Genomic DNA, 144179 nt, shown 5'->3' on the forward strand with positions numbered 1-144179 from the left:
CACCCTCTCTGAGCTCCAGTGCCCTGCCTGATGAAGAGTATTAACCATATGCTTACCTTCTAAGGTTTTTGTGACTATTAAATGAGGCAATGTATTTAAAGCACCTGACAGATAGTAGATTCTCAAAAAGAAACGCTATTTGAGAGGTTATTGCCTAGCTTGTGTTTTGAAAACCTATTTGATCATGGAAAAAACTAACACAGATAGAAAGGACGCTGAAGCCACGTGGCAGACAAATGAGCAGGAACTCACATTGTCGAGGATGGTCTCTGTCCTCTTCACTGAGGAGTCTGACAGAGACACATGTATTTCCATTACTATTTCATTTAGCCAACCTGCTATTGCAGAAGCCATCTATACCCATGAAATTCTCCTTACCTTTTTTGTTAGCTTATTAATGGAATTGGGGAGATGGCTATCATTTAATGGGACATATCTCCCTCCCCCTGAGGAGCATGACATTCATAAATTAATGAGGACATTCATTTGCATCTGGCCGAGGGGGGTCATCTGGCTGGCTTTGATGAGATGATTTTGTAATCATAAGCCCCGCACTGCCGTGAAGTCTGGGAAGTGAGGGAGAGAGAAAGGAAGATAAACCGAGATGGGATCAGATGGAGACAGCAGGGTGGGGTCTGTGATGAGAAAACAGAGGCAGAGCTGGCCCTGATAGAGGGAGAGTAACCAAATATAATGTGATAACGTGGGCCTGGATCCCGGGGAAGGAGGGCTGGGACACAGGCAGCCAAGCAGCAGCTGGGGTTCCTGGATCAGAGGCTGGTCTAAACTAAGCTGCAAAGTAAGCAGTGCCTCCGAGTGCTTGGCCCTGCCTAATGTGTGGGGATATAGAGCCTCGAAAGGCACAGACCTTGCCTTAGAAGACCTGATGGTCTAGTGGAGAAGAGGGACTTGCAATAAGATGTAATGTCAGGACAATGCACTAAGGACCACAAGGGGGGTGTGTTCTGGGGTCCCTGTGGAGGTCAGGAGCGGCATCCCAGAAGAAGTGCGCGTCTTAGGTCCATTCACTAGATGCAGAGTGTGAGATGGGGATTTATTTAGGGGAGTGAGGATGCTTAGAGGAGTTAGGGAGTCAGGGAAACAGAACAAGGCAGGGGAAGCAGTTATGAAAAAAAAATAGTTTCAAATTGCACCACAGAGGCTGTCCCACTCAGAGGCAAAGGGCCTCATCAGTCGATCATCTGCCATGGGTTACTCTGGGTGAGCAGAGGAGATGGTCACTTCCCAGACACTTCTGGAGGAGGTGGCTCCTGGAAACCTCTCTGGAGAAGGGCATGGACAGGAGTGGTCAGCAGCCAGAACCTTCAGCAACTGACAGATGATGCACCAGCACCATGGATGGGATCTGGGTGGGACACTCACAGTATCTGTTGTGGGATACTTTTTGAGGCAGTTTGTTTGGGCTGGCAGGTGGAAAGAAAAGTGTGTGCAAAAGCCCAAATAAAAGGGGGAAATGGGTTTGTCTCAGGGGGACCAGGAGTTACGTATGGTGGGAACATAGGCATGGAGTGTGGGATAGGTGGAAAGAGATGAGGCTGAGAGAATGGTGGTTAACGGCGTGGTTTGGGGAGAGAATCTGGGCTTGAATGCTGATGGCTGCTTACTGTCCATGTGACCCTGAGCACGATTCTTTACTGCTCTTAGCCTTGGTGTCCTTATGTGTAAAATGGGCATGCTAAGGCTACCTTTCAGTTTGTGCAAATGAAATGAGATAATAAAAGCAAACCACTTAGCAGAGAACCTGGGATGGATTGACTTTCCATCAGTGGCAGTCATGCTAATTATTGTAAAGCTGGAGCTATAGACTGCACTTGAAGCTCTTGAATTCTATTTCAAGGAGTTTGGATGTTATCCAGAAAATAATGATAACGGTGATGATGGTGGCAATCATAACAACAGTAGCAGCAGTACGAATGAAGAGCTCAAGTGGAAAGCCAGTGGATGTCTTTGAAAAAGTGAAAATTCACAGATCTGTGCTTAAGAAAGTTACTTTGGTCAGCCCTGGTGATAAGAAGAGAGGAGGGTGAGAGAACCAGCTATGAGGCGCTCTCAGTAGTCTAGGCAAGATGCAGTGAGGGTTTGAACCTGGTCAAAAGCATAGGTCAGGTGGGAACAGAGCCAAGACCAGGGCAAAAGCTGGGAAATGCCTTGCAACAGGGTTCGAATTACATGCTTGGGGCTGTCACTGGTCAGGGGAGCCATTCGAGCTCTACACAGCACCATCCCCTCAAAGAGAGGCATCCTGCTCGGGTAAGAGCCTCTTCATGGAAAAGTGGTTTTGTAAGATGCATGTGGCTCCTTGTAAGGATGGTTTCAACGACGCTCCTGAGCCTTCTCTGTCACTTTTGTTGAGTTTCTGTGCACCCTAATTCATTAATAGAGGGACAAAGGAGGAACATGGGCATATTATACTCTCAATTATCTAGAAGAGATTTTCGATGAAACTCATTGAGCACAATGTAATCGCTGTTTCTGCTGAAAGCCCATTTCTATACAGAGTGACCCTGGTTACAGTCCCTGATGAAAACGGGGAAACATGTTTTATTAAAGTCTTCTTATAAAGGCCCTTCAGTGCAGTCCTACAGAGGAAATCAATAGACATATCTCAGTAGATAAACACACAAAAAATTCTGCTTAACTTTGCTGAATTTCCACCCATCCTCAGAATAAAATGGTAAAGAAAGAAAACTTATTATCCCTGTATTTTACTGAGTTAGATTTGATGCTGTCAGGTCTCTTCTAGCTCTAAAGTTTCTGACTCTATGACTTCCCTAAATATTATTAATAACAATAAATAATTATCAATAACAGTTATTGAGCAGTTAATCTGTGGCAAGCACACTTAGGTGTGGTATCATCTTAGATCTCATGGTAACCTTATGCAGGAGCTATTATCACTAACCCCATTTCACAGATGGGGATATTGAGGATTAATGAAGTCACACAGAAGGGGGGGCAGGGACTGAGTTGAGGAGCTCACTGTATCTGATCCCTATCTGTGAATTATAAATTATTTCCTTGCCTCTTCTTTTCACTTATTTTTAACCCTACACATCTTTTGAGATTCAGAACAAATGCTCCATCCAGCCATTTAACAGTTATTCATGAAAAGTCCAGTGGGTTTTCTCATCTCATTCGTTGCTTGCAAACTCTCGGTCCTGGCTTCCCACAGTGCTTGCTCTTCAAGAGGACCACAAAGACTCAGTCCCACACTGTCCTGCACTGTGCCGTGCTTGTTTCATGGTGGGATTCAGGGTCTAAAGGCAGGAACTTCATCCTGCTCTTGTGATTGCCCCACAACATCCATCCACAAGTTGATGCAGCAAGGACTCAGATAGTGATATTCTTCTACTGAATTGAATTGTTCTGGAGTAATTTGACTCCAGCTCTCCAGATTTTGTTGCCTATTTTTTCCTCCCTGTTGAATGTAGATAATAACTTTAATGATTTATCCCAGAGGAATGCTTAGCACATTGTGAAATCACTAAAAAGCATTTGAAAGAATGGCATCACATACAGTGTAATATGTATATAAGCAGACTTATAACTAAAATATTTAGATGCATATTCCTAGATAGGTGTAGATGTACATTTATGTTGCTATTCAACCAATATGTAATGAGTAGCCATTACAAATGTGTACTTTTTTAGGTGCTGTGATACGATAATAACTACACACAGTGTTATCCTTAACGAACATGTGGTCTACTAGGATATAGAATAAACAGATAGTTACCTGTCTGTACCTTTTTATAAAAATTTGCACATGGTGTATTTGCATATTGGAACATGAATTTTGATAGGTAAATATGAAACTATCTGTATATATGAAGACCATAGCAGATAATTTACCTACACATTTAGCAAATTTTTATTGAGCATTTGCTACAGTATAAAAGAGTCCTGAGAGGTAATGTTGTCTACTGTTTCTGGGAGAAAAAAAAACCAAAAAATTTTATTATGGACACTGTATTTAGAGCAAATTCAAAAAGTGTGTGCTGTTTCTCAAGATTGAAATTCCACAAATCTTTTTTGCATCCCATACCCCAGCAGTCACTAGGTAAGTGATTTGGGGGAAAATATTTAACCTCTATTTAATCTCATCTGTAAAATAGAGATGATAATAATACCCACTACATAGGGTTTCTGTAAAGATTAAGAAATACATTGCATGGTAAAGGGCTTAGTTCAGGGACATTGGAAGCCCTTCATCACTACCAGGTCTTATTTAAAGCATGGGAGGGGAAGGTGGGAGGAGATGGTCTAGTGGTAATGCTGTTGAGTGGTTTTGATAGAAGTATCTGTTGGAGACAACCTTCAGGTTCTTCATGCCATTGTCTCTTTCATGGAGGAGCACTGTTGCAGCTTGCTAAAGCTGCCAGGATGCAATATACCAGAAATGGGTTGGCTTTGAACAATGAGGATTTATTAATTTAAAGTTTACTATTCTAAGGCCATGAAAACGTCCCAATTAAGGCATCAACAGGACAATACCTTCTCTGAAGAAAGGCTGCTGGCATCTGGGGTTCCACTGTTACATGGGAAGGCACTTGGCCAGCATCTGCTGGTCCTTCGCTCCTGGGTTTTGTTGTTTTCAGCTTCTGGGTCCAGTGGTTTCCTGTTTGAGCTTCTGTGGGTTCCCTGTTCGTATCTCTGGGGATTTTCTCTCTCAGCTTTCTCCAAACTTCTTTGGGTGTTTCTGTCTCTAAGCTCTCTGTGCTTTTTCTGTCCTTTATCCTGTCACAAAAGACTCCAATAAAAAGGATTAAAACCCACTTTCAAGGGGTGGGTCACATCCCAGTTGAAACAACCTAATCAAAAGGTCCCATCCACAGCAGGTCTGCACCCACAGGAATGGATTAAAAGAACATGTCCTTTTCTGGGGTGCATAACAGCTTCTAACCACCACAAATGCAGAGCCCCATATATGAGATTTAAAAATGTGCTGCCTACTTTATTACTCCATGTGCCCCTTATCCATTAGACAAAGCCAGATCTTCATGTGGGTGGGAAACATCTCTAACATCTCTCTTACTAGGGAGTTAGAAGTTTCCTTTTCCCTGAACACCTTCCACCTTCCACCTCAGGCTTTCTGAGCTGAAGGGGTGGCCAGATGTTAAGGGGAGCCCTGGATGAGAGGTAAGTTGGGCCAGAACAACTCCCAGAGCAAGGGAGAAATGTTATTACCCAGTGATTGGCTGCCGGGTTGCCGAGAGATGACATGAAGAGCAGAGAACACTGAGCCTAGAAATCAACAAGGGCTTGCTACAACTAGTGAAATTTGTAAAACTTGACACTCAAGTATATGCTTTCTTTCCTGTTGTCCAAAGCATCTATCCTCTGAATGGCCATCTGCAACTCTCTTAATGGATGGTGTGTGTGAGTCTCAGCCCACAAGCAGTTCCCTAGGAGCAGGTCCCCATCCTATCTCTGCATCCCCATTGCTCGTAGCATAGGACAAGCACACACCAGGCATTCAATAAAATGCTGCTATTACCTTTTGTTAAATGAATGGAAGAGTGACTTTGAGCTATAGCTGCTCTGTATTGCTGTTGAGGTTAAGTGTAATGACCTCAAGTTGGCAATCACATTTCTTCATGGATTAAGGAATGAGATATTCACACCTTAAATACTCTTTCTGCTTTCCCCCAACCAAGTGAGTCATCTCATGAGCTTCCTTCCACTCCAAATGCAGCTGATCCACTATCACCTCTAAGTTATTTCCTTCTTAGGCTGTCAACTCAAAAATGGAACCTATGACCTCACTCCTACCCTAGCCATCATTCAAAATTTCAGGGGAAAAGTCATACCCTATGTTATACCCAACATGATTTTTAGCTCAAGTTGATCACCTTTCTTCTAAACCTCACTACAGAACATCTGTCTCTATCCCATTTACAAAATTTGTTAATATAGACCTCATAGTCCTTGCCTCTATTTGAAAATAGATCTACCAGTTAGGTTGTAGGGCCAGAACCAATATATTTTTTTAAATCTTTAAACCTTCCTCCACCTCGCCTGCAGCACCTAGCATCACACCAGGCATGGGGAAATACAATAATTATAGATTTATTAGAGACTCTTTCCTTGTGCAGAAATAAGATTGTAAAAGTAGGGAAAGAAAGAGAAAAGGCTGGGGGAAGGAGAGAGAGAGAGAGAGAGAGAGAGGACTTTTTTTTCATGGAAAAGACAACATCCTATTTCCCGTGCCAAGTCATTTTCTTGTTAATGGTATTCCACTTTTGAAGCTCCCTACTCAAGCATGGAGTACCTATTACAACTCTCTGCATAAATAATACATGCTAAAATGCTTCTCTGTGCCACAAATATTGACCTTGTTTAATAATTGATAATGGACTCTAGCACCACCCTGGAACTGTGCTGACAAAGGTTTGTGCCCTTGCCACAGGCCTGTATTCATAGATTTTGCTTTCTTAAGCCTGAAATTTACCTAAATTTCTTTATGAAAGAAGATTTTTTCTCCCTGGGACTCTAATATGATAACCAGAAACTGAATTCAGTAAGGTCGGTGCAATAGAAGCAGAGAGTAATCTCACTTCTTTGTTATAAAGAAAGCCAAGCTTCTTTCTTTTAAATGATGGTCCTGACATGTCCCTTTTCCCCCATCCCCATAATTTTTCAAAACCTTACCACTGTCAAAGAATAATACAAAAAGTTAAGATGTGGGGAGCACTTACTATGCCCAGTTTCTATCCTAAGCGCTTTAAATGCATTATCTCATTTAATCCTCAAAAAACAAAAACAAAAACAAAAAACAGCTGTGAAGGAAGAGCTGTTATTATTTCTACCCTACAGATGAGAAAACGGGTTTGGGGAGGTAAAGTACTATGTTTACACACCTGGTAAGTGACAGTGCTATGATTCCAATATTCACAGTTTGATTCAAAGCCTTATACTCTTAACCACTATGCTAAACTGACTTCCTGCTTGTCCACCCATGTAGTGGAAAATTGCTGGTTTTGCTTTCTAAGCAACCACCACCCCTTCCTACAGGAGCAACACTTCACTTTTTCTTAGTAACTACCACTTTCAAACACTGTGTTCACACTTGGTTCATAGGGACTGATTTAATGATGGGCTTTTGACCCAAGTCCCGTGTGAGACTGATTTTTAAAATGGTCCCAATTTTCTACCTTCTATGTATCCATGCCCTTTGCAATGTAACTTTGTAGTTTTTTTTCCATAAAATTCCTCTCAATCCTTTGGATGGGGACTGGCCTTGTGACTGTGTTTGGCTAATAGAATGCAACAGAATATTGTCCTAATTCTAAGTCTAGACCTCCAGATGTCTTGTGACTTTCCATCCTCTCTCTTAGCACCATGAGGAAAGTCTGGGTTTTAAGCTACTGGAGGATGAGGGACACATGGAAGGGAGCCCAACTGTTCTAGCTGAGGCAACCCTAGAACAGCCAGCCTGCCATTGCCTACACCAGCAGGGGGCACAAACAAGCATAGCACAGCTTCCAACTATCCCACAGCTGACTGCAGTCATCACCTGCAGACTTATGAGCAATAATGAATTATTTTTCTTGGATGATTTGTTATGCAGTAACTAATATGCTGGGTCAATAGAGAACTTCCTAAATTTTTGCTGCAGCTGTTGGAAAAGATCTATTTACTGGTATTGCTAAGCTATCAGGATGTAAGCTGGTGGTCATTGCTATGTGAGAAGAGATTGCTTGAAAAAATGCCAACACAGAAGAAAGCTTGTAATCACAGCTTTTGTTTTCTTAAACCCGAAATTTACCTAAATTCACCTTTAATGAAAAACTGAAGTATATTTCTGATAACATTCTTTCACACCTAGATCCACCAAGGCCTGAAGACAATATACTCTTGAACTTTTCTGTAACGTGAGCTAGTAAATTCTCTTTCTCACTCCAGCCAGTTTGGTTTGAGTGCCTGTTCCTTACAAATAAGAGTCCTGATTAATAAAATCACCAAAGGCTTTACAAAAGCTTGCAACGTACATCTCATTTGAGGATTAGCACAGCTTTATGAGATAGATGTTATTATTTTTCATAAATTATAGGTGAGGGACCAGTAATCCTGATAATTTAGATCATTTGTCCAAGACCACACAGTGATTAAATGCTGAAAGTAGGACTTAAAACATAGACTCCTTAATTGAAATACTAGATTATTTTTTGCTGTTATATACTAAAAAAAACCCAAAACACTAAAATTGCCCATCTAGACTAAAAGACATGTCTGAATTGGGCTCCCATTGTATCCCCTTGAACTCTTTGCTTTAGCTTCATCAAATCACTTAATTTCCTCTGTTCCTTTATTTCCACTTGCCCTCACCCTGTAATGTCCTTTGCTCACTCATATCTTTAGCCATAAATTTGCCATTTGAAGTCCAAAACTCGCTTCAAAATATTATAAAAGTTAGGTCAAGGCACAAAATCAAAGTCAATTAGCAAGAGTCCAAATGGAAGATGCTAAGAATGGAGTACGAGAAGTACCACACTTTTGAGAAGATATGAGCCAAGGTCAGAATCATTTATTCATTCATTGAACAAATTGTTGAGTGATTCCACAAATCCAGGAATGTGTTAGGTCTTGGTTATATAGAAGATAGACATGGTTCCTTTTCCCACGAAGCTTGTGTTATAGGGGAGGGAATAGATGCACATAATAGATGCATAAATGAACGAACAAGGTAATTTCAGACAAGGATTAATACTTTAACGTAATACAACAAGGTAGTAGAAGGAAATGGATGCAACTGGAACTGAGGGTGGATGGGGTGGTCCTGGAGGTCTCTCTGGGAGGTGATATTAAACAGAGACTTCTGGACAGTGAGAAGCAGCAAGACTGAAATGATCCAAAGGACAGGCTTTTCAGGCAAGGTAAGTGCAGAACAAAGGTTTGAAGGAAGCTCAAGTTTGGGTTCCGAGGACAAGAGAAAAAGTCTAGTAAAGTGCAGTGTGTGGGGGAGGGCTTTGCAAGAGGTGAGACTGAGGAAGTTGGCCAAAGCCTTCAGGCCATGGTAAGTAAGGAGTTTGGATTTTATTCTGGCTGTGATGGGAAGTCATTGGAGGGTTTTAAATAGGGGAGTGACAGGATCGATTTTACAGTTTTAAATTCCAGAAGCTGTGTGGAGAATGGATTGGAGGGCCAAAAGTGGCCACAAGGAGACCTGTTGGAAGGATTAATGGCAGCCCAGGTGAGAAACGATGGTGAGCTGATATTAGAGGAAACAACAGAGAGGAAGAGAAGTGGAAAGATTCAGAATTGCCACAGATTGAAAGAAGGGGTGAGGAACTATCATTGTAGTTACACACTATTTAGCTAACCATTTGAGCTAAATCTCGCTGTCAATCACATTGACTTTAAAGTCAAATAAAACCAAGTATTTTTGAAATGAATGGCTATTTCATACCTCTTTTATACTTTCATATTTCAAGATGAAATAATGTATCAAAACGATATTTAGTGCCATATATACACATATTTTTAACTTTAGAAAATGAAAATAGTCATTCTATGTATATAATTCTATTATCCGTGCCTATCGCTTGACATTAAATTTATTCATTTAATAAATATTTATTGAGTGCCTACTCTCTGCCAATTACTTTTCTAGGAAATGGGGTTTAAGCAGGGAACGAAAGAGACAAAAATTATTGTAGTCCTCAGGGAGCATACATTCCAGTTTGGAGAAAAAACAATGAACAAGATAAATAAGTAGAATATATAGCTCTCAGGTGATGATAAAAGCTTAGGAGAGATTCCGGGGTCTCTCGTCGGAGGGTTCTGAGACTGGTCGTCTGCTTGGTGCTGCCGCTTCCCAGGGTGGCAGAACTGGGACTTCGCTGCGCTTCAACCCATAAGACGGGTAACATTTCTTTTCATTACTCCAGCCCTGGGCAAATCCCAGAAGACCTCCCCGCACCTGAGTTCCAGAGAGAGAGAACAAGGATTGGAGGGGACGGATGGTCCGTCACCAAGAAGTTTTGGAAAACAGTTTCTTCATCCCCTAGTGTTGGGGCGTCAGGGCTTCGGCAGTCTAATCCTGAGTCTCTAGTTCTTACTTGGGTCTTTTAGCCAGCATGGTGCTTCGTGCGGCTAGGTGGACCATTCTCCCTGAGTAAATACTCTGTATTTGTCTCGGCCAAGAGTGAGATGAAGCAGCGCTTGAGGACCTTTTTTAGACTGTTAGTAGGAAGTTGTCAATATTATTAGTTACCAAGCCAGAAAAATGTTACTCCTCCAGGAAAGTAGGTAGAAAGCCAGGAACTGCGTGGACTGGACACCACAGAGCAATCTGACTTTGGGCATACTTCATACAACACTCAGGAAAACGTGGAACTGCTGAGATCAGCGAAATCTGTAAGTTTTTGCGGCCAGGGGACCCGCGCCCCTCCCTGCCAGGCTCAGTCCCGGGGGAGGAGGGGCTGTCAGCTCCGGGAAGGAGAAGGGAGAACTGCAGTGGCAGCCCGTATCGGAAACTCATTCTACTGATCCAAACTCCAACCATAGATAGACTGAGACCAGACACCAGAGAATCTGAGAGCAGCCAGCCCAGCAGAGAGGAGACAGGCATAGAAAAAAATCAACACGAAAAACTCCAAAATAAAAGCGGAGGATTTTTGGAGTTCTGGTGAACATAGAAAGGGGAAGGGCAGAGCTCAGGCTCCGAGGTGCATATACAAATCCCGAAGAAAAGCTGATCTCTCTGCCCTGTGGACCTTTCCTTAATGGCCCTGGTTGCTTTGTCTCTTAGCATTTCAATAACCCATTAGATCTCTGAGGAGGGCCCGTTTTTTTTTTTTTTTTTTTTTTTTAATCCTTTTTTCTTTTTCTAAAACAATTACTCTAAGAAGCCCAATACAGAAAGCTTCAAAGACTTGCTATTTGGGCAGGTCAAGTCAAGAGCAGAACTAGGAGAGCTCTGAGACAAAACGCAATAATCCAGTGGCTGAGAAAATTCACTAAACACCACAACTTCCCAAGAAAAGGGGGGTGTCCGCTCACAGCCATCATCCTGGTGGACAGGAAACACTCCTGCCCATCGCCAACCCCATAGCCCAGAACTGCCCCAGACAACCCAGTGTGACGGAAGTGCTTCAAATAACAGGCACACACCACAAAACTGGGCATGGACATTAGCCTTCCCTGCAACCTCAGCTGATTGTCCCAGAGTTGGGAAGGTAGAGCAGTGTGAATTAACAAAGCCCCATTCAGCCATCCTTTCAGCAGACTGGGAGACTCCCTACACAGCCCAGCAGCCCAGAGCTGCCCTGGGGGGACGGCACTCACCTGTGACATAGCACAGTCATCCCTCAACAGAGGACCCGGGGTGCACGGCCTGGAAGAGGGGCCCACTTGCAAGTCTCAGGAGCCATACGCCAATACCAAGGACTTGTGGGTCAGTGGCAGAGACAAACTGTGGCAGGACTGAACTGAAGGATTAGACTATTGCAGCAGCTTTAAAACTCTAGGACCACCAGGGAGATTTGATTGTTAGAGCCACCCCCCCCTCCCTGACTGCCCAGAAACACGCCCCATATACAGGGCAGGCAACACCAACTACACATGCAAGCTTGGTACACCAATTGGACCCCACAAGACTCACTCCCCCACTCACCAAAAAGGCTAAGCAGGGGAGAACTGGCTTGTGGAGAACAGGTGGCTCGTGGACGCCACCTGCTGGTTAGTTAGAGAAAGTGTACTCCACGAAGCTGTAGATCTGATAAATTAGAGATAAGGACTTCAATTGGTCTACAAATCCTAAAAGAACCCTATCAAGTTCAGCAAATGCCACGAGGCCAAAAACAACAGAAAATTATAAAGCATATGAAAAAACCAGACGATATGGATAACCCAAGCCCAAGCACCCAAATCAAAAGACCAGAAGAGACACAGCACCTAGAGCAGCTACTCAAAGAACTAAAGATGAACAATGAGACTATAGTACGGGAGACAAAGGAAATCAAGAAGACCCTAGAAGAGCATAAAGAAGACATTGCAAGACTAAATAAAAAAATGGATGATCTTATGGAAATTAAAGAAACTGTTGACCAAATTAAAAAGATTCTGGACACTCATAGTACAAGACTAGAGGAAGTTGAACAACGAATCAGTGACCTGGAAGATGACAGAATGGAAAATGAAAGCATAAAAGAAAGAATGGGGAAAAAAATTGAAAAAATCGAAATGGACCTCAGGGATATGATAGATAATATGAAACGTCCGAATATAAGACTCATTGGTGTCCCAGAAGGGGAAGAAAAGGCTAAAGGTCTAGGAAGAGTATTCAAAGAAATTGTTGGGGAAAACTTCCCAACTCTTCTAAACAACATAAATACACAAATCATAAATGCTCAGCGAACTCCAAATAGAATAAATCCTAATAAACCCACTCCGAGACATATACTGATCACACTATCAAACACAGAAGAGAAGGAGCAAGTTCTGAAAGCAGCAAGAGAAAAGCAATTCACCACATACAAAGGAAACAGCATAAGACTAAGTAGTGACTACTCAGCAGCCACCATGGAGGCAAGAAGGCAGTGGCATGATATATTTAAAATTCTGAGTGAGAAAAATTTCCAGCCAAGAATACTTTATCCAGCAAAGCTCTCCTTCAAATTTGAGGGAGAGCTTAGATTTTTCACAGACAAACAAATGCTGAGAGAATTTACTAACAAGAGACCTGCCCTACTGGAGATACTCAAGGGAGCCCTACAGACAGAGAAACAAAGAAAGGACAGAGAGACTTGGAGAAAGGTTCAGTACTAAAGAGATTTGGTATGGGTACAATAAAGGATATTAATAGACAGAGGGGAAAAATATGACAAACATAAACCAAAGGATAAGATGGCTGATTCAAGAAATGCCTTCACGGTTATAACGTTGAATGTAAATGGATTAAACTCCCCAATTAAAAGATATAGATTCGCAGAATGGATCAAAAAAAATGAACCATCAATATGTTGCATACAAGAGACTCATCTTAGACACAGGGACACAAAGAAACTGAAAGTGAAAGGATGGAAAAAATATTTCATGCAAACTACAGCCAAAAGAAAGCAGGTGTAGCAATATTAATCTCAGATAAAATAGACTTCAAATGCAGGGATGTTTTGAGAGACAAAGAAGGCCACTACGTACTAATAAAAGGGGCAATTCAGCAAGAAGAAATAACAATCGTAAATGTCTATGCACCCAACCAAGGTGCCACAAAATACATGAGAGAAACACTGGCAAAACTAAAGGAAGCAATTGATGTTTCCACAATAATTGTGGGAGACTTCAACCCATCACTCTCTCCTATAGATAGATCAACCAGACAGAAGACCAGTAAGGAAACTGAAAACCTAAACAATCTGATAAATGAATTAGATTTAACAGACATCTACAGGACATTACATCCCAAATCACCAGGATACACATACTTTTCTAGTGCTCATGGAACTTTGTCCAGAATAGATCATATGCTGGGACATAAAACAAGCCTCAATAAATTTAAAAAGATTGAAATTATTCAAAGCACATTCTCTGACCACAATGGAATACAATTAGAAGTCAATAACCATCAGAGACTTAGAAAATTCACAAATACCTGGAGGTTAAACAACACACTCCTAAACAATCAGTGGGTTAAAGAAGAAATAGCAAGAGAAATTGCTAAATATATAGAGACGAATGAAAATGAGAACACAACATACCAAAACCTATGGGATGCAGCAAAAGCAGTGCTAAGGGGGAAATTTATAGCACTAAACGCATATATTAAAAAGGAAGAAAGAGCCAAAATCAAAGAACTAATGGATCAACTGAAGAAGCTAGAAAATGAACAGCAAACCAATCCTAAACCAAGTAGAAGAAAAGAAATAACAAGGATTAAAGCAGAAATAAATGACATAGAGAACAAAAAAACAATAGAGAGTATAAATATCACCAAAAGTTGGTTCTTTGAGAAGATCAACAAGATTGACAAGCCCCTAGCTAGACTGACAAAATCAAAAAGAGAGAAGACCCATATAAACAAAATAATGAATGAAAAAGGTGACATAACTGCAGATCCTGAAGAAATTAAAAAAATTATAAGAGGATACTATGAACAACTGTATGGCAACAAACTGGATAATGTAGAGGAAATGGACAATTTCCTGGAAACATATGAACAACCTAGACTGACCAGAGAAGAAACAGAAGACCTCAACCAACCCATCACAAGCAAAGAGATCTAATCAGTCATCAAAAATCTTTCCACAAATAAATGCCCAGGGCCAGATGGCTTCACAGGGGAATTCTACCAAACTTTCCAGAAAGAACTGACACCAATCTTACTCAAACTCTTTCAAAACATTGAAGAAAATGGAACACTACCTAACTCATTTTATGAAGCTAACATCAATCTAATACCAAAACCAGGCAAAGATGTTACAAAAAAGGAAAACTACCGGCCAATCTCCCTAATGAATATAGATGCAAAAATCCTCAACAAAATACTTGCAAATCGAATCCAAAGACACATTAAAAAAATCATACACCATGACCAAGTGGGGTTTATTCCAGGCATGCAAGGATGGTTCAACATAAGAAAATCAATGTATTACAACACATTAACAAGTCAAAAGGGAAAAATCAATTGATCATCTCAATAGATGCTGAAAAAGCATTTGACAAAATCCAACATCCCTTTTTGATAAAAACACTTCAAAAGGTAGGAATTGAAGGAAACTTCCTCAACATGATAAAGAGCATATATGAAAAACCCACAGCCAGCAGAGTACTCAATGGTGAGAGACTGAAAGCCTTCCCTCTAAGATCAGGAACAAGACAAGAATGCCCGCTGTCACCACTGTTATTCAACATTGTGCTGGAAGTGCTAGCCAGGGCAATCCGGCAAGACAAAGAAATAAAAGGCATCCAAATTGGAAAAGAAGAAGTAAAACTGTCATTGTTTGCAGATGATATGATCTTATATCTAGAAAACCCTGAGAAATCGACGATACAGCTACTAGAGCTAATAAACAAATTTAGCAAAGTAGTGGGATACAAGGTTAATGCACATAAGTCAGTAATGTTTCTATATGCTAGAAATGAACAAACTGAAGAGACACTCAAGAAAAAGATACCATTTTCAATAGCAACTAAAAAAATCAAGTACCTAGGAATCAACTTAACCAAAGATGTAAAAGACCTATACAAAGAAAACTACATAACTCTACTAAAAGAAATAGAAGGGGACCTTAAAAGATGGAAAAATATTCCATGTTCATGGATAGGAAGGCTAAATGCCATTAAGATGTCAATTCTACCCAAACTCATCTACCGATTCAATGCAATCGCAATCAAAATTCCAACAACCTACTTTGCAGACTTGGAAAAGCTAGTTATCAAATTTATTTGGAAAGGGAAGATGCCTCGAATTGCTAAAGACACTCTAAAAAAGAAAAACGAAGTGGGAGGACTTACACTCCCTGACTTTGAAGCTTATTATAAAGCCACAGTTGCCAAAACAGCATGGTACTGGCACAAAGATAGACATATAGATCAATGGAATCGAATTGAGAATTCGGAGATAGACCCTCAGATCTATGGCCGACTGATCTTTGATAAGGCCCCCAAAGTCACTGAACTGAGTCATAACGGTCTTTTCAACAAATGGGGCTGGGAGAGTTGGATATCCATATCCAAAAGAATGAAAGAGGACCCCTACCTCACCCCCTACACAAAAATTAACTCAAAATGGACCAAAGATCTCAATATAAAAGAAAGTACCATAAAACTCCTAGAAGATAATGTAGGAAAACATCTTCAAGACCTTGTATTAGGCGGCCACTTCCTAGACTTTACACCCAAAGCACAAGCAACAAAAGAGAAAATAGATAAATGGGAACTCCTCAAGCTTAGAAGTTTGTGCACCTCAAAGGAATTTCTCAAAAAGGTAAAGAGGCAGCCAACTCAATGGGAAAAAATTTTTGGAAACCATGTATCTGATAAAAGACTGATATCTTGCATATATAAAGAAATCCTACAACTCAAAAAAAAAAAAAAAAAAAAAAAAAAAAAAAAAAAAAAAAGCTTAGGAGAAATATAAGGGTGCCGGGAGGGGCTGCCATTTTTAGAGAGACAAAGCTACAAGCATTTTTCCATTATCTTAAATAATTAACCAAACATTTTAATGACTTCTCAATATCCATTATGTTAGCTAATTTTTAAACACCTGATTTTTAATGACTGCATATTCATTGTATTCAGTTTTCCTATTGAATTTGGACATCTTGATTGCTTTTAATTTTCATTATTATATATAATTATATATAATTCTCTGCAGATGCCTAGGTTTCTTATATTTACTTCCTCATGAACTTACTTAAGGTTCTTGAAACCTGCACTAAGCTTCCTTCCAGAAAGGAGTGGCAATCTTTATTCCAAGAATGCCCTTACTGGTGCATACTCATGGGGCTCCTGAGATTGCAGAGGAAAGAAATCATTGTAAACTCTAAAAGAACTTACTACATATTCAGTTTCAAACTGGGAAAGCCTACAAGATCTACTGATCCCAATCAGCATTTTAAAGAGGAGAAGATTGAAATACAGAGGAAATGACTTAGCTAGACCACAAGAAAGCTAGTGACATAATCTGGACTATATTCAAGTGAGCCTAATTGTCAGTCCCAGGGTCATTTTATTCCTTGATGCCATCATTTTGCCAAGTGGAATAACTTCAAATAGGGAATTTCCTATATGATCAGAAGATTTACTTTGTAATATAGCACTTTTAAGTTCCATTATGGTGCTCCTTACCCATTTCTGTGGGAATGTTCTATGAGACTCATTTAGGCAGATACCTGGTGCTCAGCACCAAGGAGAGCTCCAGCAAGTGTGTGGCCCTTGTTCTTAGATCTTCAGAGCATATTACCCCAAAGAATTTAGTATTGTCTCTCTTTGTCTCTGTCTTTGGGGAAGAACTTTCTAAGCCTCAAGAGATCTGACATATTAACATTAGCCTTGATCCTTTGCAACAGAAGCAAGAGTGTGTTGTCAGGGTGGGTTATGGAACTGGGCTCTAGCCAATGGAATGGGAGCAAAAGTGAGGTGTTCTGCCTCCAGAGCTTGAACATGAACACTCCCATACACATTCTTCTAAGCTCTTTTCCACTGAGATAGTGAGTTCAGGGTCAACTTGGAAGCCACATGTTGAACATGACTGGGCTGTCACAAACCTGAGTTCTTGAAAGCCTGAGTGAAGAGCCCCTGCTAACCTGGATCCTCTGGGTGTGAGAAAGAAAGAAACATTTTGCTCTAAGCCGTTGAATGCTTGGGTTTTATTAGTTGTGGTAATTTAGCCTACCATAATCAATACAGTTCTTTCTTTTATTAACACAGGCACTTTCTGTGTTTATTTGAAACTCTCCCAGCAGTTGTTATTCACAACTGATTCTATATTCCTCAAATCCCCACTCCTTATTTACACCTCCTTTACTTCTTGCACATTTGTCTCAGATCTTAATATATGTAAAACAATAAGATCACTTAACCTGACTCTTTTATCTCCCATTTTCACACCTATGTTAAAATTTCTTGTCTTTTCCTTCCTTCTTGTCAGAAGCGACATTATTATAACTGTACTTCCAATTCCACCTCCTCTCATCTTCTAGCAAACCTGATGTAACAGTCAAGTGCTATTTTCCTTATGACATCCATCTTTCATTCTATGCTGGGTCCCATCTTTCTGCCTACCACCATCTGTTGCTTTTCCTTATCAAGTCAATTCCCTTTCCTCTGTTTTTCCCTCTTTTCATCTCACTACTATCTTTCCCTCTGTCCTATATCCAGTCACCATCATACCACGAGGAAGGGTAACTGCCTTGACTTTTCCACTACAGTCTCTTCCTTTTCCTTGAGAGATGATGTGTTCTGTGCATCCCTAGGCTGGAACTTGCCTCACAAGGGTCACAACACCATACAGTGAGGTTTTCTCAGTTCTTCTCTTCTCGACCTCTCTCTAGCCTATGATTTTGCTCATCACTTTTTCTTAAAGGACTCTCTCCTTCATTTGCTTTTAATTTAATTTAATCTCCAGTTCTTCTACCTGTTCTGTTTCTTCTTGGCTGGTTCTTCTCCCTCCAATTTTGTGCTAAATGTGAATGTTCTCCAAGGGCATGACTTTAGCTCCCATGAGTTGGCCTTTTTCTAGCACTATTTTATGCTGCTCTAGGCATATTTAAGTAATTGCTGGGCTCCAAATTTTCACAATTTTAATGACATTGTTCTTGTTATCCCCTCTTGCCTTCATTTTATAAATGTCTACTACAATCATACCCTTTCTCCCAGTCACCAATCAAATACTATACTCATGGAACTTTTTCTGAATTTTGCAGACAAAAACAAACTTATACTTACTTACATGTTATTTATTCCTCTACCACAGAATATTTTATAATATGGTTCTTTGAGTAGAGCAAGATATTCAGTTGGGCAAAAGAGAGGGTAAGTCTACTTATAATTGTGCCTGAGAGTCACCCCTAGAGAACTTCTTCTGTTGCTCAGATGTGGCCTCTCTAAGCCAACTCTGCAGGTAAACTCACTGTTCTCCTCCCTATGTGAGACGTGACTCCCAGGGGTGTGAATCTCCCTGGCAACACGGGACATGACTCCCAGGGATGAGCCTGGTGCTGTCATCGTAGAATTGAGAAAGCCTTCTTGACCAAAAGTGGGAAGAGAAATGAAACAAAGTTTCAGTGGCTGAGAGATTTCAAATGGAGTCAAGAAGTCACTCTGGAGGGTATTCTTATGTGCTATACAGATATCACTTTTTATTTTTTTGTATATTGGAATAGCTAGAAGGAAATATCCGAGACTGTTGAATTGCAACCCAGTGGCCTTGATTCTTGAAGATGATTGTATAACTATATAGCTTACATGGTGTGACTGTGTGATTGTGAAAACCTTGTGGTTCCCACTCCCTTTATCCAGTGTTATGGACAGATGAGTAGAAAAATGGGGACAAAAATTAAATGAATAATAGAGGGGGTGGAGGGATGGGATGTTTTTGGGTGTTCTTTTTTACTTTTATTTTTATTCTTATTTTTATTTATTTTTTTTTTGGAGTAATGAAAATGTTAAAAAATTGATTGTGGTGATGAATGCACAACTATATGATGGTACTGTGAATGACTGTACACTGTGGATGATTGTAGGGTATGTGAATGTATCTCAATAAAAGTGAATTTTTTAAAAAAAGTTATATAGTCAGTGATCACCAAGTATCTCCTTCTTCAAAGGAAGAACAGTAGAATGAAAGAAAGATGTAAAGATATTTTATTCCTGGATAATTTTGTGGAACTCTGAACAAATGCACACACATAGTCTGCAACCATCAGGATCCTGAATATAAACTGAAGTTTACCTCTGCAAGGCCTCATGCATCAAGCTCTGAGTGTGTTCTGTGCCATTTCCCCCCTTCCTTTTAGGAAAATGATGAATCAGACTCATCATGGTATTCAATTAATTTCACATTGCTGACTCCTGAGGGAGTTTGTACCCAATGTCCTCTAACTGGTCATCAATCATTCTCTTGTGGTTGGTACCCAAGGCAGCGAGCAGCAGACCCATGACACGCTCCAGGATGTCGAACAGAATGTGTCCTGTCCAAGCAGGAAAGGTTCCAGTGACCTTTGATGGCATTTGAGAGAAGTCATTTGCTCTGGCTTTTCTGAGGCCATATTGATCTCTGCCCAGGATTCAATTTTGGACAAACAGGCAACATAATTTATGTAAACTGGGCAGGTAATTAAACTCTCCTCCCAGGCAAAAAGGTCAGAGCAGAATATTTAAAGTTTCATTTCTAAGTGGAAGCAGTTAGCTAAAAAGAAAAGAGAAAGAAATCTCCCTGGGAGTGTCATGTTGCCAACTGTTACCCTGTAAATTTTACAGGCCGGATATTCTTCTAGGAATAAGTCTGAGTTCTCTTTGCAGAAGGAGCTAGGAAAGGAGAGTAAAACTCATTAAGCACAAAGTTGGCATATTCAGAATGACTGATGAGTTGGAGACTTAGTGCTAGATTATGATGAAACATTCAATAATTTTTTCAGAGAAACTTCAAAAAAATAATATCAGACAAATAAAAGTTGCAAATATGGGCATAAAGAATTTTCTTTTATTCCCAGAATCTTTTAAGAGTAATTTCTAACATGATAATTCAGTGTGCATTGCCTATGAACAAGAACATTTTCCTGTACAATCACCAACTATCAAAATCAGAAGTTAACATTTGATACATCACTAGCATCTAATCCATAGACCCAGTTATGGTTTCTCTGAGTATCCAGTAACGTCTTTTAAGGCCACAGATCCAGTTCAGTGTCCCACGTAGATATTATGTCTCTTCAGTTTCTTTCAGTCTGACTTTCATGATCTTGACATTTTTTTAAAGATTGCAGGCCAGTTATTTTGTAGGATATCCCTCAGTTTGGGTTTGTCTGCTCTTTCTTCATTATCAGATTCAGTGTTTGCATCTTTGGCAGGAAGATCATTGAAATGATGCTCATCTTTCTCACTGCCTACTGTCAGGTTGCATGTGATTTCCACTTGTGCCATTACTGGTGATGTTAACTTCAATCAATTGATTACAGTGGGGTCCGCCTTTGTAGCTAGCAAGTGTTTTGCAGGGAGGTACTTTGAAGCTATGTAAATATCCCATTTCTCATCAGACTTCTACTTTGTTCATTTATTTATTTATATCAGTATAGATTCTGGAATTCTTATTTTGTTCAACAGGCCATAATCCATTACTATTATTATTGTTTAATGCTCTAGTTTTCCCTGCTTTGACCAATGGGAGCTTCTTCCATCTGGCTTGTGTATCCTCTCACCATGCCCCATCATTCTTGAGTACTTCTTTACATTCTGACAAAGAAAGATGCTCCAGGTTCATTTTGCACTTTGCCTGTCCCAGCCATGGAATCAGCCACTTCTCCAAGGAACTCTGGCTCCTTTTAGTGAATGATAGTATTTAGAAACAAAGATGTGGGTGCTATGTGTCCTCAATGCTAGAGTATCACTGCTCCCAGAACCTCTCTGTAGACAGTGCAAAGGAGTGTATGTAAAGTATTTGAACACATTACACACACACACACATTTATATTTACATTTTATTGATTTCTATATCAATCTATTTATATATATATTAAAAACCAAGAGATTCACCAATACCACCAATTCAAACTGCTGGGTTTATTTTCATTTTTTTTTTGCCTTTTATATTTCTAACTCCCTTTTCCAACAGTGAGAAATCTTATTGTTAATGTATTTACTTGCTTGATCATTCCCTCTGCATGCAACTGATCTCCCGTCTTTGCCTCCAACCCTCACCTTTGCCAAGGCTTGCTGCCCACAGGTACCTACCTTGCTCAGCCCCACCTAATCACCTTTGGGAAGGGGATAAGACAAGGAAGAGGAACTGTTTGAGAATTTTTAGAAAGTATTAATTTTTAACATTTTAATTGGAAAATAAATGTGGTTTTCTTTCTTTTTTAGTACAAAGTTGTGATGTATTGGCCAGAACTCAGTCCTCAAGAAATTGGCATGCACTTCTATTTGCCAAAAGAATTCTAACCTTTATTGTCTAATGTCTAGTAAAAGCAGTTGGCTTCCATAGTCTTTTTAGGTAGGTGTGATCTTCTGACATTGTGATATTAACATCTGCAAAATCTGTTGGCATTTCTAGCAGAAAACAGAAGGTACATGGAAATTAGGATATTGTAAGCAGACTCTAATAATGGGGCTACTTAGAAAGGTGTGGCAAGGTGAGGAATTCCAAAGGAACAGTGCCAGACCTTGGAGCTAGTGCCCACAGAGAGCCATCTCCTTCCCTGGACCTTCTGTCTTTGGACACCTGCTCACAGTCCTGCTGTTGTCTCCACACCTGAGTCCTGGCGTGGTGGGGGCTGTGCTAGTCACCTCCTAGCCAGCCAGGGAGCATCTAGTCTCATTCACTCTAAATGTTTCCAAGCTCCTTTCTGGAGCTGCAGAGAAGGTTTTTCTCTTTTGTGTGGGTTGTGTATTCCATCACATTCTATCCTTTGTTCTTTCCTGTTCAACGATTTCCTCTACGGCCATTCCCCAAATGCTATTTCTTGATGTATTAAAAAGAAAAAACATAAAGAAGGAAACAAAAGGAAAAAACACAGCTGTGGGATTCTGAGAAACGCTTTTGTCTTTCTTGGGTCAGACTGATTTCAAGGCTGTTATCTTCGCTGTAGACAAAGGAAAACAGTGCTCCGTTTTGAAACTTAGAGCTTGACAGTGATATCTTTCTTCTGAACATCATTAGGTAAAGAACTGCTGTAGGACAATCAGGAACAATCAGGGATCATTAAGCATGAGCACATGTTTGTTCAACATTTCATATAGCTTCTCCCACTATATGCACAACTGTAAGACAGGTATTATTATATCTATTTTCCAGGTGAGGAAACTGGGGCTCAAATGAGCCAAGTAATTTGCCTGAAGACATATAACTTGTCAGTGGTAGGTCTGGGATTCAATTCCAGTTTTGTCTGGCTCTAAATGTATTTTTTCCCACTACAGCATGCTATTGCCCCGTCTCCCTCAAATATACAATGATATGATATGATGATATGATATGATACAATATGATATAATATGATGATGTGAGCTAGTCACAAAATAGCTCTGTTATAATTTGCTGTGATGGATCTCAACCAATAGTTTGCCGAGGTCATTTTGCAACTATGCATGTAAAATAATATTTTATTGTTTCAGTCATCTTAACCAATTGCAGCTATTTAAATTGTGCAGTAGACAAGATTGTTTAGTTTTACAAGTTAGTGATAGATTTGGAGTCAAAATTTCCAATGATTGTGCAGCATATCCATATACTCAGTTATCCCTAGAGAGAAAATGGCATTATAGCCAGCAGTTGAAATCTGTGGCCCCATGGAGTTGCACCATTCAAGTAGCTCTTCAAGAAAGAACTTGCTATTCAGTCTTGAGGAGTGAAGTTGGATGACAGCCTCTAGCTGCAGTGATCTTAGGATGGGGCACAGCATGTAAACAAGGCCACACCCTTCCAGGATACTAGGGCCTGGCCATTCAGCCCGTTGTCGGGGTACAGAGGGAAGGGGCCTTCACTAGTAGGTAGTCTTTGCTCTGGAGACTTCAGATGGCTGAGACTTTGTCAGATCTGCACTGCAGTTTGAGATTCTCCCTGCCCAATCTTGCTTCCTTCCCCTTTTACCCTTCACAGGCTTACCCCATAAGAAGGAACATTTACTGATTTTGTCACCTGAGTTCAGTACAAAGTGACTCATGCTTTTTGTGTGCTAGTTTTCTCATTTTAAAAAAGATGATGATGATGACCAATTCCTTTATCCATTTGTTGAAGTATCTGCAAAATGCCTTGTTCATGAAGACATAACATCACATGAAGAATATAAAGTTATCTCTAATCAGTTAATGCTTTGAATGTATTTCAGATGCTTCAGAAGTTTTCTAGCCATTAATTATCATTACCCTGAAGAAGTGTTCCCTCAAAAGAGAAAAAAAATGCTACGCTCTTAAAATAGATTTGTTTATGACCATGTTTAAATTAAGTAGAAAAATGACAGAAACATCTATGCCTTGAGCTGAGTAACCAATCAAAGGCAAAGGGCTGCAGTCCTAATACACAGGCTTTGCAGAGGGAATTTCATCGACAGGTCGCATTTTCAACAAGGATCATTTTGACATATTGTGAAAAATGTTTTTCTTTTCTTTTCTTTTTTTAAATCAAGTTTTTGGGGAAATAATTGTAGACTTACAGAAAAGTTGCAAAGATTAATACAGAAAGTTCCATATACTCTTCAACCAGATTGCTCTGATAAGATTTTACGTTAGCGTGGGATGTTTGTCTATACGGGTACATTACTATTAACTACACTCCAGACGTTTTTCCAGTAATGTTCTCTTTCTGCACCAGGACCCAATCCAGGGTACCATATTGTATTTAGTTGTCCTGTCTCCTTAGTCTCCTGTAGTCAGTGACAGTTTCTCAATCTTTCCTTGTTTTTCATGACCATGACGGTTTTGGGGAGTATTGGCAGGTGTTTTGTAGAATTTCTCTCAAGATTAGACTGGGGCTATGAGTCTTGCGGAAGAGTACCACTGATGTCAAGTGTCCTTCTCATCACAGCATTATCAGGGGATACATGGTATCAACATGACGTCCCTGGTGATGTTAACCATGATTATTTGGTTAAGGTAGTGGTCGCTACCTCTAGAGTCGAACCTCTACTCTAAAGTTCCTGTTATCCTCCCATCTTCAGTCTACTCTTTGGAGTGAGTCACTAAGTCCAGCCCATATCCAAAAGGGGCTGGGGGAGGAGGAGGGGGTTATGCTCTGCTTCATGAGGGGTGAATATCTACTCAGCCTTTCACTTTTAAATCATTCCCGCATTTGTTATTTCAGAACCACAAAGGGTTGAGTGAAGGATATCAATGTAGAGCTGGAAGCATGGATCCAGAGATGCTGCAAGCTTTGAGTTAAGAATAATAATAATAGTGATAGTTTTAATAATGGGTTCCCTTCACTTGGTGTTCACTACATTTACTAGGCTGTTTGCCATGCAACTTATGTATATTTTCTCTAATTTTACCCACACCCTGAATGTTTCCAGTTATTTGAGGATGCAGAAAGTCAAGATCTTGTCTCTTGTGCTGAGACCATAGGAGTCATGACACAAACAAGAGCCAAACCCGGAATTGTCGGGCTTCACTCATCACGCTACCTCCTGGTATCTGAAGAGGTACAAACAGTTGGTCAGGAATTTAGAGTCCAGGAAGATTGCACCCTCTTGCTGAGAGAAACAAGAGGAGTACTGAAAGTTGGAAGCAAATAAGGTATTTAGTCCAAAATGTCAATTAAGGTGAGAAGTAATGACGCTTCTAGAAGGAAAGTTAATGCAAATAAAAACAGGTTATCTTCTGTATAGCCAAATTGTTCCTTTCCTCCATGTCCCCATCTTGCACTGTTCATGTGTCTATCATAGCACATGTGAGATATTGTTAATTCAAAAACTGTGTCTTTCTCTATAATTAGTCCATGACTGGTAGAGCAGCAATAACCATGTCTTACATATCTCCATAGAACCAATACCTAGCATGGTGCCCCGTGTTTAGTGGCTCAAGCAAAGCTCACTGAATGAATGCGTGAGCACATATATATGAAAGTCCCTGATATTTCCAGTTCAAAATATGAGCATCAAATTATTTCTTTAGATTTCACATCAAGTGTTATTCACAATGAATTGACATAAGGTCATGCAAGAATGAGCATTCAGCCTTCTTCATTTTTGCTGGAGACAGAGTCTGTCTGCAAATTTACAATGACAGTCAACAGTAGAAGAGAGATGTCGGCTGACTTAGATGACCGGAATTTAGTCAGAATGGATTTGCCTTAGAGAGTCAACAGCGGCTATGTCATCTTGGTATTAGTCAAAGGAGTAGCACTGTGGTTTTGCTTCCAATATATAACTCCCACCAGTCCCTCTTCACCAACCACCCCACTGATGTCTTTTCCTGCACATCTTACCTTCTTACCAGTAAATTTGGTTCAGATATTTGGTTATAACATAACTTGGGTTGCTCAGGTGTGAATCTACTCAGATTCATAATACTCTATTCTGTAAACTTTCTATTAGCATTTATATAAATATTGGATATTAATCCATTCCCACAATGGTATTATCAAATGATTTGTTTGCATTCAATTTATGTGTGTTTAATTTAGTCTATCTTAAACCTGTTTGATTATAACATTTATTGTCTTAAGGTATAACAGTAATGATAACCACAAGCATGTGTAGAAGATTCTATATTTTATAAACGACTACCACATTTATTAGCTTCTGAGAGTAGGAACAGTTGTTGTGCAAAACATGCATTGAGAGGTTTGGATGAGTTCATTACCAAGGCCCTCTGATCTGTTTTCTGATGGGTCATTACAATATACTTTGATGATAGTGAATATGAGGACTTTTTAAACATTCTCAGCATGCAAAGAGGTGTGAAAAAATGTGCCCCTGATGAAACCTAGTCCTGCAAATAGTGTTTTTAAAGTGGTGTAGTGTAAAGCCATCCGCCCAGTCCCTCATTCCTGGAAGGTGGAGGCCACAGGGCACTGTGGTACCCAGGCCATGGGCTGGGATTTCTGTCCATGCCCCCTGGCAGCATGCTCCTTATCCTTGGAGGTGGGCCATTATTTGGTAAATTCCAAGGAAAGGCCAGAAGGGCAAGACAAAACTTTCATACGTTGGTGGCCAAGTCAACTGTAGCTTCTAATACAGAATCAAAGATTGTAGAAGCAAAGATGAGAGAAGAGTTTGGAGGGAATCAGAGAAGAGAGGAACCTGGAACAATTTCAGTGTGAGAGTACAGATGGTCATGGCAGATGGTCACCTCTGGATTGGACCTGCCAGGAGTATTTAAATCCATTGTTCACAGCCCAGCCTCACAGTAGAAAAACCTGAGGTGCTTTTAATAGATGCAGATGCCTGGGCTCTACCCCCGAGATTCCCAATCAATTGGACCAGGTGGGCCCAGGCCTAGGTGTTTTTTTAAAGCTCTTCAAGAGAGTCTTACAGGCAGCCAGAGTTGGGAACTTCTGGCCAAAAATAAATGTTTAATATACACCACTTATCAATTCTACCTGTTGTTTCATAAATACTCATATTTTTGACAGTCTTGAGGAAGGCAGGTAATGAATAAGGACACTGTACTCTGCTGAACTGATGCACTGTGAGGTAGGTGCTGTGGCAGAAAAGAACGCTTGCTTTGGTCCATTTATATTAATGACCCCTTGTGCACTGAGTTCTTAGGATGAGACTCCTTAGAGGCAGAGGCTCTCTCTTGGATCTGGGCAGGGAACAGATGGTACACTCAAATCAGGTACTTTGAAGAAAGTTTAAATGCATATTGGCAAACACGTCAGCAGGGTGTGGGATAACCCCAAGGAATAAACTCTGGTAGAAGCCTTTAGCACCCCTGGACCTGAAGGGGTAGGGGAGGAGCAGTTTCTGGAAACCAGAGACAGAGAGGCTCCTAAGGAGAGGGCCGCCAGACAAGAGCTGTGACTCGCAGCTCAGGGCTGCATTTAGCCCTATTTGTCCCTGCAGACATGGAGACAGGAGAATAAATACTTTGACCACCTTCTCTACCCTTCCTTCAACCTCCTGCTTCTGCTCCCCATGGGACAAACCCAACTAGAAGTCAGAGGCAATAAAAACCATTGATACAGTCCATGCAGGCCAGACTTGCAGGGAATTGAGCAGGGAGCAGGTGGGGAGGGGGGAGAGTGAATCTGGAAGGGCAAGTGGAAGATAGCTGTACAGGAACCAGGAGTTTTTTCATCTATGTGACCCCCTCCCTCCTATATCCACAGTGTCTGGTATATATATAATATTCTCAGTAAGAACTGTGTGAATGATTACAATAATTGTTATAATAAATGACAACAGATAGCAAGACAAGAGAAGGGGAAGTAACATTTATTGGGTACCTCCCATGTACCAGGCATCCTATTTAGTTTTAAATTGAATCACATGAGAAAAATAACAGGTAGTGGTAAGTGTTGTGCAGAGAATTAAAATGCATGATGTGGGAAAGAATTACGGGTGACTAATTTGTGCAGTGAGGAAAGGCCCTTCTGAGAAGTTCATATTCAAACTGAGATCTGTATTGTCCAAAGGAACCATCCCTGAAAAGATCAAGGGCAAGAGGATTTCCAGTAGAGGGAAAAGCTAGTGAAGATATTCTAAGGCAGTGATTCTAGGAAATGAAAGAAGAACAGAGAAGCTGAAGCATGATGAGCTAGAAGGACAGCTATAAGACACGAAGGTGGAAAGATGTGCAGGGACCAGACCATACAGGATTTGTTAGGCCATCTAAGGGTGATGGGAAGTCATTGGAAGGTTTAAAGCATGAAAATGGTTTGATCTGAGTATTCTGGCAGCTATGTGGCGAATAGAACATAGAGGGAAGGAGGAGGATTATAAAGACTGGTTAGGGGACTGTTGCAGGGACAAAGAAGAAGATGCTAGAGGGTTAGAAGCTGAAGCATGATGAGCTAGAAGGACAGCTATAAGACACGAAGGTGGAAAGATGTGCAGGGACCAGACCATACAGGATTTGTTAGGCCATCTAAGGGTGATGGAAGTCATTGGAAGGTTTAAAGCATGAAAATGGTTTGATCTGAGTATTCTGGCAGCTATGTGGCGAATAGAACATAGAGGGAAGGAGGAGGATTATAAAGACTGGTTAGGGGACTGTTGCAGGGGCAAAGGAGAAGATGCTAGAGGGTTGGACTAAGATGATGTTAGTGGAGATGGAGAGAAGAGGACAGAGTATGATTTAGAAGTAGATGAGATCAACAGGACTCGCTGATGGATTAAATATGGGAGATGCAGGAAACAGGAATGAAGAATAAATCACTGGGTGGATAAGGTGCCATTCATTAGGATGGGAAAGACTAGAGAAGGTGAAGATTGGGGAAAGTGAATAAGGTTAAAGATCAAGAATTTTGTCTGAGCCATGTTCAGTTTAAGATGCTTTACAGAAACCCAAGTAGAGGTGACACTCTGGTAGTTGATGCAAACATCTGAAAATTTAGAGCTGGAGACAGACTTCTGGGGTTACCAACATGTAGATCATTATGAAAGCCATGACTCTAGATGAAACTTTCCTAGGGAGCAGGTGCAGAGAAAGAGAGAGAAGAGTCAGGAGTTCTGGATGGAGAACTTGAACATACAGCGGACCAGCAGAAGAAGCGCCAGCACAGGACACTGACAAGGAGTCACTTCAGGACAAAGAGGCTTTTGTAAGTGCAAAGAGAGTCATTTAAATCAAATTCACAAACAGGGAGATGTCCTTCTCTGTCCAGAGCTATGTTGTGAGCTATAACCCATAACAGTGGCTTATACTTTTAAGTACGTCATACTTTACAAAACATGTTTAGCATACATCAGTTTCTTTTAATGGTCTCCAGTGTTCTGGGAATTAGGTGCCATTATCCTTCATTTCACATTTTAGGGAGGTTACATGGTTCTTAAGTTCTCATAAAGACAGCCAGGGCAGCAGAAATTTGAATAGTGTCTGATGCCAGTTTCATCCCACTCCTCTGTCCTTTCCACCGGTGCAAATTCTTTGACTGTCCCTTTGATCCAGCTTCACGGATGACATACAGTGTAGAAAAATTGCATTCAGATGGCACAGTTTTCTAGCTCTCTCTGATCCAAATAAGTGAACATCTGGGGCCCACCTTCCCTAGGCTCAGTTAGGGCTGCTGCTTCCAGTTCAGGTGCCTGGGTGTCGTTTGGCTGTGTCCCAGAGAACAATGAACATTGGATCTGAGTCATAGGGACTCTGTATCAAATTACAGTCCTGCCATTCATTAGATACATGGTATCATACAAGTCACAGGTGTCACATGAGTCTCTGCTTCCTCATGGATACAATTTAGATAATGCCAACCTGTAATGGATATTTATAGATTTTGATGCCTTTCATCCATTCTTTCCCCCATTCCATTCTTATGGCAATAATATCTCAACTTTGCTTTGGTGGCCCCACCTCACCCCTCCCTCAGCTCTTGTGCTTTGGATGGAGTTGTCTTTAGTCTCCTCCTCTAGGGTACAACAGGTGACCTAGTTAAGTAAGGCTAAGCCAGTCAGAATAGATCAGTGTATCCCATCTCTCAGACTTTGTTGATTGGCTTAGAGTTGATCACATGATTCAAGTCAGGCCATTAGAACAAAGAAAATTAAGTTTTGGTGTGTATTTTCTGAGCTAATGGGAGAAATTCCTTTTCTTCTCTGCTGGACTGGGTGTTACATAATTGTGCACTTGATCTAATGGAAGTCATTATAGGGAGCCTGAGAATGAAACCTTCCTAAAAGGTGCAGATCGAGAAAAAGAGTTTGGGGATATCATTGTAGCCCTTTATTGAGCCATGCCTGAGGTCGTGGCTCCTACCCTAGACTTGCATGCAAGTTATTCAATCCCCTTTCTTGCTCAAGCCAGTCTAAGTTGGGCTTTCTGTCACTTGAAACAATAAGAGTATAATTTGATAAAATTATGTTAAAGGGTTGTGGTGAGGATAAAATTAATAGTTATGAAAAGCATTAATCCAGAAGAGGCACTCAATAAATAGAAGCAATTATTGTGACTTTATCTTTGGTTTCCTTTAAATGCTACATTCTTTCCATGATAGTGATTCAAAATTTGAACATTTTAAAGGGATCTAAGCAGAACTAGGTGCTACAGGTTTATGTGCATTTTCAAAAGTTCAAAGTAAAAGCCAAAAGTCATTTTGAAGGTAACTTCATGTTCATAATCAGAAGTGCATATACAGTAAAAACACCCACAAATGTCCAAAATCTATAAACATTCATCCTCACATAAGCTCAATGAATGTATATCTTCCTGGAGTGAAAAAAAAAAGAGAACAAAACTTGGCATATCCCATCGGATTAACTCAGTGGAGTGTCCAAAGTAGATTATGTTAATTCCAACTGTAATTTTTTTTGAAAAAAATATTTGTAATGTAATATATTACTTGATAAGATTGTGAAACCTTCTGACAGCTTATTAGCTAGTGTCATTAAAACCAAATGTCAACTTTATCAACTGCTGTCAGTGGATTTAGCAATGAAACAGTCTCCAAGGAATGGAGGTTCAATTTGTGTTGAATAATGATATGAATAATCATTTGGATTTATATAGCGCCTTTTCTCTGAAGAGTTTAAAGAGTTTCCACATAGTGTATCCTCATGATATCCCTGAGTAGAAATAAGGGACCAAGTTAATTGTCCCTATGTGGTTTCTGGTCACTTTACAGGTCTGAGTTTGTGAAGCAGTGCTCACATAGGCTTTATATCCCCCCTCGATACCTTGCTTACAGCTAGGATTTTTTTAATGCCATCAGGTGTGGAGAGAGGCCTATGGGGCTGAGAATAATTGAAACAAGAAAATGGGTTCTTTTCCACTTTACTATATGGAAAGATATACCTAAAAACTGTAACTATTATTAAGAATACTGTAAAGAAAAATAAATGCTACTAAGATTAGCTGATCCCAAGGAGTAATTAATTATTTTGTAACAATTAATGTACATTTAGAGCACAGTATTAAACAAAAACCAGAGATATAGACTGTTAGTGTTGGAAGAAACCTTAGAGAGACCTGAGTTCAGTGTCCTCATTTAAACATTTTGCATTTTCATGGCCATTTTGCATTTCCTCCCCAGCATCTGTTTGCCCTTCTGGTAAGAGCATTTGGGTTCTCTCTTGGGGATCTGTGTTTCCCCACTCTGTGTCCATGAATTTTGGGTGAGGCTAAGCCTGGGGGTGGGCATATGACCCATGCTTTGCTATTGACTGAACTGCATCCCTTTGCTACCCTGCTTTAGAGACAAGCATGCCATGCAAAACAGAGAAGTGAAACAATCAAGGAAAGAGGTTCTCTTCTTCAACCAAAGCTGATAAGCTTGGGAGCTATAAGCCAAAAGCCATCTTGCCCTCACACTGGAAGATCCTGCCTGAGAATGAAGCCAGTATTGAGGAAAGAAGAGCTATAAAGGAAAAAGGAAATAAGATTCTCAGTGACACCATTTTAGTACCCGGGTCCAGCTGTGGGTGAAGAATACCCCTTTTATATGAGAAATTTGATTGGGTTTTTGCCATTAACTAATCCAAGAGATCTTATGCCTGCACTGTTTACTAAACCTCAAGTGTAGTTGATCACTGATGAATGCAATGTTGCTTTACTACGGGTTCAATATGCAGTCAGGATATGCTAGGGTTGGCTGTGCTAACAAAAAATCCTAAAATCTCAGTGTAGCTTTTCGTTTTGTTTTATCTAGCTTGCAAGTCCATGGGAGGAGGGTAGGGGGGTGGGCTGGAGGCTCTGCTTTGTTTCATCTTCACCTAGAGACCCAGGCTGGTGGAGAACCATTATTTAAGTATTGGTGATTCCTAAGGCAGAGGAAAGAAGGTGTGTGTGTGTGTGTGTGTGTGTGTGTGAATAGCACAAAGACTCTTGAAGCTTCCTCTTAGAAGTAGAATAAATTACTTGGAATAAATAATATACTGACTCTCTATGTGTTAATACACAAGACCTTAGAATGTCAGAGCTCCATTCAATTTTAAATCTCCGCAGCCATGGACAGTGCCTGGACCACATCAGGCACCTATCAGTGTTACTGACCTGTGTTCAAGCTATTAACATCACAAATAAGAGAATCCTTCTCTGGCTACTGAGTTACCCATTTTGCCAGCGGTCCTTAGAATTCTCATTCCCTAACCACTCAATTTCCCCTTATGGCCTATTGAAAAGAAGCATCCCTTTATCCCTGCACATCTGAGTAAAAATCAGAAATGAGATAGTTCTATAGCATCCTTTTTCCACAAGACCCAGCATCGAACCCTTGATTACCTTTTTCCAAATCAGAAAGGAGTAATTTCCCTCTTTGCAATGGAAGCCATCTCTCCACTCCCCTCAGGTATTTTGTTGAAGTGTGATGCAGTACTGAAGTTCACTTGTATACAGAGAGGCAATTCCATTACAGTTTCATGTCCTGGATTTTATTTTAGATAGGAAAGCCTATTGCAGTGATAAATCCCAAGCTAATTAGCCTGTAACTTTTGAGAGGCATTTGTGATGGTTTGAAGCTGTATGTACCCCAGAAAAGATCATGTTCAATAAAGATCAGCTAATTCATTCCTGGGAGTGCAGGACTATTGTGAGTGGGACCTTTTGATTAATTTGTTTCTGCTGAGGCATGCTCCAGGTGAGTCTTAATTCTCTTACTGGAGTCCTTTATAACATGATAAAAGACAGAGAGAAGACACAGGAAAAAGCCCCAGAGAAGCTGAGAGACAAGGACACACACAGAAGCTCAGAGAGGAAGCCACCGAAGCCAGAAGCTGGAAGCAGTGAAACCCGGGAGAGAAGGAAGAGACCAGCAGATGCTCATGTGCCTTCCCATATGACAGAGGAGCTGAGGATGCCAGCAGTCTACCTTCAGAGTCCAGGTAGGTTCCTGACAATGCCTTGATTTGGACATTTACACAGCCTTAGAACTGTAGGCATGTAAGTCAATAAATCCCCATTGTAAAAGCCAGCCTGTTTCTGGTATATTGCATTTTGTCAGCTTTAGTAAACTAAAACAGCATTTAAACACTGACTAGAGGTAAAGTATCATATATAAAGTTTTTAAATAATCTTTATGCAACATTCAACCATTTCTTAGAGAGACAGGAGACAGGCATGAGGAATTAGGGACACAATTTTTCAGCAAATTAACTAATTTGATGCTTTGCAGAGTTTGCATATGGAAATTAAGCAGTAATTACCATGATCTGCAAATAAAGACTTACTTGAAGGTGAAAACTAAAGAAAAGGAATATGAATCCATTTTCTCTTTCAAGTCAATTTTGGCAGAAACTGGCCAGACGCTTACCTATCCTGTTTCTACTTCGTGAGCACACGGGAAAACTATATTTCCCACCCCCCTTGCTGTTAGATTGGGGCCATGTGATTGGGTTTGACCAATGGAGTGTGGACAGAAGTGGTGGTGTAACTTTTTTGGGAGTCTTACCATAAAACTCTCTGCCCAATCTCCATTCTTTGCTCACTCCAAAGGTGACAGCAGAGACCACATATTAAAAATGGTGACATCACAAGCTGGAAGGAGCCTGGATAACTGAATCAGTGTTTGGTGGAGAGCCACTCTAAAGAGCCGTAGATCTCTACAGAACTAGGCAATGAGGAAGAAACAAGCCTATATGCTAAGCCACCAAGTGTTTATTTTATTCATATATTTATTTATTCATAGCTAGTGTGTGTTTTTTTCCTTGAAAACATCACCACATACAGATATAATCTCAATCATTTCATAGCACTTACTACCTTGTATTAATTTGACATTAGTACCAGGAAGGGTATTCAAATCTGACTAAAAGTTAGAAAAACCTTCCTAGATAAGGTAATATCTAAGCATTTTTGCAGAAAGGTAAGACAAACATAAAAGGGAAAGGGTAGGTCATTGCAGAGGGGACAGCATGAATAAAGACATGCAGACATGAGCTACCACAACAAGATTTGAGAATTTGCTAGTTGATGCATGTAAAAAGAGACTATATTGTCTCTTTAGCCATGATTACGGCAAGAAAACTATGACCATTTGTGGTAGTTTGAAGCTGTTATGTACCCCAGAAAATGCCATGTTCTTTCAATCCATTCCTGTGGGTGCAGACCTACTGTAGGTGGGAACTTTGGTTAGGTTGTTTCAATTGAGATGTGACCCACCCAGTTCAAGGTGGGTCTTAATTCTTTTACAGGAGTCCTTTATAAGACAATAAAAGACAGAAAAAGCCAAGGGAGCTCAGAGGAGCTCACAGAGAGAGAAAAGCCCTGGAGAAGCTAAGAGAGGACCCACAGAAGCTCAGAGAGGAAGCCACTGGAATCAGAAGCTGAAAACAATGAAGCCTGGGAGTGAAGTACCAGCAGATGACAGCCATGTGCCTCCCATGTGACAAAGGTGTCCCAGATGCCAGTAGCCTCCACTTCAGAGTCCTGGCATCATCCTGTTGATGCCTTGAGTTGGACATTTTCACAGCCTAAGAACTGTAAGTTGTAAGTTAATAAATCCCCATTGTAAAAGCCAATCCATTTCTGGTATATTGCATTGAAGTAGCTTTCATGAACAGAAGCCCCATTCTCTTTTGGGAGAGGAGGAAACGAAGAAATGATGTGAACACAAGCCTATCAGATAATGAAGCCAGGACCTGACTCCATTGCTAGAAAATGTGTGATGAAATGTGTGTCAGGCACCACAAATGGGAAGTCTCATAGAGACTTGTGGGGGGCAGTAGGGTCTAAAGGTTCTGTTTTCAAAAAAATTGTGTATAAAATCAAAATTACCCTGGGAAATCACCTGGTAAGCAATTAGGCCATTTTAGAAATTGACCTATTAGTTCTCAATGGGTCCCATCAAGCTGGTTTTTCCTCCAGTGTTACCACAGAATCAGTTTCTTCTGTTGGGCACTGCGCAAGGTCATCGGTTAGCATTAGGAGCCATAATTTCTGAAAAATAAATATCTTGCAACACTAGAATTACACAGGATGTGGAGGAATCCTAATGTGATGAGTGGCCCTTGCAAACTGAGCTCACTAAGGAGGCTGTAGGGCCATGTCTCCTGACTCACACTTAATCTAGCCACACTATTTGTGCGGAATAGCAGGCAGTTCTGCCAACACTCCTTAAATTATTATCTTTCTCTGTCTCTCTTTCATTTCCCCTCTTTCCTTCCTTTCTCCCTAGCCCTGCAAACACTGAATTCTCATACATTAAATGCAAGTATGATGTATTTCTGATGCGTAAACATAATTTGAACCTGTAAATCTCAATGCACAATTTGGCAGATGGAAAAAAAATTATAGGAATATAGAATCCTTTCAGAAGTAGCCTGAAGACATGTCCTTCTTTTCAGCTCAGGAATCCGGTATAGGGCCTCCACTGCTGGCTTTAATTCTTGAGTCATACATTCTTTCCTGCCTCCACCAGTGTTCCACCTTTTCATGCTCTGTCCAAGTAGAACTTCGTTTTCTAAGAATGTTGAGTTCATATTTTCCCTGCTGTTTAGAATCTAAAGTCAGTGTTTAAAATGAAATTTTGTATATAATCAAAATTACCCTGGTAAGTCCTGTACGAAATATGAGCAGTTCTGCCTACCTCTGGGGCCCCTTCTTGACCCAGGTTGTGATACTCTCTTCACAGCTAGTCATCTGAAGCTACTCTACCCAACTCCCAGAAAACAACGCCTTTCTTTCCAAGGTATTGTAGTCCTAAGGACTAACTTAGGGATGGCCTAATTGTATCCCCAAGCCAAAATCAGTTCATCTGCAGTTTTTCCCTATTTTCTAAGAGAACATCCAACATACTTCTTCATTCCTATCCTTGTGATTCATTCTCAACAACTAAAAATCCTCTCTTCTCACAAACACCAGATATCACAAGACTAATTCATATTAAAAAGGAGTTGAGATTGCCCCAAGGATTTTATTTGTGCTAAATGCAACTGTTGTAGGTGTCTGTGTGAATATGTGTTGCTGTTTCAAAACATGGCAATTCCATGTAAGCACAATTCATTTGACAATCTTGAGCTGTCCAAAAGGAATAGAGTATGAATGTGTGATTGCAGGAGCCTTGCTGTATAGCACAAGTAGAAATGCAATAATGGGAAATAGGGAAGGCTTAAGTTTAGGGTAGCTTTAATTTTGATCTCTTTCATATAGACATGGCTTTAATTAGAAACTAAATTTCATTCAACTAAATTTTGAAGTATTGGCTCTTTTGAACTAGAGATTTTCTTCTAAGAAAAAAATATATGTATGTGCATAATCTAATAGATCACCTATATTTCTAGGAGAATTGCAATTTTTGAACTGAGTTCTGTATTCATCCATGGATTCCTACGTGTTAAGAACTTTTGATCTAGTCTATCTTAAAATCTGGGCTGGGATTTTCTTAACAATTCTGTGTTGCAATCTATGAAAAAACTTTCCCAAAGTCCAAGATTTGTGAATATCAGGTTCTGAGAACATACAACTAGTTGCATGATAATTCAACCAAATATACAAGCTATACACCTTTTCATTTGAAAAACAATTGGGAAAAGATTGGGTAAAGCTTCATTTGATGTAACCTTGGATAAAGTTTTGGCAAGTGCTGCCCAGGATGACATTATTGCCAGACAAATTGTGGAATGAGTTGAGTGGCCATACTTAACTAATATTAATCATGGCTCTATGTCATCAGGGAGAAATGTCTGGAGTGGAGAAGGAAGACTAAGGACTGTTTGATTGCTTTATTTGTTATTGATAAAGCATCAAAGAAGGGATGAATATGGAATATAAAGATTATATAATTTAAAATGGTCTTAACAAATTAAAATGCTGGAAGAAACTAATAACGTGAATTAGAAAACTGAAGTCCAACATTTAGGGTGATGACATGAATTACATTAATGGAAATGCATTGAAAGACCATTACATTCCTTGTTGGCCAGAACCCTTCTGGGGATACTGTTGGCAATTCTAGCTAACAAATATGGGTACATTGTGAGCAGCCCTCATGGTGGGTGGTGCAGGCTTAGGGTGGAATTGGTCCAGAAATCATGTCTGTGAATATTGGCTTTAGGAAACGTGGAGGCTTTTCCAAGAGTAGAGAAGACTAAGGAGAGATGGAAAATCTGCCCTCAAGTACTTGCAGAGAATCTTTATTCTGAGTGGCTCCAGAGGATGGGCCTCCAGCTTGTTCATGGAAGTAATAAGGAGGTACTTTACTTCTTTGCAGAGGAGACAAAGGTCTATGCTAGGCTCCTCACCATGTGATAATTTGTCTGTGCATCTGGTGAGCACTTGTGACAGTTTTGCAAGTTAAGTCAGGATAACCATTGGCCAAGTTTGGTAGAGAAATATTGTCAATACTCAGTGAGAAGTAGTTCAAGGATCTCTAAGGTCCTTGGAACTCAAATGCTTTGTATCTGTAATTTACTATAAGGCATAAAACCTTTATCAAGTAATAAGGGCTTGTATTTAAAGGTTATCATTGGCAATAAAATAAGTAAAATATGATTCATACATTTTAATAATTCCTTTGTGCTCTTGGAATAGACCACAAGAACTTTATTTAGAGCCAGGCATTTATAAATATTTCTAATAAAACAACTATTGTGTATAGAGTGCCCGTATAGGTCAGATGTCTTATATAACACTTATGAGGTGGCCATGACTTTGTTTCTATAGTATAGATAAGAAAATTGAGTCCCAGAGAATTTAAATAAGGGTAAAAGATGTTCGCCTTGTATACTCAGGGCTAAGATTCAATTCCTAGGTGTTTAACCTCTCTACCATATTGATGATTCTTAATTATACTGGAGCTTAAATTCCTGGGGCTATATATGTGGTGGTGTGGCATGCACAGCCTTTAGGAGTCTCTATTTTTGTCCATTTATTGTGGGTCATTTTCACTGCTGGCATCCTTGAATGCTTTAAAATTCAATAGCACCAAGACAAATGCTTGAACTTGACAAATATTTGAAAAGCAAACATCAATGAGAAACATATAAAACACTTAGTGGGCTCTCAGGAGTTTTTGTAAGTGAATCAGCGGAAGCTGAGAGGGGGGCATCTAACTGACTATTAGCACACACTTTGAAAAGAGTCACTGATGTGATGCTTTATAAAATAGATTTGCATTTGTTAAAGGTCACTCTCCACTGAGTATTTGCACTTATGTCTAAGAGCCAAGAAGGCCACTCTACCTCGTTTCTACAATTTGTCTGTTCCATGATCAATACTGGAGTCTAGACTAGGACGACTACAGAATCTTACTGCTGCTTAATTTCCCATAAGATTAACTGGACTTCCTGAAACATCGGGGTGGGCAGCAGATAGAAGTGCAGCCAGAGTGACAAATGTCCCTGTGCCACATTACAATGCACAATTAACAGAGCTGAGTGCTTCCTGTTATCCTTACACACCATTCTACTGGGATCTTCCTGAAAAATGTTTATGTCTTATTTACTAAATAAAGGAAATGTTACAAGTGTGAGACACAGAGCTCTGCATTTGAAGAAAACTCAGAGCTGCATTTGGCACTTTACCTTCTGTCTAGTATTGATCTGAAAGTGCCTTGTTCCTGCCAGCCCCCTAAGTTCTAGTGGAGCTTCTTGCCTTCCTGGTGAAGGCTCTGCTCAGTCTCAGGCTCAGGGACCAAACTCATTTATTTTTATTCAAGGGGGCCTAAAAGCCCCCCAGGTGAGTCCTCAGGATACAGAATAAAGTCCCTCTTGCCACTGGTCCTACCATTACCTTTTGTCTCCAGTTCTAGTGACTGGGCTCGGCTCTGGCTGAGATTAAGCTCTAATTTAGACCCAGGTTTAAGGTACTAACTCCCCTCTTTTTACCCTGAACCTGAATTCCTGATTCTCTGAAGACTAGAACCTCAGAGCCCCACATCGAGCTCCCATGTGGATATTTCTTCCATTTAACAAAAAAGTATTGAGCACCTGCTGCATGCCAGACACAATTCTAGTGAATGTGCTGGAAATATAGTGATGAACAAGACAGAGAAGCTTTCTGATCTCTTGTTGTTATAGTCTAGTGGAAGGAGACAAAAATAAACAAATTAAATAAATTAGATGGATAAGGAAGACTTCTTTGAGGAGACTAACACTTCAACAGAGACTCACTATATTAAGGGAGCAAGCCATGCAAAGATGGGGGTGGTGGTGGTGGTGGTGGAGTTTTTCCAGGTGAAGGACAGTAAAAACAAAGTCAATCAGGAAGACTGTGCTTGACACACATTTGAGGAAAACTAGACAGCCAATGTGGCATAGCAAGGGGCTAAGTGGGAACATATGGGACTGAAGGCATGGCCAGGACACCGACCTCATTAATTAAGTCTTGGGTAGATCCTGAGTGTCATTTTTTCTTTTAACCTCCAGATGGATTTGAGGATCACTGATGTAGAACCTTATAGGACACAATACAAGTGTTTAAACTTCATCAGTGATAGAAATCATTCGAAGGTTTTGAACAGAAAAAGAATGGCATGATCTGAATTGCATGTTGAAAAGATCATTTGGCTCTAAGAAGAATAGTAGAAGGAAAGCTAGGAAGTTAAATGCTATAGTCTAGGAAATGCATGATAGCTGCTATAGCAGGTTTCCAGCAGTGGAGTTGGTGAGAGTGGTTGGATTAAGAATCTATTTTCTAGCAAAAGCCAACAGGATTCCCTATTGGGTTAGATGTGGGGCATGAGGGAAAAAGGATGATTCCAAAAGTTTTGGCCTGAACCACTGAATAGACAGTGGAGCTGTTGCTGAGCTGGGAGCCACTGGGAGAGAAGCATATTTCACGAGGGGTTAGGAATCAATGGCTCTGGTTTGGAGAGGTTAAGTTTGAGCTGCTCATTAGATATGCATGTGAAATGTGAGCAATGTATCTGGAGCTCAGAGAAGATAACAGTTTAGAGATTTAAATTCTAGAGTCATCAATGTACAGAGCAGTGCTTCCCAAGCTTTTCACATCATGGCATATTTAAAAATATATTTTTTTGCTCACTGAAATAAATGGAAGTAGTTGTTGATGACTAGGGGTGACGAGCTTGGAGGTCCCGTATGTTCCAGGTCCCACTTGCTGGTCTCAGGGCCGAGGGCATCCATACTTCAGTAGGTGTCTTGCCCACACCTCTTGGGAGCTCTGTGCAGAGAGCACTTAAGCCATGGTGCTGGATGAGACCACGTTGCTGGAGAAGACGAGAAGACTAGGGCCTGGGTCACTCCAACATCTGAAGGTCAGAAGGAAGAGGAAGAATCAGTAAAAGTGACTGAGAATTGGCCTGTGAACCAGTAGGAAAACCAGGAGCATGTGGCATCCCAAAATCCAAGGGAGGAAAGTATTTCAAAGAAGAGGGAGGGATCAATTGTGTCAAAGTACTAAAATGAAGACTGATAATTGATCATTCTATTTAGCAATATGAAGTCTGTGATTTTAACAAAAGGAGTTTAATAGGGGTGGTGGGAGTAAAATTCTGATTGAAGTGGATTCAGGAAAGAATAGGAGGAAAGGAAGCAGTGAGATACAGGAATGAGATATATGACAGTTCTCTTGAGTTTTGCTATAAAAAGGGGTAGAGATATAGGCAGTTGCAGCTGGAGGAAAAAACATATATATAATTTTTTAAGGAAAGGTTGGTGTACCATGTGTGTAGAATGTTGGACAAAATCAAGTGGACAGAGAGAGAGAATGAAAAATGATGTAGAGGAAGAGGAGTTAATTTTAGGAGTAAAGCAAGTGAGAATGGATGGGATTGGGACCCAGTACATAACTGGAAGGATTAGGTTTAAATCAGAGTAAGAAGAATTGTCTATTGTAACAGAAGGGAAGGCAAAGATTCAGGTGGGTTGGGTTGGCTGGTTTTGTAGTGGGAAATGAGAACATTTTATTATATTCTAATTTTTTTCTATTTTGTTAATGCAAATGCATAAAAGGCCATCCTCTGAAAATTAGAAAGGTGACAGAGGTTTTGGAAATTTGTGAAAAAAGAAGATGGGATAAAAACAGCTGTTAGGAAACTAGGGAAGTGAATTGGCTGCAGAAAGGTAGTGGGATTTTTAGCAGCACTGGGAGACCTGGCAGCATAGTTTGTCCTGTTAGACTCAGCCACCTGAATGTAGGTATGAAATAGGGGGCACGTTGGATTTGACTGGGGTTGGAGTTTTGACAGGTGAGTGTGACAGAGAGGGAGAAATTGAAGAACTGAATTGCTGGGCATTATGGGAGTGGGGGAGAGGATTACTTTGTAACTGAGCTTTTGGAAGTGAAGGAGTTGTTCAGAGTGACAGCTGTAGTGTGTACAGGGTCAGGGGAGACTTGGGGTCAGATGGAGGCCGAGTGCATCAGAAGATGAGAGTTCAAGGATTGAGCCGTTAGAGCAGCTGGGCTAGAGGGGTCAACGCCGATCAGCAACTCGTCTAGAATTTTGGTCCTAGCATTAACCTGAATATGTCTCAAAATTAAGTAACCCTCCAGTATGCAGTGCCTTATTATTGAATACATCTAAATGCATTGTAAGCCACACCATATTTTCTTCTCCCTCTTCCTCTTCAGTTTATTGTTACCAGCCAGGTGTAAACTGTTGGCAAAATCAACATCCGTGCAAAGACAGAGGCAGAGATTGGAGTCATGCTGCTGTGAGCCAAGGATGTGTAGATGTGCTTTACAGCTGCAGTCAGTTGACTTTAAGGAAAGGAGATTATCCACAATAATTTTGGGAGGTCTCATCTGGTCAGCTGAAGGCCTTAAGAACAAAAACTCAGGTTTCCCATAGAAGAAATTCTGCTTCACGACCACAGTATCAAATCTGCTGAGTTTCCAGCCTGCCAGCTTGCACTATGAATTTTAGATTTGCCAGAGCCCACAATAAAATGAGCTGATTCCTTAAAATGAATCTCTTATATATGCAACACACACACACAAACTCATGTATATGTATATATACACATATACATGTATGTATGTATGTGTAAATATATATATACACACACACATACACACATAATCTCCTATTGGTTCTGTTTCTCTGGAGATCCCCTACTGATGTGGATTTTGACCTCCAAAATCTTAACCCGTTTGTGATGGTCAATTTCATGTGTTGACTTGACTAGATTATGGTGTCCAGTTGCTTGGTCAAGCAACTCTGACATGATTGTTACTGTGAGAGGATTTCATAGATGGATTTAAATCATTAGTCAGTTTATTGCATCTACAGCTGATTACATCTACAGTCAACAAAAGAGATTGCCTTCAGCAATGAGGAGGTTATCCTCATCCTATCAGTTGTAGGTCTTAAAGTGAGAACTGAGATTGCAGCAGTCAGGAATAATTTCTCTACTTCAGCCAGCCTGCTTCTCCTGGGGAATTCAATGTCCCCTTCACCTGAGTTTCCAGCTTGCAGACTGCCCTATGGGATTCAGTCTTGCCAATCCCCATGGTTGCATAAGCCATTTCCTATAATAAAGCTCCGTTCTGGCACCTCTCCACTCACCCTTTTGTGCATCATATTCCAGTCTTTTGGAACACCTGTAAACTTCTCAAATGCGGTGCACACTCTTCACCTAGTGTCTTTCGTGTGTTGTTCCTTCTACCTGGATATTTTCCTCTCTTTGTTTCACCTGGCAACTCCGACTCATGCTGTAGGTCTTGGATTAACTGTCATTTCCCCATGAAGCCTCCCCTGACTTTGCCCAGACTAGCTTAATTCTTCCATTTTCCTTTCCTGTAACATCCTGCATCACTTCTCTCTAATAACCCTAATATTTGCTATTTTATATTAAATACGTGTTTCCGCCTGCATTGTGAATTCCATAAAAGCAGGGGTAATATCTATCTTGTTCACTTCAGTATCCTGTATTCTAAGCACATGGTCTGGCACATGACAGATACTCAGATATTTAATAGGAGCTAAACTTTTTTCAAGCTCTTACTCTGTGCCAGGTACCATGAGAATCACCTGTCTGTATTTCCCAGGATCCCTTGCTCTCTGGCTTCTGGGTTGGTTTTGCTGATGGGAGGCACTGGGGGAGAAGCCAGAGCATTTTCCCACCCCCTCTTGTGGGAATTTCCCCACCCGTTCTTCTCTGTGGCTCCAGCTTCCACCAGGGAGCCCCTGCCTTTACGACCCCACCTCCTACTTTCCAGTCCTCCAGCTCTCAGGTATGGTCCTAGATTCTGCGCTCTGGTGAGTTTCACTGTGTCCCTTCACTCTCAGGGGTGGTAGGTGGTAGTGGCTTCCTGCTGCTGTGAATCTCTGACTTGCCTTACTGTACCATGCTTGGCTTCTTAGATCTTTCATCATCTGAGTAGCCAGTTCCAAGTGTTAAATTCTCTTTATTGAAAGACCTAAAGTGAGTCCTGTGTCCTGACTGGAAACTGCTGCATACACATCCTAAGCACCACATGAATCTATCTTGTTCAGTCCTCAATCTGACTGATTGGTGGGTGAGCTGGATGGGTAGACCTATTATAATTACTGCTGTTTTTCAGTTGAAAAATTGAAGCTTCGAGAATGTATGTGACTCATTCAACATTAAACGCCCAGTAAGTGGTTGGAGTCAAGGTTTGAAATCAGGCCATTGGACCCCAGAAACCACACAGCTGACTCTTCAGTTGTCCTGCTCCTCTTGAATAAATGCCTGGACTCTGATTCCAACTATGCACTGACCTATAGTTTGCCTTTCTGGAATTTGTGCTCCTTACCTTATTTTCCCCCTAGTCCCTAAAAATGACCTTGATTATAAAATTGGCATCTTCTAGGTCTGGCATCTAAAATGATTTTCCTCTCCCTGCTACACCCTGCCCCCTCCCCTAGTCTGCTCTCAGCAAGGCACCCAGTTTTAAGGCTGAGTTAGTCAAATTCCTTGGGTCTCATCCAAGGTCCCACATTTAGGGAACAGGAAAGGCAAGTTTCAAACCCAGGATAATTTGGGTTTTAATTCTAGCTCTGTTATTTTCAAGCAGTAGTTAGTAGAATAGCTTCATAACTTCTCTGTCTCTATTTCTGTGAAATGGAGGTACACCATTGACTTTTGAAAAGGATGGGTTAACATATGCCAAGTAAATGTAACAGCTCTTTGCAAATAGACGGTACTCAAATGTTCGATAATTAATAACATACCAGATTCACCTAATCATTCAACTGTCTACTTGACATCTCCACTTGATTGCATATCTTAAACTCAGCTTATTATCTTCTCTCTCCTCTCATATCTGGTCTTTACTGAATGTCTTCTATCTCAATAAATGGCATCACCATCCATTTAGTTATCCCTGTTGACTCCATCCACTTCTTCAATTCCCATATCTAGTTAAGCACCAAGCTCACACATGTCAATGCAGGGTGACCAATCCATCCCAATTTGCCCAGCATTGTCCAAGTTTTAGCACTGAAAGTCCTGTGTCCCAAGCAAAATGGGAGGGTTGATCACCCTATTATTTCGATTGGTCAATCTCCTAAATAATTTCTAAAGTAATTTTACTGCTTTCCATTCCTAATCTAATCTATTGTTTCTCTTGCACCTGGAATAATTCAATAGCTTTCTAATTAGGCTCTCAACTTCCATTTTTGGCCTCTAAATTTTATAATCTACTACAGGCAGCTTAATTTTTTAAATGACAAAATTCTGATCGTATCCGTTCCCCCACTTAAAACACTTCGATAACTTCCCATTCCCCTTATGATAAACCCCCAAATCTTTAACTGGTCTGTATTTCTCTGCATGGTCTGGCTCCTGTCTCTCTTTCAAAACTCATACTTCACCATTGTCATGTCTTCTTGATTTCATCCTTTCTACTACACTTCAGACACCTTGGGGTCTTTTGTTTTTTCCTTTGAATAAACTAACATATTATGGTCCTCTGTTATTTCATATATATTTTTCTGTGTGAATCTTCCATCCTTGCTGAACCCAATCTTCTCTTTACCTACTCAACTTTGAACCCCAGCATAAGCCATCCTTCCTTAGTTAGAAGACTTCCAGAATTTCCTAGGCTAGATTCATTAAGTTCTCTTATTATATGATCATAAAGTCATCTATATCTTTCCACAACATTTTAATTTCTGATTTGAATGCCTGTGTCCCTGGCTGGATTCTTGAATCCACAAAGTCAAGGATCATGACTTCCTTGTACTCAATTGTACCAACACCCCCAGCAGTGCCTGGTGCATGGCAAACACTGGAATAATGGTTGTTGAATTAATAAGTAAGTGAATAATATCTGAATGTGCCACTTAGTAAAAGAGGACTTATAGGACTGTTACTTATGCCTTTCTGAGGGCTGTCCTTCAACTTGTAGTCATTGTATGGTTTTTATTATACTTTTTCAGCAGATGAAAAGTAAAGCCTCTCAGGATAAGGCTAAGTTAGGTTGTAGTAACAAGCAACTCCTAAATTTCAGTGGCTTGACCAAAGGTGACCCTGGGTAACTCTCCAGAGCAGTTGTCCTCCATTCTTCATTATCCAGGATAGTTTGATTTTTGCTGCTGCTGCTGTTTCTTTCAGTAGTAGGTCTCCTTCACAACTGGTGAGGCAGAGGAAGAAGTGCTCGAGGGCCTTGTTCCAACTGTCAGTTATGATGGTCTGCAAGGAGCACACATCATTTTTCTCCAGAGCCATCCTAGCATTCTGAAAGGACCCTCCTAACTATAAGGGCTATGGGAAAGCGTAATTCTTCCATGCTTATAGGAAGAAGGGAGAACTGGTTATGGGCGACCGTGAGACATCTCTACCAAAAGTGCTTGAACCTAATTTGTACAAATTTTCCCTTTGGGCTAGTGGGGTAGATTATTTAAAACTTAAGTCATTACTTGAGTCTACCATGATAATTTTCTTGGGATTGGGGAAGGCATCTGTTATATTGAAACTGGAATGGTTATATGGGACATAGGTTTTTAGTCAGTGGGTATACAGGGTGATTTTGAAGTTGGAGAAATCCCTAATGGGAATAAATAGCATTTCACCATATGATGGCTGGGCTAGAAGGTGTTTTGTAGGGCCCTGATCCTGGGTCTTCTATATTAAATTAAGGCATGGTGTATTTGATCAAAAGGTCTTTGGGTCTGAGCTGGGATCTCTGGACTTGATGTACCACTTGAGCTGGGATCACTGTTTGACTTGACTGGCTGTGGGTCCTTAGTTGCTTAATATTCTAAGACTGTTTCCACATCTGTAAAAAGGGGAAGATTATAACTGCTCAGTCTACCTTCAGGAGCTGATGTGGAGCATCAAATGGGATGAATTTTTTTTTTTTTGTAATGAGTGGACACCCACTTATTATTTGCTATAGTAATTTGAATCGGTTTGGAAGTGCTATGTAATCTCTAAAGCACTGTGTAAAAATGTAAGGTGGTGTTATTATTACAACAATTATTAGGGAAAATACAGTGAGGCCAGAATAGAAGGGAAGATCACAGTGGTTTTCTTTTGAGTATTCACCTGATTGTGTCCCTCCTGATTTGTATTCCTACAAGGAAGAATGTGAAGACCTTGGTGTTTAAGACATATTGACTCCATTACGCATTTACATATCATGGATTGTACCAGCAGGCATTGAGTGAAAATCTTTATGAAAAAATGGTGCTGTGGCAGCTTTTATTCCCCCTTTGCTTGCATATTTCAGTCTTTTAGCTTTTAAATAAGAAAAAGGTAAATACTTCAAATAAACTGTCTAAAAATTGCTATGTTGAAACAAAAAAAATGCATTGTGTGGATCTTGTTTTGTACTGATGCACATAAACCAACTGTAAAAAGACATCTGAATAAAGTAGGAAAATTTGAATATGGACTATGTATGAGATGAAATTAAACAATTTCTATTAATTTTATTAGATGCATTACTGGCATAGTGTTAGGGAAACCATACAAACAAAACATGACCTTTTCACTCAGAAATTCACACCAAAGCATTTACACTTGAAATGACATGACATCTGGGATTTGCTTTAAACTATTCCAGCAAGCAAACAAATAAACAAAATTGGGGTAGGGTGCTGATAGATGAGAGGCAATATTGGCAAAAGTTGATTATTGTTGAAACCGAGTGACTGATACGTGGGGATTCATTGGAGTATTCTTTAGACCATTTTTTTAGGTCAGAAAATTTCCATAATAAAATGACTTTAAAAGTTGCAATGCAAGAGGATGAGGTCATTCCTGGGTGTGTGAAGGAGCATCCAGAAAGCCTTTTTGAACAATGAGTACTTTTGGAAACTTATCATGAGCAGCTCGTGCCAAGAAGAGAATTGCTAGGCTCCACTTTGGAGCCCATTCCTTTTGTGAGTATGACTGAGAGATAAACTCCAAACATGTGATCACAGCAGAAGTGGTGCATTAAATAATACAGTCAGTTCTAACTCATAGAAGGGAAAGTGAGAAAAAGTGATGAGAAATAGACAGCTGGTCCTCAATCTCCAAACATAATTTGAAAGTCACTGTTTTCTGTGGCCAATTCTTTCTCTTACTCTGTCCCCCACCCATAACTTATTAATGTGCTGACATGCCATATCTTTAAATATGCAAGATATAGTCATATTTATATATATGCTCAACCTCCAAGTTTCCAGTTAACTACTTTGTCAGGAGGATGCAACCAAATGGTTCACCCAAAGCTGTGGGAAAATCTAAAGGTTATAGAAATGGCAAAGAGATCTGAAAAGGATATTAGTGATTAATGATTGGTTGATTCATTCATTGGATCACTCATTCATTCAACAAATTTTGAGCACCTACTATGTGCCAGGCACTGTACTAGGCACTGGGACTTTAATGGAGAACCCCTCATGGTGCTTATGGTCCAGGATCTCTACATCTTGTTTTAACTGAGGACCTGGAGGCTTAAAGAGGAAATAAGATGAGGGCGTGAAATCACACATTGGAGAAAACAGATATTCATTACACAATCTCCAAATGTTTAGCTTCATGTCCTATCCCTGACTTGCCCTGTTCTCTCTCCTATCAATCCTATTGCACCCATGCACATTACCTTGCCAAAAAGACAAACCTGTTTTTCTGTTCCCTAAATGTGTCGCCCAATTTGATGTCTCCATGTCTGTTTCCCTACCTGAATGAGCTTCTCTCCTCCCTTCTCGAAGAGGCCACTCATCTTGTAAAACAAACATCCAATCTAGCACTGATGCTTCCTCTCCTGCCACCCAGAGAATGAAATATGCCCTCATCATCTTCATGCAGTACTTGGTACAGACATTTGTTGTAGCAATGGAAACCTGTTAGGCATTTTTTGTTTCTGTCTGGCTCTCTTGCTGAACTGTGAACCGTTCAAAGGCAGAGTCTATATCTTAGGCATCTCTATAACATCAGTGCCTATGACAGTGCCTGACTTACTGTAGCCGATCTATAGCCTATATTAAATGAATGCGTCATAGCCAATGGACTCTCTGATATAAAGGTTTAATCCCCTGGGAGCAGTATACAACAGCTCTTTCAGCCAAAGTCACAGAATTTCAAAGTTGGAAGAGATCTATTTCAACCCCATAATTTAGCTTTGGACTAGATGTTATAATGGACTGGGCTTTCCTGGTTGGCACAGAATGAATTGCCTTATTATGCTTTGATTTCTCTAATGATTCTGTGCTCACAGATTCAGAGAGAAAATAGGAGAGCTAGAACATATGATAGGAAAGGGCAAGGAGAAACCAAGGCAAAGTTAAACATTTGCAAAGGGGCTTATCTGCCTAAGGAAAATGGGCACATACTGTCCTAATACCTTCCCCAATTAACCCTGCATGCTCTCTGCCCCAACTCCTGATTCCCTTGCCTTGCTTAATTCTTTAGTTTGGTCCATGTCGCTTATTAACTTCTAAAATGCCATATTATTTACTTATTGATCATGCCTGTTGTTTATCATCTTTAAGCTCCTGATTCGGTGCTCTATTCTCTATGTGCCTTCATACCCCACAGGTTTATTATATTCATGGCAAGCACTGAGTTTTCTGAGGTTGTATAGCATAATGCTTCAGAGAAGTGCTTATCAAATTATCTCTGGTGAAGGTCTCACTTTTTACATTTCCAGTCTGTCACAGACATATGTGTGGCCCTACTGTGCATAACAACAGACATCAGAAATACTTCACCATGTGAGTTCCAGAACACCAGAACTGGTCTATACCTTGTTTATTGAGATGAGTTCACTGAGTGAGCTCTTAGATGCCAGGCTCGTGTCAAATTGCTATAAAATTTCCTACGCTTACTCCCAGTTTCTCCTCTTATCTCACCACAAACTGGTAACAGAGAGTTCATGGGCTGATGCCAGTATTCAGATTACACTTGAAGTCCAGTAGTGACTAATTTAGAAGATGACTTCTAGAATAAATTGGATCCAGGGTTGGAATCCTTGCTTTACCCTCTTCTATTTGTATAATCTTGGACAAGTTTACTTATCCTTTCTGGGTCTGTTTCCTCCTCTGTAAAATGGTGATGACTATAATAGCCCCTACAGAGGGCTGTTGTAAATATCCCATGAGATTTTTCATGTAAATTGCTGAGAACAGTGCCTGGCACAGAATCAGCATTCAATAAATGTCAGCTCTTATTGTTGCCACTTGACCTTTTCTCAGTCAGGAAGCACTCCCTTCATTTCGTGGTTGCCCAGTTTCACAGCCAAGAGCTATCCTGGGAGTGCAAGAGAAGGCAGCCTGTCAGGCGGGTCGGTGGGTGGGGAGTACGTTGCACAAGTACGGAGATTGAGGTGGTTCCTTTCTGTCTTCTCTTTCTCTGTCTAGGCAGTAGTGGGAGCCATTCCGAGCCTCCAGGAGGGGAAGGAAAGAGGACGCATTGTCCTGGGTTCAAAGGGCATAAGATGAGCAGGGATATTTGCCTTGGGCTAGAAATGCCTATTGATCTTCTCCATTTTGCAATGAAATTGTCACTTCTGGGTGGAACTCAGCTTGTCTTGGAAGAGACAAGGATGTGGGCAAGGTGAGGACCCATAATTTTTCCAGAGAACTCAGAACCCCAGCTTTCATCCCAAATTCATAGGCATTTCTGGCTCTGAGTCAGTACTCCCTTGGGGAGAAACTTTGTGGAGTGGTTAGTAATGTCCTGAACAAGTGCCACTGTGGACATGTCCTGGGGGATGGTGATTTTCTAACCTTGATGAAAATCTATTTATTAAATGGATTTGCATACATAAACCCAGCCTATTGCCTACAGAATATTTAATAAAAACACCATTTTAATGTACTGAACATAGAAAAGATAAAAGAGAACAGTCAAGTGATAAATGAAGAGGAAATACATTGTTTATTAAGCTGGTTTGCTTAATTTAACTAATATTTTCAGGATGACATTTGACTACAATTTTATGCATATGTTCATATATATTGTAACTCTTCTTATATAGCACTATAGTCTAGGCACTGTTCTGAGGGTTTCATATGTTTTAACTCATTTAATCCCTTTAAAGCTACAAATAGGTACCCTGATTACTTCTATTTACATGAAGAAACTGAGAGGAAAATATATTAAATGATTTCTTCGTGGTCACAAATGTAAGTGGCAGAGCTGGGATTTGAATCCAGACCACCTGGCTTTCACACCCTTGTTCTTAACCACTATGCTACAGGACAGTTGGAGCTCTATGTAAGTGTAAATATATCAAAAGAAGCATAATGGTTTAGGCGCCAGGTAAAAAGAGGTTGGCCATTTGTTAAGTATGATGTGTGGTTCTGCGTACATTTCTTCCTGTCTCTGAACTTCAGTTCTTCCATTTTGCAAATGGCGGTGATCTGATGAATCAATCTCTGAGGACTCTCTAAGTTGTTACACGCTGGGATCTTCTGCCTCCAATCACCACCACAGCTGCCTTCTCAACGTCTCTGCTTTCTTTTGCCAAAACTTCTTTTCCTAGCACCACCTACCTTTGCTGGTTTTCTCCTATTTATTGCCCTACTTCTGTTGCAATAGGCAGGAAGGAATATACCAAGTCGTTACTGCATGAAGGACACTAAAAACCCTGGTACAATCTTGGGACAGACTGATAAGAGTAGAGATTCAAAAATGGGACAAAATTAAGGAATGCCTACTCTTCATTATGCCAGTCCTCCAGCTCTAGAATGGAGCCCCTCATACAGAGGTTATAGGCCAATCCAGGATCAGAGAACAGTGGAAAGCGTACATAAGGACAACCTGAAATTATAGAATCCTCCTAAGGGACAGAATTGTGTCTCTTTGATTCACAGATACACCCCCAATGCTCAACTCAGTACCTGGCACATCCTAAACATTCAATCAATATCTGTGGAATAAAGAACATCCACCAAGCTCCATCCCTACCTGATGCATAATCCCTCCTTCAAAAGGACTGTCAATATTTGTATAGCAATGCCAAGTTTTAAAAGCCCCTTCATATATATTATCTCATTTACTTCTTCAAATAAATTTGCAATTATCTCATTTAATTCTTCTTTGGCTCTAGTGCACTGAGATAAACTCTGCTTACTTCTTATTTTTCAAGAGGACTTCCCTCTGCACCAGTGAAATCCTCTTCTGTTTTTCTCCTCCTCCCTCCTGAAACAGAACAGGGGTTCAATTCCAGAAACTTTTTCAGAGAGTTTACTGGGTATCAGGCAATGTACCCAGGCACTGAAAAAGCAAAAGAGAGCAGAACAACCAACAATTTCATCAGGAAGCAATAATTTGAAGGGCAGAGAAAACAAGATACCTAATGGATCTCTCCTCTGCCCTGGACACCAGGGCTCCCTGGGCGTTTGCTGCAGCAGACATGACTCACACGGGATAGACCGCACAGCTCAGGGGAACCACAAGAAGGCCTTACTTGGTGTCAGTGGTGGGAGAGAAGGAACTGTGGACACTTCCTATGGCACACATTGGAAATAACCAGCTAGGTTTATTCATGAGAACCATTAGTCATCTTTCCCTTACATCAACAATGGCTGACAGTGGAAAATGATGGATGATGGAGATGAGTACAGAAGACTTGGGGGTTTCTTAATTTTATTATTTTGTTTTATAAGGTCTGAGGATTTACTCATTTGAAGAGTTGCTTTAGAGTTGCTTGCTTACGTTTTTGAAGCTCTAGTTTATTAAAAATGTGAGTTAAATAATCTCTATGAATTGGTAGGCCTCTTTTTGGACTAATGATTTACTGGGTCACTGTGGACCTGACTCAATTTGCGCCTCCTTGGAAAATGGGGAGTGTAGATGGTGGGATGAATTTCATGGCATCAAGTCCATGAACACTCGCTGACCCTGAAGAAAGACCCTGAAAGAATGTAGGGTTGGGGTAGAGATTAATTTCTGGAAGAATCAGCTTAGTTCTCCAGGGCTTCACCAGTTTTGCCGATGCAAGTTCTTATTTCTCCACGTGAATTGTTCTGCCATGATGGAAAATCAACTAGGAGATAGTAATTTCTTGGGTTTGGGCTCCTTTGGGTCCAGTTTTATAAAGGGTATTTTCCTTAGGTGTTGATAAGTGTGCTGGTTTGTATATATTATATCCCCTAGAAAAAAACATATTCTTTAATGCAATCTTGTGGGGGCAGACATTAGTGTGGATTAGGTTGGAACCTATTGGTTCACTATTTCCATGTAGGTGTGGCCACGCCCATTCAGCATGGGCCTTGATTAGTTCACTAGAGCTCTATAAAAGCTCAGATAGAAGGAGCTCACAGCTAGCAGTAGCTGAGACAGGCATTTTGAAGACAGCCATTGGAAGTTGATGCAGACATTTTGGAGAATGCCATTTTGAAATGCAACCTGGGGGCAAGCAGATGCCAGCCATGTGCCTTTCCAGCTAACAGAGGTTTTCCAGGTGCCATTGGCCATCCTCCAGTGAAGGTACCCAAATGTTGATGCATTATCTTAGACACTTTATGGCCTTAAGACTGTAACTGTATAACCAAATAACCCCCTTTTATAAAAGCCAATCCATTTCTGGTATTTGGCATCCTGGCAGCATTAGCAAACTGGAACAATAAGGGAAAGGCAAACCAGAATTTTTTGGTGCCCTCCTATGTACCATTAGCTGTGTGGATACAAGCCTAGTGAATGCTTAAAATTATTTTGCAAATGATGAAACAGATGTTCAAAACAATCATGTAGCTTGTCCTAGGGTCAGACAGCTAATAATAAGTGGTGAAGTCAGCATGTGAATCCTAGGATTGTTAGGCAGTTTCATCATACCAGACTGCCATCCCCAAGACCTCTGTGTGACTGAGCTTGTATCTCTCTTTTCTCTTGCAAAAAGCAGTCAGCTAAACGAAGGCACTGGATATCTTAAAGAAGTGGTGATGAAAAGAAGGGGAACAGAAAGCATCCCATTCTTCTGCTTCCCACCTAGCAAAGTACAGGCTTTGGAACCAAGGTCCAATCTGTCTTCTTGGTCCTAAACATGGGAAACTGAGCCCCAACTCAAGCCCTGCTGAGTCTCCATGCTTTCCATCTGTCCTTTGGTCAACTTTCTCTCATCCCCTTTGGTGTCTCTTTCAAACATTTATCACCCTCTCTAACCAATTTATCAACCTCTTCTCAGCAGATCACCTTACCAGTGAGGCCATCAGAAATTAACACTTTCAACATTCTTCCCTGAAGAGCTCCCTATGTATTTTCATCTGCTTCCATTTTTTCTTCCCTTTCTCCAGCCCAGTCATGTGAAATTTCCCTCGTCATCTCCAAGGTTATATGTACTCTCATGTCCTTCCATATGTACTCTTGACTCTGCCCCTCCTACCTTCAGTTCTGGGGACCTGCTCTGTAGATCATTCCCTCTCTTTCTTGGATTCCCAACTTCTGCTTCTAGTTTCTTCCTTCCACTCCACCTTTAGCCTCTCTTCAGACTCAATCAGCAAAAAAATATGGTCCCTGACTATGTCTTTAGTCATTTCCAGCCTCCCATATCTCCATTGCATTCACACTCTACTTCACCTCTAATGCACTCACTCTCTACTGACTGCAATCTAACTTGTGCCTCTTCCAAGTTTTCTTGAAACTGCCCATAGCAAAATGACTAATAGTCTCCTTTAGTTGTTTGTTGTTGTTGTTGTTGTTGTTGTTGTTCTAAATCTCATGGGTATTTTTCAGTCCTTGGCACAATAGGTCTCTTTTCTTCATTTGAACCACTGTCATTCCTGGCAAAACTTTCTGCTCTCCTTGTTCTCCACACGTCTTCAACCTTCTACTTTTTCAGACTCCCATTCCCTTGTCATAATTGTTCTTACGTGTCTTAACAATTCTTAATCAGTGTTGTTTCACAGTTTTCATCTATGCTTACAGTTTCAGTGATGACCTATAGGCAGTGGTTTGTCCCTCAAGCTCTAGACTGCATATAGCCTGTGAGATATCTCCACCTGGAAAAGTCTTTTGGTCACTCAAAATGCAATGTATCCAAACCAGAACGTAGCACCCTGGAGTTTTCTTTCTCAATGAGTGTGCTGGTTTGAAACTGTTATGTACCCCAGAAAAGTCAAGCTCTTTTAATCCAATCCTGTGGGTACAGACTTACTGTGTATTTGATCTTTTGATTAGGTTGTTTCCATGGAGATGTGACCTACCAAATTGTAGGTGGGACCTTTTGATTAGATTTTTCCGTGGATATGTGACCCCACCCATTTGACGTGAGTCTTAATTAGTTTACTGGAGTCCTTAAGACAGCTGAGGGAGAGAGAGCACAGAGCTGACACAGACCCAGACACTTGGAGATGCAGCCCAGAAAGATGTTTGGAGATGCTAAACTAAGAGATAGAGCCCAGAGTTTGCCCCAGAGAAGTTAAGTGAGAACCCACAGACACTTAAAACGAAAGTCACTGGAATCAGAAGCTGAAAGCAACACAACCTGGGAGCAAAGGAGCAGCAGACACCAGCCATGTACCTTTCTAGCTGACCGAGGTGTTCCAGATGCCATTGGACTTTCTTCAGTGGAGGTATCCTCTTGTTAATGCCTTAGTTTGGACACTTTTATGGCCTTAGAACTATAAAATTGTAACCTAATAAATCCCCTTTATATAAGCCAATCCATTTCTGGTATATTGTATTCTGGCAGCTTTAGCAAACTGAAACAATGAGCAACACTGCCATTCACCTGGACACTCAATATATTAGCCTAGTAGTCAATCCAGTCATTCTTGACTTCTCCCCCTCCCCATTACCTGTTCAAATCCAATCATTAAATAAAAACAAAAATAAAAATTTTTTTTTCTAAATATTTCTTGAATCTCTCCCTTCCTCTCCATTTTTACAACCATTGCTCCAAATAAGAACTTCTTACTCTTTTGCCTAAACTATTTTAGCAACCTCTCAACTGGTCATTCAGCCTTTAGTTTCTTCCTCTTTAAATCCATTCTTCCTGTAGAAGCAGTTGATTCATATAAAATTAAAAGCTGATGCTCCCACTCAACTTAGTTCTTCAGCAGCTTCCTATTTCCTTTTACAGAACAAACTTTAAGCTCCTTAGTATGGCATATAACACCCTACCCAATAAATTATGCATGATTTAATATTTGCAGTGTTTCCAACAGTGCTTGGCACAAAGCAAGTTTCCAGTAATGTTAGTTTCTTTGATGATGATGATGATGGTGATGATGATCATGGTGATGGTGATCTAGTACTTCTGTCTGCTACCTCAGCTTCATCTCTGCTTCATCTCAATTCGCTCTTAGGCAACCCCAAATGACTTACACTTTTCTTAAAAACTTTGCTAATGTCTTGCCTCTGTTCTTTTTTTCTGTGTATTCCTATTACCCAATACGCCCTCCTCCCTGCACCCCTTTTCCCTGTCTGAGACATCCTCCTTTATTTCCCTTTCAGGCATAATCTCCACTCTGAAGCCTTCTTCAAACACTCCAGGATGGGAGACATGTCTTCCTAATGCTTTTGTCACTGTCTGTGAATATTGTGCATTGTGATCATTTTGTCTAGATCAGTCTGTCTGCCCACTAGGCAGTGGGCTTGGGTGCTGAGATGCTCTTGTTAATGATTCACTCCAGGCACCAGGATAGTCCTAGCACAGGGTGTGTACCCAATAAATGAGTGAATGGCAGAATGAAAAATCCAGGATGAACGTACAGACCAAAAACCTTAACAGGACTTGAAAGCAACAGCCAAGGATCTGCCTTGGGCCTCCCTTCAGCCTTCAGTTTTGCCAAGACTTGGCTGTGGGGTTTGAAATCACTCCACCACCTTCCAATTGTGTGACCTTGTTGTCTGCTTCAAGGACATGCTTTATAAAACCCTATTTTCTTCAAGTTTCATTCTTTAGTTTGTGTTTTCCATTTATTAGTAATCAAATGCCTTTGGAGGATACATTCTAAATAGCCTTTCATCATGAACACCTGAATAGAAATAATTAAAGGACTGGAGGGCTGTTTTTGACAGATACAAGGGCAGATACCAGGAGGCCTATAATCAGCTGGGGAGGGGTGGTGACGAAGGGGTTCTCCGAGGGAGAAAATTGCCTCCTTCCACTCTACAGCCAATGCAAAACAGCCTTCCTCAAGATTTTGCTGAGGACTGGCCTTGACACTACCTATGTCTTAAATTGCCCTCACACTGAAGGGAGATAGCAAATCTGTAGGTGCGATTAAGAACCTTTTAAGGGAGCAAAGTGCAGAAGGAACAAAAAACGGTTTGTAAAAAACCATAAGCGGTTACAGTCCTTCGACCTTTTTTATTCGAGATTGTTAATCGGCTCCTTGCCTGAGGATGGAAGGTGTGACATTTGTGCACATTCTAATCAAATGGTGCCAAAAGTTAGGCTCACACAAGACTTACCCTGCTGCAAAGTAAATAGGCCCTTCTTGGTTATCAGCTCAACTGCAAAGAGTTCCAAGCCAAGTACTATTGATCCAAGTAGAAGAAGAGATAAAACCTGAAGGACTTAGTGTGTTATGTTCTTTTGCTTGGGGCAACTTCCATCCCTGCAAGTTCACATTTTGCAGCATCATAAAGTGAACTGTGCAGTGAGCTGTGTGAACACATCTGCCACTGACATTGCCAATAATAACAGCCTCTGAAAGACTGAGGGTGGGAGGTAGGTACAGTATAGAAATTGTAAAAAGAGCATGAACTGAGGAGCCAGACATGTCTATTTCCACAAATATTATTCTGCTGTTACAGCCTCTTTTCCACTGTGGAGCCTGTCCACTTCCATTATCTCTGTATATTTTGAAGCTTGTTATTAGGTGTATACAAATTTAGGCTGGTTATGTCTTTTTGCCAAACTGAACCTTTTATTATTATAAAACGTCTTTATCTCTAACGATACTTCTTGCCTTAAAGGCAACTCTGTCTGAAACTAATGCAGCCACATCTCCTTTCTTTTGATACTTATATGGTATATCTTTTCCTGTCTTTTTACTTCCAACATGGGTCCTTTTCTTCTAAGTATGTTTCATAGACAGCATAATATTGAGTCTTCCTTTTTATTCTTTTTTGAATCCAGTCTGACAGCTTTTGTCATCGAATTGGATGACAAATTCATCCAATTATAATTACCTATATAATTGCTAATATAGCTGGGGTTAAGTCTCCATCTTGATATTTGTTTCCTACTTGCCCAAACTGCTTGCCCCTTTACTCCTCTTTTCCTGTCTTCTTTTGGATTAATCAAGTTTTTTTTTTTTGTTTTTTTTTTTAATTCCATTTTATCTCACTTATCCTTTGGAGGAATTTTCTCAGTCCCTCAGAGTTTTGAGTTTATTTTTTTAGTCTCCTATTCCAGGCAGCATCCAAATATGGCAATTTTCTTCAGAGTTAACCCTATTGGGTACTTGTTGCAGGCTTCTCTTTCTATCCAGACTTTGTCCCTTAAGTACCTTGGGACGATAGATTTCCCTCTGCTGGCCTCAGCCTCAGCCTCCATTGCCTCCCCGGCAGTCAGCTCAGGTCCCTGAGCTCCTCTAGGTTCCAGCGTGTCCTGACAGCCCCTGTAGCCATCACACCTGCTCAGGTTTCTTCCCTCCCCCTCCCCCACCACTGGAGACCTTCGATTTAGGCCAAGCTGCGTCCTTAGCCTCTGTCCAGAATGGCAAATGCCAATGGGAGACAATGGTCGGCAGCCTCAGCTCACCTCAGAGGGGCTCTTCCATCTCCACAATTCTAGGTCCTCTGGTTCTATCTGCTTCTCTAGCTTGCCAATGTATTTTGAATTATTTTTAAGGTAATTTAAGCCTTTTAAGTTTTTCTAGTTCTTTTAGCTGGAGCAATAGACTGCTACTTCCTCCCTAGAAATGGAAGTTCCCACTGCCATTGGGGTTGAAACCGCACATGAGAAGCAGAGGCAAATGTCAGTGGTTAACAGGGCAGGGTTATAATGATCCCTGCTTGGCTTGATCAGGCAATTGAGCTTGGCCGGGTGAGAAGTTCCCTCACATGATCCAAGTGAGTGGAGACCTTCACTTACTTAAAATATTTTAGCAACAAATTCTTTTCTCAAATAAAATCTCACTTGGAAACCCAATTTTTAAATCACTAAAGCAACTGGCATGACATTATTGTATTATCTATCTCTATTTCTATCTGTATCTGTATTACATATAGTACTTTTGGCATTTTAAATCTCTTTGTTACAAATGGGAGAAACTGAGGCACAGAGTGTCCAAATGACTTGTCCAGAATTCCTCATGTTGCCTTCTTTCTGTTCTACAAGCAGGATGAGTGTACAGGAAGGTAACAGAGCTCTCTCTTCACTCCCCTGGCATACCTCTCCCATACTCTAGAAGCCATATCTCCAATGAAACTGTCACACAGCATTGCACTGTTCCTCACTAATTCCTCATGTTAATGCCCTGCCCACTCTGGGGAGGAAACAGGCCCCCTCCTGCCTCCCTGGAGGCTGCCAATCGAAAGTCTGGGTCCTAGCACCTAGTTCTCACCCATGGTTCTCAGAAGCACACAGAACACACTTTGTCTTGCTTGCCTTGTGCCTCAGTGCCTTTCTATTTCTACTGTCACCAGCACAGACTGTTCATCTGGTTGGCAAATACTTCGTGGTTTTTCTCCTCTGGAACTTGGAGCCATGGTAATAAAATCAGTTTTCAAGGAGGGGTGGATTGAATGTGACTCTTTCAATGAAGCTCAGAATTGTGGCACTTACTTGTCTCCTGATGGTGAAAGCTGAATTTTTCTGGAAGGTCTCTGGCTTGCACGTGTTTTATTAATGTAGGCCTCACACATTGACACAGTTCTGATCATTGGAAGTCAACTATTGTACACTAAATCCTACAAAGTCCCCTCCTTGGCACTATTTAGAATTGTCAATTTTCAAACAGGAACATTAACATTTATTTAGTCCAATGCCTTGTCTTTGGGACAATAAGCTATCATGACCCAACCTTTGATTAATCTGCCAAGGTGAGAAGTTTCTTCAAAGGATCCAAGTAAGTGGTCCGGACAAAGGAGGTGAGGCTCACTTATTTTAAATACTTTTGGTAATATTTTCACAAACAAAATCTCACATGGAAACCCAATTTTTTAAACCTGTTAAAGCTATTGACTTGACATTATTTTTGAATTCTATTTTATTACATTTATTTTACTCACGATAAATGAAAAAAATTGAGGCTCTTTTCATAAAATAAATATGTGGAGGTGGAGATCCAAGATGACAATTATCTTATGTTAGTTTCAATTTACTTCTGTGTTTAGTTTGTTTGTTTCTTGTTTTGGTTTTGCAGTGTCAAGTAAGCCTATACTTGCATGGGAACATAAATGTGAAGTTACAATTACATAAGGGCTTGCCTTGGGATCTCTGCAGAGTTCTTTGGTTAAATTGACTGAGAAGCTTAAAAGAACATTGGGTATTTTCTGTTCTAAGTGGAATCACTAGCAATATCTAGCTACCATCTATATTCTTTGTTATAAATACAACACTCAGAAGGTTACAAAACCTACAAGTGCTAAAATAAAAATGCGATAACCTGATGTTCCATGTAATGTGTACCCTTTTTTATTGGGCCACCTTCAACATGCGGTAATGAAAGAATGCTCTGAACACATACAGCCCTGCCTGGCATTTAATTGAGTGCAGAATATGTGTGCATTTGTGGTAAGCCCGTTTGTGCAATTTCATGGAAGCAGATGTGCACAGGCCTGAATTACAAGATGAACAAATGCCAAAAAAAAAAAATCTTCTCAATAATGGTATATTTCCATGAAGTTTAACCATATGCCCAGAGATGGGGAGAGAAGCTTTATTCTAAGATTTGTACAAAATCTTAGTTAATTTGGTAGTCCAAGAAGCACACAAAATATCTCTGATATTAAAAAAAATGAGGTAACATGCTTGGGTGTGCTTGTTATACTTTTTATTTTTAATAGTATATGTACGATGGCTATTGAGTCAAACTCCTGAAACACATACAGAGGATTCTTTCCTGCGGTTTATATGTCCTTACACGTCCTGGCTCTTGTCTGCTTCCCCATCTACATCTTCTATCATGGTATCCTCTCATTTAGTAATGTATTCCTTTCACAACATAGCCAGCTCTTTCCCACCTGAACACCTTTGCATTTTCTGTTCTCTCTACTTGAAACCCTCTTCCCCTGGCGTCTTCTGTGATTGTTTCTTTCTTAATCTCCAGTTTTTCCACGTAATATCAAGCCTTCCCTCTAAAGGGTTGCTCCTCCCAGTGCAGCCGTCTCTCCTTCAATCACTCTCCATTGCATCATCCTGTTATTTTCTAAGACTCATCATACTCTCTTCACTTTTATTTATTTACTACCTGACTTTCCTACCTAGAAAGAGGACTCTGTGAGGACAGGAGCAATGTCTGAGTTGACTGAATATCTCAGTCTACCCACTGTTTCACTACATGTCCATAGTCCTGAATCATCAAATTAATTTTGCTTCTTTCATTCTCAAAGTGTACTGTTTGGGACAGAACATTAAATGAGCCCTCTAGCCATGTCATATTGTTTAGAGCCTCATCCCTTAATCCTAGCACAGTGTGTGGTGCGTGTGGCATATGTTCAGTGATTTTTTTTTTTTGCTGAAATTAATGAATGCATGAATGACCCTAGGGTTCTTTGAAAAGCAGTTCATCAACTGCTTGCTTTCACAGAATGTGTCCTGGATTGGAAATCATGAATCCTGGGTTCTAGTCCAAGGTTCAATTATGGGGTGGGTCTATTACCCCTAAATGATCAGTCAGATAGGTGTAAAAGCTTTAGAAGGCTATATCTCCAAGTAATTTTCAGTACCATGTGTCTATCATAACAAGTAGATAATAGAGTATTTTAATACAAATGGCTCTATCTCTAGAGAACTGCATAGAAGTTCAACATTTATGAATGGTCCAAAGCTTACACTGGTACAGGCACAGATTTTTGGCTCACAATAAAGAAAAATTATCAGAGGCAGGCAAACCTGAACTCGGCTGGCTTACAGAAGCAGTGGGTGCCTACCCTTTAAATGCTCAACGTGTATTCCCACGGAAAGAACACTGGATTGTATATTGTAATCCTGGCCTGTCAACTGATAGCTGTGACAATCTCTTGGACTCCAAGTTTTCTCATGCATAAAATGTAGAATATGATTTTGATCCTTCCTATCAAATCCTCACATAGATCCATCTCTTGTTTGTTAATTTTGCAAGAGTTAATAAATTATTTTATCATAAAGCATAAGCGACAAAATCAAACATATCACTCCCTAGAGTGTTAGCATAACAATAACATAAGAGAATTCATCCCCGACTGCTAGGGAAATTTCATTTCAGGGTGAACTAAATAAGGAGCTGAGAGGAACCCTCCAAAAGCCCCTGAAGACAGATGCAAGTTTGTACCTGCCTCTCAGTGTCTCAATTTTGGACTTTGTAAAATGGGCATAATAATAGTTGTTCTGCTTCCATCCCAAGATCAAAAGAGGATCCTGCATGTGAATGTTGCCTGCAGGTCATGAAGCATTATTTAAATATTAGAACCTTGAGGTGTTGCACAAAATTCAGGTGGGGGCTCTTGCATATCCAGGCAGGAGCCCTGTACAAAACATTCAGGGTGAATGAATTTCCCTTTCTCAAATGTAATAAAATTAGAGACAAAATTGTTCATACGAGCCTAGCAGCCTTAAATGGTGAGTGTGTGGATGAGCGTAAGTGTGGGTGGTGGGACTAAAGGCAGAGGGAAAGGAAACTGATGTTTTGTAGCAACTACTCTGAGCCAGGTTGCTTTGCATATATGATCTCATTTAATATGTACGCAAAGCCAATGAGAGATGCACCATTAACCTTATATTGTAAATGATGATATGATGGCTAAGAGGCTTTAAGTAACTTGTCCAAGTTGTGGTAGGTTGTTTCGGTTTGCTAGAGCTGACAAAATGCAATATACCAGAAATGGACTGGTTTTTAACAAGGGATTTTTCTGCTTACAAGTTTACAATTCTAAGACAGTGAAAATATCCCATTAAGTCATCAACAGTTTGATACCTTCTCTGAAGACTGGTTACTAGTGAGCTTGGGTTCCTCTGTCAGAGAGCAAGGCACATGGCAACGTCTGCCGGTCCTTCTATCCCATGTTTCATTGCTTCCATCTTCTTGAGTCAGTGGCTTTCTCTCTGAGTTTCTGTGGGTGTGTTCTTATCTCTTAGTATCTCTTAATTTCACTTCTTAGCTTCTGTATGTGTTTTATCCTCTTATAAAGGACACTAGTAGGAGGATTAAGAGCCACCATCAATGAAGTGGGTCACATCTCGATTGAAATAACCTAAACAAAAGAACCTACCAACAATAGGTCTCCAGTCACAGGAATGGATTAAAAGAACATGACATTTTCTGGGGTACTACAACCTCAAACTACCACATAGATCCTGGGCAGACCTGCTGCAGTCTCCAGGCTGCAGGGAGATCATTAGAAAATGGAAATGTGTGAATTATGGCATTGCCATAAGGATTAACCTTATTTGTTGGTGACTGACCTTAAAGGATGATCTGGCCCCTTCTCCAAACTAATGTTATAAAGAACAGTGGGCCCTGCCTTTCTAGCTTCTTGACATCAGGGATTTCTCACCCCCAACCCCCTGGGACTGCTCAACTTCAGGCTACTTCCATGGAGAAAGAGAGAAGCACAAGGAATTTTGTAAACTTGTTTGTATCTTTGTCTTGTATTAGCTTCACAAGGCTTGTTTGCTAGTTTAGCAGTGACGGTAACCTTGAACTGAGTCCCAGCCAACATTCTCTGCAATCCTGGATCTCAAACAATCCTTCTGTGGTCTTGCTTAGGCAAAAAAGTCACAAAGGCTATAAGTGGCAGAGCCAAAATTTTAACCCATTTACAATGGACTCCACTACCCATGTTCTTGCTCCTCTACTTCTGAGCTACCAGAGTGATGCATGAAAAATAGGCTTTACTATCATAAGAGGATGGTTATGCTGACTTCTATTTCTTTAAAATTCATTCAAAACAATAGAAATATAGACATAATGGCAGTAAGAGTATTTGGAGATCTTGTTCCAAAAAAGAATTGCCTCTGGGTAAAATACAAATGATTATTGGTTTTTAAATATTGTCTCTTTTGCTGACAAAGGGGATGGAGTTGATGACTAAATTGTTTTTTTTTTTTTTTTTTTGTTCATCAAGGTCTGTTATTTTTTTCATGATGACCTCAGAGTAGCCTTGGCATTTATGATCTTATTCATACAGGCTTCATGCCCAGAAACACAGGGGAATGAATCTTTCCCTAAAATGAATATTTCCGATGACTTTCAAGCATCTCACTGCCTCCTAAATCAATTTAAACTTTTTATTGTTATTAAAAAAATACCTTTTACGTACATACATGTTTCATTTGTTCTCGGTCATTGAAGAGCCTCACAAATAGCTCATTTCTTCCCACAGCATCTCCAAGAGGGAAAAAGTGGATAATTACTACTGGTAGAGTGACAGCAACAGCAGGCATTTGGGGGTAAGACACCAAACTGAAGATCAATCTTGAAGTTTCAACCTTGCATGCTTGGGCATATTACTTAACCTTTCAGGACCTCGAGGGCTTCAGCTATAAAATGCATATAATTATATTCCCTTCTCTGGGTGAAGAGACCATGAGTAGGCTACCTGGCTTGTTCTGAGCACTTAGGAAACCTCGGTTCCATTCACTTCCCTCTACCCGGGCTTCTGTGTGGTCTGCAGCACATTTTTCTACACTGTTAGTCTTCATTGTGACTATGTAAAAAATGCATTAAATTAAATCAACTAGTATTTTTATTGCACAATAACACATCTACATTTTTCAAATTATTCAGATCACTCAGGCATGCTTATGGTGGCAAGTAAATTTCTCCTCACCTACTCCTAAGTAGTGAAGCTTTTTAGAAGTAACCACAGATGACAATTTTATGTGGAGCCTTCCAGAAAACTTCAGTGTAGATATAAGCATTAAAAATGCATATATTCTTCTTTCTAATAAAATGCAATAATTTAATAAGATGTTCTCTATATTTATTTCATTTAATTCATCTATTTGTGCTATTTTCTCTATTAGTATAAATTTACTTTATTCTTTTAAACAGGTGCATAATATTCCATCATATAATGATCCTCTACTGAATATAATATAGTTTACTTTTACATAAATAACTATATAATTCTATAACTAATTACATAATTAGTTATAGAATATTTATTTTCAAGGCAAGCATACTGATTTTGGAAACAGACACATTCTGGTTCAAATTCTAGATCTTCCAGTAGCATAGTGGATTTGATCTTTCTGAGCCTCAATATTTGCATCTGTATAAACAAGACAAGCCTAGCTGCCTCAAAGAGTCATAGGATTATGTTAGACAATATCAGAAAGTACTTAGTATATTGCTAACATATAGAATGTTTCCAATAAATGTTAATGATAATCATAACAACAACAACATCATTACTTCTATTTTAAGGACAGCCTTATTAGTTGATGGCTCTGAATAATGGCAGGCATCAATGGTTTTTGCATGATGTTGCAATTGTCACTGCTGTTTCTGGTGGTGAGTTGGAGCAGGCTACGTGAAGTGAATCACAGCTCTGGACCCATCTGAGGAAATCTACTAAGAAAAATTTGGGGACTCATATCCCACTGGATTTTTCATTGGGTACAGTTATTCTGCTCTCCTGCTAGCTTGTGTGGGTAAGAAGAGGGATCTTCCTTTTAGTGTCAGAGAGGGTAAAATATTGCAGTAGAGCTGTGTTCTTGATGATGGTAGTGGTGGAGGCAGGACAAATAATAGTAGAAGGAAGTAAAATTTATTGCGTACTTACTGTGTGTTTAAGACTTTCCCTGAATTATTTGATTTAATATCAGTGCTCTGAGGTAGTGTGCTGGTTTGGATGTATTATGACCCCTAAAACACCATTATCTTTGATGCAATCTTGTGGAGGCAAACGTATTACTGTTGATTAGGTTGGAACCTTTGGATTAAGTTGTTCCCATGGAGATGTGACCCACCCAACTGTAGGTGATAACTCTGATTAGATCATTTCCATGGAGGTGTGACCCCGCCCATTCAGCATGGGCCTTGATTAGTTCACTGGAGCCCTATAAAAGCTCAGAGAGAAGGAGCTCACTGCAAGCTGCAGCTGAGAGACATGTTTTGAAGATGGCCATTGGAAGCTGACACTGACATTTTGGAGAAAGCCAATTTGAAACTAGAACTCCAGAGCAGATGCCAGCTGCATGCCTTCTCAGCTAACAGAGGTTTTCTGGACACCATTGGCCATCTTCCAGTGAAGGTACCTGATTATTGATGTGTTACCTTGGACACTTTATGGCCTTAAGTCTGTAACTTTGTAACCAAATAAACCCCCTTTATAAAAGTCAATCCATTTCTGGTATTTTGCATATTGGCAGTATTAGCAAACCAGAACAGGTAGGTAGTGTGATTGTGGGCACTTTACCTAACTTCTGGATTGTTTGTTTCCACATCTGTAAGATGGGGATAACTGTAGACACATCCCAGAGGATGGGGTAAGATTTTGATGAGATGATGCATGTGAAGTGCTTAGAGCAGGGCTTGGCCAATGGTGAGCACTCAAAGAGCAAACTGGGGGCTCTATAAAGTTTAAAGGCTCCACAAGGTTTAGGGGATTCCATGAGGGTACTGTGGTACAGACACGAGTAGCCTGGCTCAGGGACTGGCCTTTCACCACTGGGCCTTACTGCATCCCAGGGGCTTTAGTTGAATGAGTCACTCATGAGCCATGTCTTTTCTGGATGAGGATCCCTGAGATTTCAGAAGGAGGAATGATTTACCCAACTGCATCTGGACTGGGAAATCATAACATCCTCCTGAATCTTGTGGTTTGGGTTGCTCTTTACAGTGATAAGAAGTGCAGTGCCTGGGCCCTACTTAGATAAGAGGGAGGTGGCTCATATATGGGTCCCTTCCCCTTGTACACAGAGGGTCGAGAGGGTAGTAATTGGAAATCCTGATTCTAGAGCCTAGCCTGTGGTCGATTATCCTGCCTGGGCCTCAGTCTTCTCTTTTGTAAAATGAAACATAAGTGTCTATATCTCTAAATTCCCTCCAAGGTTTACCTGGGTTTGATTCATGAGTCCCTGTATCTTACCAGCCATCCAATTAGAGATTAAAATCCTATAAACACCGTCTTCTCCCAGGGCTCATTTGCCAGTTAGCTTCAGCATTCAAGATGCTGTTTATGGGTTCAGTTTAACCTGATCACGGACACACTGGGGGTTAACTGGAAATCCCTTTCCCTACAGGTGTGGGATTGGAAAAGGAAAGGATCTTGAAATCATTTCCCAAGTATATGATCCCTTGATTCAATACCTGAAGAAGGGGCCAAAGCCCCTTGTGATGAGTAGTCTCTGCGCAGCCTGTCCCAGTGACATCAACCTCATTCTTTCGCAGCATGATGCAGCCATCTTTAAATGGTTCACACCTGCTGTTACTATTTGCGTGACTAAGGCTTGTATGCTTTGGTATCAAAACAAGAATGGTTGCTGGGAGACAGAACAAAGATGTAGCATTCATGGACACTCATGTCAGTACTGCAGAATACTCAGCAGCAGGCCGATTCAGACAGCCACACTGACATGTTAGGGAGACAACTGTTGAAATACATATACCGAAATGCATCTAAATAGAAAGTTCCAGTCTCCTACAGTCAGAGGAGACTGCAATAATGATCACCCACTTCAACTGCCATATTCAGTGCTTGAAACACCTCTAACACCTTTTAGCCAAGGATGCATCAAACTCCTGTTGAAATGTCCCCAGGGATGGGAACCTCACTTCCTCATGAGAATCTTCTAGAGTCTACAGAATTCTGTCTGCTAGAGCGTGCATCCCTATAATACCCTGAAATCCTTTTGACCTCCACACAACAATTGCAGTTGTATTCCCATTGACACAGAGTCCAAATCCAGTCATTATTCCACATGGGAGCTGTCAATCCTTCCCTGCTGCCTTCTTTGCCCTAAGACATTTCCCCTGATCTACCTTTCTTCCATCCTTTTTCAGGTGACATGATTTCAAAACCTTTCATAGGAGAGAGAACATAGTTGATTAGAAAGGCTACATCCTAAATACTTGTTCATTAATTCAGCCAGTCATGAAAGATAACGATCTTATGGGCCTGCTGTAAGAAGGCACACTGCAGGATATGCAGATGAATCAGCTCTCCTCCGTCTCTGTTTGTCAGCATTTACCTGCTCTGCAACTTTGGGTGCACAGTTTAACCTTTCTGAATCTGTTTTCTCATCTCTAAAATGGGGACCAAATGAGCAACCTTACAAGGTGGTTGTATCAAATATGATAATGTATGGTATAAAACACCATGAATTTGTTGGGCTCCTTAATTAGAGGAAACAGAAAGAACACAAATTAACTGTCACGTTAGGTAGAAAGTGATCAACGTCATAAGAGAATTACTAGCTGTTCTAGTTTGCTAATGCTGCGGAATGCAAAACACCAGAGATGGATTGGCTTTTATAAAAAGGGGGTTTATTTGGCTATACAGTTACAGTCTTAAGGCCATAAAGTATCCAAGTAACACATCAGTAATCGGGTACCTTCACTGGAGGATGGCCAATGGCGTCCGGAAAACCTCTGTTAGCTGGGAAGGCACGTGGCTGGCATCTGCTCCAAAGTTCTGGTTTCAAAATGGCTTTCTCCCAGGACATTCCTCTCTAGCAAGCTTGCTCGTCTTCAAAACGTCACTCACAGCTGCAGTTCGTTCAGTCTCTTTGAGTCAGCATGTTTTATATGGCTCCACTGATCAAGGCCCACCCCGAATGGGTGGGGTCATGCCTCCATGGGAGTATCCCACCAAAGTCACCACCCACAGCTGGGTGGGGCACATTCCAAGCAAATCTAACCAGCACCGAAATGTCTGTCCCACAAGACCACAAAGATAATGGCATTTGGGGGACACAATTCATTCAAACCGGCACATTCCACCCCCTGGACCCCAAAATGACATTATCTTCCCAAATACAAATTACATTCATTTCATCACAATATCACAAAAACTTAAACCATTTCAGTAACAAAAGTTAAGTACAAAATCCCATCAAAATCAAATATAGGCGTGCTCAGTCCTAAGGCATACTTTTCCTTTAGCTTGGATCTGTGGACTTAGAACAAGTTATATGCTTCCAATATACAAGGGAGGGACATTCATAGGATAAACATTTCCATTGTCATAAGGAGAAACAGTAAAGAAAACAGGGTTAACAGGGCCAAAACAGTTCCTAAAACCTGCAGGACAAACTCCATTAGATTTCAAAGTCTGAGAGTCATTTACAGAACAACGTTGTGTCCTTGGGGCTTGAGAGAGCAGGAGCCTAACCCTTCCTAAGGGCCTTTTCGGCAGCCCTTTCCTCTCCAAACACTTAGGTGAATGCTCCAACATACCCACACATTGGGGAGACCACCTTCTCGGCCCCACCCTCCTCAAACATCGGGGCAGCTCCTGGATTCCCTTCCATCTCCGGGGCACATGCTCAACCCCTTCAGAACAGTGTGGTGGCAGCCAGGCTCTCCCCAATTCTCTGGGAATGTGCTCCAACCTCTTTGGGACCTGAGGTGGCAAAACTCTTCCAGAGCATCGAGGTGGAAAGCCCACCCTCGACCTCTGGGGCAAACTCACCCTTTCCATGCATGTGGGCTGCTCCACTCCCCCAGCATGAGACCTCTTGACTTCAGACCTCAACCTCCATGGCTCTGTCTTTGAAGAGATTTTTCCTTTAATTTTTTCCTTGTCTGTCTCCTCCAGTCCAGACCGGCAATGGCTGTCTATAAAGATCTCGCAAAAATTCTGTTGGCTTTGCATGAAGCACACAGGGGTCAAAGCCATTAGACAATAGGACTTTCCACAAATCCTTTCTGGATAACTCCATCTTCAAGCTTGGCTTGTACTGAAATGGCAGCTGGGTTCCATGTTTGGTTACATCCTCACGTTGGGCTATAGCTTCTGGGATTCCACCCCCTGGAAGCTCGTAATTTTCCAAGCCATCAGCTTCTGGTTTCTTTGAACCCAAGAGTTCAGTTCTAAGTTTATCTCTCTCTGCTCGCATTTTACTATAAGCTGCAAGGAGAAGCCAGGGTATATCCTCCACAGGTAGTCTGGAGATCTCCTCAGCTAAGTATTCCAGTTTGTCACTTTTAAATTCTTCCTTCCATCTGACACCAGGACTCAATTTTGCCAAATTCTCTGCCACTTTAAAACAAGGTTCGCCTTTCTTCCAGTTCACAACAACACATTGATCATCTCTGTTCAAGGCCTCATCAAAAGTATCTTTAGAGTCCATATTTCCATAAACAGTCTCTTTAAAGCAGTTTTGGCCTTTTCTGTCAAGCTTCTCACAACTCTTCCCGAATCTTCCCCTTATCCATTTAAAAAGCTGTTCCAACATGTTTGGTATTTGCAAACTCAGCAGCAAAAGCACCCCACTCCTGGTACCAAAATCTGTCCTAGTTTGCTAATGCTGCGGAATGCAAAACACCAGAAAATCTATTCTAGTTTGCTAATGCTGCAGAATGCAAAACACCAGAGATGGACAGGCTTTTATAAAATGGGTTTATTTCACTACACAGTTACAGTCTTAAGGCCACAAAACGTCCAAGGTAACACATCAGTAATCAGGTACCTTCACTGGAGGATGGCAAATAGAGTCCAGAAAACCTCTGTTAGCTGGGAAGGCACATGGCTGGCATCTGCTCCAAAGTTCTGGTTTCAAAATGGCTTTCGCCCAGGACATTCCTCTCTAGCACGCTTGCTCTTCTTCAAAACGTCACTCACAGCTGCACTCTCTTTTCTCTCCTTGAGCCAGCTCATTTATATGGCTCCACTGATCAAGGCCCACCCCGAATGGGTGGGGTCACGCCTCCATGGGAGTATCCCACCAAAGTCACTACCCACAGCTGGGTGGGGCACATTCCAAGCAAATCTAACCAGCACCAAAACGTCTGTCCCACAAGACCACAAAGATAATGGCATTTGGGGGACACAATTCATTCAAACCGGCACACTAGCAGTGAGCTAAGATTGATGGACTAAGATTGAATGATAAGTACTCATTAAATGCCAGGAAAGAGGGGCCTTCTTAAACAAGTCCAAATTAGGAATCTGTTACATGAACTGCCAAGCAGACAGAAATAATTCATAAGGGTTCATTTTCTAAGGAAGAAAGGCAGAAACTTTCATTGTACAAGAATCCAAGTGGAGATATGACTGTGCACAAAATTCTTTCTCTGAGGCAAAGGGAAGCAAAATACTTTAGGGGATGGCTTAAAAATATGCACAGATGTGTGCGTAGCTCTGTCTCCATGCATCTGTGCACACACCTTTTCAGTAGCATTCATGCTACAAGCACCGCTCTCCCAGCTAGTTGCCTGGTAAGCAACACGGAGTATTTGGGGCAATTGGAATGCCTCTGGCTTCGGAGAGAGATCCTAAATTCCCCATGAATCTATACAATGAAGAAGAAAAGCAATGATATTTCAGCAAGTGTGATTCTACCTAAATTCAAGTACATCAAACCTTAAAGCATTTATGGTTGCTGGCGATTTGCATTTACTGACAGAATCACAGATGCATATATAGCAGCACTTCACTATATTCTTTGGGAGAAAGATTCCATGGCAAAACTCATTATTATTAAAGAGCATCAGCCAGAGTCACATCCTTTAACCCAGGGGATGGCAAGCTATGGTGTTTTGTAAATTAGGTTTTATTGGAACACAGTTGCGCTGATTTGTTTATGAATGGCCTGTATGGTCTGGGACTGCTTTCTTGTGGCAGAGTTGAATAGTGGAGTCAGAGACTCTAAGATCCACAAGCCAAAAATATTTACTGTCAGGATCTTTAAGAAAATGTTTCCCCACCCCTGTGCTAATGTTCTTTTGGAGATATCCAAAGCACAGTACAGACTCTGAAAAGTGTTGTACTCTCCCTTTGGGTATAGGCTGAACATACTGATTTACTTCTAGTGAAGAAAACAAAGGAGAAGTAATGAGGTGCCACTTTTGAGATTAGGTTATAAAAAGACCAGAGTTTCTGTCTAGGACTCTCTGGTTCTCTTTCACTCTAGGACCATTGACCACCATGTTGTAAGTACACTCAGGAAGCCTCTCGTGAAACCCTTGTTGGGGGAATGCAAGTGAACTTGGAGTGATCTTCTCAGGCCTACTGAAAGTCATGTGAGTGAGCTTATAAGGAAATTCTCCCATCCCATTTGAACCTGATGTGACTGGAGCCATGGTTGACAGCTTGACAACTACCTCATGGAAGACCCCGAGCCAGTGGTACCTCGCTAAGTAGCAGCCAAATTCCTAAACCCCAGAAAAGTGAGGCAATAAATATTTGTAGCCTTAAGCTGCTAATTGTTGGAGTAGTCTGTTACATAGCAATAGATAATTAATACAACTTCCTAAAATATTTAACCACTGGAATCCTTCCACACACACACCCCTCCCTCCTATGGGTCACCATTGACTTCTCTCAGGATGTAATCTGTTTAGGGAAGACAGTTTGTGAAGTTATGGTTTAAGGCATTAAATAATTGAATCTTCCAAACTAAACAAGAATAAAGAGAAATTTTGTTTCCCAAGGGGTTTGGTTTGCTGTCTTTTACTTGAAGTAGTATTAATAGGCACTCTTTAGACAAATGATTAATTCAGATCAAGGTCCTGACACTGCTATTAAAAAGATATACAATTATAGAAAATCATCAGAAATAACAGCTGCTTCAGAAAAGATCTACTGTCTCCTACCTTTGAACTCTGTTTCTTCCCAGCAATAGAAAATCTAGAGATGCTGCAATAGAGACATATATTACTAGGTGCTAACATCTTCCCTGTGTCTTTACCCAAAGACATAAACCCATGCATCATTATTATTTATCAGCTCTCAGAAGTGTCTTGGTTGCTCTGGACCCTGCTTTGTCTTCTGATTTAGCCTACAGCTGACTCACAGTTTCATGACGTTGTTTCACCGACTCATTCATCACATGGGTTGGTGATGCATTTTTTCCTTCATAAATGACCATAAGGCCTTTTTAATTGGGCTGGTCAACAGCCAAAGGGACAATGGCTCAGAATAAATGATACTGGATAGTTTAAATATTCAGCTCTATGCATCACCAGGAGAAGATGATCTAAATGTTGATCAACTCAATGATATCTTCAGTAAACTTTTCCTTAGTACCTATTCTGTGCTCAGTCCTGGGGATGCCTAAGAGCTAGCATTTATATCAGCGAAGGGTATTAGCTCATTCCTGAGTAGACCCAGTGACAATGCAAAAGAATGTGCATTCAAGAATTAGACAGAAGTGACTTTGAACAAAAATTGCATCACTTGCTAGCTGTATGAACTTGGGCAAGATGCTCAGCATGCAAGCCTTTGTTTCTCCATCCATATAAAGGGGTATAATTGTGACTTTGAGAATTTTGAAATATATAAAATGACTTGTACACTGCTTGGTTCATAATAGATGCTTCAAATATGATAATTCTTTTCCCTGCTTTACTTCCCTACATCCTGGGCTTACTCATGACAGAAAACTACTTATAAGGTCTTTTCCCTACACAGTGTTCTAAATGCCAGAGTTTCTCCTATTATTTGTATCTCACATTAGTATGGTACATTCATCACAAATTGATGAACCGATATTGATGTATTATGATTAACTGAAGTCTATAGTTGCATTAGGGCTCACTCTGTGTTGCACAGTTCTGTGGGTTTTGACAAATGCGTAATGTCATGTACCCATCATTGCAGTGTCATATAGACTACTTTCTCTACCCTAAATATGCCCCATGCTTTCCCTATATATCCCCCACCCCTCCCCCCACCCCCTGGTAACTATTGATCATTGTACTATCTCTATAATTTTGCCTTTTCCAAAAGATCATATTGTTGGACTTGTATGGTATGTAGCTATGTTGCTTTCTCAGACTGCCTTCTTTCACTTAGTATGCATTTAAGGTTTCTCCATGTCTTTTTGTAGCTTTGTAGCTCTTTTTTTTTAAAAAAATTAATCAGTGTGGTAATAGCTAATTTCTTTATATAGCTTAATAATACACCATTGTATGGATGTACCACAATTTGTTTATCCATTCATCTATTGCAGGACTTCTTGGTTTCTTCCAATTTTTAGCAATTATGAATAAAACTGCTATAAACATTCATGTGCTGGTTTTTGTGTGGAATAAGTTTTAAACTCATTTCAGTAAATCCCCAGAAGCAAAATTGCTGGATCATATAGTAAAGCCCATATTTAGTCTTGTAAGAAACTGCCAGACTGTCTTCTGAAGTGGTGGTACCATTTTACTTTCCCACCAGCAACAAATGAGAATTCTTTTTGGTCCACATCCTTGTCAGCAGTTGCTGTTGGGTGTATAGTAGTATCTCATCGCTGTTTTCAAATGGTGCTTTTATGTATTATTGTCAAGGCTCATAACGGGCACTCAAAAGAGGTTTGCTGAGTGAATGAATATAAGAATTACACCTCTAAGGTTGATGGCAAGTTTCTAGGATTGTATACTGGGGTATATGATTTTTTTTGTTGTTGTTTTTGTTGAATTTTATTTTGAAATAAATTCAAACTTATAGGAACAGTTGCAAAAACAATACAAACCCTATACACAGAACTCCAGCATACCCCAACCCCCTCCACCAATACCCCAGATCCACCAACTTTAACATCCTGTCACTCTACTGTTTCTTTCTTTCCTTCCCTCCCTCCCTATGTATCATCTATCATCCATTGCTCTGTCTTCTGAACATATGAGAGCAAGCTGCACACATCCTTGAACAAACAATATAATTCACATATATATTTCTCATGAACAAGCACATTCCTTTATGCAATCCCATTAAGCACAGCTAAGAAGTTCAAGAAATTCAACATTGATACAAAGCTTACATTCTATATTTCATCTTTTTCTTATGTCCCAACTGTGTCCCTTTGAGCCTCCTCTCCTCCATCCTCAGATCCCATCCAGGATCAACCTTGGCATTTAATTGTCATTATCTATTTAGACAGTCTTTTTTTTTTTCAATTGTGGAAACATATATACAGCCTAAATCTTCCCATTCCAACTCCTCCCAAGCATTCCATTAATGGGATTAATCATATTCACAATGCTGCAATGCCATCACCTTCCCACCATCCATTGCTAGAAATTTCCCCTCATCCCAAACAGAAACCCTACACTCATTTCTTATTAACTCCCTAATTCCCCTTCCCCACTTCTCGTAACTCATACTCTACTTTTCATCTCTATGGTCATATTCTCTGATACTTTCTTTGTGTTTACCGTGGGGCTTAAATTTAACATCTTAAATCTACAGCAATCTTGTTTTCTTTGATACCAACTTAACTTCAGTAGGACACATAAACTATGTTCCTATACTCCTCCATTCCCCCACCATTATGTAGTTCTTGTCAAAAATTACATATTTTATACTGAGTCCAAAACCACTGACTTATCATTACACTTTATGTCTTTTAGATCCTGTAGGAAGTAAAAATTCAAAAATACAGTAGTGTTGGTATTTATATTTACCATGTGATCTTTACTGGAAATCTTATTTCTTCATGTGGTTTCAGTCAATTGTTTAGTGTCCCTTCCTTTCAGCCTACACAATTCCCTTTAGCATTTCTTATAGGACTGATCTACTGGTGATGAAGTCCCTCAGCTTTTGATTATCTGGGAATGTTTTCATCTCCCCCTCATTTTTACCCTCCAGGTGTTTGTGAATTTTCTAAGTCTCTGATGGTTATTGACTTCTATTTGTATTCCATTGTGGTCAGAAAATGTGCTTTGAATAAATTCAATTTTTTAAAAATTTATTGAGGCTTGTTTTATGTTCCAGCATATGGTCTATTCCGGAGAAAGTTCTGTGATCACTAGAGAAGAATGTGTATTCTGGTGATTTGGGATGTAATGTTCTATATATGTCTGTTAAATTTCTCTGTATCTCTCTCTCTTTTCTTTGTTTCTCCATTGGTAGGGCTCCCTTTAGTATCTGAAGTAGGACAGGTCTTTTATTAGCAAAATCTCTCAGCATTTGTTTGTCTGTGAAAAATTTAAACTCTCCCTCAAATTTGAAGGAGAGTTTTGCTGGATAAAGTATTCTTGGTTGGAAATTTTTCTCTCTCAAAATTTTAAATATGTTATGACACTGCCTTCTCACCTCCATGGTGGCCTCTGAGTAGTCACTACTTAGTCTTATGTTGTTTCCTTTGTATGCAGTGCATTGCTTTTCTCTTGCTGCTTTCAGAACTTGCTCCTTCTCTTCAGTATTTGACAGTCTGATCAGACTATGTCTTAGAGTGAGTTTATTTGGATTTATTCTATTTGGAGTTTGTTGGGCATTTATGCTTTGTGTATTTATATTGTGTAGAAGGTTTGGAAAGTTTTCCCCAACAATTTCTTTGAATACGCTTTCTAGACCTTTACCCTTCTCTTCCCCTTCTGGGACACCAATGAGTCTTAAATTTGGATGTTTTATTTTATCTATTATATCCCTGAGATCCATTTCACTTTTTTCTATTTTTTTCTCCATTCTTTTTTTTTGTTCTTTCATTTTCTGTTCTGTGTTTCTTGAGGTTGCTGAGTCATTGTTCAGCTTCCTCTAGTCTTGTACTATGAGTATCCAGAATCTTTTTAATTTGGTCAACAGTTTCTTTTATTTCCATAAGATCTATTTTTTTTTTATTTAATCTTGCAATTTCTTCTTTATGCTCTTCCAGGGTCTTCTTCATGTCTTTTATATCCTGTGCCATGCTCTTCTTCATGTCCTTTATATCCTGTGCCATGCTTTTGTTGTTCATCTTTAGTTCTTTGATTAATTGCTCCAAGTACTGGGTCTCCTCTGATCTTTTGATTTGGGTGTTTGGGTTTGGGTTATCCATATCATCTGGTTTTATCATATGCTTTAAAATTTTCTCTTGTTTTTGGCCTCTTGGCATTTGCTTTACTTGATAGGGTTCTTTTAGGATATGAAGGATTATTGAAATACCAGTCTCTAGTTTGTCAGATCTACAGCTTGGTGGCGTATACTTTCTCTAACTAACCAGCAGATGGCATCTGTGAGTCACCTATTCCCCTCAAGTTCATTCTCTCCAACTTTGTCTTTGTGGTGTGTGGGGGTCAGATTCTTGTGGGATTCAACTGGTGCACCAAGTTTGGGTGTGTTGTTGGTGCTGTCTGCCCTGAATGTGGGGCATGTATCTGAGCTGTAAGGGAGGCAGGGCAGCTTTAATAATCAAACCTCCCGGATGTTCCTGGAGATTTAAGGCTGTTCCAAGAGTCTAAGCCTTCAGTTCAGTCTCACCACAGATTGTCTCTGCCACTGACCCACAAGTCCTTGGTATTGGCATATGGTCCCTGGGATTTCCAAGTGGGTCCCTCTTCCCAGCCATGTCCTTCTTAGGGCCTCTGCTGAGGGATGGCTGTGCTATATCACAAGTGCACACCATCCCTCAAGGGAAGTTCTGGGCTGCCAGGATGTGCAGGGGCATTCCCAGTCTGCTATAAGGATGGCTGAATGGGGCATATTAATTTCCTCCTTTTTGCACAGCTCTGCCTTCCCAGCTCTGGGACAGTTAGCTGTGGGTGCACTAAAGGCTATTGTCCACGCCCAATATTGTGGTGTGTGCTCATGTTGTTGGAAACACTTTCTGTCACACTGGGTCCCTTGGCACGTCTCTGGGCTGTGGTGTCTGCGCCAGGCAAGAGCGTTCCCAGCCTGCTGTGAAGATGGCTGCAAGAGGCATGGTATTTTTTCCCCTTTTGGCTAACCTCTATCTTCTTTGCTCTGAGACACTTAGCAGCGGATGTACAGAAGGCTATCTTCCACGCCAGATATTGAGGTGTTCGCACAGCCTGTTCCTGCCGCGCTTCACTGTGTGGTTCTTGCTGCCTTATCTGCAGCTGCTTTTGGGTTTTTTAAAAAAGAACTAGTCCACCTCCAAATGCCAACCCATGGTTTCCCCACACCACAGCCTGGCTGCCAGATATTCAGCGGCTTACTCACTCGTTTCAGAATGCAGACTCCTGGTTTTACCAAGTGCATGGTCCCTGTGGATTTAGCAGACCTTGTCCAGCTGGTGCATTGCTGCAACTGGTGTTCTGGGTCACTTTCTGGCTTTTATCTAGTATTTTTCATGGAGGTGTTTTTTTGCCCATCTCACCTAGCCGCCATCTTAGATTCTCCCTATATGTTATTTTAAAGTCAGGTATGGGTTAAATTCATTCTTGCCAAAGTCCAAATTATGTTTTCTTTTTAATCCAATGGTATTCTAGGCTTTCAAACTTCAAGCAAACTTCCAACATAGACATATCCTAATCCCTGTAGATGATGTTATGTGCTTAAAATGTTGAATCATGAAGTGCCACTGTGCTCACTCATACTGGATCAATGGCAGCAAGATTAAGCCTACTTTAATCTCCTGCAGGGTTTACCCCATCACTAGGCCTGAACAGCCAGAACTACCAGAGCCATATGAACAGAAACATTCTCCATTCTTCCTTAGGCCCATCCTTGCTCCTGTCCCTTGCTTCTTCTTCTGGCATCTGTGAAGCAGGTGCACAGTGCTCACTGCAGCTGTTTGGTAGGTGTCAGCAAAGGACCAGGAAAAATCCAGCTGTTTCAGACACAGAGATGGGAAGGGAGGAAGAGTAAGACAGTTAAGATGATGATAGAGAAGGAGGTCTGCCTTGAGGGGGAAAAAACGGGGTGAATTTAAATGAAAAATTGCTATTCTGGGAAGATGCTGGCAGGATTCCCAGCTTTTCTTTTGTATGAATGGCATTTGGTTCAATTACGTTTCCAGTCCACGATGTACCCCAGCTGCGACTTGTGCCTGCCATGTCAGTGACTTATTCTCTGCCACTTTTAATCCACACATTTTCAGGGCTGGTGACAAAAACATACTGGCACCTAATTTGAGGTGACTGGTGGTGTTCTGACATCAAAATGACATAAAGTAGAAAGTACCCATGAGGAAAACTCCTTGTAAGTGTGGGGCATGGAGGAGCCAGGGTGCCCAGGGAAGGACATCATAGGAAGACCTCAGCCCAGATGGAGACATTAACATTTTCTCCTCTTTTCCTCACACATTTATCTCAAATACTCCGTAATAGGTAAATGTCGTTCTTACCATTTACAGATGACAAAACCAAGACACTCAGGTTAAGTGACTTGTGCACCATCACTCAAGTACTTATTACTTATTGGAACTGGGAAGAAAATTAGGTTTGCCCATATTTATATTATGCTTCTCTGTTGGCCTCATGAGCTCTGGGTTGATCTTTAGCACTTTAGCATCAGGAATGTCTATTGATATATTCTCTCCCCCTTTCTCCTCTCTCTCTCCCTTTCTCATTCTCCTTTTCCTTCTCATTCTCCTTCTTCTTCTTCTTTCATTTCATCCCCTCCCTTCCATCCTTCCTTTCTTCTTTTCTTCCTTTCTCCCTTTCTCCCTTCCTCCTTTCCTCCCTTCCTCCTTCTCTCCCTCCTTCCCTCCATCCCTCTTTCCTAGAATTTAGAATTGTCTGAGTTCCACCAGGCAATTAGCCAAAGACAAGAAAGTAGTCCTTTCTTGGTGATGTCAGGATTTGTAGTGGGAGTAAAGAAAAGCATGGTGACCTTCTCTCCACCAAGTCCAGAGCCAAGCATTTCATCACAGCAAGTCACTCCACTAATTTATACATCTGGGTCAACTGAGATAGGAGAGTTCATCCACCAGTGCAGAGTCCAGGCAATGTCTTCTGCAAAGGGTCAGATAGTAAATGTTCAGGCTTTGTGGACATAGGGTCCATATCACAACTACTCTGTGGTTGTAGCAAAAAATCAGTCATAGACAATAAATAGGTAAATGAATGATCGTGGCTCTGTTACAATAAAACCTTATTTACAAATACAAAGTGTCTGGCCAGATTTGAACTTTCCTTGGTTTCTGTGTTATGTGGTAAAAGGGATGGTCACAGGTGACCACAAGAGCTGGAGTCAAGAGCAACCGTCCTTGTGAGGGTGACATGGAGAAGACCCCATGATGGGCCCGGCAGTCAGGGTCAGAGCTGTATTGAACCTGAATGCTGGAAGAGACATTGGAAAGAAGATGAAGTAAATGAAAGGCTATCTCTCGTGGGAGGTTTAGAGGTTTATTTAAGGGTAGAAGTCAAGACATTTTAACAGTATACTCTGACACTCAAGTCAAACTTACTTTGAAAGGAGGCCTTGTGCTTCTTTACCCTTTGTTATAAGCAGTCAGGATCCATTCATTCATCCATCCACTGTCCTACTCACTCACCTATAATTCATTTATGCATTCAACCTAGTCATATTAAGTATTTACTATGTGTCAAAAATTTGCATTACATGTTAGTGCATTTGAGGGGCTTAGATCTAAGGCATGAGGCTGACAGCTGACAAATGCAGTAAAACTTTGTGGGTTCTACAGTAGAAGTTATATATGGTATGCAAAGGAGACACAGGGAAGTGAAGGGTCCCTGTTTGGCCTAGATCAAAACATAGAGCTGATCTACGTCCCAAAACTGGGGAGAATGGTGACACTCAGATTCAGCTTAAGTTGCTTTCTATGACAATTTATTCATGAACCACTATATAAATAAGGGAAATGCTTCTCAGATTTCCAAGGAGGTGTCAGAAAGCTCAAGGATCAGTGCAGTCTGCAAAGAATGAGGGTCCCACCAGATTAGAAAAGCAAAGAAATTGGGGACTTGTTGCCCTTTTACACCAACAGTCAGAGGGAGGGGGCACGTAGTTCTGACTTCCATGGGTGCTGTTTCTGTGGCACCACAGGGCCATCAGTAAGCCGGGTGACCATCTCCCACACTATTCCATAAGTGTGCCATGAGGAGGAAATAAGAGCATTCATTTTGGTCTTTTGCTGGGCAAAGCTTGATAAATGTTAATGCTTCTTTATTATCACTGTTAATATTAATTATCCACTACAGCAAATGTTTGTACAAGGCTTTAGAGTTTCAAAAATATTTTTACATCTTGATTTCTTTTTTTCTGATCTTCACAGCAATCCTATAAGACTGAATAAGGAAACTGAGGTTCAGAGATATTAAGTGGCTTAGTTCATGCAGCTCATTAGTAGCTAGAGCTGATTCTTCAATCTGGTTCCCCAGTCCTGACTCCTGGTTCAGAATTCTTGAGACCCCATCATGTGATTTCATCTCTATCATCCACCCCTGTCACAGCTGTTAAATAAGCATAAGGAAGTGTTATTTTTTAAGATAATGCAGAAGGGCATGGAAGATAGAGCAGTGTGAACTTAAAGTTGGGAGGCAAATCAATTGCTGGGGATTTGTTCTATCAGCCTCAGCCCTCAAAATGGGCAAGGCACATTAGTGGTCATAAATGTAAGCTAATCCTCTCTTAGACCCTGGGAGGCTGTAAAAGGAATGCCTAAAGTGGTAGGGAGATTTTGAAACCTTAAGGAGAGAGAACAGATCCAGTGATTTCACTATTTTGGTGATGAGCATTAGAATCAGGATGAAAGAATGTCAAGAAAGGGTTTCCAAGTATACCAACTCAGTACTGCATCCTGTGTAAAGATCAGGGAAACAGTGGATATAAACAAAAAGGATTTTCAGACTTCCTTCCAGTCTAAAAGAAGTCCTTTCTCACTGATTACATCATTGAGTCCTCCCAAACACTCTTGGGGGTATTATCATTATATTTAAGTAGTAGTACTACCGTCTGCAGAGAGCAGATGGTGAAACAGACTTAGTGAGTTGAAAAGCATGTTCATGTTCACACAGTAAGTGACAAAGCTGAGATCTGCTTCCTTTTTGGTTCCATGTTAGACCCAATTACTTCACGGATTTATCTTCCTTCACTGAACAGCTTATTTGTATTAATCTCTCCAGGTAGGAAGTACGTCCCTATCCTTTTTGACCCCATCCATTTTCATTGCTCCAGGATAGGGCGGTTCACACTAGATTGCCAATGTCTGCCAAGTTCTGTCTCATTTAGTGGCCCGGATGTTCCCCGGTGCTTGGCACATACACAGAGGAGATGCTCAGTACATGTTTGCTGTGGATGTGTGAGAGCAAGGGACTGATTCAAGCATGAATGGGTAGAAGTCATGCATGTACATCGACCCGGACAATAGTACCTAAATTGGCTACGGTTGTGGCTTTTATTGTTTCGGAGAACATTTTTTAAACCCTTAAATGTCAATATAGAAGAGGTTTGAGGTCACTCAGTCCAACCTCTTGATACAGCAGATGAAGAAATGAGGTTCAGAGAGGTTAAGTGAATTGTCCGAGGTCACACAGTTTTGCTCAGCTCTATAGCCATTGACCATCATTTTGTAAAAATATGCAAAGGTGCAAATGATCATAAAGTTGAATAGTGGAAAGGGGAAACTATGCATAGTGCCTGAAACATGCGTCAAGCTTAATCATGCATGGAATGATTGACTGAATAAGTAAAGATCCATTCCTATGGCTGGCAAATGATTCCAAGTGCATGGCTTACCAAGACTGAATTATCCTATCATTATAGACAGGAAAGGCAAGATGTGCCTGGGTGCCTATACTGGAAAGGGTCAAAATAAGTGGAAGCTCAGCATCAGAAGACTTCAGACCCTCTGCGTTTCCCCCTCTAAATAAGACTGTCTTTGTTTAAATAGAATCTAGATTTGTTTCTTAGATTGGCATAAGGTGATATCAGATTCGCTTGCTTTTTTTCTTTCTTCTTCTTTTTTCTTTTTTTTTTCTGGAAGAAAACAAGACATTTCCATGTACAATTGATAACTCCTGGGCAAAGTTTTTTCTTTTGTTGACAGACAGGGCTATGGAAACAATGGCATGAAGGAGTCTGGCAGGAAGAAAAGTCTTTCTGGCGTCTGTTCAACATTGTTGCCCATTTCAGCATTGGGGTCAGAGGAAGGCCAGGGATTGCTCAGCATTTTTCATCAATTTTCTAGCAGAGTGATCTTAGGCAAGTCACTTAGGTCAGTCTCTGAATCTAAGAGTCATCTTACATAAAACTGGGGATAAGAATAACTGTGTCACAGGTAGTTGTGAGGATAAAACATGCAAAAACATTTAGCCCAGTTCCTGGTATATGGTAGATGCTCAGTCACTGATCAATGTGCATCTATATGCAGAATTCTCAAATCAACACAAGGAAGGAAGTTTGGAAACTGAGAGGATAGACAGAACAAGTCACTGGCTAGACAGGAGCACTGGGTCAGAATCCACACCACATACATAAGTGCATGCGTGATGTTGAACAGGTCATTTCTCCTCTCCATTACTCAGTTTCTTTATCAGAAATAATGATAATTATTATAGCCAACATTTATTGAGTGCTCTCTATGTGGCAGGTACTGGAATCATGTATAAATACATATCCTCATAAAACCTCATATATAATATATGTTAATCCTCATAAAAAAACCCTGTGAGGAAATTGAGAAACAGAGCAATTCTTAACTTACCCCAAATGACACAATAAGAAATGGCAGAACCCAAAGTCAATCAAACTGAGCCTCACCCCAAACCAAGTCATGGTGAGCAAGTTAGAGTAAATGGTCCTTGGAGCCTGTTCAGTTCTGACTTTTAAGGAGTCTGTGATTTCTGTGTCCAGTAAGTCCTGACTGACAGGTGCAAATCTCCCCTACATGGCTTTCAAATCTTGCTTGGCAAATTTAAAAGCAATCCAAGCGTCCACCAATAGATGAATGGATAAAGAAAATGTGCTACATACATGCAATGGAATATCATTTGGCTGTCAAAAGGAATCAAGGCTACAACATGCATGGACCTCAAAGACATATTGAGTGAAATAAGCCAAACACAAAAGGACAAATATTGTATGATCTTGCTTATATGAAATACCTAGAATAAGCAAATTATATAGAGGCAGATAGTAGATTACAGGTTACCAGGGCCTGGGGGCAGGGAGGGGAAGGGGAGTTATTGTTTAATGGGTGCAGAGTTTCTCTTTGAGGTGATGAAAAGCTGGGGTAATGGATGCTGGTGATGGTCACACAATACTGTGACTGTAATTAATACCACTGAGTTGTACACTTGAAAGTGGTTAAAATGGGAACTTTTGAGTTGAATATGTTACTACAATAAAAAAATTTAAAAAACAGAAACAAAACTCTTGGCTCTTCATTCACAAAGATTGAGATTGACTCTCCTGCCTTCTCCTGCTTTCTGGTCCCTGCAGAATTCTCAAGGACCCAGAAAAGGACACGCCTTCTCATAGATCAATGCTACTACAATGGCCATTCCTGTTTCCAAAGGGCTTATCCAGAGCAAAGGTAACTCTGTGTAAGCTAAGCAAATAAGGAAAACCTCCCTGTTATTTGGTGATTTATTTTCTGGACATTTTAACACTCTAGAGATACGATATAGTTCCCATGACACTGAAACGGCAATGAGGGTAATTAACAGAAACATGGGTCCAGGGCGAGGCAGAGGCTCCCGTCCCTGAAGATGTTTGACAAACACACCCGCACAAACGAAACCAAACAGTATATCCTTTCAAAGCGAGGATGTCTCTGTTCTGGAAATCAAGCAAACCAACTTTTGGGGGGTCCACATGGTATGGCTGAAAAGGACATGGGCTCAGAGGCTGGTAAAGAAGGTTCTGCTCCATCACATCATTTCCTACTTGTGTGACCATGGGAAGGCAGGTCATTTACAGTTTCCCTAAGACTCAGTAAAATCTGTAAAATGGAGATGATCATACTTATCCTCAGAGGTTAAATGTGAAAGGAACTAGCCAAGCCAGTGGCACATAAATGATCCATGGTTTGACTCAGCTTGGGTCTGAAACTTTTAAAAACTGGATTTTAATTGAGTGAACCTTGGTCAATATGGCTTTGGGCAAGTGACTGCATCTCTGGACCTCCATTCCTGCATCAGCATTCTGGGAAGTTTTGATCAGATGATTTCTGAGATTCCTGCAAATAACAGTAATTCTGTTATCTATAGGTGATGTACTATGCAAAGCACTTTACATTTATACACTACCTCATTTAATACTCACCATTCCCTGAGAATTAGATAATATATTGGGAGAGGGAAACACCCAATCCAAGGTGAAAAAACACAACTCCTGGGAAGGGAACCTACTGTGAGACACCATCAAGACTCCATGTGTATCCACCAAGCAGTACTGTCATTTCAGAGACAGGATGACAACGGAGCATTTGGGAACATTGGGGGCACCCCTAAGGCACCTGATTCTAATGCCAGCCTCTTGATGATTCCAACACTCTCTTCTTGGGTAAAATTATATATATATAACCTACAACCTTTTCCTCTTTTATTCATTTAAATCAACATCTAACTAATCAGTTCTGAGCTGTTCTGGGGAGGAATGACATCATTCACTTTTATATCCCCATCTCCCTCATGCCCTGGACATAAAGTGGGAGCTCAATGCAGATGACCTTGAATTGTGCTTACCTTGTACTCTGCCCTCTCTTCTTGCTAGCACATTCTTAGCTCCTATCTTGGTAGCCTTCTTTCAGACTTTGGGCCTCCCTTTTGGAATTTACCAAAAGTCAAGGAATGCAAGGACTGAAGGAGCATTTATTCTGATGTCTTCTTGTTAAGGGAAGAAGTAACTTTCTGGAAGCCATGAGGTGAGTTTGTGGAAGTCTTATCTTTCCCTAAAGGGAGTGTCCTGCACCCTCCCTGCATAGCACCTTACCTTGGTGAGACTTCCCAGCCCCCACTCCTGCCACTTCAAACCACATTGCAACATTTATTTCTGCAGGTGGCAGGTGCCAAAGAGCATGTCTGCCCCACAATGTTAGAGTTGATCGGACAATTTTTGAATTATATCAGACAGGCTGGTAAGCTGCTGGGCTGGGGACACCTGATTTTTATTAACACAGATTCATGACTTTGGCTTTATTTTAAAAGCCCCCCATCCTACCCCAGGCAATTGCAACAATAACAAAAATCAATTAAGTGTGAGACACTACCCAGAGTAGAGGAAGGCCCTGGGGATAAAATAGGGGAAGGAGAATCAAGGAAGAGTAAAACTGAGTGGGCTAATATTTTATTCATGTATCCTAGTCAAAGTGCTCAGTGAGCCGTGCCATGTCACAGCAAGACAAATTTGGCTTTGATTTACCTGTCACTAGGAAAAAAGATGCCTTTAATCTTGTCAAGATTGGGCTTGGGCCAATGAAAGCTGGGCTTCTGTGTCTTCTGAGAGAGACATGGGGACAAAATCTAATGGTGGCTTCTGAGGAATGAGCCAAAGGCGCTAGAAAGGAAGCTACATTGGGAGGAAAAAAATAAAGAACTTTGGTTGAACACCTACTACGCCTCCAGTCAAGATGAGACAAGCGCTCAGTGTGTGAGACTCTAAATAGACACTGCCCCCCACTTTCCACTTGAAGGACCTAGTGATTTATTTAACCCCACAGGGCTTCATTGGCTTTTTATGAGGATTAAATGAGATGACTCAAATAAAGTCCTTAGAACATGTCCTAGCATGTAGTAGCAATTGACAAATGTTTTTTGTTTGTTTGTTTTTTACCATGATGGTGTTTTTTGAAATGTGTGTGGGGGTATTTTTGAAAGCTTCAATGACTGGAGGTGCAACTGGCACTTAGTGTTCAGTTTCCAGAGATGCCGTCTGTCATACAATATCTGCAACAGACTTGCACAAGGAGTAATTGTTCCCACCCTAAATGTCAATAGTACACTTGTTGAGAAACACAGACAGAGCCAGTTCCTATATTGTGAGCTGCATTATTTTTTGTCATTACCAAATACGCTGTCCAGCAGTTGCTAGAACTCCTAATTCACAGACAAGGAAACAGGGATTTCCAACAACTTGCCCAAGATCAAACAATTCATTAACATTGCTCAGATTTCAATTTGCAGATTTTCTTTCTATAAGATCAATGCTCTCTTTGCTATACTTTGCTCCCTTGACTACAGGCATCCAGATATTTAGTGCTTAAATCCCTCTGAAAAATGCAAAATTGGAGGCAAGTCAGTGCATTCCTACCATAATTTGAACAGAAATATCCTAATTGGGCAGGAAAAAATATACCTAATTTACAGGGCTATTGTTGAGCTCAGCAGCCTCAGCCATGTGAGAAGCTGCTCATTAGCTGAGAGGAACTTGTCTTGCTAATGACCAGTCTCTTCCATGCTAGAAGGCTCTTCTATCAGATCTGGTGTGAACACACAAGGGAGATTCCCCCAGGAAGCCACAATAGTGGCCAGAGCACATCGGGAGCTTCCCATTTAGGTATTCTGGAAGCTGAGTAACATATTGCAGGAATCTGGTAATTAAGCCCAGAACCAAAAAGTTCAGCTCTCACAGGTTTAGAAGTGGTAGAGGAGGGCACATTTGAGAAATATATGAAATTTTCTCAGATTCTCAGATTCTGAAAAAAGTCAGGAAGATAGCCTACAAAGGATCCTTACACCAACTTCACAGCTAAGATCCCTTGGATGGAGCAAAATGCATTCACCACATCTGATTCATCTGTGACTGCCATTCATTTCTTTATTGAACAAATATTTCTTGACTATGTCCAAAAGCAAGACGTTGTGCGAAGAACTGAGGATGCAAAGATGAATCTAGCATGCTATCGTCTTCAAGGAGTTTATGGTTTAGTGAGGGAAATTCACACACAAGAAATTACTGCAATTTACTGTGAGAAGTGTGGTGATAGGAGGATTTACAAGATGCAAAGGTGGAACAAAAATGGAAGTCAGGTCTCCCCGGGGGAGTCCCAGCAGTCTTCATCTTGGTGAGGGCATTTGTCAGATGTCAATCCAGGAAAGACTGCAGGAAGAGAGAACAGGTGCAAAAATAAGAAACAAAACTAAGGAGCACAGCTCCAAGGTGGTTTTCAAAGGTATGAACAAGGACATGAGAGGAAAATGGAGGACTTTAAGGCTGGAGAATAGCAAGAGGCAAGATCAGAGAAGGAGTTGGCTTAAAAGTTTGCCTTTTGTTTGGCAGTTAATAGTAAATCAATAGTAGTGTGCGTGCAAAATTGCAATGCATTGTTAGGATGCACAATAGTATTTGATGCAGAAAAAATAGCATCAAAATCTGCCTTCTCTCCTCATGGTCTCCCTGTCAATAGTCAACGAGTCACCAAGTCCACACAACTGCAATACCCCTTTGGGTTTATGTCTTGCATTTGTTTCTTTCCTTGCATCCTTCCGTGGTTCCTTAAGCCAAACTCCAATCATTTTGAATCTGCACCTCTCCAGTGGTCTCATAACTCTTCTTTCCTGTAATCCATCCTACACTTATAGAGCTTCCTCACAATCATTTAAAAAAAACCAAAAACAAAAACAAACAAACAAACAAAAACACTAGGGAACTTGTGCTAAATACAAGATATAAATGGCGATTAACACTTTAGAGGCTTACAATTTATGAAGCATTTTCTCATACCCTTTAAGTTTTGTAATCATCCTATGTTGTGTTATGTTCACCAAGGATTGAAATTTGTAAGAAAGACAAAGGACAGATAGGACGGGTGTAGACAGCAGAGAGTTCGAGATTCCAGAGAGCAATGCCGGGGGGTGACATATAGAATGTGGACATGGAAGTAGGTTAGGGAGTTGGGTGTTAATAAAGTTTTTGAAACAGTAGAATGCCAATGATTTCGGGTGTGAGGTTCTTGGTGAGTTGATCCATGTAGCTTAGCTGTCTCTAGCAGATATTGTTTATATCCCCACGCTTTCTCCTTGGATGCCTTTACCATTTCCGTGAGCTCCTCCCCCACCTCACTGCCTTTGGCTTCCAACAGCCGAACTTGTGAGTCTTCCTTGGAGGACAGTCCCCAGGCTACCAGAGCAGCTTTGTGCATAAAAGGTGTGGGAGTAGAACTGCCAACTCTCTGGTCTCTGAGGCAGAGCCTTCTTTCCAGAAATTCCCTGGAAGATAAGGCTAATGCTCTCTTCCATAGGACTTCATCTGCCCGGCTTTCCCCACTACCCAACCAATTTCTCCCAGGAGCACTGACTTAATACATCACCTGCACCTGAATCTTTATTTCAGTGTCTGCTTCTGGGGGCCCCATGGTGGCTTGAGTTGCAGTACATGGTAAGGCTGTGATTTCTCCACAAACAAAGGAAGTGAGGTTGATATATGCCAGCCAAGGCAATGGCTGAAAGACAGTATGGTCAGATGGCATGTCCCTTAGAAGACAAGGGGTTTTTGCACACGACTGGAAAAGTAACATGTGGAGAGGCAAAGAGGACCGAGGAGAAGGGCAATACAACCTGCAATACAACCTCTATGCTCTCAGTGCATCGGGAGTCATTTATTATTATGAATGGCTATGAGCATAGTTGTAAGCATGATGCAACGTAAGTCATAGTGAATTGACTTAATAGTTCACATCCTGGTTCTCAGCATGTGCTTTATAACCTGCTCATAGTGCTCCAAAAGGGTTAATGGAACATGTGTAACTTGTAGCAAGGAAATGACTTCTTCACCTACAGAATTTGGCTCAGTGTTAGTTAAATGCTGTGGAATTTAAAGTGATTTTTTTCTCTTTCTTTAAAATGTCTAAATGCTGCGTTGATAAATGTCACATAGACTAACGAAAGTGATGGAATGTGCTGAGGATAATGGGAGTTACTTTCTAGATCACCTGAACCATGACTTGTCTACATTTAGCAAGAATAATGAATGTAATTTAATACAGAACCTTTGCAGGGAAGTGACTCAAAACACTTTTCAAAGTGAATATTAAAATGCTGAATTATGCAATAAGACAAAGATTTAAGTAGATAATAATAGATCACACGTTTACAAAAGCACATAATGCAGCAGAGGGTATATTTTTCAAATATGTATTATATTGTTATTAGATAGAAGGATGGATGAACTTAGAAAGAGAGGATGGTATGGAATAAGAAAAACTAAGGTCAGATGGGGATGAAATTGCTATTTTAATGACCAGAACTAGTACAGCAGACAGCAAAGGGCCTCAGCACCAGAGTCAGATGGGAACGAGGGCTGACCTACCATCGATGACCGGGGTGGCTTTGGATAAGTCAGTTACCCTATTTGAGCTTTAAGTTCTTTACATAAATAAAATGGGGTGATATTACCTGCTTTACAGAGTTTTATGGGGATTAATGAGCTAATATATATTTTAGCAGGTGCTCAATAAGAGGGAGCTTTTATTAATATTATACTCATTATCCATAAGATGTAATAACTACAGCTACCTTCTACGCACTCCTCAGGGCCTGTCACCCATCTTAATATATGGAAGTGACATGTCACTCTATAGATCCACCTCAGTCCCATTCCCATCTCGCTGTGTTCCACGGAAGACAGTTATAAGTCATCAAGAAACTGAAGCCTTATTATAATAGCTAGAAGGAAATACCTGAAACTGTTGAACTGTAATGCAGTAGCCTTGATTCTTGATGGTGATTGTACAACTATATAGCTTTTATCGTGTGACTGTGTAATTGTGAAAACCTTGTGACTGACACTCCCTGGATCCAGTGCCTGGGCAGATGAGTAATAAAATAAAGACAAAAAAAGAAATAAATAATAGAGGGTATAGGGGGTATGGGATATTTTGGGTATTCTTTTTTATTTTTATTTTTATTTAATTTTATATTTTTAATTTTTTTTTGGAGTAATGAAAATGTCTTAAAATTGTTTGTGGTGATGAATGCACAATTATATGATGATACTGTGAGCCACTGATTGTACACTTTGGATAGATTATATGGTGTGTGAATATATTTCAATAAAATTACATTAAAAAAAGAAAGAAACTGAGGCCCAATGAGGTGAAGTGATTTGTTCATAAATAATAGCTGCCAATCTGTTCCAGGGGCTCTGCCCAGCACTTCACATGCATTATTATTCTTGATTCTTATAATGAATTTATGAGGGAGATACTTTTATTTATCCCTGAATACCCTGAGGCACAGAGAGGGGGAAATAGCTTATGGGTCCCATGACTCTCGGGTGGCACAGCCAAGTTTCCAGCCTGGATCCCCTGACCCTGCAGCTGGTGGTCTTCAGGCTCCTACCTCCCTCCCCACCCCCTCAGCCCTGCTCCATTGCCGGGGGGCTGCCAAGGAACAGGGCCAGGAAGCAATTGTCTTTCCCGGTCCTTGTTAAGTGCTTTGATCGCTACCACTGTCATGCATCCATTCCTAGCGAGTTTCTGTATTCCCTGTGGGGCTGAGAAAGCTGGGAGGATGCTGTGGACTCCGCTGCAGTAATAGCACTGGTTCTTTTCCAATCTTCCTCGTTCTCCTTCAACACTGCACCAAGGATTTGAGTCAGAAGATCCAGGTTTTAATCTGTGTCTTTAGGCAAATCTTAAAAGCCTTCTGAGCCTTAGCTTCTCCCTATGAAGAAGGGGAATGTAAAAATACCTGTAAAAACACCAGCTGCAGCTTTTATGTGGATCAGTTAGTACACACGACAATGCTCTGGAAACTGAAAAGGGCTGTATGCTCATCTGTTTGTGTGTGTGTATGTGTGTGTCAAACAAAAGGTGAGGCTTATAATGTGTTTTCAGATAATCTCTATTTTATGAGTGTGACGTGTTTGCTAGTCCATGGGCCATAGGACACTAATTCACAAAACAATGATTTCTCTGTAAAATTCTTAGAAGTCATTAGGGCTGGGTAGGTTTTTGAGTAGAGGACAAAGGTAAGATGTCGGTTGCTTTGAAATGATGGTTAGGGAAATGATGGTTAAAGAACAGAGAACTTTCACATCAGGTCACCAATATGAATCTCCAAACCAGCAAAATTCTTGGCAGCAGGCTCTTGCAATAAATCAGCATGTCAAAAGGAACAATGGCCCTTCCAATGCAACAGGAACAAAACCACTGAACTTTCCAAGGCAGGCTTGGAACAGAGTCTCCAAGACAACCTCGATACATCTCATTCCTTTCCCATTCATTGAGGGAAAGTACAAGGGGTGATGGAATTCCTTCATCCCAATCAGTCAAGAGGATCACCAATCCAGAACGACCCTCAGAGACCCAGATAAGGGAGTGAATTAATTGCCTATTGTAAATATCAGTGTCCTATGGCCACACCACCAACTGTTATTCTCTGATGTGAGCAGTACTAAGAATTTTTATTTGGACTGGAACCCAGGAAGCAAATAAAAAAGCATAATAGGTCATTCCAGCTTCTCGACAACAATCAGGGTGACATGATTTGCTACTGGAAATGCAAGGGAAATAAGATCAACTGTGGGATGCTGTTTTCAGTTTCATAGATTTCAGAGGCAAAAGGTACTGATACATCGTCTTATCCGACTCCCTTGATTTACCCAGGGGGAAGCATGAACCCAGGAGAAAAGGCAGCTTGTGCAAGGGTGCCCACTAGTCATTTGGCAGAAGTGGGTCTTGTTGCTGTTCTGTCTCTTTTTTCAGCACTTCTTCTGTCACACAACACAGCCTCTCTAACTGTTGATGATAAACCAGCATTCCATCATCCAGCACAGATTTACTGAATGCTTACTATATGCTTAGCTATGTTTTCAGAACCAGCTCTAGAAAAAAAATAAGAAGTAAACCGTAAAGAACCATTTATGCATGGTATATTTAATCCTCATACGGCTCTGTGCATCTGAGGTAATTATCCCTATTAAAAATGAAGCCAAAACTTGCTTATGGTTGCACAGCTAATTGATAGCAGAGCTGTGATTCAAATTTAAGCTGCCTGACCCCATGTGCTAGGTTTATCTCCCTATACCATGTTGCCTTGCTCAGTCAGCTCTTTCTCCTCCCTCTTCAACTCTCATACTCCCATACATACTTCTTTCCTCAGGACCTGTTTGAATCTAGCTCTCTGGGATGTACAGTGATCTAGAAACTTACAAAGCCCCTGTTCTACAGGAGCTGCCATTCTCAGGGTGCACAGACTGAAGACCATAAACAAATACATATGCAATGTTTACCAGAAGGAAAATAAATCAGAGTAAGGAGAAAGAGAACGACTAGACGGGGTGCTATTTTAGATGGGGTAGTCAGGGACCACCCCTCTGAGAGGGTAATATTTTGAGCAAAGGCTGAACATGACAAAGCCCAGGATAGAGACTGGAAGCTATACAACGACCTGGCAGTCAGATGTGATTATACAAGCACAAAGGGAAATTTGGGGGAGCTCTGACATCAATGTCTCTGGGATTAAATATCTACTGGGCCATTTACTAACTGTGTGACTTGAGCAAGTTTACACAAATTCTCTGGACCTCAGTTTCCTCCTCTGTAAAATGACACTGGTATTAATATTCACTTCTAGGGTTATTTGAGGATTAATGGAATACAGAGATTGGTACACAAATAATAGATGTTAGCTGTTGATGTTTTTCTTTTCAGCTCTCAATAATGTGTCCATCTTCAACCTACCTTAATAATATTGCCCAAGATTCTGTTTCCAGTTATTTTTTTTAAATTCAATTTTATTGAGATATATTCTCACACCAGCCATCCAAAGTGTGCAATCAGTTGTTCACAGTACCATTGTATAGTTTTGCATTCATCACCACAATCAATTTTTGAACATTTTCGTTATCCCCCTCAAAAAATAAAAATAAGAATAAAAATTAAAGAAAAAAAGAATGCCCCAAACATCCCATTGTTTCCACACTTCTTATTGAAAAAGAGAGGACCATTTTATGTTTTTATCTTTTCAATCAAAATATTATGAGGAAGGTCAATAAAATAAAATAGATGAAAGGGAAGTTGTTCTGGTGGCCTCTGAGGAGTGGAAGGTAGCACGCTGTCTGCTCAGCTCACCCTCACCCCCACTGAGGTCCTGAGGAGGCCCTGTCTTCATCGGACACAGTAAGGAAATGAATGTGCTACTTTATCATTCCCATAAGACAGAGCTCCTAACACAATGATTGGCGTGAAGTAGGGGCCAACCATGTAATTACTGAAAACGTTGAAAATTGCAAAGTAGAACCTCTTGGCTGTTTCGTTTTTTGAGAAAAGAGATTACTAGGGCACACCACACAAAGCCATCCTTCTTGAGGTGAATTTTGGGGGTTGTTTATTTAGCTCAGGCTTAGTCACAAGTTCAGAACATTCTGTGGGTTTTACTGGAACACGATATCATGGCTCATCCAGACTCAGATCACTCTGTCTAAGGCTGCCAGTGTTCTCCCCCGAGGCCAAGGCTATGGTTCCCAGGATCCGTGAGAGAAAACAGACCTGTTGCTTCTCATTTGGCCGTAGGGATGTTTTCAGTGATTTCCTCATTGCAAATTGCTTATAACTCCAGAACTGGAAGAGACCTTGGCAGGTGTAGTGGCCTGTGTTCAGTGTCCCATGAGGGAGAACTTCCAACATTCTGGAGCCTAGAATTCCTGTCTATTTGGGGTTTCTGGAAGTATCTCTGTCACCTTGAGATCAACAAGTTATGTTTTTAGTTTCTTTTATGTGTTTCATGTGCTACTGTGAATTTGGGTGTGGTTAGCCTAAAAACAGGTTGAGGGTTTTTTGCTTCTTGCCTGTTTACTTCAGATCACCTCACTGCAGTACTTGACAAAACCTCATTCCTTCAGAGTTCTTGACTGTCACCCTCTTCAGGGAAAGACACTCAAATTTATTGAATGTCCTACTATGGGCTTGCCGGGTGCTGGGTGCTTTCTTTCCCCTATGGAGCCTTGTTTAATCCTCTTGGTGGTCCTGTGAAGAAGGAATTATCTTCCCTCTTTAGGGAGTTGAGACCCAAAGGTGTTAAAGAAGTTACCCAAGGTCACAGAATGAATGAATAGGAGAGCATCAATTCAAATCAAAGGCAGGAAGACCCTAAAGGCTCTTTACTTTCCACCACCTTAAACTCTAATGAGAAATCCCAACTGATCAACTAGATGTCTAGTGTACAGTTTACCCCTGCATGAAATAATCACATCTTTAAAGACTCAAGGTTTACTTACCTAATTGAATTTTCAGATAGTAGTATTTCAGCTAGTATTGTGTGAAAGTGTGTGTGTGTGTGTGTGTGTGTGTGTGTAGGCAGAGAGAATTGCAAACAAAATATGTAGGAAATTGTGACATACTCAAACAAGTATGTTTCACTCCCTGCTCCTCAGTTTCCACAGCTGTGAAGTGAAAAGTTGGGACAGAGCATGTCCAATGTCCCTTCCACCTCTACATCTCTGTGAACACAGAGAATCTGTTTTCTTCTTTCTATCACTCACCTTTGTTTATAGATCTTTTAATCTCCTGAAACCAAATAAAATCTGGCAGAACAAATCAGGTGGGAGCACCAGGAATATACACCTGGCTTCTAAGTGCACACACTGTTGGGGAAGGTGGTGGACTGGTATGGAAGTTATTTTGTGGTTAGCGGGTATTTCTGGAATGTATTTCTTGAGTGGTGGTGGAGATCAGGATAAATCTGCATCTTTGCTTATTAGGATCTCCTACTTTAATGATATTGGCATAGATGAGGGACAGGAAAATGTTTGGATGAGTAAAGGAATAGCAATGGTGAGTGAATGAGACTGAGCTCACTGAGCCTCAGGGATGGGGCTTGGGAAGTGTCATTCGCCGGTGCCAGTGTGAACCACCAGCTGAGATGAAATGAGGCATCAAGTGCTGAGCATGGCTGAGGTTTCCAAAAGGCTACACTTAAAACGTGGGTAGTGATTAGTGGTAGGTCGGGAAATGGAACGGAAAGGTGATCCAGGGAAATCCAAAGAGCAAACATCTAAGGAACAAAGCTGGAGATTGGACCAAGAGATATCGTTTATGAAGATGAAGCAGGAGTAGGTATCTGTCAGATGAAAAGCAGGAAACCAGGCTTTATAACTCATACATAGCCAAATTTGTCCAATACATGCTTAGTTCTCACCTAGTGGCTTGGGAAATCTGTTTTATAGAGATGAGAACTAAGCATGTGTTGGACAAATCTGGCTATGTATAAGTTATAAAGTTTCCTTTCCAGTGCAGGAACCACTTGAACAAATTCTCTGAATATGGGGAATATTCCCATAATTTTTCAGGCTCTCCTAACCCTTCAAATAGTGGTTAAGAATCCAAGTTATAGAGTAAGACAGACCTGGCTTGGGATGCCAACTCAATTAGTGGTCCATACTAATTGTATGGTCTTGGGCAAAAAACCACAAAAATTCGTCTTTCTGAATCTTACTTTCCTCAAAAGAAATGGGAATTCTTTGTATTTCAGGGGAATTTTATGAGGAATAAATAGAATATTTATAAAGTGTTTAATAAGGTACCTGGCACAAAGAAAGTGCTCAATAAATGGAAACTTCTAGTATACTTCATGTAAATATATCTCATTTTAATTCTAAGTATCCTAAGAGGCAGCTATTAGTAGCCCCATTTTAAGTGTGGAAAGATTGAGCCAAGTAAAATTTGCATTAAATTGATTCTTGTAACAGTGCTAATGAGTGGCAGAGCTGAGAAATAAACCCAGGTTTATCTGGCTACAAATTCTGTTTGTTTTCAATGACGTCATAGTATTTTTTCTGTTGAGCAAAGTTCTGCTTCCTGGAAACTGGAAAGCAAGAAAATATAGTTCTTAAAAAGAGCCTTGTGAAAATTAAATGAGATAATAAAAATAAAACTCCTTGCACATTAAGCATATAATCTTCACTTACACTTAATTTCCACTAGTGTTTCCATTGCCGGCACAGTGCCTGTGTCCAGGCAGGTGTTCAATAAATGATGGCCAAATAATTGATAGCATACACTTTGCCTTTCTAAAGCATCACAGAAGAAGTCCGCTTCCATCCAAGCACCTTAGAGAACCCAGGGCTGCAGGTTGCCAGTTCCCTCACTGTCTCACCTTTTCTCATGTCTGTAGCAAGACATCACATGGAGCGACTGCCAGGCTCACTGTGGGAGACAGCAAAAGGGGAAGGCCACAGGCCTGTTCCAAGCCCTGATTCCCCCCACCCCCTGGCCACCTAGCACAATTTCCATTTCCCAAACAAGATACATTTTATAAGCCACTACTCTGATTTTCCCCTCTACTCTTAAGAACAGGCAACTTTAAAGCATAGCTGAAGAATTCAACCTGCGTGAGGCCCACAGTATGGAAACATCTGATGAGCCTGTAACACCTAGAGTGCAACCGGAGTCCCACACATTTGCAATGGGAAGTGGTTTTTTAGATCTCTTCAGAAGAGCTGCTTTCTTCAAATCTTTGGTCTTAATAAGGTATTAACCTGCTTTTACCCCTCAGTTCTCTACCCTGAGACCTGTTGACCCAAATTACTCTTTTATTTTCCACTATTTGAAAATGTGACATTTGATACTGTGCAAATGGCATGGCAAATTACTGGGTGGGGCAAGATGGCAGCATAGAGAGGTGTGGAATTTAGTTAGTCCTCTAAAGTAACTAGTAAATAGCCAGGAACAACTAGTAAATAGTCTGGAACAACTGTTGGGGGACATCCGTGAATGAACGCACATTGCACATCAGCCTAGAATGGGTGGAATGGCTAAGATCACAGCATAGAACCGTAAGTAAAGATCTCCAAACTGCGGAGCTGGTGCCCCCCCCCCCCACAACCAGCATGGCAGGCTGAGCTGAAACATACCCTGTGGAAAGAAGAGGCAGTTTACCTGAAGCGAGGGAGAGTAACTCAACCAAGCTCCAACTGCAGTTTTAATTAACAAATCTGGACTACTGAATACAAGCTACAAGCACAGATAAGCCCATAGCAAGCAGGAAAAGAATGTGAGGTTCCTCGTGGCAGAGAGGAGACAGGACTGAGGGGAAAAAAAAATTACATAATTAAAAACAGAGGCTTCTGGAGACAGATGAGCTCAGAATACTGGAAAATGGCTGTGTCCTAAGAAAAGGGGCACAGAGAACTAGAAACCAATACCAGTCGACTGGCAAAACTTTGGGGCTGGGGACTTTCTCCATTTTTCCTTTTTTTTTCCCTCTCATTCTAAGAAGCTCATTAGAGAAGCCTCAGGCATTTTCAATTATCAGCACGGACCCAGGCAAGGGTGTAGTTAACAGAGTTAGAGAGACAAAGGAGGAATTCAAATGTAGAAGATAACTCTCTGAAGGGTGTATCTTTTCCAAGAAAAAGGAGGCAGGGCCCAGTTCAAGTGGCTGCCCTCCCGCAGAGAACTCACACCCCAGGGCCTGAGGTGGGGGGAGGGGAAACCAAAACAATTTAAGCTTGGCTTCTGACCCCCTCAGCCCCTGGTCAGGACAGAGTCTGCTGAGAATTAAAAGGACCACACCTATTTACACAGTGGGGAGCTGCAGGCTGACAAGCACCACCTGCTGGGAAGGATAGGAAAAGCACAGAGTCTAGAGGCCTCACAGGAAAGTCTGTCAACTCACTGGGTCTCATCCTTGGGAAAACCTGATACTGATTACACCCTCTTCCTGAGGCCTGGGCCAGTCTGGTCTGGGAAAATCTGATTGGGGTAATCAAGGAAACCAGATGCCTAGACAACAAAAAATTATGAATCACATTAGGAAAAATGAAGGTATGGCCACTCAGAGGAACAAACTTACACTTCAGCTGAGATACAGGAATTGAAACAACTAATTATTAATCAAACAAATCTCCTAAATCAATTCACAATATTGGGTGATGGTAGCACAATAATGTAAGTACACTGTGCAAGGATAACTGCGAGTATGGTTGAAAGAGGAAGATTAGGAGCACATAGGACACCAGAAGGAAAGAAAGAAGATAAAGACTGGGACTGTATAACTTAGTGAAACCTAAAGTGGTCAATGATTGTGATTAAATGTACAAAAATGGTTTTTACTTGAGGGAGAACAAATGATTGCTGACTTTGCAAGGTGTTAAAAATGGGGTTGTATTGGGGATATACAATCAATGCAAACTAGAGTCTATAGTTAACAGTAACATTGTAATATGCTTCCATTAACTGTAACAAAGCCAATCTATCAAAGCTAAATGTCTGTAAGAGGGGGATATAAGAGAGGGATTTGGGATTCTTGGCATTTGGTGATGTTGCCTTTTTATTGTATTTTAATTTTATTTTTTCTTTTGTTGCTTTTTAGTTGTCAATTTTTTTCTTTCTTTTTCTTTTTCTTTTCTTTCCCTCTTCCTCTTTCTTTGTGGAAGAAATGGAAGTATCCTTTATACAGATAGTGGTGGTGAATGTATAACTATGTGATTATACAGGGACCACTGATTGTTTACTTAGGAGGGAATGTATGATGTGTGAATGAAATTGTCTAAAAAAATAAACAGAGGGATACAAGTGCTGGAGAAAATGTGGAGAAAGGGATGTACCTAATCACTGTTGGGGGAAAGCAGAATGTGTGCAGCCCATCTGGAGGGCAGCATGGTGGTTCTACAGGAAGCTAAGCGTGGGGTTGCCATACAGTCCTACAACCCTGTTATTGGGTATACACTTGGAAGAACTGAAAAGAAGGACACGAATGGACATTTGCACAGTGGGATTTATGGTGTCAGTATTCATGATTTGCAGTGGATGGAGGTGGCCTTAGGGTACATCGACTAATGAATGGAAATTGGAGAACAATGATGTATACATACAATGGAATATTGAGCTGCTACAAGAAGGAGTGAAGTTGTGAGGTGAATGGACATTGAGGACAGTATGTTGAGTGAAATAAAACAAAAATGGAAAGAAATACATTATAATGCCTCACTAATATGGACTAACTATAATGTACAAACTCTGAGAATTGAGTAGGAGAGCATAGGTTAACAGGGGAAGGCTTATTGTAAAGATTCCTAAATTGTAAGCTCTTACAGCAGTCACATCTACTCATGAGTAGCAAAAGGTTATTTCTAAATTCTGAGATGCTGAGCTCTTTGTGTATAACCTGGTCACTGGAACTTTGGGTATCTGTATGACACCTGAGACTCAGAGCCAGAGTCTGGCAGCTATGAATGTCAGCATTACTCCATACAGCAAATGTTAAGGAGTCTGAAAAAAAGAGATCAGACTTCAATTAGAAGTATGAACAACATGGACTTGGTTCGGAATAAAGTGTAAAGGACAATATTGATGGTGTTTTTCAAACTTCAACTTCTGTATGAGATCAAAGGAAGAGATGTTTATTTGGTGCAAAAATCTGTATTTTTTGCAACACACTATATAATTTAACTTGTATTGTCAGTTTATTCAAACAACAAAATTACATGGAACGCTGAATACAGAGTAAAATCTGGTTGTTTTTTTCAGGTTAGTGTGAAGCCCCAATACATCCCAGAGTAATTTGGCCAGAGAATAAAACTGTATTTGCAAAGTCCCCTTGAGGGACTGGGGGAAAATGTGGAAATATTAAACTTCCCCACCTGGGGAATTAATGCTATTCTCACAAACATTGGGGGCTACCAATTTAGAAGGCCAAGCCTTTGGTCTTGGGGCTTGCCTTTATGAAGATTTTTTACTGCAAAGGAGAAGCTAAGCCTACTTAAAATTGTGCCTAAGCATCACCCCCAGAAAACCTCTTTTGTTGCTCAGATATGGCCCTCTCTCTCCAGCTAACCCAACTCTGCAGGTGAACTCACTGCCCTCCCTACCATGTGGGACATGACTCTCAGGGGTGTAAATCTCCTGGCAATGTGGGACATGACTCATGGGAATGAGCTTGGCCCTGGCATCATGGGATTGAGAAAGACTTCTTGAACAAAAGGGGGAAGAGAAATAACACAAAATAAAGTTTCAGTGGCTGAGAGATTTCAAGTAGAGTCAAGAGGTCATTCTGGAGACTATTCTTATGCATTATATAGATATCTCTTTTGAGTTTTTAGTGTATTGGAATAGCTAGAAGGAAATACCCAAACTGTTGAACTGCAGCCCAGTAGACTTGATTCTTGAAGATGATTATATAACTATGTAGATTACACTGCATGATCATGTGATTGTGAAAACTTTGTGGCTCCCACTCCCTTTATCCAGTGTATGGACAGATGAGTAGAAAAATGAGGACAAAAAGTAAATGAATAATAGGGACGGATGGAGGTATGGCATGTTTTGGGTGTTCTTTTTTACTTTAATTTTTATTCTTATTCTTCTGTATGTGGTAATGAAAATGTTCAAAAATTGGTTGTTGGAATGAATGCAAAAGTATATAATGGTACTGTGAACAATTGATTGTACACCATGGATGATTGTATGGTATGTGACTGTATGCCAATAAAATTGAATTTAAAAAAAAGTATGGGGGTGGGCAGTGATCATATTTGAAACTGAGGGTGGGAGGTTATTTCTCCTAGCATATTCTAGAATTGCTAGGATTGCTTCCAGCATTGCTCCTAGCATTTTCTGAGAGGCAGGTATTGGTATCACCATTTTTAGATAAAAAAAATGGAGTTAGAAAGTTTATTACTCACTAGTTGGTAGGAGAGTTAGGACTTACCAGTATTTGTGCTAACTATCAAATGAATTATAAAAGCTAAAATCCAAGCCCATAAGTAACTTATGGTCTTCTGGGTGATGACTGATAGATAGGTAGACAGACAGACAGATAGATAATGAAAGAAATAAAGATGAAGGAAAGGAAGGAAGGAAGGAAGGAAGAGAAAACAGATAGATAAGAGAAGAAAGATATTCTTTGAGATGTAACTTTTATTAACATCAAGTAAAGCAGACATAGGCTAATATCTAACACATATAAATGTGGTTAAAATACAGCACTTTAATAAAGGTACATATGCCAGGTCAAAGAAAGGTATATCTCCAAATATCCCAAATTGAGAAGAAATGCACGTTGGTAGTGGTGGGAAACACTTGAGCTGGTATTGTGGTAACTTTGAATGGATACTGGATGCAGGAATAAGCTTTTGAGGTTGATGAGTGAGATTTTAATGCCCTGATGTGGTCATGGAGATCAAAGCTTGAGCCTGGGTACAGTGCAGAGATGAAACACACATACTTGCACTTACAAGATTCTATAAGGTATTCTACTTATATTAAAAGGGATACTAGAAAAACTCCAAAAACTATTTTTAGAAGCAACTAAAAATTTGTCTGCTCCCAGGGCTCTGGGTGGAAATAAAATGTCTTGCATGAGAAACTGAGATTCAATGCTGAGCCACTTGAGATTATGGGATCTGAGGTTACTATTGTCATGTGGCATAGGTATCCCAAACAGAGATACTGATATCAGAACTAGTCATAGAGTGAGGAAACAATTGCACATTGATATGTTTGATATGGAAGCAAATATAAAATGTTTCTAGTCCAGAGACTTTGTGATTCCATCTGAGAAAGAAAAACCTCCTCTGAGGATGAGCGCACAATCAAAAATTATAATTATAAATCATTTGAGGAAATAATACACTATGAACACAAATCAGCAGATACAACCTACTGGGAAAATAGTATGCCAAAAATTCAATATACTAGAACAAATTGAAAGGGATCATAAAATATAAATATTTAAATATATCAAAGAGAAATAAAAAGGGATTATAACCATAATGAAAGAACAAAGTGCTATGAGAAAAGGATAGGTGCATTTAGTAAAAAGAACAAAAGAGAATTTCTTGAAATGGAAAAACAAGTAGTTGTGGAGGATAATTCAATGCAAGGGTTAAATGGCAAATCAGATACAGAAGAAAGAGGAATTAAGGAATCTAGATCTAAAAAAAATTGCACAAAATGTGGTTTAGCAAAAATAAAGGTATAGAAAATATGAAAGAAAGATTAAGAGATATGGAAGACAGAATAAGCTTGTTCAACAAACATCTACTAGATTATCCAACAAGAGAGAATAAAGAAAATGTAGAAAGGTAATATTTAAAAGGATAATGGCTTAAAATTGTCCCAATTTGAACAAAGATGAATCTTCGTAATGCAGAAGCACACTGAATTCTGAGGAAAATAAAAACAAACATAGAAACCACAAGTTAGACACATTATGGATAAATAAAGAGCACCAAACATAGAGAGATGATTTTAAAAGCAAGCAGAAAGAAAAGAGAGATTATATTTGAATTTGCAACAATTAAACCGTAAATACAAGCTTGAATAAGAGGAAAGAAAGGAGGAACAATGAGCAAATAAATTGGAATGCATGTAGATAAATCTAAATAAGGTTCAACTGTGGGGAAAAAACACTGATAAAATGATGATTACTAATTGCAGAGGAGAATTGCAGAACAAGATGGGACTAAAATAATCACAAGGATATGAAAGATGGAAGGAGGTGATAGGAATTAAAGTGTTCTAAAATGTTTATATTTGGGGGGAGGTGGGTAAATATATTGTGAACTTTGACACTATTAGATCAAGTTCGAATAAGATGATAAGGATAACCTCTAAAAAACAGAAAATGGAATTTATAACTTTAAAAGTCTAAATCAGTGGAGTTTAACAAAAGAAGTAGGAATACAGAAAATCTGGTCAATCAGAAAGAAGGCAAGAAAGGAGGAAAAATAAGGAGAACAGAAGAAAGGAAGTTAGAAAGCACAAAATAAGATTAATGAATGGAATATAGAGCCCAGAAGTAGACTCATGAATAAAGGAGTACTGGCACGTGAAAAATCATCAGGGAAAGAAGGGACTAGCCAATATATAGTACTAGAAAAATTGTCCATCCAAAATTGCAATAAATAAGCAAGTAAGTAACTAACTAAATAAATAAAGGGCCTTACCTCAACTATCCACACAAACAAATCCAGATGAATTAAGACCTAAGGGTGAACAATAAAACTTTAAAGAGTGTAGAAGAAAATATAGGAAATCATTTCTACCATCTTTGGGTAGAAAAGGAGTGCTTCAATAAGACATAAAAGGTCAAACTATAAAGGGAAAGAATGATAACTTTGGCTACCTTCAAAAATAGACCAGCATCCATTTGGAATAATACAGACTGGTAAAGATTATTAGCAAAACACATAACTGAGAAAAAGTTGATATATAAAATAAATGTGGAGAAAAAAACTTGGTATATAAAATAAACGCCCAGTTATAGAACAACAAATTACTGAAACTGGCAAGTCATGAAGAAGGAGACGAGAATGACCCATAAGCAATAATATTCCGTTTAGCATCTCTCAGTGACGGCGAGGATGTGGAGAAATGCTACCCTCATTTGCCATTGGCAAGAGTTTAGATGGGAAGACCGATTCATATAGCAATTAGGTAATAATTATAAATCTGAAGAGGTGCACAGGATCCCTATCACATGAGCCTTCTCCCAGGCAGACCATATATTTTTACAGAAAGTTAATACTGCCCCTCGGTCTAGGACTGGGGCCTAGACCCTACGTTCTCATTGCACATACTTCCTTCTGTCCAGAGGATGGCCACATGACCTAATGGAGTCCAGTTAGATGAAAGCTAGGACTTGGATTGACAGTAGGGGAAAGAATGCAGTCTGCCTTACTGTTCATCAACCAGCAGCACAAATCCTCAATGGCCAGTGGTAAGCATCTTGGGCCCGCTAGGGGAGGAGATGGGCAATAATGGAGTCAAAGCCAAGAAAGAGAATGTAGAAATGGAGATAAACCAAGCCTTGGTTATATCTTCAGTCGCCAGATGAAGCCTCTCCCCAGACTCAGTTACCGCTGTACTGTTCAGTCATATGAACCAAATAAATAAATAAATAAAAAAAAATAAAAATAAAAAGCTATCCTATACTATTTAAGTCATTTTGAGTTTTTTCTTTTTTTTTTTTTCTTTTCCTAAAACTATACGCTAAAGATGGTTGAAAGATGTGTAAGATTTAATGAGGCATGTGGACAAGAGGAGATTATCTTAGGCAAGTGGGATAAGGTGGATATTGTTTGTGTTGTGTAGATGCTGTGCTTTGCTTCAGATGTGTTCTCCTTTAACAGCCTGCACTTCCCAAAAGTGTCCCTTTTCACACTTCATTGTTTCTGTTTCTTTCCTCCTTAAAGTGTAACGGTCATTTCTATCTTGCTTACAGTTCTGTCCACAGAGCCCTGCCCAGCCCAGACACATGGAAGGTACCCAATAAATTACCTTGTCAAACTGATGTTGAATGAAAAGTGTAATACAGGGCTCATTGGCAGGATTAAAGCCAACAGTAGCAGAATCCATAGAATTAACAGATTTAGCCATTAGGCCAAGAAACAGATTCTGGGGAATAGCTTGCAAAGAACCAAGAGGAGAAACACAAGCATGGCAATGCTGTAAGAAAAATGAGTTTGTGAATTCATTCACCCATTCATTTGTTCAAGAGGAAATGGAGGCTGGTATTTACATATATGCTGGGCACTGTGCTAAAGACTTGACCTTTCACTCATTCAATTCCCATAGCATCCGTACAGGCAAGTAATGTGGTAGGGCCTGACACATGGTAGATGCTCGGAAAGACAGTAGTTGGACAAATGAATAAATGCAAAGCCTGTGTTCTTTTTACCCATCATGTTACTTCCCGTGAATATTGGCTGGGTGCCTCTCCCAGACCAGCAAAGTGGAAAGCAAGTGCTGAAGCAACGAGAATAATTTTGGAAGGCTGTGCCCCATTGATGTGGAATCGTTTTTCACAGTTTGATGTGCCAGGTGCTTTAAAGATCACAGCTGATACTCTTTACAAAGTTTAAATCATGAAGAAGATAATCAATACGACTTACGTGGCCACAAGGAGTCTTCTGACTTGACTAGTTCAAAGAGTAAATGTTTTGGAAGATGATATTGACTGACAAAGTCAGATCAGATTATGGAGAGAATTAAAACAGGAAGTATTTAGCTAATAGTTGTTAATAAAATAAATTTAAAAGGGGGAATTAACCATAGTCTAGAAAGGACACTGCTTCCATAATCAGGTACTTGAAAATCTCTTCTAGGGATTGGCAATGACAGGAGGAGGAACAGATTCAGCCTAAAGAAACTATAACAGGAATGTTCTAGAGTGTGGCATTGGCATTGCCTGCAGGTGGTAAACTCAATGGATAAGAGTTAGACATTGTAGGTTATTACTCTACCTCACTCAGCCATTAAGTTTAAATTTCCAAATTGTAAAATAGGGATACCAGTAAGACCTGCCTCATAGGGTTAGAGCAAGTAAAGAATTGCCTGGAACATGAAAAATGCTCAGTGAGGTTTAGCTGGTGCAATATCTCAGGGTCTAAGGCAAGGGGTAGGTCAATAATGACGACAATGTGACTATAAATAATTAAGGAAAGAATGGTATAAATAGGAAGAGTTGGGAAAAGAGTAGGTTTTGGGGAGAAGAGGATATGCTTGCTTTTAGGTGTGCTGAGTTTAAATTTAGCAAATGTTGCACTTACTGTGTCAGACCCAGGGATGCCTGAATGGAACTTACAGCACATAGCTTTCAGAGTCATGTAGTTTTCAGAATCAATTGTACATAAAGGTTGACAGTTTTGGCTTTGGAGTTTGACGGTCTGGTATTGAACTCCTGCTCTACCGCTTAATAACATTTGTTTTTCTCTCGAAACCTCAGTTTTCTTGCTGCAAAAAAATGGGGGATACAACTAACCTCTAGGGTTCTTGTGCAGATTAAAGATAAAATAAGCAAAGTGTCTACCATAATATCCAGTTTGCACTAAGATAGTTGTAGGGTAATAATAATAGTAACATGAATATAAGTAACAGTGGTCATAGTAATAATAATATGTGAATGACTGCCTGATGGTCAGTGAGAGGTTCAGATCAACTGCGTAAATTTTCCAGAAAATAACACAGACGTGAAGCATGGTGACTTCAGTGTGCACAGTCTTTTTCATGGGAAGAGGAGTAGAGGGCTGATGACTAGGATTTGAGAGGAGGAGAAAGAAGAGACAGCAATGAGAGAGAAGGAGCTGACAGAAAGATAGAGGAGAGGAATGTCCGAGAACTGAGGGGAAATGGTGTTTCAAGAACGGGAAGCCAACAGGCTGTAGTGTTCCGGAGAGGTCAAAAAAATTGAGACTTGAGGTAAGAGCTAGGGTGAGTATCAAAAGTGCAGTTCCAGTACCAGTGTAAGGGCAGGGATTAGAGGGCAGATTTTTAAAGCAGGAAAACACTTTGGAGAGGAAAGTTTAAAAAAACGAGTGAGAAGTTAAAACTGCCACACAGGTAGGAGGGAGGGTCAGGATGAGAGGCAGCATGGCTCCTCCTTTTATTCAGAACTGACTGGGATGATGTGTCAGCTGAGCCACCTGTTGATATCTTTTCCTCCTTGGCATATGGCTAGACTACATTTCCCAGGCTCCCTTGCAGTTAGGTGTGGACAGGTAACCAAGTTACAACCAATGGGGTGTGAGCTGAGTGATATGCACCACTTCCAGCCCTGGCCCATGGTAACTTTCCTTAGAAACCCTTCTGCTCTTTCTTTATTTCCAACTGCATGGGGAGGACCCCGAGGATGTAAAGGAGGATGGGGTCACTGGCAAAAGGTCCTGGATCTCTTCTCTGAATGACTCTGTGGAACACAGCTCCCACCCCACCTCAACTGTCATTGGACTATTGCAGGAGTGAGAAATAAACTTTTATTTATTAGGCCACTGATAGCTTAAAGTCCTTTGTTCCAGTGGTTAATCTACCCTGACTAATGAAGCTAATAACCACTCTGAACCTCTGCTTCTTCATTTGTAAGATAGGGCCTTTAATAACTACTTGTCTGACAGTTACTCTTTCTCTTTACCTTGCTAATGAAACCCTAATCATGGTGGGTTAATCAGCAGCCTTGTGCTGCAAAGGAGCCTGGTTATGGAATGGTGTGTGTCTGTGTGTGCATGTGTGTGCAGGCCAGTTTGAGTCAGTTTGGGCAGTTTTTCCCCTTTGCCTGTGAATGACCCAATAATGGGCATGAGTCAATGAGACATGGTAGGTAGACCTCTGGGGGACTTCTGGAAAATTTTTCCTTGCCCTCAAAAAGGGACTTGAAAATGGTCATTCATTACTCTTTTCTAATTTTGCATATCATTATGTGAGGATGTGATGCTTTGAGCCACAACAGCCACCTTATGCTCATTAACAGAAAAATATCTGAAGGCCAAAGCTCACAGCTGAAGGTGACCTAATCTCTATCTTGTGGTGCCAACCCTGGAAGCATCCTACCACCAGAAGCATACTTTAGGTGAGATAATGATATTTCCTTTTAATTATATCATTCTTCATTGATTCTTCTTGTTACCTATGCCAGAAACATCTTAATCGGTATATAAGGAGTAACTCGGTTAAGACAAAAGAATCACAAGCCATATAGTCATCATTGTCATCAGAGCTAGGCCTCATGACCCCAACCCAATACTCTAGACCTCACTGCTTCCCTGGTCACAACAGAAAAACTAAATCTCTTTCCGGATTGTGACATAATATGTTCCAAGAGATGGGATCATGGCCTGAGAAAGACAAACAGTCATGCCTCCTGGAAACTGAGGCTGGGGAGGATATTTGGTTATTGATGGCACTGGGATGTGTCTTTTTGATAAGGAGCTATTTCTAGGGTAAATTGAAACTCTTGAATGACAGGCATCCTAAACAAATAAGGGTATTATAACTAGATAATATTTAACAAACACTCCTTCCTTATCACAAGTAATTCAAGGTAATAGGATAGACTATTACAGTCCATGGCAAGCAGCATGTGGGGAGAGCAGAAGATCCTTACATTTTTCTATTAGTTGATTAATAGGGACAGATCCAGAGCCTCTCGCCTTTTTTGCTTCCTGCCTAATTCAGGTTTTTTAGAAAGACCAATGATACTTTAAGAAATACAATGACAATATAAAAAATGCCTTTATCCTCGTAAGACCCAATAGAGGGACTCAAATCAGATATTTGTGATGAAGAACTAGATGAAATTAGAGGTTATTTTCTTGCCACTGTATATAATAAGAATGATAGACATGACAATAATAACATTTCAGAGAAGAAGGAGAAGGAACAGGGACACTTCTTTCCTGGTTTCCACTTTATCGGTGTCTTTCATGTGTAATTTTCTTCTTTAACTTGATACTCAAACCACCCCTTGAGGTAGCCTCCATAACCCATATTTAGCAGAGAGAACACTGATGCTCAGTGAATCTGGCTGACTTTTCTGAGATCACAGATAAAAAGTGTTTGAATGGAAGACTTGAAATCAGGTCCCCAGTCCAAACTTCATTTTGTTTTTGCTTAACCACATTGCCTTTCATTCCCTTCTCTCTGGGATGAGAATCTTGGGTGGCCTGAACATAAGACTCAGAAATAGCCACCTTCCTGATCTCCAGGGACCTGGATGAGTGTGAGAAGGTGCATTCACGGGGAACCAAGTTGGATAACATGAGAGCATGGAGCTTAGCCCACGGTTCAGACTAGAAAACATACACCCTTTGTGATCTGGGGGAGGAAAAAAACCTCTCACAGCTTATTCTTCTTTAAGTTTTAAAGGCAAAGCAACTTTGCTAGATCATAATAATTTCTCTCTTCTGTTTTGACTCAAATGGATTGATCCTTATTTTTAAAAAAAGGAAAATTATGTGGAAAAAACACACCTGGCTACCTGTGCTATTTATGCTTGTCTGATATACATGTTTTCCTCATGCACATAAATTAATAAAGGTGCTATTGAATGTCACTTCTCATATAAATGCTGCAAGTTGTAATAATACAGAACTGAACGTTTTAGCCATGAGGACTTCTCCATGTCACAAAGCCAACATCACATAAAAGAATCCCTGCAAATGCTCGCACAAATCACTCATTCCTGAACCACGTGGGAGACTGTTGGATGCACCACATCTTGCTCTGTTCCAAACCCTCCTGGTGGTGACCTGCTGGTGTCCTTCCTATTATGGGTTGATTTGTGTCCCCCATCCCCCCAAAAAAATGACATGCTCAAGTCTTAGCCCCCAGTCCCATCGATGTGACCTCATTTGGAAATAGGCTCATTGCAGATGGAATTAGTTAGGTTAAAAGGAGGCCAGACTGGAGTTAGCTGGGCCCTTAATCCAAAATGACTGGTCTCCTTACAAGAAGGGGAGAAGACACACAGATGGACACAGGGGAAATAGAGGCAGAGGCTGGAGTGATGCATCGCCAAGCCAAGGAGCACCAAGGACGGCCAGCAGCCCCCAGAAGCTAGGAAGAGGCAAGGAAGTATTCCCCCTACAGGCTGCAGAGGGAACACGACCCTGCAGACACCTTGATTTCAAATGCTGGGTCCCCAGAACGGTGAGACCATCAGTTTCTAGGGTTTTAAGCCTCCCAGTTTGTATAGCTTTGTTCTGGAAGCCCTAGGAAACTGTGACGCTTGCTCACACTCAGACTGGAAGCCCAACTAGACTTGTGACATTCTTCCTTAAGACGATTTGGATCTCTTTCTGGCTGGGTGGCCCCAGTTTCCCTGGATAAAAGTCCCTCAAGAACTGTGTAGCTCTAATCACTCTAGATTAGTGCAGTCTCCTTCTCCTGGTAAAAGGGCATGTCTGCTGGGACCCAGGCAGGAGCCACTGACATTTACAGAACAGTCTGCTCTGCCTGGACATTTACATATGTTTCCCACTTTTTCCTCCAAACAATCATGGAAGGCAGGGATTGACAGTCCCATTTTATGGATGGGGACACCGATTCAGAGAGATTATATCACTTGTCAGAGCTGGTGGCGCTACCAAGATGTGAACCAAATCTCTCCGGCACCATGTCATTCTCTCCTCTGTCTGCTTTGACACATTAACAAATTATCCCAACACACCGTTGTCCTTGGTGACAATCCAATTTCTACGAAACTTCGGACAAATTTGTTTCTTTTCATGATCCATTCAATTTCCCTGGTTTAGCTTCCCCTTCTATTAAGAAGACAAAAAGTAACACGGCTGAGTTATCCATGTTTTGTCAGTTAAAGTCATTTGAATGCTCCTGAATCGGGATGAATGTAAATTGCCTTGTTATTTTACTAATTAATAACGTCTGCTTGGAAATGCAACTATTAGTGCACAATAAATGATTAGACTTAAAATTATGGGTGACAGTAATTGCTTCTTTTTTACCTCTACTTTCATCCCAGTTTATCTTCCTGAGCTATAGACACCTCTGTAGAGGTTAGGAAAGCATGTTAAAAAATCTCAGCAATAGGTTCCTTTCCCAAGGGTTTGGAAATTGATGAATCATCCTACTCTGCCAGCAGCATTCAAACTAAGTGTGCACTTGGCACGCTGGAGAAGTGGACTCTTTGAAATGTGAGCCGAGTACAGATCATGTCACCTGCCTGGCGCGTGACTCGTTCCACTTGCCACCTGAACCCCTGTGCCCAACGTCACCTGGAGCCTGAAATCTGGAAGCGGAAAGTCCTTGACTGGAGTCAGGGGAGAGAAAATCATCACCTGCTTGGGAACAAACATGCCTGGCAACTGCGTCACTGTTTGTTAAGTGGGATCAGCTAATAGTTGCACAGCAGACCTTCAAAGCCCCACGGCCCGGCTAATGAAGTTTCTGCAAATGCACTCCCTGTGCAAAGGCCTTGGACTTTGGAGCCCAAGTGCGTGAGAGCGTTTTGAGCTTGCCGATCGGCTCTGCCGAGGCCTCTGCTTGGTTAAACTGTGGAGTAACAGGACTGACTTCATTTCTGCCACGCTCTGCCTGGGGCTCTCCCCTCCAGCCACACTCTTGCTTCAGCGCCGTGGTACAGGCTGTTCCTTCAGCCTGTGTCACCCTTCCCGCAAGATTACAGCACGTCTTGCTCCTCTGTTTTGCTCAGTTATCTACTTCCAGATCACCTCCTTAGGGACCCTTCTGACCTCTCTCTCCTTACCTTGCCTTGCGTTTCTTCATAGTATGTGATACTCATTCACATACTGATCTGCTTAGTAGTCTGTTGTTTGTTTTCTCCACGAGAACATCTGCTCCCTAAGGGTAGGAGCGTGTGTGCATGGCCCCTGCCTCATCCCCACAGCCTACAAAAGTACCTGATCCATAGTAGATCCTCAAGGAATAGCTCTTGAATAAAGGCAGGAAGATGGAAGGAAGGAAGAAAGGAAAGAAAGATGGAAAAGAGGAAGGAAGAAAGAAAGGAGGGAAGGAAAGAATATTGTTTCTTCATTTTACAAATTAGAAAACTGAGAACTAGAGCAAATAAACCAGTCAACCAATAGCCACTAAGTGGTGGAGCTAGTATTAACATTTACATTTCCCAACTCACAATCTGGGATTTTTTTCTTCCATATAACACTGCTCTCAGGAATTTAGCAACTAAGACATCCTTTAAATCCTTATTTCCACATTTATCTGGCAGTTGTTAACTATTTTATGTCTCTAGGGGGGTGATTAGAATTGTCTGAAGGATAAGTGCTTGCTAACTAAGTTCTCTTGGAATTTCTCTGTCTTGTAACTGCCATTTAAGAGCAAGAGTGATTGAAAAATAGCTATATTACATTCTTAAAACATTTTTTAATATAAATGATTATAAGTATTGTAATCATCCACAGAAGTAGCCTTTTTAGTATATTTCGTAGATATTTAATAATTGGAATCATACTATATGTGGAGTTTTATAATCTGCATTTTTATATAACTTTTTATTTTAGACATTTTCTCATGTAACCAATGCTAACATTTTTTTGGAGGCTGCCTACATTCCAATATATGGGCATGCCACAATTTTCCTGTTTTTGCTCATTAAGGTTGTTTCCAGATTTTATTTATTAGGTTTTTAGGTTTTAGTCCTTTTGTATATCTGGGTTCAGATTTTGTGTTAACATTTCCATACTTTTCCAAAACTAAGCAGAGAATGAACTGTTGTTCAAGTCTCACTCAATTTGCTGCAAATAAGCTAAACAATCCTGGGTTTCAAGCCCAAAGCTTCTCTTGGAATCAGTAAACCTTTACAATTTCTCTCCTCTGCTCCTCCAGTCTTTGCAGCTGGGATGGGAGGTGGGAGCATGAGGCTGTGCGGCAGAAACATCAACCAATTTGAGAGCAAATAGAGGCCGGGGTGTGTGTTTACACTTCTGTTCTGTGTGTGCGATTTTGGCCTTCGTAGGGAGGGGGATAAAAAGCCAGACTCGCTTTTGTGGCACCTGCAGACTCTGCACCTTAATGACACAGGCACACACTGTCCTGGGTGCGAGTCACGTGACTCAGCCCCAAGTGAAATGCAGCCACTCTCCTGTCGCTGTTTCCATGGGTGCCTGTCTGTCCTCCTGGGCCATGAGCTCTGCAAAGACAGGGAAGGAATCACAGTCATTATTACATGCTTGGCAACCAGCAAGCACAATGCCCGACAAGTTTGGTATTTAATAAACACATGCCAAGTTTAATTGAATCAAGAGCCTCAGAGATGAAGAGTAGCTGACAATAATTGTGTAAAACTCGGGAAAGAATCGAAATACTGTCCAGCAATTAACCAACAGTGAAAAAGGATGATTTTTTAATGTCTTCATATTGGGTTTAAAAAGATATATATGCAGGTATTAGATTAACCAAAGCAAAAAACAAACAAACAGAAAGTGCAAATGAAAAAATTTCAATTTTAATCTCCCTAGGACTTTCCAAGAAACCAGATTCTAATTATGTGTTTAATTAACCTCTATCCCCAATGGTTTGGGAGATGACTTTCTGTTTGAAAGGCTTACAACAACACTAAACAGCCCTGAAATTGTTAAGTGATGTTGGCTTGCTTAGATGGTTTCCCTACTTCCTAGGTTTACCATGAAGACTGTATTTCTTCCTTAGGTTTCCTGCTGCCACTTCCTCAGCTCTGCTATCTCCAGGCCTGGCCTCCTTCTGGGTTCCCGGTAATAACTACCTACAAGCGATGGGAAATGAACAGAGGAGGAAGTGCAAAAGGAGGGCAAAGAGAAAGTAGAACAGTTGTGATGCTTCTGAATTACTCTAAAATTCACAGCAAGCCAATAATTATTTGATATCAGTTGTTTATCAAGTATCTTGCTACTTACAGCTGAATTGCTTTTAAAAAGACTGTTTAACAATTTACTCTTTGGGCAGAAATAAATGAGAATGGCTGTGTGCCCACGCTCTTGCCAACATTAGATATTCTCATTTTATTTAAAAAATGTTAAGGAAAAATCCTATGTAATTACTCTTAAGTTGAATTTATTTGATTACCATGGTGTTAATTAAGTATTTTTCCATATCTGTCTTAGCTAATTGTATTTCCAATTTTATAAATTGTCAGTTCAAAGAAGGGATAGATTTTAGTACTATACTTATACCATTGTCTTTGGAGATTTGTAATAAAGGATTTCTCAAAATACACCAGAGGTTCTCTGTAATATAGTTTAATAAAATCATTATTCTCAGCTCTGAAATAGGGGGAGTCTACGTAATAAATATCTGCGCTTTCAGAATAGAAACATGCTCCATGTGCCCATCTCAGGAACGAGTAGTGCATATTAGGAATATAAAGATAATCAAGACATGGTCCCTCAACTCAAAGAGCTCACAATTTCATGGGAAGAAACACCAGAAAACCCCATTACAGCATATATTATGGTAGGTACCAGGGCAGAGGAGCCACTCTGCACTAAGGACCCTAGAGAAAGGTTGTCAAAATAAGAGAGCTGGTGTAAGAAAGGATAAAGCCCAAACCAAGGCAACACTAGAGATAATGTAGGTGCAAGGGAGGAAGTAGGAAATAAAGACTCGTTAGGACTTGGGAGTGGGGTTTCCGGTTGTGCATTGACACTCAGGTATGTAGCCTCTTTTCTATCCCCTTACATTCCTCTGTTTATCCCTTCCCCATGAATGGCCAGCAGAAATTGTCTGGTTGGTCTCCCCACAGCCTTTGTTGCCCTATTCTCACCCCATGAAAGTAAAGGTCTTTGGGTGTGAAAGCACATCAAAGTTATCTGTGAGAGTTGATCAATATTAGCGATATCAACAACAAAATTGTTTTTCGGCTTGGTCAGTGCTCTAACTGAAGCATGGGAGGTCCAGGGAGAAACTGGAATTACAAACCTGGGTCTTGGATTTAAGGACATCAGAGTGAAATGGAATCACAGCTTAAGTACAGGGCCATTATGTCTGGGTGAATCATCTGGTGAGGATTACACCATTTTCTGGAATTTGAGCATTTTCCCGTTTAGTTATTGGTAAGAAACATTTTGTTCTGATTGCCCTTCCAGGCATTGCTTTGACAGGTTACGTATCTAATTATTTAGAAAAGTAATTAATTGCAAGTGGAATAATTGTCACAAAGTAGAAATGCAAGGTGATGTGCACTATCTAATTAAGTCAGGGAGATCAAGGAAGTCTTCCAAGAAGTGACCATTAAGGGGACACTTGAAAGAGATAATTAGGAATTATCTCGAGCAGAGTTTTTTGTTAAGGGGGCTGTCTAGTGCATTGGGGATATGTAGCAGCACTCCTGGCCTCTTCCCACTAGATGCCAATAGCAGTTCCACCCAATTGTGACCACCAAAGGTGTCTCCAGGCATTCCCAAATGTTCTGTGTGGAGAACATCTTATCTAGAGGGAAGTGGGTGGGTGCAGCATTCTCAGTGGAAGGAGCCACATGTGCAGCTCCAAGGCAGAAGAGAATCTGAGGCTACATGAAGTTGAATCACGAGCCAGTGAGCTAATGGCACTAGGTGATGAAGGCAAGGGAGGGGTGGATCCCTACATTGCAATTCTCTTGCATGTGAAGATTTTGAAGGCATGAGATGAGTGATGTGTACAACATTCTTGCATTATGGGAGATCCATGTTTAAGAATGGACCTATTTTTTTTTTCCTCCAAAGTCCAAGCTGTTGGCCAACCTGGAGCATAAACTGCAACTTGGGTCACACAGCCCCTATGGAATTTGAAGATTTTGTTGGCTCATTTATATTATTGCCTGTGACATTTCACTTTCAAGCTTCACTCAGAGTTTTAAAAAAGTCTCCCTCTGAAATCTGTTAACCTTTTCAGCTGTAATCATTTCTCTATTTTGCCCTCCCTTCTGTACTCCCCATGACACACATTAAATCTGACACAGTGACCTGCCCATTACTCCTCTGGGAGCCTATGTATCATTGCAAAGGCACTCCAGCCTGATGTCTTATCTCCTTAGCCAGCTTCTATTTCCATAAATTTACTGCTTGTTTCCCAAAAGAGAGAGGTACATGTTTTATTCCTTTTGCTATCAAGTCATTTTTTTGTGTCTTCCCATCACGAACTTACTGTCCTCTTATCGTCCACATGGTGCCTTGGAAAGATGGCCTCCTTATGTAGGAAGGGCCACTCTTCTTCATAACTGAACTGGTTCTACGTTTTAGAGAAGGTGCTAATGAGAGTAATCCTTTTATAGCCCTTTTAAAAATATTTCCATGTCTTCATCTTTCTCATGGCCCACTTCACCCCACCTCTTTCCTCTTCCCTCTTCTTGCTCTTTCCCTACCCATCTTCTAAAAATCAACACTGAGCCTCATAGAGGGAGGGTTCCCTCTTATTATTCTCTGTACCCAAGGCTGCTGGATTGATTCACATTCAATGAGTTTGTTATTTTAATCTATCTTATCCTATGTCACCTGAACCCTAACTCTTGTGTCACAGTTGTGTAAAGTGGGTTTTTCAGTAGTGTTCTGACAGGGCTGGCAGGGTTCTGATTTTAAATTAGATTAGGGCACCTTATATAGGCTCCTGTTGTGAAGCAAATTACTTGTAAGGAGTGAAGACAGAAAAAAGCAGTACTTGAAGGATACTTGGAAATCCTTTTTCCAAGTCATAGTAAATGATACATGATTAGGTGTATCTGAGTATGTGATCAGGTAGGCAGAAGACTCCAGAATCAAGGAAGATCTGAATCTAAGGTGAGTACAAGCCTGGGAGAGGTGGGACAAGAGAAAAAAGAAGTAGCACGGCTAACTGCAACAGTTTTCACAAGTGCCCCCAAATCTCACATCATGTATATTTATTTTTATATATTTATACAAATCCAAAAGAGTATATATTTTATAAACCATTCTGCCATCCATCCATCCTATGCATCCTTCCACCCATCCACCCATTCATTTAATGTTTATTGGGAGCCTACTATGAGACATAAATTAAACCAAGTGCTAGGGCTATCAAGGTGTAGAAAATAGACATTGCCCTGCCCTCAATGAGTTTTTAATTTACTAGGGAGTGAAGGGATATAGGCAAGCTTAAGCAGTATTCAGTTCCAAAAGAATTCCTTGACTGTTTCCCAGAAAAGACAAGTAGGCCAGTTGGATACTCAGATGAAGTCAGACATTTGTCAAGAAAAATGAACAAACAAAAGGAGGTATGAAGAATGAGGAAATTTCCTGGTTGACTCATTGGGATGGAATAGGGAAGGACACCTTTCCTCTCATCACTTTCTTTGTAAATCTGCTACATTTCTCTGATTTTCACCAAAGGAAAACAAAAGTTCCAAGGTGAAGTTTTAAAGCCAAATAGGTGGAGTCAGGGATACTAGAAAAGTCTTAGGGTTTTACTAACCTAGAATTGAAAGCAACTGCCACACACACACACAAAAAAATCCATAACTTTTCAAAATTTTTCCTTTCTCCAAAGGACATTCACAACTTGGAGTCTCTGGATTTTTTGGATGAAATGATATCTTGGGGTCTCATTGTGGTTATTGAATACAGGTAAATACAAATTCTAATATTTTTAATTCCATTTCAGAGATTCTCCTGGCAGGATTCAGGCAGTTCATAAAATGCAAACTTGCAAATGTATTGCCTCTCTTTTAGACCAACATATGTAAGTAGAAATATATGCCTTCTATAGGAAGGCAAAGGTTAAAAAAAAAAAAAAGAAAGAAAAAAAGTCAGGGAGGGTTTGAAGCACATTAGAAGTTATCATGAGGGCACATCTAACTTAGCCACATGGTGAAAAGAGGTGGGCTTCTTGCCCCTTCCAGGAGAGGAAAGCCCAGGTCTGGTGGATGGATGAAAGAGTGAGCATCTGAGCAAGTAGCTTGATTAAGATGTCATCCGGGCCAGGGTTAGGCATTCCCAGGCCAAAAGATATGTCAAATTTCAAAAAAGTCCCAGTTTTCACAGAAAGGAATAAGTCCTGAAACTTTGACTCTGGACAGACTAGAGACTTACTGAGAAGAAGGAGAATGTGGCAGGCTTTTATGCATTAAATGGAAAGATGGAGAGTCAGTGGGTCTCCAATGAAACTCCTCCACATGTAGCTGCTTTGCTCACTCATCTTTGTGGTTTCTAGTCCTTTCCCACTGGGTCACTCTCTTCCACCTGAGCGCCTCTGTCCTTGTCCCTTGTGAAGTGTGGGACAAGGAGGTGAAGAGCTTCAGGGTCAGCAGTGAGGAGGAAGGATGATTAGCTTCCTGATCACATCATTGAAAGCTAGGTCTTTTATACATACATAATTCCATTTTCTTTTCTTTCTTTTTTTTCTTTTTCCTTTGATTTGGAAAGCAGACATTTTTAGACTTTGTCACATTTAAAAAAATATACTTTTAAGCAAATTTACCCAAATTCAAAACATGCCATCAATCTGGACCACTTACAAAAAATAAAGATCTTTGCATTTTTATTTCCTCTTCTACTATGTCTCTGAATACTGACCTTTGTTCATTTAATCTAAATGAGCTTTCTTTTTTTAACAACATATGCCATGTTTTTCAGATAGTTGTTTTCCTCATTCTAATATATTTGCCACAATTTCAAACAATTGGGTATTTAATGTTTGGACCAGTGGTTCTCAAAGTGTGGACCTGGGTCCAGCAGCATCAGCACCACCTGGGACCTTTACTAGAGATGCAAATTCTCCACCTCTCCATAGACATCCTGATCAGACAATCTGTGGGTGGGGCCCAGCAATCTGCATTTTAACAAGCATTCCATTATTTTAATTTTACTTGTTCTTTTCTTGATTTTTAGTAGTCACATTTTTCTTTCTTTTTCTTTCCTCTTCCTCTTTCTTTGTGGAAGAAATGGAAATGTCCTCATGTAGATCGTGGCGGTGAATGCATGACTGTGTGATTATACAGGGAACCACTGATTGTTTACTTAGGATGGAAGGTATGGTGTATGAATAAAACTATCTAAAAATAAACAGAGGGATACAAGTGCTGGAGAAAATGTGAAGAAAGGGATGTACTTAGTCACCACTGGTGGGGAAGTAGAATGGTAGTGTGGTGGTTCCACAGGAAGGTAAGCATGGGGTTGCCATATGGTCCTGCAAACCTGATACTGGGTTTATACTTGGAAGAACTGAACAGAGGGACATGAATGGACATTTGTACAATGGGGTTTATGGTGTCAGTATTCACTATGTACAGTGGATGGAGGTGGCCTAAGGGTACATCAACTGATGAATGGGATGGAGATCTGTGGTGTATACATACGATGGAATATTGAGATGCTATAAGAAGGAATGAAGTTGTGAAGCATGCAAATAGGTGAATGGACACTGGGGACAATATTTTGAGTGAAATAAACCAGAAATGAAAAGACAAACATTATAATGCCTCACTAATATGGATTCACTATAATGTGCAAACTCTGAGAATTGAATCTGAGAGCATAGGTTATCTGGGGAAGGCTGATTATAAAGGCTCCTAGATTGTAAGCTCTTACAGCAGTTACATCTTTGCCTGAGTTGTAATGGTTATTTTAAATCCTGAGATGCTGAGCTGTTTGTGTATAACCTGGTCAGTCCCTGGAACTTCGGGTATCTGTGTGACACCTGAGACTCAGAGCCAGAGTCCAGCAGCTATGAATGTCAGCATTACCCCATATAACAAATGTTAAGGAGTCTGAAAAAGAGATCAGACTTCAATCAGAGATATGAATGAAATGGACTTGGTTAGGACTAAGGTAAATCAGATGAAAGGGTAAAAGACGATACTGACAGTGTTTTAAAACTTCAACTTCTGTGTGAGACCAAAGGAAGATATGCTTTTCAGGTGCAAAATCTATATTTTTTGTAACACACTATATAATTTAACTTGTATGGCCAGTTTACACAAACACCATAATAATTACATGGAACTTTGAATAGGGAGTGAGTTCTGGTTGGTTTGTACAAGTTACTGTGAAGCCCTGATACATCCCAGAGTAATTTGGGCAGAGAATAAAAAAAGTATTTGCAAAGCCCCCTTGAGAGACTGGAGAAATACTAAAATTCCCCACTTGGGGAATTAATGATATTCTCACAAACATTGGGGGCTACCAATTTAGAAGGTTGAACCCTCGATTTAGGGTTTGCCCTTATGAAGTTTGTTCCTGCAAAGGAGAGACTAAGCTTACTTAAAATTGTGCCTATGGGTCACCCGCAGAGAACCTCTTTTGTTGCTCAGATGTGGCCTCTCTCTCTAAGCCAACTCTGCAGGTAAACTCACTGCCTTCCCCCCTACATGGGACATGACTCCCAGGGGTGTAAATCTCCCTGGCAATGTGGAACATGACTTGTGGGGATAAGCTTGGCCCCAGCATCGGGGGATTGAGAACACCTTCTTGAACAAAAGGGGGAAGACAAATGAAAGTCAAGAGGTTATTCTGGAGGTTATTCTTCTGCATTATATAGATATCCCTTTTTAGTTTTTCAGGTATTGGAATAACTAGAAGGAAATTCCTGAAACTGTTGAACTGCAACCCAGTAGACGATTGTATAACTATGTAGCTTACACTGTGTAACTGTATGATTATGAAAACCCTGTGGCTCCCACTCCCTTTATCCAGTGTATGGACAGATAAGTAGAAAAATGAGGATGAAAAGTAAAGGAGTAATAGGGAGGGATGGGGGGTATGGGATGTTTTGGGAGCTTTTTTTTTACTTTAATTTTTATTCTTAATCTTTTCTTGTGTGTGGTAATGAAAATGTTCAAAATTGATTTTGGTGATGAATGCACAACTATATAATGGTACTGTGAACAACTGATTGTACACTGTGGATGATTGTATGGTTTGTGGATATATCTCAATAAAAGTGAATTGAAAAAACAAAAAAACAAAAAAAACAAGCATTCCAGGCAATTCTGATGGTTTAGACTAGCACTGTCAATAGAAACAGAATGCAAGCCACTTGTGTAATTTTTAATTTTCTAGTAGCTATATTTCAGAAAGTAAAAACAAAATAAGTAAAATTAATTTTAATAATATACTTTAACCCAGTATCCCAAATACTAACATGTCAACATGTACTCAATACAAGTAAGTACTAATGAGATATTTTACACTATTTTTCTTTTTTAAATCTTTGAAATCTGCAGTATACTTAACATTTACAGATGATAAAAAATTCCAATGCTAAACTTTAAAGTGAAATGTACTACTAACAAAAGAATAAAGTGCTTATTGGCAAAAAAGACACTAATTCAGTTTTTAATTTTAATTTAAATTAATTTAAATTACATAAAATTGATCAATTTCACCAGCCACATTGTATATGCCAGTGGATATCTTATTGTACGATGCAGTTTTAGACACTCTCTGTCAACACACTTTTGCTCTACATTACAAAGTCTTTAGTTTTTACTTTTGGTTGTTTCCCAGACAAATAATGGGAAGTTTCATTAGCTACTGCCATTCCCACCCTTCCCCACCACCAACCTCCAGGAGTTTACCGGTGCACTCCCACAATCCTTCAAAACGCAGCTCAGTGCTTCTTTTATTTCCTTGATCACCTTCCCAGAATCTGTATCCTCCCCTCCAAAACGGGTGTTAAGTACTCTGTCTGTGGCTACCTCTGAACCTAATGTACACTGCGGTGATTGCACCAGATTCCAATGTATGTCTTTACTTGTCTGTGTGTATTAGCTTATGTGTTCAAGTTGAATTGAATTGAATGGAAAAATATCTTCAAGTAACGTTTTCAGATAAGAAGTCTTCCTGATGCCTTCAGTGGGAAGCATGCTGACCCCAGGATAGATTCCATTCATTAAATTCATTCATTCAACAGTTATAAGCTAGGCATGTGCCAGGTGCTGAACTAACCTGGATATCAGTAAAGACAGGCTAGGTTATAACACTCATAACCTAAAAACACAGTGGTTTAAAACAAGGAAAGTGATTTCCTGCTCACGGCATAGATCCGTCATCATTCATTGAGGCTCTGCTCTACGTTACATTTCCACCAGGACCCAGGAGGATGGAGCTATCAGCTGGAGCACTGCCAGAGCACTGCCAATCACCAGCAAAAGGAAAGAAAACAAGGTGACTTGTGTACTGGCCATATGCTGTGAAGGGATACACATCCTCTCAACTTATATGTCATTGACCAAAGCAAGCCACATCACTTCATTTGACTTTTAGTTTTTACTTTGGTTGTTTTCCAGGCAAATAAATCTGAAGTAATCATCAGCTGCTGCTCTTCCAACTAGGAAAGCAGGCGGCAGGGAAGTACAACTGTACCTTGTACCTGGAAGATGGAAAGTCCTAACATCAGAAAAAGCTCTAGTACTTACTATCCATAATGAGCAGAAAAAGAGAATCCACATCCTCATGGATCACGTTGTCCAATGGGAGAGCCACTAATCAAAGCACCTTATATAAATATAAAGTGACAAGGTGTGGTGCCTGTGAGAATATACAACTAGCGCATTTGACCACTGAGAACTGAATAGTAATAGGAATTAACTGGATGAAGATAGAAAGAATAAATAGCATGTGCAAAGATGAAGGAAACCTGCATATTGCAGTACAGAAAAGCTACTTTGACTGGACTGCTAAAATTGAAAGTAGGATTATGTAAGATAATGCTAGAAATGTAAGCTGTGGCTTTATTATAAAATCAATGGGAAACCCTTAAAATGTTTTGAGCTTGATATGGTGGTTAATTTTATGTGTCAACTTGGCTAGGCTATGATGTCTGGCTGTTTGCTCAAACAGTAGTCTAGATGTTGCTGTGAAGGTATTTTGTAGATGTTATTAGCATCCACTTCAGCTAATTAGACCTCATCTAATTATCTGAAGGCCTTGGGAGAAAAATACTGAAGTTTCCTAGAAAAGAAGGAATTCTGCCTCAAGATTGCAACATCGGTTCTTCTCTTGCTGACCTTCCCTACAGATTTTGCATTCAAGACTACACCATCAACTTTTACCAGAATTTCCAGCCTGCCCTACGGATTTCAGACTTACCAACTGCACAATTGCATAAGACAATACTTTAACACAAGTCAAGAGATACAGACATGTTGTTGGTTCTGTTTCTCTGGGGATCCTAATTGATAGACACTTGAGGATGGTGATTTTGTTTTTTGAAGTTGAATAGAATCATTTCAGTAGAGTAGAGGGGATGAAATGAATAGGTCATAGAATTGAGGAAACAGATGTTAGCTAGAGAGAAAGTTAAGATGAGAGAGAGCACAGTAACATTCCCTTGCAGAGAGGCTGGAACACCACCTGAGACAGGAAAAACATATTCATTTTAGATGGTGGGAAGAAGGGAGAAGGAGCATATCATAGTGAGCTTAGTTTTTTTCATAGGTAGTGGTTGGAGAAGGAACCAACATTATCCAAGGTGTTTTATGTATCTCTACTCTCTCAGTTAATCCTTATAAAAACCCAGCCGAGCAGGAAACACCAGCTCAGAGAATTCACTTGCACAAGCTAGACAGGTAGGTCCATGGTGGAGCTGAGATTCCTGAGTAAAGCTCATTAGTGGGTACCATATTGTATTGTGGAAAAGAAAGGGGGAGTGTTGGAGTAGTTGATCTTTAATGTCCATTTATGCCTTTTTGAAGCATGCATACTCCCCAGAGGTGGAGCTGGAGAAGGAAATGTATCAGTTCTTCTCCTTAGTTTGTAATGCAGTAAATCTCTGTCACCCCTCATGCTGACCTTTCATCAAAGAAATGTCAAGACCTTTTTTTTTTCTTTCCTCAAAAGTCCCTTTGAAATCTACTGTGTAGAGTATATTACCCAAAATCAGGAACTTCGCCTACTTTTAGTGTTTTTTATACTTCTATTCATCTTCTCTTGTCTTTGACCTCTTCTTATAGTTGCTTTCCAAAGCACACTACAAGAAATTGGTTACCCACTTTACCATTTGTTTACCACCATTCAGATTCCAGGAGCTGACTCATTGGCTGAGCCCTCCCAACCAGCAGAAGGTCAGCAAATGCACAAATAAAGTGAGATGATTTGTGGTTAGCTTTGCTTGTCCCCATTGTTAATCATGACATCAAGACAGTTTCATGTGTCTAAGCCAGAAGATGAAAAAAATGACATTTTGGAGCAATTTGCTCCTTTCTTCTATGCCCAAGTACGCGTTTAATTCACTGATGTCTTTTCATGGAATGATTAAGAGCAGTGATGGATTAGTTCTCTAGAGAAGGTTTTTAAGTTTTCATTATATCTTCATTTTGTTTTTCAGTAACTTGTTTTGCATTAGATATGGGCTAAAATAGCTTTCCAGTAGTTTCTTTAGAGACATTAATAGACTTTACCGGCTTCCTTTAGCAACCATTCTTTATGATAAAGTTAGTACATACATTTGTTCATAGTATAATAGTTAAACCACAGACTACAGAGTCAACTTTTCTTAATTTTAATTCCTGGCTGTGCCACTTAGTGATTATTTTACACTTAAGCAAATTAAGCAAACTCTCTGAGCCTCAGTTTTTCTTATCTGGAAAATGGAGATAATAACACATACATCATAAAATTTTTGAATCACTGAATGAAATAATGTACATGCAGTTTCCCTAATAATGTTAGCTATTGTTGCTGTTTGTAACACACACATACACAGAAATAAACAAGCATAGAGGAACACATGTGGAGCTACTTAGCAAGTCCATGCCCTGTGCAGGACACATCTAGGAAACACGTCTAGTCAACCAAGAAAAGCCTCTGTGTTTTAGTCATTGAAGATAAACTGTGACAGGCAATGGACTCAATGAATGTCAAAACTCATTCCCTTAAGGAACTGAAATTCTAGCAAGAAGGACAGCCCACAGAACTCTGAAATAAGAGGGAGGAGGAGGAGAAAGAGGAGGAGAGGTGAGGGGTGGAAAGGAGTAAGGGGAAGAGGAAAGAGGAAGAGTTAGAAGACAAGAGGAAGGAGAGGTGAAGACTTGCTTCTGGAATTTGTTTTGCGTCTGGAGAGTTGTGTGAAAAGTCATGATTCCAGACTAAAAATTTGACCTGAGTCCAGTTGAAGACACCACGATTTATAAACTTCTACCTATTCCTCATGTTGACAGTAACAGTGACAACAACAGCAACCTACATTTATTGAGCTCTTCCTAGGCACCGGGCACTATGCTAAGGGCTTTATACGTTATATCTCATTTAAACTTCACCACAACCAAGAGAAATGTCTCATTATGTCACCTATTCCAAATGAGAAAAACAAGACTTAAAAATATATTAAGCATCCTTGTGAAGGGAAGCAGTTCAGTGAAGACAGCAGACAGCTGAGATCATGTGATGTTTAGGACATGGGGAATTGAGAATCCCAAGGAGTGGAAATTCAGAGTGAGCCATAATGACGACAATGTCATAACCTTCCCTCTTCCCAGAATCCTTAAAAATATTGGGAAGGCCCTGGAATTTCCCCAGAACACGCAACAGTTATCAATGAAATTTCAATTCTATATTAATGGGAAAGCTGGGTATTTTTGAGCCATTTAAGTTATGTAAACCTTTGTCACCCAGCCTGATGGATTTCATGACAGGCCCAGGGAACTGGGCAGCCACAAATGAAGAAGACTTAGCCCAGTTTGGAAACCTAGAGAAGACATTTTTTTGGAGAAAATGGTCTTGGTGGAGACTTAAAGGATAAGTGGGAGTTCTCTAGACAAAAAGAGTTAGTGAGGGTGGGGATGGCATCACAGGTAGAGGGGACAGCTTAAACAAGGGCATAATGGTGTGAAATAGCTGGGGGTGCTGGAAACCATAGCTAAGCAGACAAAATAAATACTGCTCCATGAATTGTTTAAAGCTGCATTACACATCCATGGGAGAACCTAGAGAGCCCCATTCACAGTCTAGTTACTTGTTATTTTCTAGAAAATTCAGGCAACTTGATTCTCTGCTTTCCTAAGCCTCACCAAATGGTAGCTGGGGGAGGGAAGTTAGTGTTAGAGATAGGCCTTCTCAAGGAAGTACACAAAAATGTAAAAATCATGAAAGAACACATAAACTTGAAAGAAAAAAAAAGCAGAAGTGGCCATATAGTATAGGGGCAGACTCGCTAACTCTAACAGAACTGTTGTCTCACAGAACAGAACTGTGATGATGAGCTCTCAGCCCTTCCTCCACCAGAGCACGACTGGTTTCCGAAACACTCCTGGAGTACGGCAATCCATTCAGTCTTCGAAGCCTGCCAGTGTCTGTGTAACTCATCCCTTCAGCAGGTTTGAGAGCCGAGGAAGCAGAGGCTGAGATGCCTCTCAGGTCTTTGATTTGAGGCTGGGTGGAAGGAATGGTTTTGGATGGAACTTTGCATTAGGAAGATGCACTTGTTTGAGTTTAAGGAACCAGTGTGTCCCAGGAAGAGGTGTCCAGTGGGCATTTGGACATTTGAAGCTTGGGGAGAGCTCTAGGAAGGCAATTTAGATTTGGGGAATCAGCGGCCGATAGGAGGTCATTGGAAAAACAAGAATGCAGATGTTTGCCTAAGAGGCAACAATTATCCAAAGAGAAGGGCAGTGGATTGGACTCAGAGTCGTAAAGAATACCAGGATAGGAGGGTTGAGAAAGCCCGGGAGGTCAATAAGTTGGCCTCTATGCATTAGCTCTTTTCCTCTGAGGGCCTGCAGCTTCTCTATGTGCCTCTTTAATACGGGTGCCCTGAAATAAATAGATATTTTAGGTCCAGAGCAAAGGTGAATTTTTGCCTGTCTTATTTTACCATACATAGTTCTACTAATGCAGCTTTTGTCTATATTAAAGTTGTCAGCCATATTCACCGTTGACTCATTTTGAATTTACAGTCAAACTAAAACTCCTGAGTTATTTTCCCACTAACTGTTATAAAGCCATGTTTTTGTAACTTATGCTAGTGCAGTTGGTTTTTGAACTTATATGCAAGGCTTGATTCTTGTCTGCATTACATTTTATATCCTTTATTCTTGGTTACCTAGGTCATCAAAAAAAAAAAAAAAAAAAACAGGTTGTGTTTTATAACTTCAATGTACAAAGTTAGGTAAATGATTAACAAGAGTTATCATACAAACCATTTTCATTTAAAATGTGGTTTGAAGGGTCAAGCTTCAATCATCTGGGTGATAATAAAAATGTTTATCATTATTTAACAAATTCATTCTATAAATGTGCTCTAAGTGTCAGCTCTTTGCCAGGCTCTGAACTAGGGACTGGGTATTCAAGAACTCCCATGGGGTTTATTCTCAAATAGAGAAGATAAACGTTAAACAAAGAAGGAAAAATGTAAATGCATAGTCAAAATCATTATGAGTGTCATAAAGGAAAACTACAGGTCCCCAGGAGAAAGGACGATGGGGAGATCTCATTTAGATGGGTGGGTCAGGGTAGGCTTCTCTGAGGAAGTGACATTAAGAGGAACGCCGAAATGTGCGTAGGTCTTAAGAACTGAAGATAGAGCAGATGGGGGAAGGAGTCTAGAAGTTTTGGGCAGAGCAAAAAGTAAGTATGAGATTCTGGGCAGGAGGGTGCTTGTGTGCTTGAAGACTCAAGAGGCAGTTAGAGTGGTTTGACTGCAGAAAGGCAATGGCCCCAGAAGAAACTGGTGAGAGGGAAAAGCCAGGCCATCCTGGCCTGTTAGAGCATGTTAAGGGTTTTCTTCTGTTCTCTCAAGTGCAATGGGAAGTTAAGAGTATTCAGCAAGAAAGTATACTTTTGTTTGAGAAAGATGACTCTGGAGATCAGTCTGAAGACATGATCCAGATGTATGATGCTGGCACCCTACATTTGGATGATGGCAATGGAGGTAGAAAGAATCACAGAGGGCTTTGAAAGGATGTGTTGGGGCAGTTATAAATAATGATGACAAGACTTCTGGTTGTTCAGCTGGGTAAATAGAGGTACCATTTACTAAGATAAGAAAATCAAGGGTAATGAATTTACAAAGGAAGGTCAAGAATTCCAACATGGACTTGTTTAGTTTGAAAGTCTGTTAGATAGCTGCCTGTTGCTTGTTCTGACAATCTCGAATGTAAGTACTTTGGGCTAGAGATACACCTTCTGGAAACCTCAACATAGAGATGAAATTTAAAACCAATAGACAAGGTTGTGTAGAAGAGGGTATAGATCAAGAAGTTGGCTTGGGACTAAGGCCTTAGGAATTCTAACATTTAAAAATTCTGTAGTGGACTTAACTGGCAAATGCAATTGAGAAGGAAGAAATGGAAAGAGGGAAGGAACACCCAGAATGTGGTTTCATGGAATTCAAGAGAAACACGTTTCAAGAAGGAGGATATGATTAAATGCTATCGAGGTTAAGTAAGATATTGCTGCCTTATGTGCTTCTCTCATAGACATGAGTTCCTTGTGGGTAGAGATGACTTTACTTTTGGGTCCTGTAGACCTTGCCGCTGCTCTCACACAGTAAATTTGTAATACGTTTTTGCTAAATCAGTGAATGAAATATATTACTTGTCACAATTTGCAGATTTTTTTTTAATATATACTTAAAATCCACAATCATATTGTGAGGTAGTTTTTATTTCCCATTTTTCAGATGAGGAATTGACCTCCTGGAGAAGATAAGTTGCTTGCCACAAATCAAATTTATAGTGGTGTGGTGCAGCCAGGTCAACTCTAGTGGTATATACCAACATCCCTATTCACTGAGAACAATGGAAAATGAGTTGACAAAACTAGGTATTAACATATCATCAATGTATACTATATTAACACATGTATCTCAAAATGTTCATTTTATTTGACTATGGCTGTGTGTGTGTGTGTGTGTGTGTGTGTTTCACAAAACTTGAAAACATGATTAAAGACAAAAACCTGGGATTGGCAGTCAGCACACAGAGATGGTGGCCACATTCCCTAGAATACAAGGGCCCGTGATGCTAAATAGTGACCATGGTTGTCAAGGCGATTGATGGAAGGAAAGAGGCCGAGAGTGCCATCCAACAGCTGTAGAGGGCTGACAGTGAATGGGGTTGGAGACCAACAGCCATCACCACAAAAGAACCATCCATTGCTCATGCAGATGTTATATAGAGGACAGACTTAACATGGCATAGAAGGAAGTGCAGTTGCCTATCAAAAATTCTACCCACATCCACACATGAGAAACAAGTGCAGCTGCAGTGATATGTTCAGAGTGAGTACAATAATCTAGAGTGGGGGAATTAGTCATTCTTCACCCTCTTTGTCTCACATTATTCACTTGTTGTTAACAGCAGTTAACGGTTGGTGAGATTGTCCATCCCACTCCCCACCCCCATGCCTTCCAGTTTCCATCATATCTGCGAATCCACACTAACCAGTCCAAAATGTGGGCTGGGGGAAGTGCATAACTTCAGGAAATGTTGCCTGAGCTCAATGGATTTTATCGTAACATCAAATCTAGACCAGAAATTGCTCCTGCAACTTCCCTTCTCTTGATTCCTTCCCAATCAATTTGGGAATGAATGAGCTCGTAAATAATCTCTTCTCCTTCAGATTCTTATTCAAAAACAGAAAATCTTCATGCGGGCAGGAGTTTATTGTTACCCAGAATCTTGCTGGCTATAACGTTCTGGCAGAGAATCACAAAATAGAACATAAAAAGTCCCTTTGTGGCTCCTAGAACCTACATTCTTTGAAGATGAAGTCTGAAACTAACTGCACAGGGTGTTTCCAAGTTCATGTTTTTGGGTAAAAAATCCTAGTGATGCTTTAGGGTAAGCAGAAATGCTTGAAATGCACTAAGCCATCTTTGTCTATACCATACGTAGGGTAACATCTACACTCAGAGACCTTCTAATGGATTTATGGGTGGAGGCCATATTTCCCAGCTACACCTTCGGTGGCTTGAACCCTGGGATTGTGTTATAAACCAAAAGTAGCTCTGCCACTCTCTGAGATTTTATAGAAAGCTGAAAGAACAGCACACAGTGACAGGCTCAGAGTGCTGTCAGAAGACATTTCCCAACATACGTTTGGTCCTATGAGTAGCTCTTCATAGAAAGGATTACACTGACAAAATGTTTGGGACATAATCCAATCATAGCTACATCTTGGCTGACATGAAATCCCATTATCTCATTCTTGGTTCTAAGAAAATCTTACGTTTTAGAAACTAGTTAACTTTGTTTTGTTCCTTGCTTTCCTGATTCCTTTGACCACAGGAATTTTCGCTTGTATTTGGTTTGTTCCTGCAATAGAACTACGTTCTATTGAACACAGATTTTGCTAAGCACAGCTGGTGCCTGGATTGGGAAGACCTGGGTCCATGTCCTGACTCTGTGGTTTTCTAGGTGACCACCTGAGCCTCCTATGGTGGAGCGATCTTGGGCAAGTCATTGAATCTCTGAACCCCATGGAACTTGTAATGGTGCTCAACAGTTTCTGTGAGGACTGAATGAGATAACATAGATGAAGTGTCATTCACAATGCATGGCACACAGTAAGAGCCTATAAACAGTATTAGCTGAAAGTGGTTCACTGTATTCAATGAATCAAAATAAAAACAAAGAAAAAGCACTTTTTATAATGATGAAGACTCTTGGGGTGGGCTTTGCGAAGCATCGTATAGCACACACATGAAGACCACATTAACTACGTGATTCCACAAAGCAGATGTAGAACGCAGTGATGCTTAAGTAACTCAACAGACATCCTTGCAAGCTTTTAGCCTTATTGTAAAGCTGGAATTGTAAGACAGACTGATAGACCTTTGCGGTGAACTTCCTTGAGGAAAAGCATCCTGGAACTGGAGTGCTAGAAAAACTGCTCAAATACTTTCCTGGGGGATGCAATTCATTTTCTGAATGCTCAATAGAAACATCCTGACACTCAATTATACCATTGATCCAGGTTCTGGTCATGATGCTGGCATTTATTTTACACTGAATGCAAAAGAAGGAAAAAAAACAACACCATTTTACTAAGAAAGCTCTTGCGGCCTGGCAGGTTCAAGTTTAAAAGGAAGTCTGATTTCCGGCTCTGTTTCACTTTTAAAGTAAGTGAATGCATTATTTTTAAACCAGCAAGGAATTGATTTTCCATTGACTTCTAAACAGAATCTCCTTATACAAGGGAAGTCCAAGTCAACCCTGTATTTGAAAATTAGCATACATTTACCAGACTTCCGACCAGAGTGGAAATCCCTAACTGATCTTTCAACTGCACAGCACAATTCTCAGTCTTTGAAAAAAGTTAACCAGCTTTCTGGGAAGGGTTATCTTGTCCCAGCCTGAAACTGGAACACATTAGTCACCATCTTACCTTGTTAAAATCTAGCAAAAACAGTAGGTAAAATAAAAATCTCTGGTTGGTCCACTTAATTTGACTAGAAGTTGTCAGCTTCCTGAGAACAGCTTGAATGAAGACGAGGAGAAGCGAAGTTCAATGAGTGAGAATCACACTAAGCAACAACTAACACCAATGAAAAGGGGGCGATATGTTCTCCAGACAGGTCTGGAGTCCGGAGAAGATGACTCAGATTCACAAAATATCTCTCAGCCTCTTTCTTTCAATGTCCTAGCATGAAATGAGGGATTCATTTGCTGTTGTTCCAGTCCACAGAGTACCACCCAAGATGTGCAAATCACTTCTGAACCTAAAACTGAACCAGTTCTCAGAGGGCTTCCTCCACTGGTCAGCTGGAGTCTGCTGTCTGGTGAAAACCCTGCCCCAATATATGCAGAAATCTAGGCACTTAAAGTACAGGCTCCTTGAACTGGTTTTAGGGATAAAAGATCTTGAACTACAACTTCCCGGAGAAATGAAGTTGCTCATGGCCAATTTAGATAAATTAAAAACTGATGTCTGACTCTGAGAAAGGAAAGAAGAGAGCAAGGAAACTAATATTTGTTTATCACCTTCTTCATTCCTTAGCTGTACTGTTTAGTTGACTTACATTCATAGTATTTTTAATCCCTATTATGCTGTAAGAGATAAGCATTTTAATCCCCATTTTATAGGCAAAGAGACAAAGAGAAGATAAACAACTTGCTCAAAATCACACAGAGAAAAATTCAAATTCAGTTCTTCTGACAGAAAAGCCAGTGCCTTTTCCTTCTTGTCTCAGCCATTTTCAACATGTGTTTAATAGACCAACGGTTCATGTGTTATTCAGCAGAATCACGTTATTGTCAATTTTCTTGAGTGACTTCAGTATGTTGGTCTTCATTCTTCTAAGTTAGAGAAAATTATGACTGCTAGCATTCATTGAATGACAAAAACTGTGCTAAGAACTTTTCATGTACAATCTCTCAATCTATATAACAAGCCTATGTGTTGTATCCCTGATTTTCAGATGGGAAAGCTGAAGTTCAGTGCATACCTTTCCAATAGTTTGGGAGTGGCAGGGCCAGGATTTGAACTCAGGCAGTTTGATGCCAGATCTGTCCCCTCAACAGTTATGCTATGGTTAAATATACATGCATATTGCATGGATTTGCATTATAAAATTGTTCTGGCTTTGTTTAATCTCTTCCAAAATACAGTCATTCAATCAATGGAGCCGTTAGTTGTGACTGAGAGTTCATCCTGGGATGTAGTTGCTTTGTGATAAACCTACTAGTCAAAATACATGGCCTGCAATTTACCGATTTTAATTGCCAGAGCAAAAAATTCAAATACTGCTTAACAAAACTGCATTTGCCATAAAACTAACAGATCAATGAGCTGTGGTGGGTGGCTTGCATAAATTAAATGTAAATAGATACACAATCTATTATACTACATTTAAACCACAATCATGATTACCTGTAGTAGAGATGAGGAGTGTACCTTCTTTAGACCTTTCTTGTATAACAGAAAGCTTTATTAAAATAACTAATATGAACTATATAGACTTTAAAAGTTCCATTTTAAAGAAGCAATCTCCCATACACTTTGATCCATTTATTACCATTCATAAATATTATTAATACCAGCTAAAATGTAACTGTAGTTTTATTAAAACAATATGTCAACCTAGCTCATTTGGAGACATGTAGACTAGTTATTTCTGGAGTATGTATAAGAGCAAGCGAGGCCTGCTGTGTCTTCCTAAAGGGTGCTTCTTCCATCAAAGAAAGCCAAAGAGAAAATACAGTTGTACATGGATGTTTTCACACCGATAGTAAAACCCTCGTCCTAGTCATACAAAGAGTGATTTTCAATGCTTTAATAAAAAAGAGAAAAAATATCCTGCCCAAAATGAGTCTAGCGAATAGATGTTCTGTTAGGTGCTTCTTACAGTTTCATTTAGAATATTTTATATTTTAACAACTGGGTTTGACTCCAGGAGAAGCCTATAATTTTTTAAACTCATATTGGTTGTTCAAAGCTTCTCAGCAACTGTTTCTCAAAATGGCCACAGTGTCTTCATCCAAACTTCCCTTCTTGGCCAGAGGGTGTCCCACAGTCCCAGACTAGCTGAGGCCCTCAGGAAGTAGGGTTGAGCAGGGCTGACCCCTGGCCACGAGCTGCAGAGCTGAAGAGAACCCAGAATCAGGGTTTGGAGTGGAGACAGGCCCAGAAAGTGTGGGAATTCCTAAATGTCAATTCTCAGGGGCCGATTCTAAAGAAAGGAGTAAATGCATACCGAGGGGTCAGCAATAGGCAAAGCTAGGAACGTGGAGCCTGGACACATGCACTGAGTAAATATAAATGGCTGGTTTGGAGCCATCCAAGGGAAGCCTGGATTTAAGACTTGCCAATAGACACAGTTTGTGTGTGTGTGTGTTGTAAGTTTCTTTTTTTATTATTATTATCCTGCCCTCTACCTGGGAGTTCAACCGTATGGCATAGGTTTCTGGTCCTTCCCATAATGCCAACTCAAACAGCCCAAAAGTAAAAATGCACCATTAGCCAACATTTGTGGGGCATTAGAAACACAATGCAGGGTGTGGAGAGTTTTGTTTCTGAAACATAACAACTTCTTATGGTAAAATTATTATAACTTTTAAAACACTTTCATTGTGTTCCAAAAGACTGAGCAATGCTTTTAATTAACATAATTTTATTTGTTCTTCAAATACACATAGGCGTTTCATAAGTAACATCATTTACGCTGCACAGGGACAGAAATAGTGCACAGCTGATTGGAACCTACTTCCCTGCATTCAGCAGTGCTCAGTGTGTGGGATACACAGGCTCAACCTAAGGAGGACAAAGATCCCTCAGAAAAATGAAATTCATAGATCACAGCAGAATTCCATTGCAGCTCACATTTTATCTCCTTTCCCAAGACATTTTAAACTCTTGTCCAGGAGTTAAGATGATTCAGATAAAACGGTCAGGCTTGGCAGCATAACATTGTGAGTGTAATTAACAGCACTGAATTATATATTTGAATGAGGTTAAAAGGGGGAAATTTTAGGTTGTATATTCATTACTAGAATAAAAATTTAAAAATAAAACATTGAACTGTACAAAACAAACAGGGAACCTGAGTATAAACCATGGACCATAGTTAATAGTACAATTTTAATAATATTCTTTCATTGATTGTAACAAATGTACCACCCTAATGTAAGGTGTTAATAATGGGGGTTGTATATGGGAACTCTGTATTTTCTGCATGGTTTTTCTGTAAACCTAGAACTTCTCTAATTAAAAAAAAAAGGAGAGTAAGAGAGAGAATGAGACTAAAATATTGGGGGAAAAATTGTCAGGCTTAAGTTGCTCCACTAAGGCAGGGAAGTAATCATATTTGGACTTAGGGGTTCTGGGGTCAAGATCACTATCCCGAATTACTGACTGTGTGAACATGGGGAAATCACATTATTTCTCAGAACCTTCCTTTCCTAACTAATCAAATAGGGACATTAATCCTTTCTCTGTCTTAACTGTCTCACGAGATTGCTCCTTAGCTCAGATGAAATTCGATGGAATAGTTCAATACATTGGAAAGCACAAAGCAAATATAAGTGATAATTCTGATCTTTTCCCTCTTGCTATCTTATCAGAAAAGGTAAGGTCCCCATATCCTCAAATGGCTGAAAGGGAGTTAATGGGTCATTATGAGGGCACAACTGTGGCTGGTACGGTGAGAATTATGAGGAGCTGCAGTATCCTTTGAGCTCTGCTGGCAAAGCCGCAAACCTGGCATGGGGCTACTTTACTTATTTAGTTTTGCTAATTCACCCAAAGGGACCATTTGGGTTAAAAGAGTCCAGGATGGTGCAAGAGAAGACAGGGCTCCATGGACTCAGCCCCGAGTGTTACATTAAATGCATTTATAATATCATTCAATTGCAAATATCTTGAAGTACAGGATTCAGAATCATGAAACCTGATTACCAGTCATGGATTTGCTGACAATCAACAATGTTGAACTATTTCCTTGGCTGCTTTGGGCTTCAGCTCATGGATTTGTAGAATGAAGGGATTACTTTCCATCTAAAGTAAATGTAAATATATTTCTTTAGAGTTCTGAAAATGTAGACATGTTTGTCATTCAATGGATATTCTAACTGCAGCTTGTCCAGTGATCTGCCTTATTAAAAAAAAATGTTACACAATCTGTAACTGGTTCTTAAGAACAATAAACTAAATCTTTAAAATGCAGAAAATCCATTTGCAAATGAGGCCTGGTATTCTTTTTCCTTGGTGAAAGACCCACACTCTCCCTTTCCATTGCTTCCCACAGAAGATACCTTTTCTCTATCTTGTTTGGTCTCCAAATTCCCTTACTCATCTGCTCAAAATGGCTTGCTGGCTATTGTGTAAAAGATAATTGATCTAATTATTTTAGCCTAAACAAACAAAGACAAACATCACAGGATGGGATTACCTGCAGGCATTTCCAAGGCCTGAAGTTCTAAGCCTCTTAATTTAAATTGCACTTTAAACAGTGTGTTCACAGGATCTAGAAGAGTGTGGGGGAAAGGAGCCCGTGGAGAGCAAGAAGTTTGGCTCCCTCACCTCATGGAGAAGGTGTTGAGGCTCTAAGCAGAGCAGAGAATGGCTCCAGACCACCCAGTCATGAGTGGCAGTGCCCAGATCAGAGCCCAGGATGTCTGATTTTGGGTGCATCGCTTCTCTGATGACATCATGGTTTGGCTCTTGCCAACCATATCTCCTGCTATTCTCCCTCTTAGTCACTAAACTCCTAGACCTCCCAGGGCTGCTACTAGTAATGTTAAATAATGTTGGGCAAACTGAGGACAGGCCATCCTTCCTCTGGGGGGTGGGAGGGTGGGGGCATGCACTGGACACACAGCTTCAGGAACAGACCATTTGCTGGCTTGTCAGAATTTCCTCACTTATGCCAAACTCATTCCCACCTCAGGGCCTTTGCACTAGCTGATCCTGCTTCCCAGAGCGTGCTCTCTCTTTCTCTCCCTCTCCATTGCTTCCCACAGAAGACACCTTTTCTTTCTTCAAATTGTTGTTCAAATGTTGCCTCTTCTGAGAAGCCTATATCTACCATTCTATTTGAAATCCTTGACACATCTCTGCCTCATTAATCCCTATATAATTAGATGGCTTTATTTTTCTTTATAGACCTTACTGGTCTCCAGTATTACAGTTTCATGATTTTTATAATTGACAATTTTCTGGGGTTTTTTTTCAACCAGAATGTGAGAGTCCCATGAAAATAAAACCCTTTTTCTTATAATTACTGCTTTATCCCCTATTCCTAGAATACCATCTGGCCTATAGTAGGTAGTTAATTCCTGTTGCTGAATGAGTGAATGGATGCATGATTGAGTAACACCTCTTCGTTTCCAGAGGGTTTTTCCTTTACTTTCTTTTCGTAATGAGGCTTGTTGATTTGGGTGCTTCTAAGTAATTTGATTAGCATAGTTCTGCCTGTTTAATACTCTTTAAATGTCAACTCCCTCTACTTCTCTTAACACAAAGTCGTTCTTATTCTTTTACTCTCATTTTACAAGGCAGTCCATTTTATGTAGTGGTAATCTCCCCCAAGTGCTTTATTGGATAGAACAATAGATCCCGAGCTCAGCGTGCTGTTTGTGCATTGTATTTGTTTCAAACTGGTTAGCTTTGAAAAGAAACCTCAGCTTGTCTTTACTATTTCTAGTTGTTGATACTTTGTTCATATTGGTCTGATGACAAGGAATCCTTTGAAGCCAGAACTGTGCTTTTTCATGTCTGTGGAGGATTCAGCAAATAGTGTCAACATTAGTTACATTGTCTACTTTAAGCCCAAAATATTGAAAGATAACAGGCTAAGGGTCCCAATGGAAAAATGCTGCCAGGACTTCTTACCTATTATGACATTTTTATTTAGCTCAGTTTTTATTTTCCAATCTACTCTTTAGAGTCACTTCATTTAAGAGGTTATTATTCATAGGAAGAGCATTTTTTTTTTATCCAGTAGCAGAGAGAGGAGTCTAGAGATTGCATGGTTGGTGCAAGGGCAAATTCAGAGCAATCCAAGCTAGACTCTGACCTCTGTGCAGAGCCACATCCATCAGTGATGAGACAGCAAAGTTTACTCTTTAATTTGTTCTTACCCACAAAGAGTAGCTTTCAAGGGGGAAAAACCTATTTGAGTTCTCCAAACAAGTGTCTTCTTTTCCCTCAGGGATTTCCTGTAGTCTTGAGGGAAAATTTGTTTGTACAACGGGTCTTTCCTTGTTTTTATTTGATGTAAGTTCAAAGGTGTGTGTGCATGTGTTTCAAAAACTCATTTACTTGGCCATTCACAGACTGGACTATGAGGTCCTCAAGGGTCAAAGGTACATTTAATCAATAGTCAGCATTTATACAGCAGCTAGGGTAGTTTCCAGTATGCAGTAGAGACTCTATGTGTTTGTGAATGAACAGATAGATGATGGATGGATGGATGGATGGATGGGTGAGTGGATGGATGATGAATGAATAAATGAAATAAATTGATGACTGCATACTTCCCACTTGCATATATATATAAGAAAGAATTAATAAAAGAATTTTATTTGTGTAATTATTTGGTTATAGTCAGGAAGTAGTGGGATATGGTGATCTTGGAAGACTATTAACCATCTATCCATCCATCCATCCACCCATCCATCCATCTATCCATTTACCCATTCATCAAATGAATATTTTTTACCTATTCCACATCATGCTCTGGGCTAGCCACTAAGGAAATTAAACTAGATGAGAAATGAAAAACCTGCAGACACCACCTTAAACAAGTGATCAAGGTTAATATCACCAGTAATAAGTCAAGTCAGTTTAATGCACCCCATAATACGATGTTATGAGAAGGGCACATCACCTCTGTGACATCCTTCCCCCAAATCCAAAACATCAAATGATCCCCAAGTGAGGTATCATCTACAAGGTACCTGACCACTGCTCTTTACATGTGTTAAGGTCACGAAAGAGGAGGAAAAAATCAAGAAAATGTCACAGATTGGAGGAGACTAAAGAGACATGATAACTAAATGTGATGTGGTATCACAGATTGGATCCTGGAACTGAAAAAAGAACATTGTTGGAAAAACTAGGGAAATCTAAATAAAGTATGTGGTTTAGTTAAGCATATGATACCAATGCTAATTTCGTAGTTTTCATAAATGTACCAGGATCATGCAAGATGTTAACTTTAGGGGAAACTGGGTAAAGGATATTTGGGGACACTCTACTCTCTTTGCAGCATTTCTGTAAATCTAAAATTATTTCATACTGAGAAGTTTAAAAACAAAAAATGCACAAAAAAGTCAGTAAACATAAAGTAAGACAGACTTAAACATTTACCTGAAGGATACAGTCTGATTTATAGCATAATAAAGGTGTAATTAAAGCATAAACATTTCATTTTTCTTAAATAGGGAAGAATGTTGTTAGAAAACATTATAGCAAAACTCTTACAATTTCCTTGAATCAAACCCTAGCTTGAAAATTAAATTTCATAACTTAAAATATGAAAGCTGTCTGGGTGGTCAGAAAATTTTTAATATGCTGTTAGTTATTTAGCTGTTTGAGAGTAGGGATCATATTTTATCAAATCTGTCTCCCTGTTATTCATACAATTGTACTTTACCATTGTGTTTTGCACATAGTATAAGCTCCATAACTATTTGAATATACACATATGCATGTATGTATATATGTGTGCGTGTGTGTATGTAACATTGTTCTATGCCATGTGCAGCCATGCCTTTCATGTTTATGCTTTTGAGTGGATTATAGCAACAGAAAGGCAGTGTGGCAAGTGGGAAATAATACATGCTGAAGTCATACAGCCCAGGGTTTGAATCAAGAATCTCCCATTTTCTGGTTGTATAGAATTAGGCGTTCTAATTTACTGTTTGTAGTGGATACTATGATGTGCCTTAAGACTGAGGCAATGCCCAGTGGTGTAGGCTGCAGACAGCCCTCAGCTCTATTCTTCTCTAGGAGTTGCCTTTGGAAAGAAAGCTACTTTGCCTAAGGCAATGCCCCTCCCCAGGGGCAGCAGGCTTCAATGACTGGCTGATGCAGGCATTCAGATCATCTCAATCTGGGACAATTCTAGAGCTCCTTGTAGAATTAGTGGGGGCCTCTGTTCTAACTCAGTAAATGAGTTTGCTAAGGTTTTATTGCAATGAGTTTGAGTTTATCCCTCTCTTAAAAAAGAAAGAGAAGTTCAAGAATCACACTTGTCCCTATCTATATGAGATAGATGTTTTGGTAATGGAACAGCAGAACCTTTTTTTTAAGTATGGCATAGATACAGATTCCTTAAATTCACATTCCATGGACTCTTGTCACCCTGGAGAAGAAGGGTAAGAGCAGTTGGGCTTACCATCATAGATCATCTATCATGTGCTAGAGATTTATATCTGGTGTTTTTCAGCTCTTGTGGAAATAATGTTGTGTCAAAGAAAGCCAACCCAAACAAAAGGCTTACAGCTGCACACATTTGTTCTCATAGTCACAGGTCTCTGCCATTTGGCTGATTCAGGCTGGGCTTAGTAAAGTGGCTCTGCTTCAGGCAGTGCGTCTGCTGGGCTTAGCTTCAAGAGATGGCTCTGATGACCTCAATTCAGATCTGCTTCTCATGTGTTTGTTCTGGAGCTTGGGATAAAGGACCTTGGCTACCTAAAGCATCTTTTCTCATGGAGGCTCACAAGTACCAAGCTCAACCAAACAAGCTCACGGAAGGCCTCTGCTTGTGGCCTGTCCATCAGCATTCCATCACACAACCAAGCCCAAAGTCAGTGGGTCAAGATGCTAAACTCCACCCCAAGGGGATGGGAGAGGTGGGTGCACAATATTCCAGTCCATCACATAACCATAATATCTGTCAAATACACCTTGAATCTGGACATTACAGCAATCCTGTGAAGTAGGTTATTAAGAACACTGGCATTCTAAATGGTTGCATGGTTACTAAACATGACAAAAGCAAAAACTGGTAGGTCTCTTATTCTGACTCTTATCTTTCTGATTCCAAGCTAGCAGTCTTTCCAATGAAATACATATAGCTGATGTAGGAACCAGGAGAGTAGAAGAGGGTATTTTAAGTTTCCATTATTCAGATATTGCACTAGCATGTTTATGCTTTTCATAGAAGAAAGTTCTTTCTTTTCATAGAAACGTGTCTGTATGTGCACATGCACACGTGCACACACACTTAAACTACAATTTACACTTGGACTTTTGCTACTTTGAGTTCCAGGGGGCGGTGGCAAACAATTTTACCATATGATGCATTGCTTTATTTTAATTTATATATTAAGCTGAAATAATTAAATCCACTTATATTTTGCACAAGAGTCAGTGAGCATATGGGATACAAACACATAATACTGTTTCGTGGATGTACCATAATTATTTCACCACACTCTTATAGATGTACATTTGGGTAATTTTCAGTCCTTTGCTATTATAAATCGTACTGCAACACTCAGCCTTGTCCAAATGTTTTTACCAGACAATATTTGAGATGGAACCAAGAAGTTCCCATTCTCTTCCTCTGGCTATCTCTCTGTTTGCCAAAACTCCACTTATCAATTCTTTTGGATATCCACTCCCAAAAAGGAATACAGCCCTCTTATTTTCTCCATCATAACCCATGTATAGTTACATAGTTGTTGTGTGTTTACTTGAGATTTTAAAAGGCTGTGGGTCTTGTTCATCTCTGGATCTATTATAACTTGGAAATTGCATGGCACACAGAAGGCACTCAATAAATGTTTTTAAATGAACAGATGCATAACAATAAAAATCTGCATACATCTAAATCAATACATTCTGGTACAATTGTGCTAAAATGATGAATGGGTGACTTACAATTTGTAATTAGGACAAGCTTGACCTACTTGAGCAGTTGCTGAATCCTTTGAAGTTGACATTATGTAGCACAAATGACAAATGACCCTTTCATGTCAGCATTAGTGCTATACACTGGGCAGAATGGACCACTGATCTGATCCAGTATGTTTTCTTTTTTTATTCATTCATGGGAACATGATTAAGCAATTGAGAGTTTTCTTGGCTCTTCAAAGCCCTGCATTTGTAATTCTTAGGTGAAAAGTGTTTATTATCTTCAAAGCATTAAACTAGGAAATGCCCACTCACCCAATTACCTCCTGGAGAATTGTTTAAAAGCAATTCCATGCAGGCAAACAGAAGGCACTCCTGGTAAGTCTTCACCTCATAGCAGTGGTAGAATTCTCTTGCAGAATCTCAGCTTCAATGGGAAGTGTTTAGAAATGATCACAGGAGGGGTGAAAATTTGGGGTGTGTTTCTCCTTTAACTCTTAGAAATGAATGAGTTGGGTATACCATTTTCCTTCTTTGAGGCTTTGCCCATTGTAAAGGGGAGGTGATAATGCCTCCATGTTAGATTGATTGTGAAGAGTGAATGGGACAGCATGTGCGCAGATCCAGTGCAGGCCCCTTCCTCTATTTTTTTCCGATGCAAAGTGCTTTTGTTTTTAAATTTCAAAATCTGCTTTTTTTAGTGGGATATTGATGGGACCACCATTCTCTTCATTCAACTTTTCTTTTGCTATTATCTTAGTTTGCTATAGAAATATAAAATTATTTCAGTATCTATTTCTCGCTTATATAACATCTTTTATCAGTATGATATGGTTAAATGACATTACATGGTTTACAAGGTGATCTGAGCTCTAATTCATTAATTACCATTAGCATTTTCTGTGGTTCAGTTATTTAATCCTTCTGAGCCCCAGTTTCCTCACAGGACATTCATATTTAAGGTTAATTAGAGGTCTAAGAATATATTCTATATCTCACAATCAATTCATCACTATTTCCCTACCTATGCATCCATCCACACATTCATTCATCCATCCATCCATCCATCCATCCATCCATCCACAAACACTTTTCATGCCATTCACAAAATGACCTTTTTTTCATAAGTGGATCATTCATATCAACTTCAGACTTCAGGTCAGCAACTAATATTATCAAAAACATTGTTAGAACTAATGTTCTGTGGATAAAAATTACTGTAGTGAATGAAAGCCCTATTACATGTTATTTTATACGCTAAAGTATAGCATGTGAAAAAATAAAACTGAATTGGTGGCACAGGTGTACAAAACATGCTTTATGCTAATGTAAAATATGAAAATTTAAATGAACTAAACAAACAAGTTAGAGGGTTATTATTTATATTCTAATCAGTCAGCATAGGAGTGTTTTAAATAAAAAGCTCTTCTGACATATTCAAATGTGATTTACTTTATGGAAATCTAATCTACGTTCAGAATTTTTTCAAGAACACAAATATCCCATATATTAAGTAAAGACAGTCTTATTTTATATTTACCATTTCCATTAAATTTGAGCCACGGAAAGCCTCTATTTCTTCTCAAAATATAGCCTTATGTCACTGTTAAATCTATTCTGAATTCAGCCTCTAAGTAGACAGATTTTTCTCTGTCTCCCTCTTCCAGCCGCCCTGTCCTTGCCAGGGTCTCACTTCAGACCCTTAGGCCTTCTCTCCTGGTGGGTGCAGTAGCCCCTAGCTGATGTCCCTGCTTTCCAAGTCATCCCTCTTCAATTCATTCATCATCCAATTTCTGGTGACCTTAAGAGATACAAATTCAATTCTAAAAATCCACCAAAGAGTTCCCATTTCCCTAACGGCTCAAGAACAAACCTCTCACAGAGCACACATCCTGTTCTGGCCCCACCTTCCCCATTTCTCACCACCCAACCACCCACACCAAGAGGGTGGGGAATTGAAGTTCTCACTCTTCCCCAAGCCTCCTTGTGCCTCTGTGCCTTTCCATAAGCCCTTTGCTTGTAGAAACATTTCTCCATTAATGCAGCGGATTCCTATTTGATAATCTAATAAAATGCCGCCTCCTCCAGGAAGCCACCCCTGTCCTCATTGTGGATCTACCTCCCCCCTACTAGTCTATCGATACCCCCTCTTCCTTGCATCAAGAGGCCCCCTTGCTTACCTTCCTTGATGCCTAACATGATGTACTTTATCTGAAAATGTCTCCATTTCCCACAGTCCAGGAGTAAAGGTCCAGAAACCTAACACAGTGCCTGACATGTGCTAGGCATTTAATAAACATTTGTTGAATGAACAAAGCAAAGGAACCTTTCAAAGCAGCAGCAACTTGGCTGTTGCACACAAAAGTCAAAATGAGAAAGAAAATTACCATACAGGATGATTTGTCTGAGTGTTTTGTTTCCCTGACATTTTTATGTCAGTGATCAAAGATAGAATTTTCCCCTCTCCAGGTTGAAATAGGTTTGTTTTTACTGCTTCTTTCTCCCTCATATTAAAGAGAACTTTCATGGTAAACTTTAATATGACTTGATTGTCTCTGCATTCTTATCCCTTGATACCCTGCTTTTCACCATAAGTCAGCACGATCAAAATCTTCTAATTACCTTCACTACCTGCTGAAATATCTGCTGCTGGGAATGTGTCAGTTGCTCTGACAATTATGCTGGTGGTAATGGCGCAGATTCCCACGAGTCAGGGTGCTGATGCCCAGCCTTCAAAGGGCCTGTGCCAAGTGGTGATGCACATTGCAGTTCAATTAAAGCATAATTAAGGTGGCATGCTGTATTCTGATCTCTGCTTGTGTTAAAGATAATCCATTCCAGTGGGGCATATTGTTTCCTCTATGGTGGCTCCAAAGTAACACAGGGGACAGGAGAGCATGGCTTCTTAGCCCCCCCAGCATCCGTCCACAAGAAGCTGGCACTGGGCGGTACATGAGGCAGACTTTATTTCAGCATACGTGCATGAGCCACTGCTTTGTGCCAGGCCCAGAGCTGGTCTTGTTTACAATATTTCACCAATTCCTGGATGCAGGTGTTATTATCCTTATTTTCCAGAAGGGTTAGCTAAATCTCAGGAAGGTTCCATGACATGCTCAAAGACAGGAGATCTGATGGTGACTAAGTCTATTCTTGAGCAAGTTTTGTAACCTCTGAGATTCAGTGTTCTTGTCTGTAAAGGAATTAATGTCTTCATCACTATTCTGTAGGTAGTTTGCCACAGGTAGACACACATACACAAGTAAAGCGCTCAACATAATAGTAAATTTTTTAAATTGTTGTCATTTTGATTTAGTTTTCAAAGACCTCTAATGCAGATGACTCAACCAGCTTCCCGTTTTTCTCATGCCTAATGGCACATCAACTTTCACACCCTCTCTATTCATTCGTTCTAACATGGAGCAACTGGAGGAGACCACAGAAGTACTTGGTGGGCTCCAAGGGTGACTGAAAAAGGCCACATGGAGACTCAAATCC

Source organism: Choloepus didactylus, chromosome 14, assembly GCF_015220235.1.
Source record: "Choloepus didactylus isolate mChoDid1 chromosome 14, mChoDid1.pri, whole genome shotgun sequence".
NCBI classification, from domain to species: domain Eukaryota; kingdom Metazoa; phylum Chordata; class Mammalia; order Pilosa; family Megalonychidae; genus Choloepus; species Choloepus didactylus.